Below are 144179 nucleotides of genomic sequence, written 5' to 3' on the forward strand. Positions count from 1 at the left end.
CATTAAGTTACAATGAGCAGGAAACAGGTATGCAAACAGATACTTATACACAAATGCTCACAGCAGCAATATTCACAATAGCCAAAAGGTGGAAATAATGCAAATAACCGTCAATGGATGAATGGATAAACAAAATGAGGTATTATACATATAATGGAATTTTTATTCAGACATTAAAAGTTACAAAGTACTGATATATGCTATAATATATATGAACCTCAAAAACATCATGCAAAGTGAAAGAAGACAGACACAGAAGGCCATGTATTGTATGATTACATGATATGAAATGGCTGCATTAGATAAATCCATAGAGAAAGAAAGCAAACTGGTGGTTACCAGTTACTGGAAGGAGAAGGGAAAGGAAACTAACTGCTTAGTGTATACTGGGTTTTCTTTTAAGGCAATGAAAATATTTTGGAACTAGAGGTGTTGGTTCACAACATTATGGATATACTGAAAAGCATATCTGACAGAAATATGTCAGACAGAAATATCTGACATATTTCTGTCAGATGTCAGAAAAAGCATCTGACAAAATCCAACATCCATTCATGATAAAAATTCTTAACAAAATGGGTATAGATGGAATATGCCTCAACATAATAAAGACCATATATGACAATCCTACAGCTAACATCATATTAAATGGTGAAGAGCTGAAATTTTTCTTCTAAGATCAGAAACAAGACATGGTTGCCCACGCTCGCCACTTTTGTTCAGCATTGATATTGGAAGTCCTAACCAGAGCAATTAGGGAAGAAAAAGAAATAAAAGGCATCTAAGTCAGAAATGAAGAAATAAAACTGTCTGTATTTACAGCTGACATGATATTATACATTGAAAACCCTGAAGACTCCACTAAAAAATTGTTAGAATTAATAAATTCAGGAAAGTTGCAGGATACAAAATCAATATACAAAAATCAGTTGTGTTTCTATACACTAACAATGAAATATCAGAAAGAAAACTTAAGAAAATAATTCCATTTTACAACTGCACCCAAAATAATAAAATACCCTTAGACTATAGAACTAGTTACAAGGTAATTGGCCTGCCCTTTTCCCCTATGTCATATTTTCCTGTAACTGAAGGCCTATGTGATCTGATACAGCCAATGTTTTTTTTTCCAATTTTTTTTTATCCAAGTACTGTGTCAAAAATATTCTCACTATGTAGCTCTTTATATGAAATTCCCAAGAATGTGGAACATGCTCTTGATTTTTTTTTAGAGTGATACAGATTGTGACAAATCCTCAAAATGACCTCTTCCACAGTGGTAAAGTACAAGCCAATGTATAAAAAAAATCCCTGGACATAAGAGAACAAAGAAGAAAATCACCCCATAATTGTCTCAAAAGTGGTTGAGTCTGAGATCCCATGTTCACTGTTCATTATATACTTTTTGATATATAATACTTAAGATAGTGTGGTACTCTCATAACTAAATCAACTACAAAAAACTTCAAGTTCTACTTTAAGGACAATGAGACTCCCCATAAAACTGGTTATGGGAGAAACATACCCATCCTTTCTATTTTCCTCTTCACTGAACTTGTAGAACATATTTCTCTAAATGTCTAGCACCCAGAACTTCCAAGTGCAAGAGTTTTATAAAGTATGTTTTTTATTATTAAAATAATACATAACCATTATTAAAAAATTGAAAAATATAGAAAATCATTGAGAAGAAAACAGATCTATACATGTACCACCTGTAGATAAATACTGTTAATGTTTTCAAATACATCTTACCAGTATTTCATCTAGGTATGAATACACATAAATATTTTTCAAATAAATTGGCCACTCATCATTACATATTGTTCTGTAGGTGGCTTTTGCTTTTTTTTCACATTACAATTTACCAGAAACATTTTTTCCAAGTAGTTATCAAACTTTAGTGGTCATTAGAAAAAAAAAGAATAAAATACCTAGGAATGAATTTAACCAAGGGGGGGGGTAAAAGACCTATAGATTGAAAACTATAAGACATTAATACTTTTCTAGGTTCCAGGAATATAGCAATAAAAAATGTTAATGGGAAGCAGATAGTAAAGCTGTATATATCACAAATTTTCAGGTGATAGTGGGTAAAAGGATAGCTGTAAGGGTTATTATTTGGGTAAAATGGCCATTGATATCCTTTCAAGTAGAGGACAAATGAGCAAAGATCAGTATTTTTTCAGGCTGATTAGCTCTAACTTTCAAGTCCGGTCTATTTCTAGTCAATTATCTTTTGGTTTAGTTCCTTGAAACACTTTATACTAATATGTTCTTTATACTAAAATGTTCTAGTCAAAAAAATAAAAAAAATCAAGCTTACTACTCAATTCTTAGCTATTTAATTCTTGTGAAAGAAAAGCCTCCATAAAATCCAATGTCTTTGTCACTTTCCAACCAGGTGCTGGTTTTTATCATTATTATTATTATTATATGCAGATTTACCCAGTGTGAACTTTTTAAAATCTATTTTTCTATCTCTGAAATCTGAAGCATCTTGGAATCACTCTCAGCCATGGGATAGTCACAACATATTCATTGCCATACACATACAAACTTGTCATAGCTGTTCATATTGTCACCACTTTGAGCTATGTGTAATCTTGAGAGTTCTTGTATTGCATTTAATTGCCATTTTACATAGCTTCAAAAAATTACACTCTGAAAAAAAATTTTTAAAAATTACACTCTGATTCTGCTTTAAAATGAAATGAGAATTTTACCCAGAAACACTTAGAAATGAAACAAGCAGAGCATACATATGAAGCAAGTATTTGTCACTAGAGGAATGGAGCACTGTGATCCACAGAGTCTCTCATTTTTCTAGCAGACTAGATGGGGCTTATTCACACGGTAGTAGCAGGTATCCAAAGAGAGAAAGGAGAAATGCACAAGGCCTCTTGAGCACTAGGCTCTCAACTGGCACAGTGTCATGTCACTTCCATCACATTCTGTTAGCCCAAGCCAAGTGACAAGGCCAAGGCAAATACAAGGGGTGGGGAAATAGACCCCTTACCTTGATAGTAGAAGTTGCAACATCACACTGAAAGGGGTATGTATATGGGGAGTAGTGGAGGATTTAGGCTAGTTTGCAAGAAATCTACCCAGTATCATACACCAGTATCACAACCAAATGCAGAAAAAAAAGGGGGGGGGGGGCAAAACCTTTGACTATATGAAAGAAATAGCAAAACCCTGAGAATCTGGAGTGAATAAGTCATGTGATTCAGATGTTGTATAGGACTGCCATTAAGTTATCAATATCAATTTCTGAGGAACTTCTGACTAACTTTGAACACAACTTGCATATTTTCAGATGGCAAGTGATTCAACTGATGCCCAAGTCTTGTCCCATAGGAATTTCTGACAGAACCTAGACATGCCTCAAAATTGTGCTATTAATGGGAAAACTGCTAAAGGGTTCAAGGTCATGAGAACAGATTACATGTTTTCTATGTCAAGACATCTAAAAGAGCTCTTCCAATAAATATAAACATTTTAAGTGATAAGAGCAATTTGCCATGATTTACCTGGTAGTTTTTCTTTTCTTTTTTAAGTGGTACATAAAATAATTACATATATTTTGTTTAATGATATGTTAGATTTTCTTGGGGAAAAAATTAAAAAGACTGATATTATTCACCTGTTTGAGCTGCTTCTACCACCATTATGGATACATTTATCACAAGTTAAGCAGAGGTTTTTAGTTTTAGGTATGAAAATAGATAGCTTACACTCACGTGGTAATTGATTCCTTTTTAGATCATGGGTTCCTACACTAGTGAGTGTGAGAATTATATGGGGAGCATCTCTGGCATTAGGTCCTTAGGATACAGGAGTGTAAAGTGGAGTCTAGGACTCTACATATTGAACTAGTTTCCAAAATCATGCTTGTGCACCAGGAACCACACTCGGGAAAATTTGTCCTAGACAATTTTCTCTTAAATTTTCTCTTAAATTGAGTGGGATATGATGTTTTCATAATGACTGTGTGATAATAAGAGCTACAAACACTATTAATAAAGAGACTTTGGTCCTTCTACTTATTATCTTTTAAAAGAAGTATTTTTAGCTCAACATCACTCACCATCAGGAAAATACAAATCAAAACCATGATGAGATACCACTTCACACCTGTCAGAATGGCTAAAATTAACAAAACAAGAAACAACAGGTGCTAGCAAGGATGTGGAGAAAGGGGAGCCCTCTCTCAGTGTTGGTGGGAATGCAAACTGGTGCAACCACTCTGGAAAACAGTATGGAGGTTCCTCAAAAAGTTAAAAAATAGAACTACCCTATGATCCAGTAATTGCACTACAATCCAGTAATTGCCAGTATTTACCCAAAGGATAAAAAAATACAGATTTGAAGGAGTACATGCACCCTGATGTTTATAGCAGCACTATCAACAATAGCCAAATAATGGAAAGAGCCCAAATGTCCATCTACTGATGAATGGCTAAAGAAGATGTGGTATATACACAAGGAATATTATTCAGCCATCAGAAAGAATGAAATCTTACCATTTGCAATGATGTGGATAGAGCTACAGTGTATTACACTAAGCAAATAAATCAGTCAGAGAAAAACAAACACCATATGATTTCTCTCATACATGGAATTTAAGAAACAAAACAGATGAACATATGGAAAGGAAAAAAAGAGAGAGCGAGCGAGAGAGAGGGAAGCAAACCATAAGAGAGACTCTTAACTATAGAGAACAAACTGAGGGCTGATGAAGGAAGGTGGGTAGGGGATGGGTTAAATGGGTGATGGGTGTTAAGGAGGGCACTTGTTATGATGAGCACTGGATGTTATATATAAGTGATGAATCACTAAATTCTACTCCTGAAACCAATATTACACTATATGTTACCTAACTAGAATTTAAATAAAAATTTGAAACATAAATAAATAAATAAATAAATAAATAAATAAATAAATAAAAGAAGCATTTTTAAAACAGTATAAAATATAAATAGGAAAGATACACATCAACTTTAGACTTATTTTCCACTCAGAGAGGGGAAGACAGGATTAAGGACAAGTAAAAAGAAATGTTTCAACTGTGTGATGTTTTATTTCTCTTAAAAATATAGTTACTGTGAAAATGGCCAATGTAAGTCTGCCTAGTGTGTGCTCCAGGGGAACCTGCCACATAAGTAGTGTGTACAAATAGTGCCACCCCTGCTCTGAATTGTATGTTCCGTGCTCTCTATAGTCACATGTGAGAAGACTGACATTTTTAAAAGGTACACGTGGTGTATACAATGATATTATGGTATTACATTATTCTCTAGAGTTTTTTAAACTTATATAAACTTTTAAAAATTAGCAGCTACCAAAAACCCTCATTTTATTAGGTGGAAATATATGAAATTGCCAAAAATTAATCATTTTGGACTTATAAAACCAGCAATTTCACATGGTTCAACCCAGTATATACAATGAGGAAAAAAAGCCACTCAAGTTTGCAGATATTCTGTATAATTAATATCTTCCTAATCTGGGCTTGAAACAAAATAAAACACAAATGATTTGCTCAAGATTCACTTAATCATGTTATATTCAATCTTGCACTAAACTTACTTAATATCTAAACTAACATTACAACTTAATATAAATATATTGTACAATTGGCATTCAACAATGAAGACTCATTTTTCCTTGCACAGAGAGTGGGCAAATATTGTCTGGCCAGGAAACTGCAGGCCAGTGTCTCTATGTTTAATCTTGATTGTTGTCATTTAATTTCTTGCATGAGTGTTATAGAGAACAGATGTTCAGCATTTCTTAACATTTGGTTATTATATTACCAATCCTGGGGAGTTTTGATTTTTCCCAGACTTTAAAACTCTGTTGTTATTTTTTCCTTACTGTACATACTTTTATTTTCTTCTGTATTTTTTTATTCCATTTGTTCTTTTTCTTGGAATTTACAACTATTTACTCACTACCTATTATATACCAACCACTGTGCTAAGCACTGGGGATACAAAGCTGGACAAGACAGCCATCTCAGCTTTCACAAAGCTGACTTGATGACTATCTATGCTTCTAGTACTTCCTTCTTCACCCTAACTAGGCTCACTGGCCCTGGATTCATTCTACTGCTGGGCTGAGATCTCATGATGGAGTACTTACTTCCCCAGTAGTCAGAGTTTTCCCTCTCTTGTCCATTCACAGAGGATTTTCTATAAACACTTTGGACATTTCGCCCTAAGACTCAATCTGTACATACACAGTACCCTACACTGGCTAGCCAGATGTCAATGTGACTTCACAAAATACATTAACACTAACTCTTTGTTGTTGTTGTTATTTTCTTTTCTTTTTTTTATTATGTTAATCACCATACATTACATCATTAGTTTTTGATGTAGTGTTCCATGATTCATTGTTTTCATATAACACCCAGTGCTCCATGCAGTACGTGCCCTCTTTAATACCTATCACTAGGCTAACCCATCCCCACACGCCCCTCCCTTCTAGAACCCTCAGTTTGATTCTCAGAGTCCATAGTCTCTCCTGGTTCATCTCCCCCTCCAATTTCCCCCCCCTTCACTCTTTCCTTCCTGCTATCGTCTTCTTCTTCTTCTTTTTTTTTTTTTAACATAAAATGTATAATTTGTTTCAGAGGTACAGGCCTGTGATTCAACAGTCTTGCACAATTCACAGTGCTCACCATAGCACATACCCTCCCCAATGTCTATCACCCAGCCACCCCATCCCTCCCATACCTCACCACTCCAGCAACCCACAGTTTGTTTCCTGAGATTAAGAATTCCTCATATCAGTGAGGTCATATGATACATGTCTTTCTCTGATCGACTTATTTCGCTCAGCATAATACCCTCCAGCTCCATCCACGCCATTGCAAATGGCAAGATTTCATTCCTTTTGATGGCTGCATAATATTCCATTGCATATATATACCACATCTTCCTTATCCATTCATCTGTCGATAGACATCTTGGTTTTCTGTAGTTTGGCTATTGTGGACATTGCTGCTATAAACATTGGGGTGCACGAACCCCTTCGGATCCCTACATTTGTATCTTTGGGGTAAATACCCAGTAGTGCAATTGCTGGGTCATACGGTAGCTCTATTTTCAACTTTTTGAGGAACCTCCATACTGTTTTCCAGAGTGGCTGCACCAGCTTGCATTCCCACCAACAGTGTAGGAGGGTTCCCCTTTCTCCACATCCTTGCCAACATCTGTCATTTCCTGACTTGTTAATTTTAGCCATTCTGACTGGTGTGAAGTGGTATCTCATTGAGGTTTTGATTTGGATTTCCCTGATGCCGAGCGATGTTGAGCACTTTTTCATGTGTCCGTTGGCCATTTGGATGTCTTCTTTGGAAAAATGTCTGTTCATGTCTTCTGCCCATTTCTTGATTGGATCATTTGGTCTTTGGGTGTTGAGTTTAATAAGTTCTTTATCGATTTTAGATACTAGCCCTTTATCTGATATGTCATTTGCAAATATCTTCTCCCATTCTGTTGGTTGTCTTTTGGTTTTGTTGACTGTTTCTTTTGCTGTGCAAAAGCTTTTTATCTTGATGAGGTCCCAATAGTTCATTTTGCCCTTGCTTCCCTTGCCTTTGGCGATGTGTTTAGGAAGAAGTTGCTGCAGCTGAGGTCAAAGACGTTGCTGCCTGTGTTCTCCTCAAAGATTTTGATGGACTCCCGTCTGACATTGAGGTCTTTCATCCATTTTGAGTCTATTTTTGTGTGTGGTGTAAGGAAATGGTCCAGTTTCATTCTTCTGCATGTGGCTGTCCAATTTTCCCAACACCATTTGTTGAAGAGACTGTCTTTTTTCCATTGGACACTCTTTCCTGCTTTGTCAATTAGTTGACCATAGAGTTGAGGGTCCATTTCTGGGCTCTCTATTCTGTTCCATTGATCTATGTGTCTGTTTTTGTGCCAGTACCATACTGTCTTGATGATGACAGCTTTGTAATAGAGCTTGAAGTGCGGAATTGTGATGCCACCAGCTTTGCTTTTCTTTTTCAACATTCCTCTGGCTATTTGGGGTCTTTTCTGGTTCCATACAAATTTTAGGATTAGATGTATAAACTACCAAAACTGAACCAGGAAGAAATAGAAAACCTAAACAGACCTATAACCACTAAGGAAATTGAGGCAGTCATCAAAAATCTCCCAACAAACAAAAGCCCAGGGCCAGATGGCTTCCCAGGGGAATTCTACCAAACATTTAAAGAAGAATTAATACCTATTCTTCTGAAACTGTTCCAAAAACTAGAAATGGAAGGAAAACTTCCAAACTCATTTTATGAGACCACCATTACCTTGATCCCAAAACCAGACAAAGACCCCATCAAAAAGGAGAATTACAGACCAATATCCTTGATGAACATGGATGCAAAAATTCTCACCAAAATACTAGCCAATAGGATCCAACAGTACGTTAAAAGGATTATTCACCACAACCAAGTGGGATTTATCCCTGGGCTGCAAGGTTGGTTCAACATCCAGAAATCAACCAATGTGATTCAATACATTAATAAAAGAAAGAACAAGAACCATATGATCCTTTCAATAGGTGTAGAAAAAGCATTTGACAAAGTACAGCATCCTTTCTTAATCAAAACTCTTCAGAGTATAGGGATAGAGGGTACATACCTCAATATCATAAAAGCCATCTATGAAAAACCCACAGCGAATATCATTCTCAATGGGGAAAAACTGAGAGCTTTCCCCCTAAGGTCAGGAACACGGCAGGGATGTCCACTATCACCACTGCTAGTCAACATAGTACTAGAAGTCCTAGCCACAGCAGACAACAAAAAGAAATAAAAGGCACCTGAATCGGCAAAGAAGAAGTCAAACTCTCACTCTTTGCAGATGATATGATACTTTATGTGGAAAACCCAAAAGACTCCACCCCAAAACTGCTAGAACTCATACAGGAATTCAGTCAAGTGGCAGGATATAAAATCAATGAACAGAAATCAGTGGCATTCCTATACACCAACAACAAGACAGAAGAAAGAGAAATCAAGGAGTCGATCCCATTTACAATTGCACCCAAAAGCATAAGATACCTAGGAATAAATCTAACCAAAGAGGCAAAGAATCTGTACTCAGAAAACTATAAAATACTCATGAAATAAATTGAGGAAGACACAAAGAAATGGAAAAACATTCCATGCTCATGGATTGGAAAAACAAATATTGTGAAGATGTCAATGCTACCTAGAGCAATCTACACATCCAATGCAATCCCTATCAAAATACCAACAACTTTTTTCAAACACACTCTTAACAAAGGGTCTTGATCTATACCCACCCTATAGAAAGTGCCAAAAACTGAGAAGGCAATGGCTTTCAAATTAAGTGGACCTCAGTTTTACCCAGAGGTTATTAAAGCACTGATTTATGGGCCCCACCAGGGAGTTTCTGTAAGTGGGTTTGGGATGTGACTGAGAATTCGCATATCTGCTTATCCTTGTACAAGAACCCCACTTTAAGAGTCCTTGCCATAGAACTTCCTGAAATTGTGCAGAAAAAGAAGGAAACTGCTACTTTTACTAAGTATGGAGATTTTTGTTTTTAATTTTCATTTCTAGTATAAGTGGTTTTATATTTAACATTTCCTCTAAGTCATTTTTATAAGTATTGAAAAAACTAAAAAATTCAGTCAGTACAATGATATATAATTAGTAGAGTTCATTTTCATATCAACAAAACAGTATGAGTTTGGTGTTTGCTTTAAATGGCTGTTTGTTATGAACTTTCCCAAAGATTGTGCTTTCCTATAGTCTCAATCTAAGACTCCTGGATTCCTTTTATGTAAAAATTAGAAAAAATGTGTGATACAATTTAAATGCTAAACAATAACTTAATTTTACTGTTTTAGTTCCATCTTGGGTAAAACTATAAGTAACATTATATGATTCTTTTAGACTTGATGGAGGTGAGAGAATTATATCATCCTAGAACAAGGCTAAAACTCTCCAAATGGAAAGATGATTGATGTACTATTGATACCAAGATACAAGATTAGTGTTCGACTGACCAATAATCTATTCCTTTTTTTTTTTTTAAACCATAGGCATTTGCTTTTAGATTGAGAACATGTTGAAGTTATTTGAAACTTTAGAGTTTGTGGGCATTTTTCAATGCTCAGAGTCAGGTAAGTAAAACATTTACATTAAAGTCGAATTTATGATTTTCTAATTCTTAGGAGTCATGTTTCATTCTTCAGAATAAATTAAATATTTTATTTTAAAATCATTTAACATATATGGTTCACATTGGGAAAATCATTTTCAGTGTGGTTTCTGACACTGAACACAGTTGGCAAAATGGGACTCTGTAGAGCCTTCCCAGTTCTTCAGAAGACAGCACCTCAAGAGCTAGGGCAGGGATGGAGGAAGGCCACCTTACTGTGCTCTTATTAGGGAATGAAGAATCTTTGATTTCTGAATAGCTTCAGGGACCTCCCACACTCCAATTCCAAGATATGCTACTAGTTACTGGAGGTACAATTTACCAATGGAGTTTATAAATGATAAATCTAACTCTCAGGGAGTTGGTTCACTGGACGTATAAGAAAATACAAAGTAATATAAAAAAAGCAAAAGATGCAACCCCTTGGTTATTATTTTTATTATTATTCTTAGTTATTATAATAACTAAAATGGAAGAAATGGGCCACGCTCAGTCTCTGGTTGGTCCAAATCACAGCCTCTAATCTGAGGGCACCAAGTTAAAGGAAAGTGTTGGAGTAGAACCTGACACCAGGTCAAATTTAGATTCTGGATATCCTGAGCCATAGCCTCAGAACAATTTCCAAAGGGAAAAGTTATGTTGAAACAACAAACAGCAAAAAAGACTAGACTGGTTCCTAAGACAATGGAAAAACGCAAAGGATAGAGTCAAAGAATTTGTCCCAGCGAAGTAGAAATCTTTAAATAGTTATGAAAAAATAGAGTGAATATAGATCAAACATTGATGGGGTAAGACAAAGGGGAAAGAAAATAGAGAGAATTAAGGGACTCATCCCAGCACTATAGAAATCTTTAAGCAGGAATTAAAAGTGGGATGACTAAAGCAGATACTGATGGAGTCAAAATGAAGATCTTAATGCAGTACTCTCAGAAGCTGGGTGGGCCAGTGGGAAGCCCTATTGGTTCCCCAACATTGAAGTGCCCTAAAAAACTGCTTTATTCACCCTACTTTCAGCAATGATCCCACAAGCAATCAAATAAGTACATGGACTGACACCCCTCCCCCACTGGAGATCCAAGGTCTTATGCCCATAAATGGGGAAAACGAGATGGAATAGAGAAAAGATGTTTCTAGGACTCTTTGAGATGGGACCCCTGTGCATTTTGGTTCCAAAACCCATTGGTGAAGCCCTAACAGGGACTGTAATTAAATTGAGAGATTAAGGGGAAAGTTTGGATGAAAACTGCAATACTTGAACAGACCTTATGTGAAGTGGTAGCATCTCCTTTACCTGAAAGTATTATTGAGATGGGGATGAATGTATTATATTGTGTCTGGCTGGGGAACATTTCTCCTACCCAGTATTAAAAAACTGAAGGCATGCAAATCTATCCTTCAAGCAATATTAATTGGACATACTAAATAGGAACAAAAGATTGCCCAAGCCTATATCAAACAATGTAGAATAGAAGTTGGAGTGCTGGTATGAACAAATTATCTGTACAACTGTCTGTGCTGAGCATGGATGAGGGCTTATTACAAAAGCCTATGAGCATCATCTAGTAATAACTACTAGGATTTTGGACCAGAAAATGCCCATTTGAGAGACAATTAGTAGCTGGATATTGGTTTTTTTTTTTTTTAAGATTTTATTTATTTATTTGAGAGAGAGAATGAGATAGAGAGAGAGAGAGCACGCAGGGGGGAGGGTCAGAGGGAGAAGCAGACTCCCTGCTGAGCAGAGAGCCCGATGCAGGTCTTTTTTTTTTTTTTTTTTAAAGATTTTATTTATTTATTTGACAGAGAAAGACACAGAGAGAGAGGGAACACAAACGGGGAGTGGGAGAGGGAGAAGCAGACTCCCCGCCGAGCAGGGAGCCCGATGCGGGACTCGATCCCGGGACTCCAGGATCATGACCTGAGCCGAAGGCAGTCGCTTAACCAACTGAGCCACCCAGGCGCCCCGTGGATATCGGGTTTTGATTGAGACTGCCCTTATAGATGAACACATGAAATAATCTTGAAGACTGAAACACCTACAGTATCTTGAGTGACATCTGAGAGATGCTGTAATAGAAAAGGCAATGCCCAGAAGAGTTCCAAAAGAAAATTGAAATGCTTTACACGGGAATATGCTACTAGGAGAATGCAAGGAGGTATTAGGGAGCAGAAAGCCCCTTTTCCCTAGGGTCAACTTTGGAACCACCTGAATTGCTGCCTGACCCTGTTGCCGCTTGGGTGGTACCCATAAATGGCTCTTGATTGACAAAGAGCTGGTGGGTTTAACAATGGCAGTTCCAAGGAAAATGGACAGCATCCTGTTTGGAAGGCCACCACTCATATTGAAGAAGGTAGATCCAATCAGCTTGGTGTGCTGAAATGCATGTTTTTTGCCCCTGCATTTGAGTTTTACAATTTATGGGCAGTAGCCAATGGCCTGGCCATATGATCAAGCAAAAGGGCAATGAAAAAATAGCCTCTTACAGGATGCCAATTTGGTGCATGGCCCTATGGAAATAACTATGGGAATTTGAGGGACACATTAAAGTAGAATATGTTGTACTTATCAGAAGAACACCCTTCCACGAATGAAGGTGATCAGAATTGACGAGTAGATATTCTGGTGTACTCAACTGAAGTGGCTACCTCATTCATGAAATGAGTGGACATGGGACACTGTAGCAGTGAAGAGATGGGCTAAATCTAGACATATTCCTCTTATACCTCCTGAGGTATAAAATGCCAATGACAATTGTGCTGACTGCCAAAAAAGAAAGACAAGTGAGTACAGATGGCTATGGGGAAGATTCCCTGGGGGATAAAGCAAACTTGCAAATAACTGGCAAGCTGAACTGATGCCACTAGGCCCACAAGGCTACAAAGGTGCCCTGACAGGAATAGATTCCTACTCTAGACTGAACCCAGTGGTAGATGTAAATGCTCAGAGTACTATGAGATACTGTACCAATTTGGACCACCAAGCCAAATTTCTTCAGACCAAGAAACACACTTTTCAGGCCAAAATGTCCAACAATGGACAGAGATATAACATCCTCAGAGTAACGGCTTGATAGAGAATTGGAATGGGCAATTAAAAACATGATCCGTCAAAAAGGGGCAATACATAGGCATGAAGGGCTGGCTTATACAGCTTAATGAATGTGTGCTCACAGTCAACACAGGGTGGAGGCAAGGGAGTGTCGCCACTAGATAGATTCCTCTATTTTTCTGGTGGATCTGGGGGAAAAGGGGTGAGGGTGGATGCTGGTATGACTAAAAAATTTTTCCCAAATAACTTCAACTTTTTTTTTTTCTCTATATCACCTCAACTTCCCCACAACACACACACCTGATGCAGGATCCCAGGACTAGGACTTCAACTTCAAGTATTAGAGCAGGGATGATCCTTGCTGGAAGCAGGAAACTGTGACTATCCCTTTAAACTTTTGTATCAGAAGTCCTAAGGTCCTGATGGGGTGGACAGTGCCTTTACACCATCTGGCAAATTTGATTTGAAAGTGAATGCAGTTATATAGCCTAGTGGTCAAGATAGCCCACAACTTCAGTACCCAAGTAACCCTACCCTATTTGGATGGTACTTGCTAGACTAGTATTGATGCCTCTAATCTAAACTAGCATAGTGGTCAAGACTAACATTCCCTCCAAGGAGGAAAAGTTTTACTTTAAATTGCACCCTGAAGGTAAAGGAATGGAAAATAGCTTATGCGATGAGGGTAACCCAATATAACATTAATGCTTCAAAAGAGGCTCAGAGCAAGAGACAATATGTTCTCTCAGTTCAATCATGCCAGATGCCGGAAAGGGTGAAGCCATATATTGCTGAGACCTGTCCTGCTTTTGGAACCTGAAAGGTCAAATGGAAACCTATAAACCTTAGTGGCCTCACCCTGAGAGATATTTTGGTCATATGGTATGATAATGGCATGGATTGATTGCTAATGGCAGAATAGGACTCTAGTAATATGCCAGTATATTTTGACCCTTGTCTTTCAGGTTATATCTACTATACTGTGATATGGTAGAATTTTGGCATTGTTGGTAAGATTATAGTATTTATATTGATGTTCAAGTTTAGACTAACTATAGGTACAATGCTACAAGAAAAATAAAGCTGGAAAGCTAGCTAGGCAGTGCTGGTGGTGAGGAAATATGTGAGTACAATTTTAAATGAAGAGCTCAGGAAAGACCTCACTGAGAATGTGACTGTAAGGTATAAAACTAAAGAAAATAAGAGAAGGAGGTGTGAAGCTCTCTGAAAGACCATTCCAAGCCCAGAGAGTAATAAATGCAAAGTCCCCGAGGCAGGAACTTGACCTAGGCAGCTCAAGGACAGAGAGGGGAAAAGTTAGAGAAGATGAAGACAGAGAGATAAGGATGGAGGAAATTCAGGTTGTGTGTTACAGACTACTGTAATACTCTTGGCTTTTATTCTAAGTATTGTTAAAAACAAAAACACAGGCTCAAAATGAAGTCACTTAGCCCAAGTAACCAAATCCGGGCTTAATATCTACCCTGATTGCAGTTCCAAACACCACCCACCCCCATCCCAAAAATGTCATCTTAAGAGGTCAGTCAGGAATTTTCTGATCAGCACCAATGAGGTAATCTGTCACATGGGCACCCTCTATCCCCCAAAGGAAGATGAGATAATTCACCTAATTAAGACTCCTGCCATTCCCCCTAAAGGAAGGTGACTTTGCCCCAAACAATCCTTTCTTTTCTTTTGCTAATAACTTCCTTGCTTCCTTCCTATGAAAACCCTCCACTTTGTACAACTCCTCAGAACTCCCTTCTACTTCTAGATGGGATGTTACTCAATTCATGAATGCTTAATAGAAAATTAGGTCTTCAAATTGACTTAGTTGAATTTTGGTTTTTAACAATATGATGAGGATTTTGAGCATGGGAGTAACATGATCTCACACATCTGTAAAGAATCACTTTGGTTGCTGTCATCAGGAGCAAGCAGGGAGACCAATTAGGAGGTGAGAAGTATTGGTAGTTTGGACTAGACTGATAGCGGAGGAGGTTGGTAGTTTGGACTAGACTGATAGCGGAGGAGGTTGACACAGTAGTTAGATGGCAAAAGTAGGCTGACAGGATGTGCTGACAGAGGTGATGTGGATGCAGGAGATAAAAGGAGGAAGGATGACGCCAAGGAATTTGGCCCAAGAATGGAGCTGCCATGTCTAGGATTGTGAAGGAGTGAGACTGAGGGTGGAAATCTGGGCTCAGGTTTGGACATTAGATTTAAGACTGTTTCTGGACATCCAAGTGGAGATGTTGACTAAGTAGCTGGATACACAAGAACAGGGTCATGGAAAAAGTTCAGGCTGGAAGAGGAAATCTGAAATCTGACTGTCTCAGTATATATTTGTTTTTAAAGCCAAGACATTGAAAAAGATCAAGAGCATTGGTGTCCATAGAAAAGATGAGAAATCCAGACGGTTAAGCCCTTGGGTCCCTCAGTGTTTAGAGTTGTAGAGATGAGAAAGAAGAAGTGAAAAGGAAGAAAAGGTGCAGCTTTGAGGTGAAAGGGCAGCCAGGAGAGTGGGGTGCCCTGAAAACTCCGAGAAGGCCGTTTCTCAATGAGGAGGGAGTGACCAACTGAAGAATACTGCTCAAAATCCAGTAAGACAAGTACTGATTTAGTAGCCCAAAGGTCAATAATGTCCACAACAAGCAATTATTAAACATCGATTTCCTAAGTGAAAGGCTAAAACTTAAAAATGCCAAACATTACTATAAAACTGACAGCTTCAAAACAACTTTCAAAGGCAAAACTTCATGATGCTATTCACCTAAACATTTGATAAAATGTCTCCGATACTATCCAGATGTTCAGCATCATACAGAGGTATAATTCAAAAATCTCCCTTTGAAATTTATTTTGTCCCTTTCTTGAGGTACTATTTTGTAGTGAATTCCCTTTGAATAAATTTGTATTTTAAGATATTTTTAGTAAGGATCCTCCAGTGTTCTTATATCATTATACTCTGAAAAAGAATTTTTTTAATTCTTTTAAGATTGCTTTTTAAAGACGGAAATGGAAGATCAACGTAGGAGAGTTTTTGTTGGTTTTATCTTTCTATTAACTCCTAAAATTTTTCTCTGACAAAAAAAGTATGACTTTTAATTAAACTATAACAATGACTTGTGCCTCCTTATCCCTAAAACAAATAATTTTATGTAAAGACACCACAATGCAGAATACATTTTTGTAAAGTGGTCATTAAAGATTTCCCAAGTTTCGGGGCGCCTGGGTGGCTCAGTTGGTTAAGCGACTGCCTTCGGCTCAGGTCATGATCCTGGAGTCCCGGGATCGAGTCCCACCTTGGGCTCCCTGCTCAGCGGGGAGTCTGCTTCTCCCTCTGACCTTCCTCCCTCTCATGCTCTCTGTCTCTCATTCTCTCTCTCTCAAATAAATAAATAAAATCTTTAATAAAAAAAAAAAGATTTCCCAAGCTTCAAAGAATAGTCTCTCTTCAATGTGTTCAGTTATTAGCACTCTGAATAAATAAGGGTCCTTTCTCCCCGGTTTGTGCAGAACTGAGGGGTCTCCCTGAATGTAGGACTGCCAGTGCTAATATGAGCACAGTCCTGGACAAAACAGAATAGTTGGTCGCTCACTCCCAAAATGTCATCTCCTCTGGGTGTCTTTCCCATCTGATTATACAACAATGGTTAAAAGCATAGAGGACCTGGGTTTGAATATTGACCCTGCTTATTAACTGACCCAGCTAAATGGCTTCAACCCTAGTTAAATGAAAGACTGGTTATAAAAGCCAGGCCCCCAGCAGAGTAGGTGCTCAAGAAACGTTAGCTATTTTTATTATTGGTTGCAGTGAGAGAACTTCTTTTTCATAAGAAAGTTAAATAAGTTATTCCTATTCCTAAGCTTTAAATAATAATGAAAAACCATTGGAAAAAAAAAAACCCTAAAGTATGAAAAGTATGAAATTTAAATATGTTAAAGATATCCCTCTTGTAAAACCTGAATATATCATTAACATAAGTTTTAAACTCTCTTTGGAAATGCAGGGGCTGGGAGTGAGAGGATGTTGCAGGAATAGAAGTTCATTAAAAAGAAAATCAAATTTTAGATTTGAGTTAGTCATACCAGAGTGTAATACCTAATCAAAACCTGGGATCACAGAAAGCAGATCACCCAGTAAAATTTCTCATTTTTTTATGAAGAATCTGAAGCCCAGAGCGATTAATTTTTTTTCAAAGACATCAACCAGTTAGCAACAAAGGCAAATGTCAGGTTTCCCAGGGGCAGTGGCCAGTCCTGCCATTTTAATCTCTGTATGCTTTGTGACTTAAAAAGTTCTTTTTTTTTTTTTTAAGATTTTCTTTATTTGAGAGAGAAAGCATGAGCAGGGGAATGGGCAGAGGAAGAGGGAGAAGCAGACTCCCCGCTAAGCAGGGAGCCCAATACTGGGTTCCATCCCCAGACCCTGAGATCATGACCTGAGCTGAAGACAGACGCTTAACCAACTGACCCACCCAGGTGCCCCTTAAAAAGTTCTTGACAAGTAAGAGGCAAATATATGTTGACTGACTCCCTCACTGACTGATAGAATGAAAGAATGAATAAATGAATGGACGAATAAGTGAATGACTGAAACCAGGGGAAAACATGGGCTTCTTGATTCTCAGCCCAGAGTGTCTCATTTTATCCCTACTCTGTACCCAGTGACTCTCAGTATGCCTCTGCCTTATTTCTCTCCAAGCTTCTCGACTCAGTGTGCAGAACGGTGTGTGGAGCAAAAACAAACACATTTAGCAGGAGATAGGCTTTCTACTATGAACAGAGGGTAACACTGAAAAATATCTTTGATAAAGTGTTGATGGATGAAACAAAAAATGTTCAAATAAGTTTGGGATCCATTGAGAAGAACTCCCACTGCATTGATTTACTTTACCAAATGTTTCATGTAGCTACTGGATTCAGTCCATTTATCTAGTCCTCCATAGTGGAGCTCAACTTAGACTCTTTTGCAAGGAAAAAGATTTCTGTGCAACCCCCCTGCATGATTTTCCTGGTGTGAAAGTACTTATTAATGGAAAAGTAAATTTTGAAACCAGCTCTCAACACTGGATAAAAGACTACACTATAAGCCAAAGGCAGCTTTATTCCTAAGTGTGCCTAAATACACCTGTGAGGATTGAAAAAGTTTCACTGAATTACTGCTCATGCAGAAGAGAGAAAATTAAATGGGAGACTATTTAAAGAAAATTACAACTAATAGAAACATCAGATTTACAAAGTCACTGCTCTGTTTCAGAAATCCTTTAGTGTCTCTTAAGTCTAAAAGCACAGACCCCCTAATAGATTCGGATATGTTTCAGTCTCAATTTGTATACCCTTGCTGCTCTGTTGGAAGAGTAGAGGAATGGCTAAATATAAGAATTGTCGTGTTTTTTTTTCCTGTTTTTTTCTCTCTATAAATCTTGACTTGTCCAGTGTTATGAAGCTATGTAAATAGTAAAGTACTAGGCAGACAGTTCTTGTCATTGTCACAAAAGAGAAAAAAAGGCTTTATAACTCAAACCTGATATCTTAGAGTAAGAAAATCAATGAGGACTTTATTTTTTTTCCATTTCATGAAGCACCCTGAGGACCAAGAGGCTACTCTGTTACAACTTGCATTCTGTAAATACAGTACTTAAGTCTCTCCTTAAGGATGAATCATCATCTGGATGAATGTAACCAAGTTTTTCTCTATCATTTTGAAACAAACTTTTCTTTTTTTTAAGATTTATTTATTTTATCTTAAATATTCTATTCATTTATTTGAGAGAGAGAGAATGAGCAGGCAGGAGGAGCAGAGGAAGAGGGAGAAGCAGACTCCTGGCAGAGCAGGGAGCCTGACTCAGGGCTCCATCCCAGGAGCCTGGGATCATGACCTGAGATGAAGGGAGATGCTTAACCAACTGAGCCACCCAGGTGCCCCAAGATTTATTTATTTATTTTAGAGAAAGAGAGAGAGAGAGCATGAGCAGGAGGGGAAGAGGGAGAGGGAGAGAGAATCTGAAGCAGACTTCACGCTGAGCGCGGAACGTGATGCAGGGCTCCATCTCAAGACCCTGAGATCACAACCTGAGCTGAAACCAAGAGTCAGACACTTCATCAACTGCACCACTCAAGCACCACAAAACAAACTTTTCTAAAAAGAAATGGTACTTTGCCAAACGGTGTGGAATGCTTATGTATGAAAATGCTAAGAATATCATGAAATACCTCAGTGACATGTACATGTGCAGTCAGAACTATCACTGGGGGTCAAGTGAGAACTAAGCCAGTTAATTGGAAACATAGCTGATTTGTTGAAAATGATCAGGAATTTGGGGGCTGCTTATAATAGCAGACCCAGGGAAGCAAACAAGTTGGTGAGTGGGGACTGGTGAGATAACATAGCAGTGGAGCTGATGGAAGCTTTAGTCAGGTGACAAAGGTTCCAAAGATTCCACCTCTAACCCTTCCCAGCTTTGTCACCGTAAACATGTGTCACAATCTCTTTGAACCTCACTTCCCTCAATAGGATTATTGTGGAGAGTAAAAAAAAAAAAAAGAAAAAAGAAAAAAAACACAATGAACGTACTCAATATAGTGCTGCTATATAGAATACATTCATAAATGTTAGGTATTTTGTTGAGGCTAACGCTGCTACTGAAGGTGATGTCTTTTACAGATTACATGCTTAAAATAACCCCTATTAGCCCTGAAAAAAATATTGTCAGAAATTCCCAAAGTAGTGGATTAAACACTAAAGTCAGTTATCAGAATATCTGATGGTAATGAGGAAGGCAGGCAGGAGTTTGGAGGCCTCAGATGACTAGAGTCCCCCACTGGTTAGATGAAAGATTAAAGTGTGTGATGACCAAAGAAGAAGCAGAGGAGTCAACCCCTCGTCGTACAAAAAGCTTAGCCTGAGGATTCTCTGGTTGCAAATATTCCTTGCTAATTATGTCAAGATTCAGCGATTCAACACACCCATACTGAGAGCTTACTCTGTCTTATTCATTATGTGAGGTTCTAAGAAACAGGCATGCCCCTTGATGTCCAGGAAGTCACCAGATATCATTATAATCTCCTCAGCTTCCTCCTATGTTGGGAGGGTAAGTATGAATGAGACAATAGATCAAAGGAAATGAGTTGTACTGCAAATGAGGTCCAGCCAGTGGTTGAGGACAGATCTCAGCATGGGTATAATTATCAGGGGAACGCAGTCCCGCTCTAGCATTTCTCAGAACATCAGCACACATTTTAATTGCCAGCTTACTTATCCATCTGCCCTACTGGATTCTGAGTCCCTGGGGGGCCTGGCCTGACCTTGTGCATCATCATGTCTTCCCAGAATCTAGAATAGTGTGTGACTGTGAGAAAATGTTTGTGAAACTGAGTGATCCTGTAGCTTTCTTTGATTAGCTCAATCTGATTAGACATGATTTAATTTTCTTAATCAGGACTAGAAAGGCCATAGGCTTTAAAATGACGGAAGAATTGTGAAGAATGATATCAATAAGGAAGTGAAAATTAATAAATATTTTGTCAACATAGCTGGAAGAAATCTATGAGTAAGGAAGGAAACAGGAAACCAACCAAATTTGAAAACAGAACAATTACCACTTCGTAATTGAAATGTTAGAGTGCCTATATAGGATGTGAATGCTTATTTAGAAAGCAATACAGGAGAACATGTTAGAACTTCTTTCTCCCTGCTTGTGTAATTAAAACAAATGAGTTTCCATTCACACAAATCCTAAGTTATTTCAGAAGGTTCTATTTAGAAGAGAAATGGATATGTTAATGTTTTTCAAGCACTAAAAGATATGAAATGAGCATGCATACTTTTCCCCAGTAATGATTGTTTTCTTAATAAAGGACCAAGGTTAAAGTAAGGAAATGAAAAATGATGAAGGCAGAGAGAAGACAAAGAATTAGACAAACACAGAGTTTCATTTTAAAAATCATCTGAGCAATATACTATCTTTTCAAGACCAACATGCTTACGTGGTTAGTTACCAATCAACACAAAGAAAAAAGGCAAAAAAAAAAAAGTGCTTCCTCTCTCCCACCAGCTGAAAATAGGCTATGGTGGCTATGCCCTTTTCCACCAATCTTCTCTCTAGGGTCTTAGATGTCTGCTGAGATCTTGTCCAAATGGCAAAAACAGGAAAGAATACCAAAAGGATGTGCCAACAGAAATAAAGCCACAGACCATAAACTCCAAAAGTACTACCCTCTGAAGAATCAAAAGACATAGGAAATTTATTAAGAGGATTAATCTGATTGAAAGTCAGGTGTGTAGCTGGTCATGCTTTTCCTTAACTCATGCAACATGTAAAAAGAGAAATTTGCCTACAGAGCAAGCAATTGCAAGTTTCAATGCCTGAACACCCAAGGATATAAGGGATCTGGGAGATACCAAAAATCATGAAATATAAAAGATTTTGTCATTCCACAAGGATTTTTACAGTATAGAAGGCAAGATGCTTTAGGAAACTTAGATTGAGGCCTTGACCTGATGCATCATGGGAGCTTATGTTATTTTTCATTCACTTTACCCTAGAGGCGAAGACTAATCTAAAATGGAATGTTAACAAATGCAAATGTTGCAAGACCATAAAATAATGCTTTGCTAAGATATCACAAGATACTCCTGAAGGAGAAAACAAATAAAGAAGATAAATTAATTCTAGTTCAGGGAAAACTGTCCTTTAGCACTTGTTTCATTCTTAAGAAGTATGAAGTAAAAAGAATAGGGCTGACACTGAAACAAAGGATTTAGGTTAGACATCAGGAAAAATTTTCAAATGATAAACCAGGTGTAAGTCAGGAACGTGGTTACCAAATTCTGAGGTTGAGACTATCCTCCTGAGGAAGGAGGATATATATATTTATATATGTTTATGTATAGCATTCATATAACACAAGAATGGCCAAGTACCATCTACTCCTTAGAATAATAGTTTTCTTTAAAAAAAAAAAAAACCTGTGCATATATTTGTATCTTGGGATTTCTTCTTTTTTGTGTGTATGTGTGTTTGAAGGGTGTGTATTTGTTTAGGACAGAAAATGGGCGGAAGGGTAGATTATTATTTTTTTTTTTTAAGAACGGTGGACCTACCTTTTCCTGGAGATCTGCTGAATGTCTTATCTGTGTTGTATTGTTTAAATGACATGGCTACCCTTCGAAGTATATTTTACTATTTACACATTTTATTATTAATATTTTACAGACAAAAAAAAACTGAGACTAACAAAATTTAAGGCAATGGCTCAAAGACACACAGCTAGCTAGGAAGTAGCAGAGCAGGGAGGCACATGTCTACATGACTCTCAAAAGCTCGTGCTATTATACCTGTATTTTGCTGTTTTTTGATATGATCCTCAAAGCTGTTTCAAGTCCTAGAATTATGTGTGATATACTCTATTACTTTATTCCTGTAAATCTATGAAACGCATTACTTCCCCTTCATCCTCCTAGAAAAAGGAAAAGAGAAGCACCTGCTAAGGAAGTGGCCTAGGTGAGAGATGCCTCAGTCCTAAACTGAGAAAATGGGATACTAGGATAGAGAATGGACGAGATTTAGCCATGAACTGGAATGTGTGCGTGAGGATATGGGATTAGCTGATGATTAAAAGAACAAAAAAAACAAAAAAACAGAAATAAAGGAGAAGGAGTGGTATCAAGGAAAATATAATGGTTTCAGTGTTGGACATGAGCACTTAATAATGAGATATTTTCCTACATCAATAATTAAATCTAGTTGGATAGGGTCCAAAAATGGACTTTCCTTTTAGTTGTTCTTTATAGCATAATGAGACAGCAGTGAATTATCTTTGTACACCAATAAGATGTTCAAGCCAGGCAAATATCTGACATTTAAAACTTGTTCTTTATAAACAGTAATATGTGCCATACTTGTGATTACATGTATTAAACATAAAAATACTTCACGGTAGATTCTAAGTTAATAAATTCACCGTAGCATTGAAAATATGCCTCCCACTACCAGAAAAATCTCATACTAAATATTGAATACTCCCTCTAAGAGACAGAAAACATAGTTAATCACAGCAGGGAAGTAATAGCTCAAGTTCTATTAAGAAAGTTCCTGAATTTTAATTTCTCTGAAGCAGCAGACTAAGGAGACTTTAAGTAACACTGCATCTAAAAAGGTAGTGCACACAGTGACTGCACTGCATTGCTTATAAGACTTGAAAATCCAACGTCTAGCCAAGAATGTGATATTTCATTTGTTATATATTAAATTCTATGCATTCTATGAATGCAGCAGTATTATAATGAAAAGCTATTTTGAGGGAAATCCAAGAGAGTCCACTGGTTTTAAAATTCAGCATAACCTGGTTGCCACTCACTGGTAATATCATCGTTATAGACTTTATAGTCTCAAAAGTACAATTCCTTCAGTCCTTATGATATGATACTTTGGCCATTTGATGATAAATGCCATTAAAGTGCCTAGTGTCAGGCTCTCTCTTTCCACAATCTTTTCTCTCAAATAAATGGTGTGAAACTTCTGAATGAAGCGCTACCCTTTTAATTGTGCTTGCCAATGGGGTGATTCTCATCTTAAATGATTCAGGTAATAATTTCATACTTGGTATGCAAAGTGGATATAGGCCTTTTTTTTTTTTTTGCTTTACATTTCTCACTTCAGTGAAGTGTCATGTACAGCTAGGTTGGGCTAAAAATATGTACAATGATATTTAAAAATTGACATGCAATTTCCTGTACAGTGGAAAAGAAAGTATTAGGCATTAGTATTAGGCATTAATGCCTAGTATTAGGCATTTAGAAATACGGTGGTAATAGCATTTTCTAAATTGGCAAAGGTGGAAGGGACGATATGTTTTACTCTCAAAAGATGAGAGTTGTCATAAGAATTTATTTCATGGGCACCAGTTTAAAAAGTTGATCAGGCAGTGTAAGGAGATATTTTGCTCTTCTCCAAACTATCATATTTCTGAAAGATAAGTGGAGGAGCAGAGAGGACATTGCCTTAGAGTTTAACGCTTTAAAATATTCCCATTCAAAAAATGTTGATGCTCAGGTTCCATCAAACACATTTTGATGGATGGAGAAGAAGGGGGAAGAATTCATAATCAGTTGTTCAATGGTTAGTTTCTAAGAGGAAGTAAAGGCTTTATAGAAGCAGCGATAAGATGTTTGGAGGACTGTTTTCCTTCAGAGTACAGATTTTTCCCCAGGAGCACAAATTACTTAATGATGATTAACTCTTTAAACAGACAAGAATGGAAATCAGATCAGGAAATCCAATCTTAGAATAGTTCATTCATCTGATTGCAAAGGCCACTATCTAGACAAATTTCTATGTATCTTCAAAACCTTACTCTAGCAAGTGTCAGTGCATAAGAAGTGAAGAGTTTTTCTCACTTAAAATGTGTTGTAGTGAGAAAATTAAAGATAAACTAGGTGGTAAGCGTGCATGCTGTAGCACAGTGGTTTAGTGTACACGCTGTATGGTCAGAGGAACTGGCTCTTCCTCTTCACTGTGAGTGTTGCATCTTGGGTGATTACTCCACCACCAAAATGCTGTACTCTGGCTTAACTTTCTTTCACTCTAAAATGCAGCTAGTAGCAATTCCTCCCCCACTGGGTTGCCATGAAGACTGAATGAAAACACTAAAGCATTTGAAATAGTGACTGACACATAATATGTTCCTCTTACTATTTTAGTCTTTAAAATACAATGTGAAAAAAATAATGCAATATATGTTAAGGAAAAAAAGAAGAAGAAGAAGAAGATAGCAGGAGGGGAAGAATGAAGGGGGGGAAATCGGAGGGGTAGACGAACTATGAGAGATGATGGACTCTGAAAAACAAACTGAGGGTTCTAGAGGGGAGGGGGGTGGGAGGATGGGTATTGAGGAGGGCATGTTCTGCATGGAGCACTGGGTGTTATGCACAAACAACGAATCATGGAACACTACATCTAAAACTAATGATGTAATGTATGGGGATTAACATAACAATAAAAAAGATAAAATAAAATACAATGTGAAAAATATAGCAACATATAATATTTGTTGAACAGGGTTTTTTTTTTTTCTCTCTGTCTCTCTTTTTCTAAGGTTGACAGCTCAAATTCCTACAGAGGTCAAACAAACAACGTGTGTCAGGTTGTATTTTATTTCTTGAAAGATACTTTTGCATGTTAAATATGCATAGGGATAGAATTTATTTCCACAAGGAAATATATTTTCTCATTTTTATTAAATGTTACCCTCTCCAGCTACCTAGTTCCCCTCCTCCACATTTTGTAGAGTGCAAAAAATATTTTCTTTGATTTTATTGTAAAATAATCAACAATATGCATGCTATGATGAAAAGGCAACTGAAACATGGCCTGAGTTGGAGAGGCTGGAGAAGGAACAGCTGGATTGAAGAGGAATGTCACTCTCTGAAAGGGGAAGTCACTAGTCCCCTCTAGGGATTGGTGCCTTGCAGGGATATGAGCTTCTAGATATCGGATTTTTTAATAGGACAAAAATCTAAATTTCAAGGGTAATTTTTAGATAATTAAATATTTGCAACAGATCCAAAATAGTTTTGTGGACAACATTTGGCTTGACTACAGCCAGTGCACAACTTTCGCTCTGCATTGTGATCAGCATCCATGATAAATATAACATAGAATTATGATGTTAAAAGTTGTGTTTACATGTGCTCTTTAAAAAAAAATGTCCCTTTGTTACAGAACTGTTTTATTTTCATGGGCTCCAGTTTAGTTTTTCTGAGTTTTCCTTAACATCCCCTTCCACCTTACCCCCCCCCTCCACGAACACCTTATTATGAACACTACATGTACATTTCATCAACTACATTGGAGAAAGTTTATGTACCTGTGTTTGTGGTGTGCAAATACACATATATTCGTAGTTTTCTTTGGTATATCTTTATGTTGTCCCAAATTTTATTATCAAAATTTCAAAATATCCAGAAAAGTTGAAAAAACCATGCAACCTCTGCCTAAATTTAAGTTATTTTACCATATTTGCTTCATATATATATTTACCATATTTGTTTCATATATATGTATACATGAAGAGGGCTTTTTAATGTTTAAACAAATTCTGTTTTATAGGATTTCATATCAAATTTACTACAATAAACACACATATTAAAAAATAAATGTGTAACAACGTTAAAGTAAATAGTTAATAATTTTCCAATAGACAAAAATACTAGAATATAAGCTATCTTGGGAAAATCTTTTTGTGTGAGATGTCTGTATTTATGGATGGACATGATCTTACAAATACACATGAAAATAACAAGTATCATTTGAATAATACTCAGCATTTACAAAACTATTCTCATGCAGTCTCTCATTTAAATTGCAAAGAATTTCTGAACTAAAGAGGTTCCATTATCTACCAAGGGTATAATGCAGAAGTAGATGTTCATACATATGTGAAACAAATATGATAAAATATTTTACATAAATAGTCTGCAACTTTCAAAAAATATTTCTGAATCATTTGAAAAGAATTGCAAACATTATGAATCTTCATTCCTAAATATTTTAACATGCATTTTCTCCAGATTAAAAAAAAATCAGCATTACTTGGGCAAAGGAGTTCCTTGCTTCCAAAATCAGAATATTATTGTATCTTTTTATGTTCCACTCAGTTATGCATTAATTATATATTAACTCATGTGATAAACATTAGCAAGTGCTTTCAATTTGTCTGATACTGTGTAGGCCCAGAGATGAAAAGATCTGGCACTGGCACTCGAAAACTCTCACAGTGTAGTAGCAAAAACAGGCCTTTGTGTAGTGAGACATACATGCTATGGTAGAGGCAAGAAGAAGGCAGTATGGACTCTAGGAGATACCAGAAATCAGGAGTAAGGGGTAGGAAACAAGGTCAAATCTGAGCTGAACTGAGGAGTAGTTTAGCTAAGACTTAAAATATGGCATGAAGTTAGTCAGGTGAAGAACTTGGAATATCATATTCTGGGTCTTGGAGGAGTGTGTGCCAAGGCACTGAGGTCAAGATGATGCAGCATGATGTGCTTAGGATGTAACCAGGAGGATGTTAGTACAGCTGAAGCACTTTTTCATGTGCCAGGGAGCACTCCAAGTGCTGGCTAGTCATTTTTAACTTGTTTGGTGGTAAATAACTATCATGGATGATCTAGTGTAGGAAGCATTTCAGATATTTTAAACAAAAAGGGATTATAAATGAATTAAGGGCTTTCAACATACTAGAAAGGTTGATGCAGCAAATCAAAGCCTAGGCCTCCAGGAATAACCCATAAAATTATATAGTTTCTACCTGTAGGATGCCTCTGGAGCTGTGCTGAATCACTAGCTGCTGCCATGGCCCCAACCACAGCCTTTATAGGAGTCTGTAGGACATGTGCTGGAAGACTGCTCAGGAAACCCACTGATTCTGCAACCATACCTGCCACTGACAACACTGAATGTAGGTTGAAAGAAGGGCTATACATTATTTCCACCTCCTAATACATCTAATTGATAAGAATATTTTGCTTCCAGAATCCCAGACATAATGGAGTCAGGGAAATGTAGGCTTTAACTCTTCAATCTTTTCTATCAGAATGAGGGTGAAATGGAACTTACCGAGTTGCAAACATCCAGGGTATCCAGTAAAGTTTATCTGACTCTCTTCTGAACTGAATGCACTGTTACAACCACTAGGTAACTATTCAAGGTGTAGATTGTTGCCAAATGTGTTTCCTTTTGCTTTTCTATTGAGTATGAACTGCATCAAGTTCATGCACAGGGATGAAGCCATGACCTTGACTTTAAAAGACATAATCACGGAAGGAACTGAATTTAACAATCCAGACAATTAACTTTTTCCCCAGTAGCTTTAAATATATGACTTTTTGTTTTGGAAGATGGCAAAGCATAAAAATGGTTATAAATCAATGAGGAACTTGTCATGCCTTCCTGAATTTTAAGCTAAAATAAATACGTATTTATTGAAATAGAATTATTGGCTAATAGAATTTTTACCACATCTACAAAGATGATTAACTTCAAACATCTGCAAGACCAAATACTACTTTTTGGGATGCTGAGATTAATGTTATTAAAGCATCAAGGCATATAACAAAAGTTGATAAGAATCTTAGAAGCTATATGTTTCAAATCCCATCAGGTATATCAATATTCTTACAATATTCATTTCAAGTAGACATCCAGCCTCTACTGGAATTTTTTTTTTTAATCAGAAACTACTTGCCTGGTCATTACTATATTCCATTTTATACTAACTACAGTAAAATATCTTCTGAATTCTAGCCCTCAGACCTAGCTCTGTACTTTGGAGCCATTAAAGTTAAGTCTATCTCCTCTTTTGACTTATGACCTTTTAATATTTAAAGTTTGCAGTCACATTCTCCCTAAATCTTCTCTTCTACAAACTAAATAATCGATCATCTTTAGTCATCATTTCAGGTCATCATGACATATTCCAGTGCCCTGTAGCTTGGTCGAGACATGGTCAGATAATTGTAGAATATAACACAACTTTATTTAGTGTAGATAAAGCATGGACTAGAATTTTGGAGGAAATATCATAGAACGTGTTGGTTTGAATTGAGCTTAGTAGCAACTAAAAATTAGGTATTTTTCAAATGTACTACTCTTAGGTCATTTCTCTCCATCTTCTACACATTTGGCTATAGTACCTAGAACCAAGTCCCAGAGTTTTATTACTGTAAGTATTGATCTGTTTATTGCAGCATAATTAGCTTGTTGATTTATAATTTCATGGTCAAAGACAGATCCCATACCTCCCAGCATCACATTTTACTCCCAAGACTAAGAAGAAAGATGAAGTGCTATAAAAAGCAGTGGCCACAAATTTTACTAGTGCCTGATTGGTCAGAAATAGTCAAATGTCTACCCCTACCTGCAAAAGAAGCTAAAAATCAAGTATTTTGCCCCTAAGCCTCTTTTGTATAACATAATAAGAAATTAGGTAGTAAGAAAGATTGATCATAAACCAACCTATAATATCTGCTACAATGTACAGCATGTGAACTTATACTGGTTCCCACTGAAAACAGCTACTTGTACTAAACATACATAATCCAACCTTTTAATTATTCATTCTGGAAAGTTTTCTATGATTATCGTCATTCTCATTAATTTAAAGTTTATAGAAATCATTTTCTTATATTCCTTAAAAATAAGGATAGCAGTTGTTGGCAATCTTCCATCACTTATACTTTGCTCCACAGGTTTTTTTTTTAATCTTTTAATGATTTTCATCTATAAATTCATCCGTTCAGTGATTTTCATCTATAAATTATTTGAGGATGCAATTAACCTAGTCTAGAAAAGTAGAACTCATTTAGAGCAATTATGTGCATGTTTAACTTCAAGTCAATAACTTGGCTTCATTTCTCTATTACCAATAAATTTTCCAGCCTTTTGAATGTGCAGCTTATTCTCTTCAACAGAGAAAAGATTCAAGCAAGCAAATGAGAGTTATGCACTGTAGTTCACTTTTCTTATATTTTTCACATCTAGCCCGAAACACCAAGCCTAGGCCTGCCTTCCTTTCCTTCTAGTTCCAAATATAGAAAAATCCCTATTCAATCTTCTTTCCTTTGGAAATTTAAAATCATTTTGATCTTTTCTCTGAACTTGTAGAAATGTCTTTTAAAGTGAGACTAACACATTTCCACACTCCACCACATCTAGCATGTACACTAATAGTGCTTAATTGATTTCTCTACTTATACAACATTTTGCACATGGAATTAAGTCCAAAAGAGCAGCAGTCCACAACATTTCTTAAACTCCCAGGTTAACAAATCATGAACACAACAGGTCATCTTAGCATAGAAGGAGATAATTGGTGGATTACACCCAACTGCATTTTTATCCTATCAGTTTCTTATAAAAGGTCAGTACGTAGAGATGGGGAGATTAAAAGATTACAAATAACAAAATTCTCATAAGCCCCAGTGTGTTGGCTTCAGGTTGAATGTAATTAAACATTCTAAGTCTCATAATTCGAAACTGTATGAAATTTAATGGGTAATGAAGTGTATTGAATAGTATTAAAGTGAATTTCCTTCATGCTCATATTGTCCAGAGAATAGTCTGAAAATTACCAAAATGGCAACCCTCCATTCTAGTGGTTAAAATCCCTGCTAAATAGCATAACAAACGTATTAGAAATAAATAAACAAAAAAACCCTACATGATTAAGGGTCTTTATAATAATAACCCTATTTAATGCTGTTCACCTTGGAAAACATACACACACACACACACACACACAACACAACACAACATGATTAATGAGCCTGAAATTTTTAGCTTTGTGAAGACAAGTTTGCTAACCCAATTTTTTGGCATCAGTCTCAGCAATTGAAAGAAAAAAGAACTCTATAATATGATGATCTAGTGAAACTCAATTCTATAATTATGTAAAAATTTTCAAAGCAAAATATAAAAGTTTGCAATTTATTATAGAAGTTGTATGAAATTTTCCAGGTTAGCACAATAGGTATTGCAAAAAAAACTTATGTGTATTGCCTGACAAGCTGATGTCAATGTCTCTGCAGACATTTAGGGGGATGTTATGGTTAGCACTGTTTCTATACATCTAACTTATAAAGAGATTGAAACTAGAGGACATGGGTGCACACTGGTACCCAGTAAAATGAAGTATGTAATGGACCTCAGAATATTATGACAAATTTTGTTTATACACATAGAATACCATGAAAATTATTTCTGCAAAAAATAGTTTTTTGTTTACATATGCTCACCTTGAAAGAAATGCCCAAATCACAGTAGCATATAACTTGTGTATAACTGAACAAAAAATCAGTTCTGCTGAGTAAATAATTTCTTAATATTTTCAAGGCTACTGTGTATGCATTGCTTTGAGGAAATTGAACAACTTAAAATTACTGTATAGCAATTTGGTCCTTTCTTAAAGGACAAATTTAGTTTTTTGACTCTGATTAAAAATAATTTTTTACTGCTCCAATGTATTTTGATCTTACACTTTGAAGCACATTGTCTCATAATCTCAAAAGTCTTATAAGGTAGTATTATTAGCCCTCCCCCCCTTTTTTAAAGATTTATTAATTTATTTGAGAGAGAGAGCATGCACGCATTTGCATGAGCAGAAGGAGGGGCAGAGAGAGAATCCTTGAACAGATGCTCCGCTGAGCAGGGAGCCTGACAGGGGGCTTGATCCCAGGACCCTGAGACCATGACCTGAGTTGAAACCAAGAGTTGGATGCTTAACCTACTGAGCCACCCAGGTGCTATTTAGCAGGGATTTTAACCACTAGAAGGGAGGGTTGCCATTTTGGTAATTTTCAGACTATTCTCTGGACAATATGAGCATGAAGGAAATTCACTTTAATACTATTCATGACACTTCATTACCCATTAAATTTCATACAGTTTCGAATTAATGACAGAAAGGTTGAACCTAAAAAAAGTGAGAACTTTTTCCCAAGAACACTCATTTTATAAGTAGCAAACCTATGATTCAAATCCCTAGATTCTAAATCTCCTTCTAGAGGTCACACTCTTTCTTCTATTCCATATCTCAACTACTGCACTAATCTAAATGAACTTAAGGGCAGCATCCCATGGTACAGCTTTTGATCATATACTGTGTATAGCTGCCTTATTATTTATTTATTTTTGGATGTGTCCAGATTGTCATCTAAGAATTTAGTTCTTTGGGACTATGGAATGTATCACACAATTCTTCCTTATTCTCTTCTGCAACCAAGAACAATGCTGAATGCCCACTGGACATTGATTAATGGAAATACCTACAAAAGTGATGAGAGACTATGGACTCTGAGAAACAAGCTGAGGGTTCTAGAGGGGAGGGGGTGGGGGAATGGGTTAGCCTGGTGATGGGTATTAAAGAGGGCATGTATTGAATGGAGCACTGGGTGTTATATGCAAACAATGAATCATAGAACACTACATCAAAAACTAATGATGTAATGTATGGTGATTAACATAACATAATAAAATAAAATTTTTAAAAAGTGATTGTTTCAATAAAATACAGTACATTGTAAAAACTTTTATTGTTTTCAATTTGCTTTCAATTGGGTTGACTTAAGAAAAATAAGACTCTTGGTAAGAATCTAGAATAAGCGCTACCATCATTGATAACAAATATGTGAAAAAGTTAAAATAATAATCTTTACATATAAAAATACAGAGGTGGGAGATTTTAAACACCAAAGTTGTAATGAATAAAGTAAATGGCAGTGAATGGATGAGATCATAAGAACTAAGGCTTTAGTCTACTGAGAAATGACCAAAGTATACAGTAGAGTACTATTCCACAATTATGAAATATTATATATTAATTAAAAATGATGTAGAATTTTTTAACGATAAAAATGCTCATAATGTATTTAGTGAAAAACCAGCTACAAAGTAATAGGTAAACTATGATCCCACTATATATTTATGTGCACATGTGTTTCTTTTTTGTGTGTTACAGGGTAGAAAAATGGGAATCTTTCTCTATCAGTTCTAACTGAGGCTCCAGGACCATAAGCAGCAAATAATTGGCAGTCACAGGTACAAAGGGAGTGATTAACATCTGAGTTGTGATCGTTAGTACCCACTTCATCTGAGGCCCAAGAACCACCAGTACCCCAAATGGGGAATGGAAGGAAGTTTTCTCCCTCCATCTCAAGCCTACCATGAGGTTAGCACCAGGAGACTGCTCTAAAAGCTTGATATGTGACCCAGGAATTCAAAGGGCAGATTTGCATCTGAATAATTCTAAAGATTCTGAGACTGGCTGAAGCAGTTTATGACCACAGAATAGAGGGCTGTGTTTGGGATGTAGCTGCGGTACCACAAATAGGGCAAAGGTGTATGTTTCCTGTGGACTAGATACAGATCACATGAGAATGAGTTGCCCTAGGGTTACCATGGATCTTGCCATTATCCGACGCCTATTGCTGGATAACAAGCAACTACAAAATCAGTAGTGTACAAAATAAGCATCACAGACTTGTAGGCTGCCTGGATGTCAGTGGGGGATCAGCTGGACAGTTGAATTCTAAGCTACAGGCCAGGTAGACTGGCTCCTAGCTCAGTTCGGCTCCACGTACTTTCATTCTGGGGCTCAGGCTGAGGGAGCAGGAGCTACCCAGTGTTGGTAGATACAATTATTGTTCAGAAATGTTCACACCCTCCCATTCACTTCCATGGGAAGATCTTCTGGCCCACTGGCACTGTTTTTCCTTGTGACTTCCTCTGGCCAATGGGATTTAAAAGCTGTGAAACACCAGAGAATGGAAAGCTCCTTTATGACAGCCATGAGAAGCATCCCATGGGCCATCCTGCCAACCCCAGAGGAGAATGAAAGGATTGAAGTGGAACTGCTGGGTCGTACGGTACCTCTATTTTCAACTTTTTGAGGAACCTCCACTGTGTTTTCCAGAGTGGCTGCACCAGCTTGCATTCCCACCAACAGTGTAGGAGGGTTCCCCTTTCTCTGCATCCCCACAAACATCTGTCGTTTCCTGACTTGTTAATTTTAGTCATTATGACTGATGTGAGGTGGTATCTCATTGAGGTTTTGATTTGGATTTCCCTGATGCTGAGCGATGTGGAGCACTTTTTCATGTGTCTGTTGGCCATTTGGATGTCTTCTTTGGAAAAATGTCTGTTCATGTCTTCTGCCCATTTCTTGATTGGATCATTTGTTCTTTGGGTGTTGAGTCTGATAAGTTATTTATAGATTTTGGATACTAGCCCTTTATCTGATAGGTCATTTACAAATATCTTCTCCCATTCTGACGGTTGTCTTTTGGTTTTGTTGACTCTTTCTTTTGCTTTGCAAAAGCTTTTTATCTTGATGAAGTCCCAATAGTTCATTTTTGCCCTTGCTTCCCTTGCCTTTGGCGATGTGTTAAGGAAGAAGTTGCTGCAGCTGAGGTCAAAGAGGTTGCTGCCTGTGTTGTCCTCTAGGATCTTGATGGACTCCTGTCTCATATTGAGGTATTTCATCCATTTTGAGTCTATTTTTGTGTGTGGTATAAGGAAATGGTCCAGTTTCATTCTTCTGCATGTGGCTGTCCAATTTTCTCAACACCATTTGTTGAAGAGACTGTCTTTTTTCCATTGGACATTCTTTCCTGCTTTGTCGAAGATAAGTTGACCATAGAGTTGAGGGTCTATTTCTGGGCTCTCTATTCTGTTCCATTGATCTATGTGTCTGTTTCTGTGCCAGTATGATACTGTCTTGATGATGACAGCTTTGTAATAGAGCTTGAAGTGCGGAATTGTGATGCCACCAGCTTTGCTTTTCTTTTTCAACATGGCTCTGGCTATTTGGGGTCTTTTCTGGTTCCACACAAATTTTAGGATTAGTTGTTCCATTTCTTTGAAAAAAGTTGATGGTATTTTGATAGGGATTGCATTAAATGTGTAGATTGCTCTAGGTAGCATTGACATCTTCACAATATTTGTTCTTCCAATCCATGAGCATGGAATGTTTCCCATTTCTTTGTGTCTTCCTCAATTTCTTTCTTGAGTATTCTATAGTTTCCTGAGTACAGATTCTTTGCCTCTTTGGTTAGATTTATTCCTAGGTATCTTATGGTTTTGGGTGCAACTGTAAATGGGATCGACTCCTTAATTTCTCTTTCTTCTGTCTTGTTGTTGGTGTATAGGAATGCCACTGATTTCTGTGCATTGATTTTATATCCTGTCACTTGATTGAATTCCTGTATGAGTTCTAGCAGTTTTTGGGGGGGAGTCTTTTGGGTTTTCCACATAAAGTATCATATCATCTGCAAAGAGTGAGCGTTTGACTTCTTCTTTGCCAATTTGGAAGCCTTTTATTTCTTTTTGTAGTCTGATTGCTGTGGCTAGGACTTCTAGTACTATGTTGAATAGCAGTGGTGATAGTGGACATCCCTGCTGTGTTCCTGACCTTAGGGGGAAAGCTCTCAGTTTTTCCCCATTGAGAATGATATTTGCTGTAGGGTTTCGTAGATGGCTTTTATGATATTGAGGTATGTACCCTCTATGCCTATACTCTGAAGAGTTTTGATCAAGAAAGGATGCTGTACTTTGCAAATGCTTTTTCTGCATCTATTGAGAGGATCATATGATTCTTGTTCTTTCTTTTGTTAATGTATTGTATCACGTTGATTGATTTGTGGATGTTGAACCAACCTTGCAGCCCAGGGATAAATCTCACTTGGTCCGGTGAATAATCCTTTTCATGTACTGTTGGATCCTATTGGCTAGTATTTTGGCGAGAATTTTTGCATCCATGTTCATCAAGGATATTTGTAATTGTCCTTTCTGATGGGGCCTTTGTCTGGTTTGGGGATCAAGGTAATGGTGGCCTCATAAAACGAGTTTGGAAGTTTTCCTTCCATTTCTAGTTTTTGGAACAGTTTCAGAAGAATAGGTATTAATTCTTCTTTAAATGTTTGGTAGAATTCCCCTGGGAAGCCATCTGGCCCTGGGCTTTTGTTTGTTGGGAAATTTTTGATGACTGCTTCAATTTCCTTCGTGGTTATAGGTCTGTTCAGGTTTTCTATTTCATCTTGGTTCAGTTTTGGTAGATGATACATCTCTAAGAATGCATCCATTTCTTCCAGGCTATCTAATTTGCTGGCATAGAGTTGCTCATAATAGGTTCTTATACTTATTTGTATTTCTTTGGTGTTGGTTGTGATCTCTCCTCTTTCATTCATGATTTTGTTGATTTGGGTCATTTCTCTTTTCTTTTTGATAAGTCTGGCCAGGGGTTTATCAATCTTGTTAATTCTTTCAAAGAACCAGCTCCTAGTTTTGTTGATCTGTTCTACCATTCTTTTGGTTTCTATTTCATTGATTTCTGCTCTGATCTTTATGATTTCTCTTCACCTGCTGGGTTTAGGCTTTATTTGCTGTTCTTTCTCCAGCTCCTTTAGGTGTAGGGTTAGGTTGTGTATTTGAGATCTTTCTTGTTTCTTGAGAAAGGCTTGTATTGCTATATACTTTCCTCTTAGGACTGCCTTTGCTGCATCCCAAAGATTTTGAACAGTTGTGTTTTCATTTTCATTTGTTTCCATGAATTTTTTTAATTCTTCTTTAATTTCCTGGTTGACCCATTCATTCTTTAGTAGGATGCTCTTTAGCCTCCATGTATTTGAATTCTTTCCAACTTTCCTCTAGTGATTGAGTTCTAGTTTCAAAGCATTGTGGTCTGAAAATATGCAGGAAATAATCCCAGTCTTTTGGTGTCGGTTGAGACCTGATTTGTGACCTAGGATGTATCTATTCTGGAGAATGTTCCATGGGCAGTAGGGAAAAATGTGTATTCCGTTGCTTTGGGATGGAATGTTCTGAATATGTCTGTGAAGTCCATTTGGTCCAGTGTGTCATTTAAAGTCTTTATTTCCTTGTTGATCTTTTGCTTAGATGATCTGTCCATTTCAGTGGAAGGGGGTGTTAAAGTCCCCCACTATTATTGTATTGTTGTCGATGTGTTTCTTTGCTTTTGTTATTAATTGGCTTATATAAGTGGCTGCTCCCATGTTAGGGGCATAGATATTTACAACTGTTAGATCTTCTTGTTGGATAGACCCTTTAAGTAGGATATAGTATCCTTCCTCATCTCTTATTACAGTCTTTGGTTTAAAATCTAATTTGTCTGATATAAGAATTGCCACCCCAGTTTTCTTTTGGTGTCCATTAGCATGGTAAATGGTTTTCCACCCCCTCACTTTCAATCTGCGGTGTCTTTGGGTCTAAAATGAGTCTCTCACAGACAGCATATCAATGGGTCTTGTTTTTTTTTATCCAATCTCATAGCCTGTGTCTTTTGATTGGGGCATTTAGCCCATTTACATTCAGGGTAACTACTGAAAGATAGGAATTTAGTGCCATTGTATTGCCTGTAAGGTGACTGTGACTGTATATTGTCTGTGTTCCTTTCTGGTCTATGTTGCTTTTAGGCTCTCTCTTTGCTTAGAGGACCCCTTTCAATTATTTCTTGTAGGGCTGGCTTCGTGTTTGCAAATTCCTTTAGTTTTTGTTTGTCCTGGAAGCTTTTTATCTCTCCTTCTATTTTCAATGACAGCCTAGCTGGATATAGTATTCTTGGCTGCTCATTTTTCTCACTTAGTGCTCTGAATATATCCTGCCCATCCTTTCTGGCCTGCCAGGTCTCTGTGGATAGGTCTGTTGCCAGTCTAATGTTTCTACCATTGTAGGTTACATATCTCTTCTCCCGAGCTGCTTTCAGGATTTTCTCTTTGTCTCTGAGACTTGTAAGTTTTACTATTAGATGTCGGGGTGTTCACCTATTTTTGTTGATTTTGCGAGGGGTTCTCTGTGCTTCCTGGATTTTGATGCCTGTTTCCTTCCCCAAATTAGGGAAGTTCTCTGCTATAATTTGCTCCAGTATACCTTCTGCCCCTCTCTCTCTTTCTTCTTCTTCTGGGATCCCAATTATTCTCATGTTGTTTTGTCTTATGGTATTGCTTATCTCTCGAATTCTGCCCTCATGATCCAGTAGTTGTTTATCTTTTTCTCAGCTTCTTTATTTTCCATCATTTGGTCTTCTATATCACTGATTCTCTCTTCTGCCTCATTTAACCTAGCAGTTAGTGCCCCATTTTTTATTGCACCTCATTAAAAGGCTTTTTGATTTCGACTTGGTTAGATTTTAGTTCTTTTATTTCTCCAGAAAGAGATTCTCTAGTAACTTCCATGCTTTTTTCAAGCCCAGCTAGTATCTTTAAAATCATCGTTCTGAACTCTAGGTCTGACATCATACTAATGTCCGTATTGAGTAGGTCCCTGGCAGTCGGTACTACCTCTTGTTCTTTTTGTTGAAATGATTCTTTCCATCTTGTCATTTTGTCCAGAGGAGAATAGATGAATGAAAGAACAAAATGCTAACAGGGTAACAACATCCCCAGAAAATATACACTAAACAAATCAGAAGAGACCTGAAACCAGGGAAAAAGAAAGGGAAAGAAAGAAAAAAGAAAAGATAAAGATTAAAACAAGCAAACAAACAAACAAAAACAGATATGATCAAATATGATGAGACTGGTACATAGATCAGTGCCACACAGTAGATTTTGGGTGTATTTTGGTCTGTTGGAAGAAAGTGCCTCCCAAAATTCTAAAGAAAGAAAAACTTATATATGTACAAAAGTAAGGGTAAATACGATGAAAGGATGGAATATGACTGTAAAGGTGAAAATTATAAAAGAGTTTATAAAAGGAATTGATAAGAAGTTGGTTGAAAAAAGAAAGAAGAGGATTTTTAAAAAAAGGCGGGGAGAGAATGTGATCAAGCAGGAGACTTGAACAAAGCCATACACTAGAGATTTAGGGTATATTTTGGTCTGTTAGAAGAAACTGTATCCCAAAATTTTAAAGAGAGAACAAATTATATATATACCAAAAATAAGGTTAACTACTATGAAGGGATAGAATCTGACTCTACAAATGAAAAATAAAAAAGATTTTTTTAAAAAGGGATTGATAAAATGTTGGTTGAAAAAGGGAAAAAAATAATTCAAAAAAAAGAAAAAGAAAGTTAAATAAAAAAATAATAATAATTAACTTTGAAAGACTAAAGAATCATGGTAAAAAAGCCATGGATTCTATGTGCAGTATTCCCCTAGCGCTGGAGTTCTGCTGTTCTCATTGATCGGTAAACTTGGTCTTGGCTGGCTGTTCTTGCTGGTCTTCTGGGGGAGGGGCCTGTTGCCTTGGTTCTCAGCTGTCTTTGCCGGAGGTGGAATTGCACCACCTTTGCTGGGTCCGGGCAAGTAATCTGCTCAGGTTTGCTCTTGGGAGCTTTTGTTCCCTGCAAGCTTTCCGTACAGCTTTGGAGATGGAGAGTGAAAATGGCAGCCTCCCAATCTCCGCCTCGGAGGATCCAAGAACTCGGGGCCCCGCTCCTCAGTGAGCCCGCAGAGAAAAGCCGCCAGTCACTCCTGTCTCCCCGGTCTCCGGCCGCACTCCATGCTCACCCGGCCTGTGACCGCGCGTTTCTATCTCTGGCACCCGACCCCAGGTGGAGTCTCCAAACCCAGCAGATCCCTGCGGTGCACTCCCGCGCGTCTCCTCCCAGGGGAGGAAGGTGAGTCTCCCCGGATCTGCCGCTTGTTGGGTCCCTGCTGGAGGAGCAGGGGCCCGACTGTGCCGCGGATCACGGTTTATGGCAACCCCGAGCTGAGAGCCTGCGCCTGGGCTCCGCCTCTGCAGCCGGCTTCCCTGCTCCGATACCTGGGAGCTCTGCCGCACTCAGGCACCCCCGGTCTTTCTGTGACCCGTGGGTCCTGAGACCACACTGTCCCGCGAGGGTTCCACCTCCCGCTTAGCCACTGGAGTGACGTCCCTCAGTGGAGCCAACTTCTAAAAGTTCCGATTTTGTGCTCCGCGGCTCTATCACTTGCCAGAAGCGGCTGACGGAGGCCCCCTCCCCCGCCGTCTATCTTCCCAAATATCGCCTCGGATTCACTTCTCTGCACGTCCTACCTTCCAGAAAGTGGTCGCTTTTCTATTCATGGAGTTGCTGCTATTTTCTTCGATCTCCTGTTGAGTTCGTAGGTGTTCAGAATGGTTTGATCCCTATCCAGCTGAATTCCTGGGACCAGACGAAATTTAGGTCTCCTACTCCTCCAACATGTTGCTCCTCCCCCCATTTTCCCATTTTTTAAGTGTGTGAAAGTTTTTGAAAAAGGAACTTGAGAGAAAATGGTGCAATGACATTGGCAATCAAACAATCTTTAGCATTATCTTCTTATCTAACACCATAAGACCTCTTAGTCCTCACCATGGGGGTTGGCTTGCATCATTCTGATCTCTCTCTATTGAATAGTACTTGTAGAAACTAATTAGGCCTACAGGATGGAAAAATACCTTTCCCATCAGCACTAATTTCTCAGACTGCATACATCCCACAGGTGCTTTCTTTTTTTTTTTTTATAGGATTTTATTTATTTATTTGACAGAGATAGAGAGAACAAGTAGGCAGAGAGGCAGGCAGAGGGAGAGGGAGAAGCAGGCTTCCCGCTGAGCAGGGAGCCCGATGCGGGGCTCATTCCCAGGACCCTGGGATCATGACCTGAGCCGAAGGCAGCAGCTTAACCGACTGAGCCACCCAGGTGCCCCCCACAGGTGCTTTCTAAGACATGTACTTTTTACTGAGTCAAGGCTTTAAATGCACTAGATCACCTAGGAGAGGAAGCTATCAGTTTGCTTTCACATTAGCTAAGGCTCCCCTATGTGATTAAACCTATTGCTGCCATGAAGCCATGGACAGAGCCAGAAACAAAGGCACAGGGTCAATTTCTGGAGGAAGGAGGAGAATCCAGAAGACCTTGGGAATGGCCTTTGCTAAGAAACCAGCATGTGGCAGGGAGGCACTTCGGTGGTAGAGCATGGGGGCATACAGAATGAACAGTCACAGAATAATAAAAGGAACAATATGCCTTACTCAACAATTCTCCTCAGACTGCCCTACCAAAGAGGCCAAAATGAGGTATGTTGCAACATAAATTATAAATTAGACTGTACCTGAAAGATTTTCAGTGGAGAGTTAAAATGATTGAGAGCCGTCTGTGGCTAACCCTTAGGGAAGAAGCTGTGGCTTCCATTCTGCAAAAGAGTAAAGTCCAGAAGTGGTAATATATGACAAAGAGAAATTTGAAATGTCACCACATCCCTTTCTCTCTGACGTTTTCAGGGGCTGCTGCCACTTGAGCCACAAGCTGGAATAGGAAACATTGCTGAGACTATGGCTAAAGAGAAGTCAATGGATCTCAATTCCTTTTTAGTACCAACTTTCTACCCAAATCAAATGTCCTATCCACAAGTGAATGGGAACTGTTCAAGTCAAGCTAGCTAGAGTCTATTATACACTCCATTAACTTTTACCAAGTTATTAAAAACGAATACCTTATATCAGTACTGCGATCTGGCTAAAGCCATAGAGAAAAAGAAATGAAACCTTCTGCCATTTTGACAAGAAACACACTCAAGTGAAGAATAGAATCAGAACAGTATTTCCTTCCTTAATTTGAGATGATTTATCTAAACAGGTCAATCAGTTTTTGAATGCTTATAGCCATTTGTTCAGTTGTCAAATAGGCGTAAATATCTGTTCCTTGCTTTAGAATGATCTCTACATTTCCATCTTATGCCCTTTTTCATAAGAGGGAAAATAATTTTTAAAATCATATTTACATGAATGGGGAAAATGGACTTTAAACCCCAGTTGTATGTGGGTGTCACTATGTTCATGTGGAAAATATATTGCATACTTCACATACAGGACAAAAAGTAAAAAATCAACATGTACTGCTTATTTTATTGACCTTCCCAGTGCTTTCAAACCTGAACCTTCTTGAAAGATGTAAGAAAGCTTTATAAAGATGATCTATAAAGAATGACTGCTTTTTTAATGGAATCATATCTGACTGCACTGCATTTCTTCATGGGTTCTTATATCAAGGGAATAAAGCCTGTCACTTGTCACTCTCACAGTGTCAGCAGAAAGACTGCAAATGTTCATGGTGTTAACGAGAAATTACTCATATGTCATTATTAGGTTTAAAGAAATTCAGGCATTCTTGTGAAGGCTGCAAAGCACTAGCCTGCTCCTTGGTATAGCTGCTGATGAAAAATCTCAGCCCTGGGCATAAGAATTTTCATAAGGAAAGGAAAGAATTTTCATAAGGAAGTCAGACTTCCTGAAACTCCTTCATGGAGTCTGAGAAATCACAACTGTAGACCCAGGCTTCTCCAATGAAAGTTCTCTGCAGATGAACCATGAGAGACTATGGACTCTGGGAAACAAACTGAGGGTTTCAGAGGGGCGGGGGTGGGGAGATAGGTTAGCCCGGTGATGGGTATTAAGGAGAACACGTATTGCAATGAGCACTGGGTGTTATAAGCAAATAATGAATCATGGAACACTACATCAAAAACTAATGAAGTACTGTATGGTGACTAACATAACATAATAAAAAAAGAAAGAAAGAAAGAAAAAGTTCTCTGCCTGGCTAAGTCAAAAGACAACAAATGTATCAGAAATAGGACCTTCACCAGAATGCCTGTTATTGTCCTTGGCATCCTTATACACTGATTAAAATAATACCTGATGGCAACACAGGATATTTCCTGGCTCGAAGACAGTGTGAAGATACAGGCACACCCACAAACACATCCATGCACAAACACACAACAAGCACATGCTCTCTTTCATCAGTTGTGTATGGCTACTTTTGGAAGGAACATAAGAAATTGTATTGCCAAAAATTGTATGCATTTATTTATTTATTTATTTATTTATTTATTTATTTATTTATTGTTTCAAATTTTATTTAAATTCTAGTTAGTTAACATATAGTGTAATATTGATTTCAGAAGTAGAATTTAGGGCGCCTGGGTGGCTCAGTTGGTTAAGCGACTGCCTTCGGCTCAGGTCATGATCCTGGAGTCCCTGGATCGAGTCCCGCATCGGGCTCCCTGCTCGGCAGGGAGTCTGCTTCTCCCTCTGACCCTCCTCCCTCTCATGCTCTCTGTATCTCGTTCTCTCTGTCTCAAATAAATAAATAAAATCTTTAAAAAAAAAAAAAAAGAAGTAGAATTTAGTGATTCATCACTTACATATAACATCCAGTGCTCATCATCGTGTCTTCCTAATAAGGCATCCAACCGTTGAAAACAAACTTATGAACTATGTATAATCTTTCAATATTTTATTTATAAAAAATAAATAAATAACTGAAACCTCTGAGCAAACTGCATATCAGAAAAAATAGAGGACTTATACCGAAGCTTCACCAATGAATGAAAGCTATTATTGGCAATGTAGAAAAATATATTCAGCATGACATATTAACTGTCAGTTCTTTATAAAAATATCATCAAATGTCAAAATTTTTTGAATAGCCTTTATAAAGTAGATAAATAGCCTAAACCAAGAGCCTATTGGGTCTGGAGACCCAGTAGGTCAAGGGCCCAGGTTAGACACCAGGTAGGATTTCTAGGCAGGAAATCAAGATATCCCTCAAATCTAAAGATTCTTGGAAAGGAAGAATCAAGATGCCAGCTAAGCAATTAACATAAACACCAAAGTGGCTTTCTTGAAATAATGGGCAATACTCAAGCAAATTCTGAGTCCCAGGTAACCTATTAGAGTAGGCAAGACAAAGTGGTCAGCAACCAAGGTAGCTCTAACAACAGAAGGTATCTGGAAACTTCAAAGAAATGTCCTCAATTTCAAGGCAGTTTTACTTCACAGTTTGAAGTATTTTCATAGAAATCTCTATATCTTAGAAGACATATATGGAAGCGTGTGTCTTGCTTGAAAGTTTGAGAAGCCATATTTAAACACCCATATCAGTGGGAAGTGGAAAAGTAGAAAGACAGCTAAGTATTTTTCTGACCTATTTCTGTGATGATAGAGTTGAATCTTCCCTTTTCTATTTATTTTCTATTTATATACACAGAAAAAGACTTTGCTATGGACTAAATTGTGCCCCCTCCCCTGAAATTCATATGCTGAATTTGTGTTGTCTCACCAAGAAATACATTGGCCAGCACCTTGATGTGGAACTTCTAGCCTCTAGAACTGTGGAAAAAATAAATGTCTATTGTTTAAGCCACCCAATCCATGGTATTTTGTTACGGCAGTTCACACAGACTAATACAGACTTCTTTCCCAGTAGAGTGACAGACAATGATGACAAGGTGGAGAAATTCGCAACCCACAGTAGAATGAAGGAGAAGTGTATAAGGCTCTGCTTCAGAGGTGAAATTCCCGAGGAGCTGGGCAGGGAATGATACTAAAAGGGAATGTCACCATGACAGCTAGAATAGTTCAAGCTCACCACCTATTTCAAACTTAAAAAGAAAGGAGAAAGGCTCTCCTTCCTCCCCTTCATCCCTCACTTGCTTGATTAAAATCATCTTCCTGCACACAGAGACCCCTTCATTCTCTCTGTATGCCTTTTCAATCTTTACTTTCTCTTCTTCTCTCTTTTTCCTTCTTTTTACCTCTGTCTCCATAGTCCTTTTCATCATTCCTTCCACATACTTACATAGGTCCAAACAAAACAGATGTTTTATGATTGTATTTGAACAATCATACAGTGACACTGGCCTCTTATAGAATGAAATGTCACCGACAAACATAACACTTTGGATGTAAACTGCAGATGATTTACAAAGTAAAAGATGGAGATAGGAAAAGTTAGTTTGGTCATTCATTAACACTGGCACACTCAATCTTAATTTACCCACTTAAACCAAGCAAAGTGAATTTCCCAGCTTGCAAATCCAATGACCTTACAGTAAAGTGCATTAGAATCCACCGTGTGGAAGTATGAGTGTGTGTACCACTGAATCAGGTTTATGGATGGGTGGAAATAATAAAAGCTGTGCGTAGATGGTACAACCAAAGTACACATTTCTCTTACCTAAGCGCTAAGACACAGAAAACATTCCATCTATACAATCATGTGAATACTCAGGCAAATGAAGAATTTGGGGAGACAAATCAGTTTCCCATGCATAGCTCAAATATTTGAGAACCCAAATTTAGTGTTCATACCTTGCGAAAAAGCTCCAAATTACAAGGCAAAAAGATTTCAATTTCCAAATTCCATAAAACCGAGAAATTATCAAGTTATTTGCCTTGCAGAACAGGTCTACTAGATGTGAAGCACGTTTTTGGTTTGAAGCCTTCCAACACTATTTAGTATCTAGCATCCCTGTAGGGCAGCAACAGGCCCCAAGTCATTATGCTGAAATCATGCACAAATGCCATTCAGATGCAACTTGATGAATGTAAGATCACCATGTGTAACCTGACTACTCTCCAGTTATCAAGCCAAGTGGACTGTATGGAGATAGATGCATCTTCTAATTGGTTTGTTAGTTACGTTTGCCTTTGTGCAGTGGTATTACACAAAACGTAGTGCTAAACACAAAGTACTGATACTGGCAAAGCTTCTGAGCATTGCACCTTGCTACTGAGGTGTTATTTACTCACCAAATGCAACGCCATTTCTGCATCTCTTGGATCTGGCCTAAAAGTGGCCTTTAATGACCACTACAATCTTTAAACTCTGCTGCCCACAATACAAACTTATCCAACTATTCCAGGTTGAGATGGTTAACCCAATTGACAGAAGAGTTTTGGAAGAGTTACTATACCATAAAGGTTATCGGAAATATCAGTGTATACTAAATCTAAGTGGCATATCAGCATCTAAGTAGGTTTTATAGGTGCAGTTCAGTATAATATTAATCACAGCTATTTATGTAATATTATTAGAAAGTTAACGTCATAAGTTTTTAGGCAAATAATGCAGGAGATCAAAGATGCTACTCCAGATAAAAGCTTGAAAAACATTCCTGACTGCTCGATATGTCTCATGATAACAACAAGATGTGTCTTAGTCGGTTCGGGCTGCTATAACAAGAATACCATAGATTAAGTGTCTGAAAGACAAACATTTATTTCTCCGAGTCCTGGAGGCTGCGAAGCCCAAGATCAGAATGTCATCAATGCCCCCCCTCCTAATACCATCACAACGGGCATGTGAATTTTGGGAGGACACAAACATTCAGTACATAAAGATATATATGGCAATGAGACCATACTTCAGAATTCACAAAGAACTTTCAAAACATATTCTCTCAATAGTTTTTTCACTCGGCAATGTTGGTATTACTGTCTCTCATTTTAAACATTAGTAATGGAGGGGCACCTGGTGGCTCAGTCAGTTAAGTGTCTGCCTTCGGCTCAGGTCATGATCCCAGGGTTCTGGGATGGAGCCCCACATCTGGCTCCCTGATCAGTGGGGAGTCTGCTTCTCCCTCCCCCTCTGCTTCTGCCCCTGCTCTTGGGGGCTCTCTCTCTCTCTCTCACTCACTCTCTCAAATAAATAAATAAAATCTTAAAAAAAAAACCACACACACACATTAGTAATGGAAATTGAGGCGCTGAATGACAGGCATATATCCAGCCAGTACAGAAAACGATGCCAAGTTTAATTGTCTGATTCTTGGTTCAGTGTCTTTCCATCTTTTCCAAACTTTGATCTCCATGTGAACAAAACCGCACATTAAGGTGCACTACATTATGTTTCTATAATCCACGAATGGATCATCTGACACGCTCTGTGATAGACAGAAAGCAGTCGTCTCTTATCCATGTGAAAACCCCCAGTAAAATTGTGCTGAACCAAGCCCAGACTCCTGGCCAGCACCTTTGTAATGTGAGGAGCAATTCGACAGCAGTGGCTGTGCTTCAGTGTTGTGTATAGCAGGGATGTTGTGCCAACTGTATGCACAGCCTATGGACATTAATATTAAAATTATTTAATTAGCATTTAATTGTATTTTTCATAAAGAAAACCTACTTTTTGAAAGATTGGGATCTTCTTTCCTTCTGTAATGAGAAACAAGATCATCTGCTTATTTTAAGAGTAATTAGAACACAGTATGAACAATTGGAAGTATTCTATATCTAGAAAATAAAAAATTATTTAAACTGTATATTTATATGATACACCTGGCTAAATGATAGGCAATGAATTTTATTTTGTAATGATTTATGTTTCTAATTTTTAAATTGAAACTAAAATGAGAATTTCTGCATTCTGTCACCTGTGGGAGTATTATAATCTTTAACAAATGTTTTATTGTTTATGCCAATGAAAGAGTATTTCATTCTTACTCAACTAATGTATAGAAATATTACAGTTAAAGAAAGCCCAGTGGGGTGTTCTACCCTCACAGATATTCAATGGTATTATAACGTACAAAACTGTGTCATCATAGATCATAAGTTTTAAAAGGAGAGATTATGTTCTAGTGTGTGCTAAGTTTTGATAAGTAAGTACAGTCATTGGAAGCTAAAGGAAGAAATCACCACCTGAAACATGTTGGGGGAAAATCCTCAATTACAGAAGGTCCTTTTAAGTAATTTAAGTACTATGAATTATGGGCAAAATAAAAAGCTGACATTTAACAAGCCATTTTTAATATCTATATCTGTAGGCCTGAAACTTGGTGATGTGTGTTTTTTAGGGTTTACAGTTCCTACAGTAACTAACCCATAGTTGGAAACACATGCTGACCAATTTGATGTCCTAATGAAAATTTTGTCAGGAATTTTCTCACATTTCCCACTGAGATCAAATCACCATCACTCTTCCATGCAGTATCTTCTATTTCATCCCTTAATGTTTGACTGTGCTTTTCATTTTATTTAATTAATCCTACAGAGGGCCATATTTACTGCTGCCACCTGAGAGAGAAGGTATGAAGGGATAGGCTTTTGCAGTCATTCTTGGCTCAGGATCCTCCTTTCAACATTAGGAACATATGTGCACTGTTGGCTGCTTAAGATCACACCCATCTGCTTAGACAGTGAGAAATCCGTGGGGAAGTTGGTTTTTCCTTGCCTTAGGGTTCAAGTGTCATAAAGGAATGGCTGTACATAAACAAGCTGTAGGATCAATGCCCCTGTTTCACCTGGACTAAAATGGGGGCCCAAACTCCTCCCCACATGCTGCTCTTCAACACTTGCCAAAATATACTGGGAAAGGAAGCAAAATTATGGATGTTTTTAGCTGCCAGGAACAACAATGCTACCGGTGCCTGGGAAACTTGGTTAAATCCTGAAGCTGAGTTCAGGTGAAAATTAACACCTGATATGGAGAAGAGAATTCAAGCCAAAGATCCACCATAAACACTGTCATATTAAAAAGGCATATCTCTCATGTGAGACTAGAAGTACATGCATTCAGTTCTCCACTCGTGATAGGAAATTGCCATAAGAAGACATGTATCGGGGGGAAAGATGGCGGAGGAGTAGGGGACCCTATTCCAACTGGTCCCCGGAATTGAGCTGGATATCTACCAGACCACTCTGAGCACCCACGAAACCAGCCTGAGATGTAAGATCTGGATCTCTACGAACAGAATATTGCAGGCAGTTGGTTTCGAGGTATGAAGCGGGGAGCCATGATTCCACGGGCAGATATCGGAGGATAAACGGCAGTGGGAGGGTGCCTGGCCATGGGGATCCTACACCGCCGGTGAGTGACAGCCTCGCCCGCTGCGGACGGGCACAGACTCGCAGACCCATAGCGTTGGGAAAGGACTTTAGGGCAGCCCCCGGGGTGGAGGACCAGACCGGCGGGGTCGCGTGCACGTGAACCGCAGCCAGCCAGACAGAAACCCAGAGCGACGGTCGCGCGCACGCAAACTGCAGCCTCTGAGACGGAAACCCGGTGCGCCGGGGTCCCTCCGGGAACTGCAACCTCCAGGGTGGAAACCCCGAGCGGCGGAGTCGCGCGCACTCGAACTGCAGTCCCCGGGACAGGACCCCAAGCAGCGGAGCCGCGTGCGCTTGGGAACTGGGAGCGGCTGGTGGTTTTAGAAGCACAAAGGCCAGAGACGTGCCCCGACCCGGAGGCAGGACTGGGAGTGCCGGAGGGGCGCACAACCCAGGCCGCTGCAGTTTATAGCAGCACGGACAGAAACGGAGACAGTGTGGCCTGGAGAGCTCACTGAAGAACAGACTGCAGTCTCTCTGCTCTGAGGCAGAGGGTTGGAAACGGTCTCTTCTGTGCTGACTCACGGAAGAGACGCGGAAAGCCGCTAGGGAAAGGCGCCAGAGAACAAAAGCCCCAAAGACTGATTCCCGCTGAGCCCATCCCCCACCACAGGGGGGCAGGGCAACTCTGCCCAAACAAGGTTGCCTGAGTAACAGCGCAGCAGGCCCCTCCCGCAGAAGACAGGCTGGGAAAACAAGAGGCCAGCAACCCTAAGGTCCCAAGAAAACAGGTGCATCTTGCTTGGGTTCTGGTCAATAATTTGGACTCTATACATTCCCTCAAACACCCATCAACAGAATGACTAGGAAGAAGAGCCCCCAAAACAGAAAAGACTCAGAGATTATGACTTAAGCTGCAGATTTACAAATGGATGCAGATATAACCAAGATGTCGGAGATGGAATTCAGGCTAGCAACTGTGAAGACAATGGCTAGAATGGAGAAATCAATTAATGGCAACATAGAGTCTCTAAGAGCACAAATAAAAGGGGAATTGGCAGAACTTAAAAATGCTATCAATGAGATCCAATCCAATCTAGATAATCTAACAGCTAGGGTAACTGAAACAGAAGAGAGAATAAGCGATCTGGAAGACAGTATCATAGATAAAAAGGGAAAAGAGGCGGCCAGGGAAAAACAACACAGAATCCATGAAAATAGAATCAGAGAAATAAGTGACACCATGAGGCGTTCCAATGTCAGAATAATTGGAATCCCGGAGAGAGTGGAGAGAGAGAGAAGGCTAGAAGATGTATTTGAGCAAATCGTAGCTGAGAACTTCCCTAATCTGGGGAATGAAACAAACATTCGAGTCCTAGAGGCAGAGAGGACCCCTCCTAAGATCAAGGAAAACAGGCCAACACCCCGGCATGTAATAGTAAAACTTGCAAATCTGAGAACCAAGGAAACCATCTTAAGGGCAGTTAGGGGGAAGAGATTCCTTACGTACAGAGGGAGGAACATCAGAATAACGTCAGACCTATCCACAGAGACCTGGCAAGCCAGAAAGGCCTGGCAAGATATATTCAGGGTACTAAATGAGAAGAACATGCAGCCAAGAATACTTTATCCGGCAAGGCTTTCATTTAGAATGGATGGAGAGATGCAGAGCTCCCACAACCGGCAGAAGTTGAAAGAATATGTGACCACTAAGCCGGCCCTGCAAGAAATATTAAGGGGGGTTCTATAAAAGGAGGAAGACTCCAAGAGTGATCTACAACAGAAATTTACAGGGACAATCCATAAAAACAACGTCTTCATAGGCAACATGATGACAATTAATTCATATCTTTCAATAATCACTCTCAACGTGAATGGCCTAAACACTCCCATAAAATGGCACAGGGTTGCAGATTGGATAAAAAGACAGGACCCATCCATATGCTGTCTACAAGAGTCTCATTTTGAACCTAAAGATACATCCAGACTGAAAGTGAAGGGATGGAGATCTATCTTCCATGCCAGCAGACCTCAAAAGAAAGCTGGGGTAGCAATTCTTATATCAGACAAATTAGATTTTAAACTAAAGTCTGTAATAAGAGACACAGAAGGACACTATATCATTCTTAAAGGGTCTATCCAACAAGAAGATCTAACAATGTAAATATCTATGCCCCCAACATGGGAGCAGCCATATGCATAAGCCAACTGTTAACCAAAATAAAGAGTCATATTGATAACAATACGTTAATTGTAGGAGACCTCAATACTCCACTCTCAGCAATGGACAGATCATCTAAGCAGAAAATCAACAAGGAAACAAGAGCTTTGAATGATACATTGGACCAGATGGGCCTCATAGATATTTACAGAACATTCCACCCTAAAACAACAGAATACTCATTCTTCTCAAGCGCACATGGAACTTTCTCCAGAACAGACCATATACTGGGTCACAAATCAGGTCTCAACCGATACCAAAAGATTGAGATTATTCCCTGCATATTCTCAGACCACAATGCTCTAAAACTGGAACTCAATCACAAGAAGAAATTTGGCAGAAATTCCAACACTTGGAAGCTAAAGACCACTCTGCTCAAGAACATTTGGGTCAACCAAGAAATCAAAGAAGAACTTAAACAATTCATGGAAATCAATGAGAACGAAAACACATTGGCCCAAAACCTATGGGATACTGCAAAGGCGGTCCTAAGGGGGAAATACATAGCCATCCAAGCCTCACTCAAAAAAATAGAAAAATCCCGAATTCACCAACTAACTCTACACCTTAAAGAAATAGAGAAAAAGCAACAAATGATGCCTAAGCCACGCATTAGAAGAGAAATAATTAAAATTAGAGCAGATATCCATGAATTAGAAACCAGAAACACAGATCAGATCAATGAAACCAGAAGTTGGTTCTTTGAAAGAATTAATAAGATTGATAAACCACTGGCCAGACTTATCCAAAAGAAGAGAGAAAGGACCCAAATTAATAAAATTATGAATGAAAGGGGAGAGATCACGACCAACACCAAGGAAATAGAAACAATTATTAGAAATTATTATCAACAACTATATGCCAACAAACTGAGCAATCTGGATGAAATGGAGGCCTTCCTGGAAATCTATAAGCTGCCAAGACTGAAACAGGAAGAAATGGACAACCTGAATAGGCCAATAACCAGTAACGAGATTGAAGCAGTGATCAAAAACCTCCCAAAAAACAAAAGTCCAGGGCCTGATGGATTCCTTGGGGAATTCTACCAAACATTCAAAGAAGAAATAATACCTATTCTACTGAAGCTGTTTCAAAAAATAGAAACAGAAGGAAAACTTCCAAACTCATTCTATAAGGCCAGCATTACCTTAATCCCCAAACCAGGCAAAGACCCCATCAAAAAGGAGAATTTCAGACCGATATCCCTGATGAACATGGATTCCAAAATCCTCAACAAAATCCTAGCGAATAGGATCCAACAATACATTAAAAGGATCATCCACCAGGACCAAGTGGAATTTATCCCCGGGATGCAAGGGTGGTTCAACATTCGCAAATCAATCAATGTGATAGAACACATTAATAAGAGGAGGGAGAAGAACCATATGGTCCTCTCAATTGATGCAGAAAAAGCATTTGACAAAATACAACATCCTTCCCTGATTAAAACTCTCCAGAGTATAGGAATAGAGGGAACATTCCTCAAGCTCATAAAATCCATCTACGAAAAACCCACAGCAAATATCATCTTCAATGGGGAAAAGCTGAGAGCCTTTCCCTTAAGATCAGGAACACGTTAAGGGTGCCCACTCTCACCACTGTTGTTCAACATAGTACTAGAAGTCCTAGCAACAGCAATCAGACAACAAAAAGAAATAAAAGCTATTCAAATTGGCAAAGAAGAAGTCAAACTCTCTCTTTTCGCAGGCGACATGATACTTTATGTGGAAAACCCAAAAGACTCCACCCCCAAATTACTAGAACTCATCCAGCAATTCAGTAATGTGGCAGGATACAAAATCAATGCACAGAAATCAGTTGCTTTCTTATACACTAACAACGCAACTGTTGAAAGAGAAATTAAAGAAACGATTCCATTTACAATAGCACCAAAAACCAAGAGATACCTCGGAATAAACCTAACCAAAGAGGTAAAGGATCTATACTCTAGGAACTACAAAACACTCATGAAAGAAATTGAAGAAGACACAAAAAGATGGAAAAATATTCCATGCTCATGGATCGGAAGAATAAACATTGTTAAAATGTCTATGCTACCCAGAGCAATCTATACCTTCAATGCCATCCCAATCAAAATTCCAATGACATTTTTCAAAGTGCTGGAACAAACAATCCTAAAATTTGTATGGAATCAGAAAAGACCCCGAATCACCAAGGAGATGTTGAAAAAGAAAAACAAAGCTGGGGGCATCACGTTGCCTGATTTCAAGCTATATTACAAAGCTGTGATCACCAAGACAGCATGGTACTGGCACAAAAACAGACATACAGACCAATGGAACAGAATAGAGAACCCAGATATGGACCCTCAACTCTGTGGTCAAATAATCTTTGACAAAGCAGGAAAAAACCTGCAATGGAAAAAAGACAGTCTCTTCAATAAATGGTATTGGGAAAATTGGGACAGCCACATGCAGAAGAATGAAACTCGACCTTTCTCTAACACCATTCACAAAGATAAACTCAAAGTGGATGAAAGGCCTCAATGTGAGACAGGAATCCATCAAAATCCTAGAGGAGAACAGAGGCAGTAACCTCTTTGACATCGGCCACAGCAACTTCTTTCAAGATACATCTCCAAAAGCTAGTGAAACAAAAGCAAAAATGAACTTTTGGGACTTCATCAAGATCAAAAGCTTCTGCACAGCAAAGGAAACAGTCAACAAAACAGAGAGGCAACCCACAGAATGGGAGAAGATATTTGCAAATGACACTACAGATAAAGGGCTGGTATCCAAAATCTATAAAGAACTTCTCAAACTCAACACCCAAAAAACAAATAATCAAGTCAAAAAGTGGGCAGAAGAGATGAACAGACACTTCTCTGAAGAAGACATACAAATGGCTAACAGACACATGAAAAAAATGTTCATCATCATTAGCCATCAGGGAAATCCAAGTCAAAACCACACTGAGATACCACCTTACACCAGTTAGAATGGCAAAAATGGACAGGGAAAGAAACAACAAATGTTGGAGAGGTTGTGGAGAAAGGGGAACCCTCTTACACTGTTGGTGGGGATGCAAGTTGGTACAGCCACTTCGGAAAACAGTGTGGAGGTTCCTCAAAAATTTAAAAATAGAGCTACCCTATGACCCAGCAATTGCACTACTGGGTATTTACCCCAAAGACACAGATGTAGTGAAAAGAAGGGCCATATGCACCCCAATGTTCATAGCAGCACTGTCCGCAATAGCCAAACTGTGGAAAGAGCCGAGATGCCCTTCAACAGATGAATGGATAATGAAGATGTGGTCCATATATACAATGGAATATTACTCAGCCATCAGAAAAGATGAATACCCAACTTTTACATCAACATGGATGGGACTGGAGGAGATTATGCTAAGTGAAATAAGTCAAGCAGAGAAAGTCAATTATCATATGGTTTCACTTATTTGTGGAACATAAGAAATAACATGGAGGACATTAGGAGAAGGAAGGGAAAAATGGGTGGGGGGAATTGGAGGGAGAGATGAACCATGAGGACGATGGACCTGAGAAACAAACAGGGTTTTAGAGGGGAGGGGGGAGGGGGGATTGGTTAGCCCGGTGATGGGTATTAAGGAGGGCACGTACTGCATGGAGCACTGGGTGTTATATGAAAACAATGGATCGTGGATCACTACATCAAAAACTAATGATGTATTGTATGGTGACTAACATAACATAATAAAATTAAAAAAAAAAAAGAAGACATGTATCATATGCTCTCACTGATATGAGGAATTCTTAATCTTAGGAAACAAACTGAGGGTTGCTGGAGTGGTGGGGGGTGGGAGGGATGGGGTGCCTGGGTGATAGACACTGGGGAGGGTATGTGGTATGGTGAGCTCTGTGAATTGTGTAAGACTGTTGAATCGCAGATCTGTACCTCTGAAACAAATAATATATTATATGCTAAAAAAAAAAAGAAGAAGAAGAAGAAGAAGAAGATAGCAGGAAGGGAAAAATGAAGGGGGGGACATCGGAGGGGGAGACGAACCATGAGAGACTATGGACTCTAAGAAACAAACTGAGGGTTCTAGAGGGGAAGGGGGTGGGGGAATGGGTTAGCCTGGTGATGGGTATTAAAGAGGGCACGTACTGCATGGAGCACTGTGTGTTATACGCAAACAGTGAATCATGGAACACTACATCAAAAACTAATGATGTAATGTATGGTGATTAACATAACATAATAAAAAAAAAAAAGAAAGAAATAGGTAATAAAGAAACAATGACACACTGACTTGCAATGTAATCAAGAAAGTACACCCAAACCCTGCAGTAAGTAGGAAGATAACGTCAAAGAATTTGTATATTTTCCATACATTCAATGAACAATTTATATATGCAAACACATTCAGCCAGAATACAATATGAATTAAACACTATACTAGACACAAAGGATACTTGGCTCTGCAATGACAGTCCTTTAAACCAACCCTCCTAGGCACCATGCCTTGCCAACCCTGCCAACCTCACACACCATCCAACATTCAAGGCAGTGACCCACCCATGCAACACTTCTGATATCTACTCACAAACTTTTTTGACATATATGAGTCAGGTACTTAACAAGGATCACTCTCCATACATGCATTACTTCATTTAACCTTGACAGTGATAGTTTTGCTCGATCATGTCTGTTTTACTCAGAACTCCAGGCTATATTCACCTTTGATGCATGCCTTGGTCCCCTTCAGATTCCACATCTGTACTGATATTCCTCGAATAGAATAGCAGGCAGAGACCTAAGCATAAAAGTGCCTGACCAATATATAAAGAAACTCAGGGCTAGAAAGCACCAAAATGCAGAGGGTCTTCTCTACCAAAATCCCTTTAAAGTATATACAATTATTCCATATAGTCTATATGCAATTCAGATGAGCCACCATGGTGCTGGAGAGGTAGGGAAGAGAGTTGGCATTGGGTGGGGGAATAAAGATCTGAACTTAGTAGTGGTGGGACTGTCTACAATATGTATTTTTGTATTTTTAAATTCTGTCTCAATGAAAAAAAAATAGTGCTCACATTGTCACAAGACAAATTGAACAATTTAAGTAATTGAATTCATGTATAGAGGAAAAATGCTACCACTATTAGTCAGGGTTCTCCAAGGAAACAGAACCAGTAGGAGATACTCACAGAGAGAAAGACAGGAAGAACAAGGAAGGAAGGGAGAGAGAGAAAGAGAGAGAGAGACTGATTTATTATGAATTTATTATGAGGAATTTTCTCACATAATTATGGAATCTGAGAAGGCCCATGATTTGGCACTTGCAAGTTGGAGACCCAGGAAAGCCTGTGATATAATTCAGTTCCAGTCTGAAGGCCTACAGAAGAGCCAATGGCTTAAATCCCAGTCCCAGGACTGGAAAAGATATACCAACTCAAGCAGAAAAGCAAGAAGCAAAAAGGGGCGAATCCCTTTTTCCTCCACCTTTTGTTTTATTCAGGCCCTCATTGGATTAGATGATAACCATCCACAATGGGGAGGGCACTTTACTTTATTGGGTCCACTGATTCAAATGTTAATCTCATCCAGAAACACCCTCAAAGAAAAACTCAGAAATAATGTTTAATCTGGCCATCTCATGGCCAGCCAAGTTGACACATAAAATAAGCCATAACAGCCACATTTCCTACATTCTTATTTTTCTTTTCTGGAATGTTGAGATGTCGTGTTATAATGCTACTAGTGATAATGGGAAATGTTGGACTTGAGGCTGACAAGCATCATCTCCAACCTCTAACTATATCTATCTATCTATCTATCTATCTATCTATCTATCTATCTATCTATCTATATGCATCCCATCAAATATCCTAATAATGGCTCTTTCCAATAGGCCATTAGCTCTCAGAAGAGGGGAAAGAGTCAATAAAGCATTTCTGTAATCCAACTAAAAGAGGACAGGGGTCCAAACTAAATCTGCTAATAGGGTAGAAAGCAGTTGACTGATAAGATGACAAGAGATATATTATGGAGGTAAAATCAGGAAGACATAGTTACTGACTGGATGCGGAAGAAAGAAAGGAAAAAGGATTACTAAATTTAGAAAACTATTAAATATTGGTGCCCTTGAAAACTAGAGTTTGCAAGAGGGAAAGCAAGTATAAGGAAAAATATATATAGGGAGTTTTATATGATCTTCTTTAATTCAAGGTACTTTGAAACACACACATGAAGAAGCCCACTGCCTAGACCAGGGACCTGGGCTGGGTGATGCCTCCTTTGTTCTGAGAGATATAAAAGCCTTCTCCTGACAGGCATTGGCCTGGGTCCCATGTGTCTTTATCCTAGCAGAAGTACGTGGGACCTCCTAACTTGCCAACAGACAGATCAGTACTCCTAAATAGGCAGTTTTAAGGAAGCTGCTGCTAAAGCTCACTTGTTTAAGTTTCTTGGGTAACTAAGAGTCTACTTCTATTTGCAGCAGTTACTGCCTGGCTTCCCTGCCAGAGATCGCTACAAAGAGCACCACAAATAAGAAAGCATTTTCTTTCTTGATATTGTTTGTACTGATATTATGTGCACTCTCAGAGACCATGGAAAGAAACTGTGGAAGCCAAAAATATGGTCCTAGTTAATGAAAAGTTGCCTCAGGTGCGAAAGAAAGAAAGGAAGGAAGGAAGGAAGGAAAGAAAGAAAGAAAGAAAGAAAGAAAGAAAGAAAGAAAGAAAGAAAGAAAGAAAGAAAGAAAGAAAGAAAGAAAGAAAGATTCTGTGGATTTATGGGGACTGACACAGGACAACATGAATAAAAGTGGTCTGAACAACAAATTTGTCTTACGAAATCCATAATCTTCCTTTTTTTAATGCCTTCATACCTATGTTCTAATGCCTAATAACCACAATTGATTTAATCCATTAAAAATAATCTTATGCTGAGAAGATAAAAGGGTATTGGTTTTATATGAGACAGAGGTAGTGAAGGAGCATGTGCTCGCTCCTTGAAGGATTAACATTTCTGATGCCAAAATGACAAGGTCCATTTAATCAATACAACCTGTTGATTTAAGAAGAATGGTACATTTTTAGATCCATTTGTAAGTAATATTATACAGTATTTGTCATTCTTGGACTTATTTCACTTATTCTAATGCCCTCGAGATCCATCCATGTTGTTTTAAATGGCAAGAGTTCCTTCTTTTTCATGGCTTCATAATATTCCATTATATTATATATATAATGATATATAATACACATACACATCTTTATCCATTTGATCCATTTGTCTATTCATGGAATTAGGTATGTTTCTATACCTACACTATTGTGAATAATGCTGCAATAAACATGGGAGTGCAGGATATCTCTTCAATATCCTGTTTTCATTTACTATAAATAGATACCCAAAAGTGAGATTGCTGGATCATATGTTAGCTCTATTTTATTTTTTTTCAGGGAACTCAATACTTTTTTTCCATAGCCACTGTACCAATTTACATTTCAACCAATAGTGCAAAGGATTCTTTTCTCCACATCCTTGCCAATATTTGTTATCTCTTGTCTTTTTGATGACAGCCATTCTCACAGTTGTGAGATGATACCTCATTATGGTTTTGATTTGCATTTCCCTGATGATTAGTGATGTTAAGCACTTTTTTCATGTACTTGTTGGCCATTTGTGTGTCTTCTTTGGAAAAATTTCTATTCAAGTTCCCTGCTCATTTTTTAAATTGTATTGTTTTATTTTGTTTTGTTTTGTTTTGCTACCGAGTTGTATGAGTTCCTTGTACATTTCAAATATTAACCATTTATCAGATATATGATTTGCAAATGTTTTCTCCCATCCTGTAGGCTGCCTTTTCATTTTGTTGGTTGTTTCTTTTGCTGTGCAGAAACTTTTCAGTTTGATGTAGTATCACTTACTAATTTTTGCTTTTGTTGCTTATGCTTTTGTTGCTGTATCCAAAAAAATCATTGTCAAGACCAATGTCAAGGAGTTTTTTTCTACTTTTTCTTCTAGGAATTTTATGGTTTCAGGCCTATGTTTAAGTCTGTAATGCATTTCAAGTTCATTTTTATAAGTGGTATAAGATAGGAATGGTGGCTACCAGGGGCCAGAGAGTGAAGGAAATGGGGAGATGTTGATCAAAGAGTACAAATTTCCAGTTATAAGATGAATAAGTTATGGGGATCTAATGTACATATGGTGATTATAGTTAATAATACTGTATGATGTATTTGTTACATACCATATTATATATGTATTATATTTAAAATTCTTAAGAGAGTAGATCTTAAATGTTCTCACCACAAAAATGAAATAGTAATTATGTGATGTGGTGGAGGTGCTAGCTAATCTATGGTGGTAACCATTTTGCAATATATAAGTGTATCAAATCAACACATTGTACATCTTAAACCTACACAAGGTTATATGTCTATTATTATTTCAATAAAGCTGATTTTTTCCTATTTTTTATAGAAAAGAAGGAAAAGAATAGAGATAGATGATAGATGGATGGATAGATAGGTAGATAGATGATAGTTAGATAATAGATAGATAAATTTTTTAAAAAGAAAGAGGGAGCAGTTGACAGTGCTAAGTATTATAGTGATGTCCATTAAAAGTCTCCATTTAGATTTGAAAATACTTAGTGACCTTAGTAAAAGCAGGCCTGGTACCATCAGAAGGACTGAAGTAGTTTAGAGCCTAAAGTAAAATACAGAGGAAGTGCTTCCTTTTTCCTTTTCCTCTTCTGTTTCTCTTCTTGTATTAGTCTTCTAGGGCTCACATGTTGAAATACCACAGATTAAATGGGTTAAATAGTAGAAGTCTATTTGTCAGTTCTAAGAGGCTGGAAGTTCAAGATCAAAATGTTGGCAGGTATGGTTTCTCCTGAGGCTTCTCTCCTTGGCTTATAAATGGCTAGGTTCTCAGATGACCTTTTCTTTATGCATAGACATCCCTATTGTTTGACACAAATCTTTTTTTTTTTTTTTTGAACATACAATGTATAATTTGTTTCAGGGGTACAGGTCTGTGATTCGTCAGTCTTACACAATTCACAGCACTCACCAAGCATATACCCTCCCCAGTGTCTATCACCAGCCATCCCATCCCTCCCACCCCCTTCCACTCCAGCAACCCTCAGTTTGTTTCCTGAGATTAAGAATATCTTATGGTTTTTCTCCCTCTCTGGTTTCATGGTTTCATCTTGTTTCATTTTTCCCTCCCTTCCCCTATGATCCTCTGCCTTGTTTCTCAAATTCCACATATCAGTGAGATTATATGATAATTGTCTTTCTCTGATTGACTTATTTCACTTAGAATAATACCCTCTAGTTCCAACCATGTTGTTGCAAAAGGCAAGATTTCATTTTTTTGATGGCTGCATAATATTCCATTGTGTATATATACCACATCTTCTTTATCTATTCATCTGTTGATGGGGATCTAGGCTTTTTCCAAAGCTTTCCTATTGTGGACATTGCTGCTATAAACATTGCAGTGCAGGTGTCCCTTTGGATCACTACATTTGTATCTCTGGGGTAAATACCCAGTAGTGAAATTGCTGGGTCGTACGGTAGCTCTATTTTCAGCTTTTTCAGGAACCTCCATACTATTTTCCAGAGTGGCTGCACCAGCTTGTATTCCCACCAACAGTGTAGGAGGGTTCCCCTTCCTCTGCATCCTTGCCAACATCTGTCATTTCCTGACATGTTAATTTTAGTCATTATGACTGATGTGAGGTGGTATCTCATTGAGGTTTTGATTTGGATTTCCCTGATGCCGAGCGATGTTGAGCACTTTTTCATGTGTCTGTTGGCCATTTGGATGTCTTCTTTGGAAAAATTTCTGTTCATGTCTTCTGCCCATTTCTTGATTGGATCATTTGGTCTTTGGGTGTTGAGTTTAATAAGTTCTTTATAGATTTTGGATACTAGCCCTTTATCTGATATGTCATTTGCAAATATCTTCTCCCATTCTGTTGGTTGTCTTTTGGTTTTGTTGACTGTTTCTTTTGCTGTGCAAAAGCTTTTTATCTTAATGAGGTCCCAATAGTTCATTTTTGCCCTTGCTTCCCTTGCCTTTGGTGATGTGTTTAGGAAGAAGTTGCTGCAACTGAGGTCAAAGACGTTGCTGCCTGTGTTCTCCTCAAGGATTTTGATGGACTCCTGTCTCACATTGAGGTCTTTCATCCATTTTGAGTCTATTTTTGTGTGTGGTGTAAGGAAATGGTCCAGTTTCATTCTTCTGCATGTGGCTGTCCAATTTTCTCAACACCATTTGCTGAAGAGACTGTCTTTTTTCCATTGGACATTCTTTCCTGCTTTGTCGAAGATGAGTTGACCATAGAGTTGAGGGTCCATTTCTGGGCTCTCTATTCTGTTCCACTGATCCATGTGTCTGTTTTTGTGCCAGTACAATACTATCTTGATGATGACAGCTTTGTAATAGAGCTTGAAGTGCGGAATTGTGATGCCACCAGCTTTGATTTTCTTTTTCAACATTCCTCTGGCTATTCAGGGTCTTTTCTGGTTCCATACAAATTTTAGGATTATTTGTTCTATTTCTTTGAAAAACAGCTGATGGTATTTTGATAAGGATTGCACTGAATGTGTAGATTGCTCTAGGTAGCACAGACATTTTCACAATATTTGTTCTTCCAATCCATGAGCATGGAATGTTTTTCCATTTCTTTGTGTCTTCCTCAATTTCTTTCATGAGTATTCTATAGTTTCCTGAGTACAGATTCTTTGCCTCTTTGGTTAGATTTATTCCTAGGTATCTTTTTTTTTTTAAGATTTTATTTATTTATTTGAGAGAGAGAGAATGAGAGACAGAGAGCACGAGAGGGAAGAGGGCATAGGGAGAAGCAGACCCCCTGCCGAGCAGGGAGCCCGATGCGGGACTCGATCCCAGGACTCCAGGATCATGACCTGAGCCGAAGGCAGTCGCTTAACCAACTGAGCCACCCAGGCGCCCCTATTCCTAGGTATCTTATGGTTTTGGGTGCAACTGTAAATGGGATTGACTCCTTGATTTCTCTTTCTTCTGTCTTGTTGGTGTATAGGAATGCCACTGATTGCTGTGCATTGATTTTATATCCTGCCACTTGACTGAATTCCTCTGTGAGTTCTAGCAGTTTTGAGGTGGAGTCTTTTGGGTTTTCCACATAAAGTATCATATCATCTTCAAAGAGTGAGCGTTTGACTTCTTCTTTGCCGATTCGTATGCCTTTTATTTCTTTTTGTAGTCTGATTGCTGTGGCTAGGACTTCTAGTACTATGTTGAATAGCAGTGGTGATAGTGGACATCCCTGCCGTGTTCCTGACCTTAGGGGAAAAGCTCTCAGTTTTTCCCCATTGAGAATGATATTCGCTGTGGGTTTTTCATAGATGGCTTTTATGATACTGAGGTATATGCCCTCTATCCCTACACTGTGAAGAGTTTTAATCAAGAAAGGATGCTGTACTTTGTCAAATGCTTTTTCTCCATCTATTGAGAGTATCATATGGTTCTTGTTCTTAGTTTTATTAATGTATTGTATCACATTGATTGATTTGTGGATGTTGAACCAACTTTGCAGCCCAGGAATAAATCCCACTTGGTCGTGACAAATCTTATTGGATGAGGGCCCCACCCTTTTGACCTCATTTAACCTTGATTACTTCCTTGAAGGCCCACTCTCCATGTATAGTCACAGTAAAGGTTAGGGATTCAAACTACGATGTGGGGGTTTGGGAGAGAGAACAATTAAGTACTTCCTTTCTATTCCCTTCCTTTCCTGAAGAATTCAATCCAAAGTCTGGTGTGAAGGCCAAGTCAGAAAGGCATCAGACTAAGGTCTGGTGAAGATAGACTGCAGTGGCAATATACAGTGTGTTATATAGCACATGAAGTTAGGGGAACAATGGGAAAGCAGCCACAGAATAAGTTGTGAGGTGCAGGTGTCAAAGGCCAAATAGGTGGGAAAGAACTTCCATGTTGGAAGGGTTGGGGAAGATGGCCCATCATGGGTTTTGGCCCATGGCAAAGTGAAATACTGCTCCACCCAGCAAAGAGGCCTGGAGTCGGTGTCAGAGCATAAGCAAAGTAAGGAGAGCATGCATGTGGAAGTGGCGGCCGTGGCCAGCAGAGACTACTGAATCTCAAGTGGGCTGAGGAGGACCATGCAGGTAGAGGAGGTGCCTTGATTGGGGTCTCAGAGCCCTAGTGGGGTGAGGAGAGCATGGGACTGTAGCACAGCTTGTCTGAGTGTGTGGTATTAAGGAGGATTTCCAGGTGAAGAGAAGGCAGTGTCAGGAATGAGGTTGCTTACATAGGGGAGAATTCATCGAATAAGTAATAAATGTCGAGGATCATAGAGGCCTATTTCTTACTACCAGAGAAAGGAGTTACAAATATAGAAGAAGAGTAAATGAATGAATCATGTGGTCTTGGATGGAACTGGAAGTTTCAGTGTGAACTCAAAGTTTTTCATATATAGACAAAATGCACATAGATTCAAATGAATATGTATGTGTGTGTACACTTGTATATATCCCCTAGTTCTGTCCACTGAGGGAAACTGGATGTGGTGATACACTAACAGTCATGAGCACAAGCAGATCTTGTTTACTAAGTTATCTTTTCCTCTAAAAGGAATCAGGGTCCCTTGGAGAAATATTTGATTCCAGGCCGAAGGCAATAAAAGGGGAGTCTGAAAATGCCAAAAAGTAAGTATCAAAGAATGATGAAGACATGTCAAAAAGACAAAGAAGCCAGCTTGAAGGAGTTATCACTGGCCAAATCTTTGCCAATATGAGTATTAAAATAAATAATTATAGTAAAAGATTTTAATCCATTGAATAAAAAAGAGTTCATACCAACATAAATAAAGAAATACGTAACTTAAAAGTTTGATAAGGCATGGAATATTTACATAGACTCAAATTACCTCCTCACTAAATATTAATTAATTACAAAGGGCACAAGAGTAATTTACAGTGGAGAAGCCTGGAAGTTAGCACCTTAATCAAGTGATCAATGTAAACATCATCAATAATGGGACAAATTAAAGTCACAAGCCACTGACTAGATACAATGAGAACACAGAATCTCTCCTGTGATTGTCCTAACATACCTGGCTTGAATCTACCCATGAGAAAATGCCAGATAAGCCAAATTGAGAGATATTTTATAAAACAATTGCCCTGCCTTTTTAAAGATGCCAAACTAATGAAAGTCAAGGAAAGACTGAGGAACCATTCCAGATTAAAGGAGACTAGAGACATACAACTAAATGTGATGTGTGATCCTGAACTGGATCCTTTTGCTATACTTGTATTTATGGGTGAAACTTGAATGGATCCTGAGAATTAGATGTTAGTGATACTTCAGTACTAATTCTGATGGCTACATTGTGGTCCTGCAGGAAAATGTTTTCACCAGACAAAAAACACACTAAAATATTCAGACTTGATGGGGCAATAGGTTGGTGATTTAATTTTAAATAATTCGAGAAAAGGTTTCTGTACTATGCTTATAAACTATTTGTAAATTTGAAGTTGTTTTAAAAGTTAAATGAAAAAAATGCAAGAAATATATAATCTACAGTTAAAGGAATCAAACAGGAAGTCGTAGGGAAGGGAAGGGCAGGGATTTATTGAAAAAGGGGAGAAGGAAACCCTTAGAGGTGATAGAAATGTTCCATATCTTGAATGGAGTAGTGGTTACTAGGGTGTGCATATTAGTCAAACCTATCAGACTATATTTAAGATCTGTGCACCTTGCTGCATTATACCTTAATGAAATAATAAACATAGAAAAAATGGGGACAATGAGTTCAGACAATTCATTCAAACTTCTTGATTTGGAAAAAGAGAAGAGAAAGAACGCATAGCTAGAGGGGGATCTAGAATTAAAGAGCTTTCCTTTGGTTTATTTTTCTTTTGTTTTATTGCTAGGTGTGGCTTTGGAACATGTGACTATACCCTATGGATTATCTGAGCATGTTAAAGGAAAAAGTACAGAGAAAGAACAATACCAGAGAATGAATGTCTAAGACAGAAAAGGGGTAGCTGCCAGAGCAGAGCCCTGGTCAGAAGTACACCTCATTCTGGGGATCAAGTGAAAGTGACTTTAGGATGTGGGGAGCCAGATAGCTGAGAATCCTCTCATTGGATATCTCTTTTTTCTTGTGAAATAAGATTTGGGGTTATCTTTCGAATATAAAGGGTTTAAAATGACTAAGGGGGGGGGGTGGCTAAAAGGTAGTTCAAGCTAGAAATTGGAATACCAGGACTAAGATAAGAATTGGTCAAGCATCCTAATTATGTAATGAGAACATCCTGGCTTTGCCCGATAATCCAAACTTCAGCTAGGAGAAAAGAAAATTTTCTATGTCCTTAGTCAAATTATGCAGCCTCGATCATCTTAATTTCTTAAATCTACTTTACAGAATAACAATTTGCTCAAATATAAAGGATCTGAAGGAAATAAAGCAATAGGCCTGAAAGAAATGCATCATACCCTGACCCATTCAGCAACCTGCTCAATTTTATGTGATTAATTTCTAAGTGAACATGATGATGACATGCATTTAGTTGTCTTAGCCCAAGAATATGAAGACGTATAGGAGGTGTGGAAAATTACTCTTGAAAGAACTAAGAGAGAAAACATTGATAACTGTTCATAGGATACTTGTATGTTTTTCTAGCTGGTGACAAATTCTGCTTTCAAAGCATTTTTTAGTAGCAAATTTACCAGGAAGCTGTATATTACATAGATTTTTATTGACAGCTTTACTAGTTTAATTAGGAGTCAAAGTTCAGAACTACTTCTTAAATAGAAAGTCAGTAGGTAAACAGAGGAAATGAGATTTTTCCAAGACTCTATCAAAAATGTAGCTGGAAAAAAAAAAATGTAGCTGGGCAGCCTCAGCTTTCAGCCCTTCTCTGAATGTCTCTTGCTTCCTGAGAGGGGAATGGTGCTCTCATTGCTAGGTTGAAACTCTGCTCTAATCCCTAAGTCTTCCACACAAGTAGCTCCCTTCCTGTAGGAGCCTATTATATCAGTTACTTAATTCTATTTGACCAAAATTCAGAATATTATATACAACTAGCATAGATTCATGACAATTCTAAACAAAATGATTGCTTCCTTTCTGAAATGAAGTTACAACAGTATTTCCCTTATTCAAGCAATGTGCTTTCCCAATAGAAAAAAAGAAAAACTGATGACTGCATTTAATTTCATTATTGTTATGGGAATTATGTAATGGGAATAATAAGAAAGGGGTGCTTTGTTTTTGATGTGTATTGAAGCATACCACTCAATGATATCACCAGAAAAGATGTGCATTAAAGTTACATTAAGAGCTAATTTAAGTAATGGGAATTGAATCTTTTCCTTTAGGTATGAATTTCTCCATAGGTGCAATTTATGAAATTGTTTTATTTGTGGGCTTTTTCATCTTTGTTGCATGATTTGGTTGAGTTGGAGAACATCAGGCAATCACTTTCATATAGCCAGCTTGGAAACCAAACATTCTTGTTCCAATCTTTGAAAACACACGGAATTGAGAAAAACAGATTTTTTTCAATATCATTGGATCCAGACTCTCATAGTGATATTCATCCTACAACCCTCAAACCATATGTGGCTCATGGAATATTACATACTGCTTTCTGCTAAGTCACATTACGGAGCCAGATGATTTCCTTTGGATTGTGATATAACAGTTGACCTGGAAAAGGGGGGATTTAAAACAGTTCTCTCAACAGACACAGATGGACTCACACGGAGACAAGTGGGAGGAATTCATGGCGCCAGCTGTCTAGAATTGAATGACAGACTCTCTTGGACTAATCTCTCCTTCAATTTAAAATAATCTCTTCACATCGTAATCTTTATTTAGCTGTTTTGTTAAGCTTGTTTTTAAATGGAATCATGAAAAACTGTAATTGTTGGGGCACCTGGGTGGCTCAGTCGTTAAGCGTCTGCCTTTGGCTCAGGTCATGATCTCCAGGTCCTGAGATCGAGCCCCACATCGGGCTCCCTGCTCGGCGGGGAGTCTGCTTCTCCCTCTCCCTCTGCCTCTCCCCACTGCTCCTATTCTCTCTCTCTCTCTCTCTCTCTCTCTCTGTATCTCTCTGTCTCAAATGAATAAATTTAAAAAAGAAAAAAGAAAAACTGTAATTGTACCTTACAATAATTAGGCTGAATTCTTCCATGGCTTCTCAGGGCCCTGGATGGTAAACGGGGGAGGTGATTTTCAGATATTAAGGAGAGGTAATATGTTATAATAAGTAAGCAGAGCCTAGGATTTAGAGACAGACATGGGTTCTATTCTCCATTTTGCTACTTACAAATTCTATAATCTCAGTTTACTTATTCTTCACTAAGGCCAATATGAACCATGCAGAGATGCTGTTAGGAATCAGTGATTCAGTGCCTGCAAAATAACTGGCATGTCAATGTTGCCCAATAATTGGCAATTATTATTCATTTATAAATACCTGCTTCATCTTATCACTTAGCACCTATTGTTGTGCCTTAATCCACTCAATAAATGAATGATTAAATCAGCGTTTTTTAGTGAGTTGCTGTTAATCAACTAGAGTAAGTACTTTCATATTGAAAGCATTTAATAGGTCAATCCATAAATTAAAAATAGAAGTCTTAACCTGGTTCACTCACAACAAAGCTGATTGAACTGAAATATTCGAAATAAAATGTTACTGGTTGTTCTGGCACTTACAAAGCAATTCCAATCTTATTTAAATGGATGGAAAGTAATGGAAGATAAGCCTCTTTTGATTTTTTGCTGGCTTCCCTTTTGCTTAGGAAGAGGAATCATAGAGTCATAGCATTTTAGAGATGGAGATAGCTATAGAGATCTCTAATCAACACCTCCATTTTACATATGACTAAACTAAGGCCCAGGGAGGCAAAGTGACTTGCACATGGTCATATGCAAACCAAGATTAGAAATCAGGTCACAGAAATCTCAATGCTGTTTTCTTTATTCTATATTACATTGCATAAATCAAACCTAAGATGTAGTAGTATGCTTTAGTGCTCTAAAAGAGGATTCTGTAGTGTGTTCTAATGAAGCACAAGACATCTATATCAATGCAACTCAAGGTGAAAGAAAAATGGCACCTCATTCAGTCAACATCTTTAAGGGAAGTAATAAATTTAACATCCCCTTTCTTTGGTCCCTTAGTATGGCAGCTATGTATTATTCTAACATAAATACTTGGGTCTTACAAAATTTTTGGTATTAAAAGCATGTTGGTCTTTCCACAGTAATAGTAAATAGTTCTCTTGAAAGATAGAAAAATTATTCTTCAAATGAGTTTTGTTCTCTGAGGATTTGTCAGTTGTGTGAAAACATTAAAACACATTCCTCTCCTTCAATGGCAGAGTAATTTAGCCTCAGCACCTTTATTGGGTGATCTTTGGAGGGTACTTCACTGATTTGTGCCTAAGTCTGCCCCTCCATTCATATTATTACACTGATGGTAGTTATATAGTTAGGATAGGGATTAGTTGAGATAATATATGTAAAGCACTTAGAATAATAGTATAAAATAAAAACCTAACAAATACTACCTGCTACTATTATTGTTTCTATTTTCATCATTATCATTACCATATATTGTCAAAGACATAATATTCACATACAGCAATATTAAATTCTATCCTCTGTCTTCCTTAGAATTCATAAATGTGTCTATCCCATCTCAGGCTATTCTGTCATGTGATTAAATGCTGCCATGAAATTTTTTAATCTTAATTAACCTCTATGCTTTTTGCTATTAGACTTCATATCTTCAAAAGAAAGTGACAGTTAATAAATACATACACTTGCTTCAATGGACTCAATGCTCTTTGAAATTCCTCTGACTCTCCTCTTAGTCACTTTCCAAATCTGCTAAGCTCCCCTTCATCTGAAATCAAGATGACCATAAGAAAGGAAAACTTGGCAGATGTCTGAATAACATCAGAAATAAACTTAATATAGGGTGTTCCTACACATCTGTAGGGGTATGATTTCAATTGCTTTAAGTGATTTCTTGTAACTTCTTAGCTTGTTAAAAGAAAAATAATAGAAAGAATTAGGAAGAGCTTTTTACATTCTCCATCACCTTAGTTCAGGACATGGAGCTGAACTATCTATATCTATATATCTATGTCTATATCTATATCTATATCTATATCTATCAGTAAATACTGTTCAATTCATGAAGAAAATAAACCAGAGTCATTGAAATTTTGTCAAATATTTGCAACTGTAACATTTCTTTAGTATGGGTTTTTTTCCTCTTTCTTCCTTATATGTTGTCATTTGCAAATCTGAATGGATGAATCTCATTTTCTTGCCAAGACCTACAACATGTATACAATTCTTTGTCACTTCTAAGTGGACAATTATTGGGCATTCATCATCCATATGCCTGGGGTTGATTACCCTGAAGATTGTGTTACAGAAAGTTCACTTCTCAATGTGTTAATGAGAGATTCAGAACACTGGAGAAATAATTCATTTCTCAAACACAATGCCCTTCTTCTGATAAAGCATATTTTCAAAAGTTAGACATTCTACAAAAAAGCCCAAAGTCATGACTAAAACTATATCAAAAAACATGTGGTGACGGAATATTCGTCTCTACTATTTTTAATTTTGTGTGCTCATTTCAAAGCCAACTTTGTACTTCTACACTAAAAACTGGAATGAGGGTGACTGTCGAACAGGCATTGCCTAAATTAGATTTCTAGACAAATACATTAAAAAGAAAAAGACTAGCAAATACCAGAAAGTTTCAGGGAAAATACAATGAATCTGAATATGAATTAAATTTGATTTAGAATGAATATAAATTAGGTGTCATTCCAAATAGATTTTTAAAAAAAAAATTTACAAATATTTTTTCAGTGTTACAAATGGAAGAAAGATATTTTTTAATTAGACCTATAAAGTAGGTTAAATAAAACATACTTTTAAAAATAATGTCTAGGGACACCTGGGTGGCTCAGTCGGTTAAGTGACTGCCTTTGGCTCAGGTCATGATCCCAGGGTCATGGGGTCCAGTCATGCATTGGGCTCCTTGCTCAGCAAGGAGGCTGCTTCTCCCTCTGCCTGCCACTCCCCCTGCTTGTTCTCTCTCTCTCTCTCTCTCTCACTCTGGCAAATAAATTTAAAAAAAATGTCTATGAAGTAACAGGGAATTCTTCCTCCTCCGCTCACCCGGGATATAGGAAAAGAAATTTCAGACTTTCCATGAAAGGTTACAGAATATTCATTGACTCAAACTGACAAAAATAAGTCTCATGAGTCATCATTAAAAATGCTTAAAATCTACTTCCACAAAAGATGCTTTCTCTGATAAATAAAATTAATATCTTCATTTTCCACTTACCTTAAGACATCTGCCTTAAGACAATTTCTTAATGCAGTTGGACCACAAAGAGAATCTCTCTCTGTATTTCTACCTCCTTGATTTCAAAACCCTTGAGGCCAGGAGAGAGAAGGAACAGGGTTGATGGGCTGAAGAACACATCCTCACAAAACCAACCCATTTTTATGATTCTTCTCTTGTTTGGTAGCATTACCTACAGAGTAATGTTGCAACTCCCTGTCATGACATTCAAGGCATTCACTAACTGAAGCTTGACCACATTCCTCTGCATATTTCACAGCCTGGCCATATCAAGATATTTGCCATTTCTGAAACATACCACAGGGCTTCTTGTTTCCAAATCCTTGATCACCATATTCTTTCATCTTGAACCTCTCTTCAACTCTCTTCTACTTCAAACATCTATTCATCCTTCAAGTCCACAAAGATGGACATGAATGTTACTTCCTTTATAAACCTTCCTGGATATCCTCAGCCTGAACCTCTGTGAGCTCACAGCATAATAGTTATATTCTTCTTGACTAAGTAATATGGAGAGTTCAAAAGAGAATGTTAGAGATTGACACATCTGAATTGGAATCGTCCTGACACATGTTTAAAATTCTTTTTTTTTAATTTATTTAATTCTTTTTTTTTATTGTGTTATGCTAATCACCATACATTACATCATTAGTTTTTTTGGGTTTTTTTTTGTTTTTTGGGGGGGGGACATGTTTAAAATTCTTGAATGGATAAAGAAGAATGGTGTGTGTATACACACACACACACACACACACACACACACATATATATATGGAATATTACTCAGCCTTCAAATAGAATGAAATCTTGCCATGTGCAATGATGTGGATGAAACTTGAGAGTATTATGCTAAGCGAAGTAAGTCAGTCAGAGAAAGACAAATACCATATGATTTCACTCATACGTGGAATTTAAGAAACAAAACAGATCAACATAGGGGATGGGAAGGAAAATAAAATAAGATAAAAACAGAGAGCGGTAGACAAATGCTAAGACTCTTAACTATAGGGAACAAACTGAGGGTTGCTGGAGGGGAGGTGGGTGGGAGGATGGGGTAACTGGGTGATAGGCATTAAGGAGGGCCCTTGATGTAATGAGCACTGGCTGTTATATGCAACTGATGAATCACTAAATTCTACCCCTGAAACTAATAATACACTGTATGTTAACTAAATTGAATTTAAATTAAAAATTTAAAAAAAAAAACTCTTGAGGCTTTGGCAAGTCACTTGAGTCTAAGTAACAAGAATATCTATTTTCCCAGGCTATTGTAGGGATTAGGGGTGGTGTGTGTGTTGAAGTGTCTAGAAGATAGTTGCACTAGAGAGTCAAAATATTAGTTCTCATATTACTGCACCCTCCAAACCTGAGGGTCTTTCTTCATTTTGAATGCACAGACACTTGATCATAGCACATGTTCAAAATAGAAATGATATTGGAATGATATTGAAATAACACTGAATAACATTGAAATAATAAAGGAATACAGATGGAAAAAAATGCTGTTACTTACTTTCAGTCCTTGGAAAATTGCAAGGTAATTCTAGGCTAATCAAGAATTGCCTGATAGCCTTCAGAGAAAAGGCTAAAATGCCAAGATGAGACCAAGACCAGACAAATGAAGGAAAAGGCTGTGATACATCATTCACTCTGAGTATCATGCTCCCACTACATTCATGGTCTCTTTGAGGTTTAATAACAATTTAATGACTTATAGTACTAATACATAAGATTTGGTCAAACTTGGTGATCATATCTCTATAATCCTCTGGGACTCAGATCAAAGAGAGTCAGTTCAGTATCAGAGCAAGAGGAATCCAAGGTCAAATATTGTTTGAGGAGAGGGTGGTGAAGGGTTGGGCAAAATGGGTGAAAGGGAGTGGTTGATATAGGCTTCCAGTTACAGAATGAATAAATCAAAGGAATAAAAGGTAAAGCATACAGAATATAGTCAATGATACTATATATGATGACGGATGGTAGCTATGTTTGTGGTGAGCATATAATAGTGTATAGAGTTGTTGAATCATTACGTTGTACACCTGAAACTAATAATATTGTATGTCAATTATACTCAAATAAATAAATAACAGAAGGAAGTGATCATCTTACTGTTCCTATTAGACCTCTCCCACAACAGAAAAGAGTATTGTTTTTAGGCAATCAAAAATAAAAGGAAAAAAATAAAAGGAAACATAATGAGAGCTGGATATGCAACTTCTAAATAAAACCAATCCCGGAACCCATAGCTATGTATTGATTCTCAGAATAGTAACATGATCTCTATTTAGTGTGGAACAGAGAGAGATATACTTAGTCTAAATAAGACAGCAAAACACATGTCTTTTGAAAGAGGTCAATGTAAGGCACATATTAAGTAAACACGTAAAAAGTCTCAACAAAATTATTTTTAAAAAGTGTATTTTGGGGTCTTTAAAAATTAAATTAAGATAGGAGGACATTTCTCTTTTGATAACTCATAAGGGAAACATAAGGTTCTTTAGATAAAATGCTCGTGACGCACAGGCCTTTACACTGACTCTGGGTACTTCTCTCTCTTTCCAAACACTCAGCCCAGAAAAACTGCTGGCTGGTGTTCACCTGTGAAATTGAGTGTGCACACAATTCAACCTCTGTAGACAGAATGAAACACTGCGAACGATAAGAGAGTGATGTGAATTTGTAAGAAATACACGTATGCTGTTGGAGTCTAATAGAAATATTTTAACCACTGGCCTGAATCCAATCTGCACAGTAATTTAATAGACTATCAACCACAAATGCAATCCATAAGGCAAGTAAATGGTACCAAATGCAATAGGTGATTTTCTTGGAATGGGATTGGTAGAATCAAACTAATCTATGTGAAAAAGGAAGCTGCCTGGCAATATCATACAGTTAAAGTCTTCAATAAGAAAGTGTAACCAATCATATCCTCATGATATAATGCTTTGGACAAAATTTGATCAATACCATAGGACCTAAAAAATCTGATTTTTTTTAATCACCAAGAGTTTTTTTCTCTTTCCTATCATATTTATCTCATTAAATGTAGAGGAATTCCATGGGAACAAAACTTGAAGCCAGTGTTTTCTAAGAAACACATAAGTATACATGTTTAAATAACAATTTTTTTTTCTTTCAAAGCAACATGTATCACTTAGACACGATTTTTGGAATTCCACTTTAGGGAATTATTTTCAAAGCCACCTAAGGAGCCCTAAAAGGAAATTAATCCCATGATTCTATAATCATAACTCAGAGATGAATTCGGAGGGTTGTGATTAGCTCCACCTTAGCTCTACTGAATAGAAATATTTAGAATTGGAATAAAAGTATTTTGTAAGGAAAAAATACAGAAAAATAATTGTAGAAGTAAACCATGGCTTTTTACTTCATGGAAAGACTTCAAGAGCACAATTAAATGCTTTATCTGGAAGGTCTGGAATTATCTAAAGAGAAAGAAATAAACCAGATGATCTGAATGTCCCTTCTAGCTGAGGATTAGATTTTTTAATCATCTATGCCCTATATTATATACATGGCATATGACAAAAATATCGCCCACCTGATATACTGGTTAAATGCAATTTTCTCTGCCAATCATATGATATAATCCATATAAATCCCCACTAATACTCTTTCCATCCATGGATGATCAGTGAAAAATAATATAGAAAATAAGATAACCAAGAGATTTTGTTTCTACAGGAAAGTTAATCTTACCATTAGAGACTAGATCGTTGATAACTGAAAAAATTGGAAGATAACTTCAAAAATCCAACACGATATTTTATCCATTTATTCAAGCAACAAACAGTAATTTATAATATATTATGTGACAGTGTTCTAAGTATTGATATGCAGAGGTTAAAAAAAAAAAAGACAATGGCCTCTGACCTCATGGAGTTCGCATTCTTATATGGAAGACAAACTTTAAACTACATTACACAAATAAATATAATTAAATATTTTGATAAGGTCTATGATGAAAAAGTAAATGTCTATGACACAGAAGAAAAAATGATCTAATTTAGATTGGAGAAAAACATTTAATCTGAGTTCTGCAAGAATATTGGGATTTACCAGGTAGATGCTCCCTTCAGGCAGAGAAAGCAATGTGTAGAAAGGTCTGCAATGTGGGAAAGATCTTGATATTTTCAAGGGATTGCAAGATAGGCAGTGAGGCAAAATCTTCATTGGTGATAGAGAGTAAGAGAGGTGAGGATGGAGAAAGAGGTTCGAGCCAGGTATGCAGGTCTGGGTAAGATATATCAATGATTTAGGCTCTTTTTTGCTAAATGCAGTAGGAACCCATTGAAGGGTTTTGAGCAAGGGAAGGACATGGCCAAACTTAATTCATAAAAAAGTTCAGTCTCGCACTGGAAGTAGTAGGGATGGCTTATAGAGAACCAAGAGTGGTCATGAAGCTATTGCATCTCTATCAAAATGTGAGTAGGACTCAGGTAGTGACAGAGGAGATGGAAAGAAGCAAACAGCTCTGAAATATATTTTTGTGATATTACACCATAAATTTAATGTCAGGAAATAAATAAACACCAATTGCTTCTCCTTGACTCAAGATAAAACTTTGGCAATAATTTTACAAAAAAAAAAAAGTACTTTAGGGGCACCGGGGTGGCTTGGTTGGTTAAGAATCTGACTCTTGATTTCAGCTCAGGTCATGATCTCAGGTTTGTAAGACTGAGCCCCATGTTGGGCTCAAGCTCAGCAGGGAGTCTGCTTGAGATTCTCTCCCTCTCCTTTACCCCTCTCCCCGCTCTCTAAGTAAATAAATCTTTTAAAAAATACTTCAAAGAAACCCTTTATAGTAATAGTGTACAGAAAACAGAATAGGGCAATTGAGTTTATAAAGCTAATCGCATCTTTACCTACCAGGAGAGTTCTCTAATCCCTAGAACACCATCTGATGAATACAGACTCATGTCAAAGGTTTCTCTTGCAATCAGAATCCCCCTAGGTGGGATTAATTTCAGATTCTACCAATTATAGTGACTTTACTTTTATGTGGTAACTATAACCTGAAGGCTTAAGAGAATAGCAACAATGAGAATATGCTTAGTTGGATGAAAGGGAAGACAAAACAAATTATTTACTCATAAGTAAATATACATAAATATGACAAAGGAAATCATTAAACAGGTTTTCTAAAGTACTTGTCCTTGAATGTGACTAGGGATTTGGATACATTAAACTGAAAACAGTTATGTGCAAATGTCCATATCAATAAAAGTTAAAAAGTTTTGAGCGATGTTAAACATGGTCTTTGGAGGTAAGCTAATTAGTAAAATAGAGAGTCTTAAAACTCTCGAGTGCCATCTTTGAACTGCACAAGACATCTACTAATGAAGCCCCCAGGGGGCTAAAAGCCTAGATCTGGCAACATGTGTATTTCTGTAGCTGAATTTCAACAATGTTGATGCATTGAAAGCAATAGGAGACATTATAAAGAAAAAGGAGGGTAAAAATGTTCACAGAACCATAAGCTGAAAGCATTTCATTTTTAATTTCTTGGTTATAGCTAATGCATGTAAAACAATCAGGTGTAACCAAAGGCGAAAGAGAGAGGGGAAATGTAAAAAAAGAATTAGGTATAATAAGCAAAAGAATAGATATTTGAGAGGGAAAATGATCAATTAAATCAAACTCTCTAGATCATTTACATATTACAAAAATAAGAGAAGCAAATTTGGCTTTTCCCAGTTTTATGGACTAAAATATTAGGCTTTACGATCAAGCATACTATTATTTCAAATGGGATGGTTTAAAGCAGCATAATCAGAGCAGATATTTAATTTGGAAATCTATATAGATCACCTAATTGTCTTAATCTTGACAAGAGGAAAAAAGATTGTTCCAGGAGCTAACACTTACTACTCATTACTAAGCCATGATTTATTATACTTCATAGAAAAGTCACTTGCTCTGAGTTGTGTTTTCTAATAAGCATCCCACTATGATGTGTTACCAAGTGTTTTCTCTGTTTTAACAGGAAAATCTAGAGAAACTGAGCAGGTTTCAGGGACCAGAAAACCTTGCAAACAATATTGGCCTGGCCTTTAGAAAAGGGTCACAACACACAGGAGCATATCCAGGAGAGAAAGCTGAACATACAGACAGCATGCCTTTTTTTCTTTTCTGGGGACACAGGAAGATCCAATACATACACCTCTGTAATTTGAAAAATGAGGAATAGATGAAAAGGCAGATGTACAATTAAAAAAAAAATTTTTTTTCACCAATACTGAATAATCTCAATTAAACTAGCACAGAGCACATATCCTTATTGCACCCACACCCTATCCCTGTCAGGTGGATTTTGATCATCTTACAAATTAGTTCAGACTTCTTAATCAAACCCTGACATTATCCTCCCCCCCCCCTTTTTTTTTGTTTTACATTTACCTTCATAAAGGCAGAGAAAAGAGGGGAAGAAGGGTAAGAGGAAGGAAGAAAGGAAGCAACAACAAAACTCTCATAGCCTTCTTGAGATCATCATAACACTTCGGTAGAGAACTCATAAGGAAAATAGTTCAGAGCTGCTGAAGGAGGAGAAGTGAGGGTCAATTAGACGATCAGTATCTGAGAACTAGGGATGGCAGTCATTAGATACGTGTGCCTGGGGCCCAGTATACACATATCTTACATATTTATCTTGCTTCTATTCTTATCTTTTTTGTCTTCCCCTAAATGGCAGTATCTTTACAGATTTGTTTTCACTTCTGTTGTAAGCTCTCTGTAGCACTACACTGACTATGGGCATTCAACATTTTGTTGCTGTTCTTTTTGGGATTTTAGTATTTGTGATCTTATCAATGGACAGATAGTAAGCAGTATGATTCAGGAAGAACAGAAAGTCTTTTCTATCTTCTATTAACTAATATTTTTCTGAATAATTATAACTTAATCCTGAAATTCTATCTAAATCAGCCAACTAGGGACACCTGGGTGGCTCAGTCGGTTAAGTGTCTGCCTTCGGCTCAGGTCATGATCCCAGGGTCCTGGGATCAAGTCCCGCATCATGCGCCCTGCTCAGTGAGGAGCCTGCTTCTCCCTCTGCCTGTTCCTCCCCCTGCTTGTGCTCTCTCTCTCTCTGTGGCATATAAATAAATAAAATCTTAAAAAAAATAAATAAATCAGCCAACTAGAGAATGATCCAGGTTCTGATAACCTGTCTTTTAAAATGAAAATATCCCTAGGACTTTAAGCTGGGCTATCCATCATTGACACTTCAATGGAAAGTTGTTAAACTAGATGGTTACCTCCCAACACTTAGCCTATGCCATTTAAACTCAGGGGCTAGGGTTTCATGGAGGGAGCCAGAGGGATGATATACAAGCAAGTGACACAAACCAAATATGTATGGTGACTCCAGCAAACAATAATTATGTGGCATGAGAACACACAATTGTGTGGTAAACTTTATATGCTTGGCAATCTTGCCTCCAACTGGCCCTGGGACCCACTGTATTTATTATTAAAACCTCCCTTTAAATCATTTTGTTATTTTCCTATCATCACAGGTATTCCTAAGGTCGTAAGTTGGTTGTAACTGCAGTTCTCTGATATTTTATCAGTGCTTAGAGAGTTGTTTAGTCTTGAGATGAAGTGCAAACATTGATTTTAAAAAATAGTAGAATCATTGGGGACAAAGAAGTTTTCAAATAATACTTTTTCTCAGAATTGGTAGAATGAGGAAAAATGTTGACTAATGGTTCAAATACTGAAGGAGGATGAGAGGAAGAAAAAAAGAAATATATGAGAGACAAAGGAAATAGCTGATGAGGTTATATTAATCAAAAGTAAGATAGTAAAAACATCAGTGTTTTGCTCTTTGATGAGATGAGAAGTGGTATTTATTACAGCAAGGGTGCGAGTGAATGTAGTTAGGGGAAGCTGGTACAGAGACAAAAAGCAGGAAAATGTAGACACAAAGGGGAAAAAGGTATTTGAGACAGAAAGGAAACTTCATGTATCTGTTTTCTTAAGTAAGAGAACGTCTTGGGATGTTCTTGAGGGAAAATGATGGGTAAAAAATGATGATATGAATAGAGCAAGCTCTAAATGTGTCTTTAATTCCCTCCCTTCAAGAAAAAATTTTAACATTTTAATTGAGCTTGTTCTGCACAACTGCAGGTTTTGTTTGTTTGGCTGGATGCCCTTGTTTTTTCACATTTCTCTGTGTCAGTTGCAACAATTAGATGCAGCAGTTTCACTGTCATTAATTTCAAAGGGTCAGCCCTATCTTACTGTAAGGGAAACTTAAGAAAAATCATTCGTATCTGGGAGGATTGATAAGAACAATCTTGAGTGGGAAAGTGTTCTGGAGGCAGAGGGTCAAAGTATTTACATATTGTATGGTATGGGATTTTTTTCCAATTTCGGACATTATAAAGATGAGCATCAGATCATAAGGCATCAACACTGTGAAGCAATTAGGAACAATGCAGAGAGGGACTTTGTTCATCTTGGAGACTCTTACTGATATCTGACACTACTCTTCCATAGGAATAATTACCAAGTAGCTTCTGATCCAACCTCAAGCTAGGTACCTAATACCAGAACAGAATAACCTCACTGCCTGACCTCCATCATCTAAAACCCAGTGAATCCACTAATCTACTCTAATTTTTTCTTGAGAAGCATTCTATCCATAAGACTCCACTTCAGGAGTTGAGAGGAAAGCAGGCTGCATCTGCAGGGTTTTTTTGTTTTGTTTTGTTTTTTTTGCTTTTTTGCTTATTCTGAGTGAAGTGTAAATTGGCTTCTTGTTTTAAGAGTCTAAATGTCAAGAGTGCTTAATTTGATCCATCTTACATATGTTAAGAAGGAAATCAGAAACCCTGTTAAGGCCTGAATGCTAAGAGCTCTCATCAGTGACTCGAGTCTATCTTGGTATTATTTTTTTACATGTTTATAAGTTGTTTGGAGTTATGAAACTTGCATTAATATGATAAAGACAAAATAATCAAATTGTAAGGATATATAGCCATTTACCTTCATACTAAGGTACTACTTTTCTTTGATCCTTTGTGTACACTTCAGCCAGGAGGCCATTACTTTGCTGAATGAGGTCTGATAGGCTTGAAAAGGAAATAAGAAAAATCAGAAAATGGTTAAATTGATTGGAATAAGAAAGTGCATGAAAATATGGGGAAGCGAAAGTCAACAGCAGCTAAAAGAGAGATGAGCAGGTAGAAAGAAACAGTACTGGAGGAGCTGAGCTAAAGGAAGGAAGAGAGCTGTTGTGAGGGAAAGGACCAGTGAGCTTGGGATTTTTATTTGTAAGGAAAGAGAAGATGAGCAAAGAGGGAAGTTGGGATTTGGTCTGCTGCAATGAGAAATGGGACTTTGACAAAAAAGAAGTATTTAGTTACACTGCATACAGTGCAACATAATACCCTCAACTGAAACCCTCTGAATCTTCTCAAAATACAGCACTTCTCTTCAACTTTTCTTTTTAATGCTACAACATGCTGTGATTGTTCTTAGTCAAAAGAAACAAAAATTTAATTTTATTCAAGAAACATTTCAGGGACTCATGGAATTTTAGACATAACATGATTGCCCAGCTGCCCTTCCAGGGAGCCAAGACTGACCTTTCATCATGAGAGTCAGGTTGCTGAATTCGGGGGACAAGCCAGAGCAGACACAAGCTGTGACTGGATTGTCCTTATAGCACCATACTAAGGTGAGAAGCAAATTGCAGGAATTACTCTGAGATTGGAGACTGCCTGATCTGTAACTAGATAGATCAAATGAAATACAGAGCCTTAGAACTTTGGGAGATTGCCAGACTGTAAAAATCTAAGAAACTCCCTCATGAGGTTACAGGCTGGAAATCAGTGTTTAAGCCACATCTACAAACACATAATTTATTAAAACATCTGAGTCTTTCTTAGAAGAAAAGAAGGGGTCAGTGGCAGGTACAATTGAATAGTTTTGGGGCCTTTTCCTCGACTCACAGCTAAGAACTGATTCACTGGTGCTTGGAGACCTCAGCAGGCTGAAAAATCCCTCCTTTAAAGAACTAGAGAAGTTTTCAGAAATTACATTCCAGGGCTGGGAAACAGAATATGCTTTTGAAATACTACAGTAATGTCAGGTCTCAGAAAATGAGAATCAACAGAGATTAAGAGGGATATAATAGGTCTTGCATCAAGAATAGTTTGGGGATTTGAAGATACAGACTTCCATTTCGATGACTAAATGCCTGGTAGCCCTAAAAAGAATGCAGAGCAAGACAGGGATTTGATGACCTCAATTTATAAAAATGTGTCAGAGAAAGGGGAGAAGTTTTCTGAATAGTGATGAGATACAAGAGTCTTTGATAGTAGATACATAGTTGTGCTAGAGCATTGTTTAAGAAGTAGGATGGCTATGTCAAACCAGTGCAGAAGAAATGTAAAACCAGTTTGCTGAATAGACTTCTTTCAGAATCCCAAGAGGCCATCTACATTATCAATGTTAGTAAACTTACTTAAAGAAGAGGAAAAAGACATTACCATGGCAGTCCTTAAGGATAGGGCCAAATACTGGATTTCAGGCTAGAGGTCCCAGGATAGTCATGGGGAGCTAGAAAAGCTAATGTAGGCAAGAAAGCATATACAAGAAATGAAACCTTAAATGTATAGGTCCTCATGGGCATGGATAGAAACATTTCCTTACTTTCTGTCAAGAATCCCTCAGAACTAGCCTAGGGCAATTTTTATGGATTATGTATCCAAATTTATCTTTAGTTCATAAGAGTTGGTCAATGATAGCATCTCTCTAGCAACTTAGCACTAATCTCCTGAAATGTATCAGAACCCAAATGTGGGGACATACTCTAACAGACGTATGTCAGCTAAGGACTTTGGGACATAGCAACATAGCAACACCCTGTGTTTCTTTCAGTTATGTTGGAGATTATACTTAAGAAAAAAAGTAATCAATTAAGATACCAATCCTCTTTTCTGATTGAATAAAAAATACTTTGCTGAACACAGTCTATTTAAATCAAAAGGAACAAGGGCAAAAGCAAGAGTAACTGAAAGACATGACACTCAACCCAATAGGAGGAGCAGAAGACCAAATGATTGAGATTTGGATGGAAAGTGACACTGGGTGTCAAAGTATATATTGTAGCCTTTTCGATAAAAGTTAAACTACCACACAAATACCTTATCAAATTTTATCTTATATCCCTTCCCTCCCCATAACATCTGAAGAGATCTCTTACTTATTGAACTCTTACGGAGTTGTTCAGCTACAGGCCCTTGGCCATGCTGAATTAAACCGTGGTAAACATAAAGACAGAAAAGTAGCAGATGAAAATAAATTGAGCAATACAATCCTAGAAGGGACATGACAGTAGCTGAAGAAAACCTCTGGAAATAATCAGAAAAGATTAATTCGAGGAGGTTTCTAGAAGGCGTAGAGTTATATTTTAAGGAGGTTCATCATGGGTTGATTGAGAAAGGGGCGATTTTGCATTTTCATTGTATCTATTTTTGCTTGAGAGACAGAAAATCATGAAAGGATAAAATTTTTTTTTTTTTTTTTTTTTTTTTTTAGTTTCCATGAAGAGCAGAAACTTGGAGAGAGATATGATTCCTTCTCATCTTTCAAGTGTCAAATGTCACCTATTTTCAGAGACCTTTTGTATAAAGTAGCCACACACACAACACTTCCTTTCAAGTACTCTCAGTCATATCATTTGTTTACAAACTTCACCACTTTGTTATCACACTCTGCAATTAATCTTACATATGTATTTACTTATTTACTGTCTTTCTCTCCAATTAGGATTTGAGTTCCATAAAGTCAGGATCCTTTTCTGTCTGGATCACACTATTCATAGACCTCCCACATTTTTGATCCACAGTAGATATCCAATAAATATTTCATGAAAGAATGACTGAATGAAAGACTGACTGAATAAGTGATGAATGAATGAATAGGGTTTTCTAGAAAATGTTGCTCTGTTATGTACAATATAACTTCCCAAGCCTTGCTTTGTTCGAATTACATTACTATAAAGGTTTTTTTTTTTTTTTTTTTTTTTTAGATTTTATTTATTTATTTGAGAGAGAGAGAATGAGAGACAGAGAGCATGAGCGGGAGGAGGGTCAGAGGGAAAGCAGACTCCCCACCGAGCAGGGAGCCCGATGCGGGACTCGATCCCGGGACTCCAGGATCATGACCTGAGCCGAAGGCAGTCGCTTAACCAACTGAGCCACCCAGGTGTCCCAGTATAAAGGTTTTTTTTAAGTGTTCTTTAAAAATGCTCACGCTCCCTCCATTTTGTTAGAAAAAATAAATAACTGTCCATGTTTTGACAGAGGAATATGACAAAATCAAAGAATACCTCTGTATTGACAAGATTGAGGGTAACATATTACTGTCATTTTATAGAACTAATAGGTACCCTTTACTCATATTTGACTTTTTTCACAAAAACCTTTATTTCCTTGCCCATTTTAGCAGTTTGTGATTCAGCAAAATTGCATTCCTTCATATACAGTATGTAAGGACATTCCTCAAAATTAACCTTAACCTATTGACTCTGTATAAATAAAGCATGCAAACTTTGTTCTCCACAAAGCCATATATGTAACTGATACTTTAATCATTTTAATTGAGTTATCGCCATGCAATTCACGTAACAAGGTAGAAAGTTCTACTCTAATCAACTCTTCCTCAAGGGACCACATCTAAACTGAAAACTAAAAACACATTATTATTGTCCTTCTTTGCTTCTTACTTGTCAATTGAATTCCATAATCCAATTAGGCAACCTGATATCAAAGAACTTCAATTTGTCTCTAAAATAAATCCCCATTCCTAGGATTGCTTAGGATGGGTAAGATGTATTTTCAGCCATCTCTCAGTTGATCTCTGACTAATCTTCAAATCCTTGATAAGCAAAGATATCCATGGTGATAATACAGCTTTCAAGCTACTGATAATGAACTTACTTTTAGTCTTTCAAATCTAGCTCCTTTCTCAATTGCAGTTTTAGTAACCGAGGTTAAATCCTTATTAAAACTCATTAGGGTTAGAGACTATGGACTCTGAGAAACAAACTGAGGGTTCTAGAAGGGAGGGGGTGGGGGGACGGGTTAGCCTGGTGATGGGTATTAAAGAGGGCACGTATTGAATGGAGCACTGGGTGTTACATGCAAACGATGAATCATGGAACACTACATCAAAAACTAACGATGTAATGTATGGTGATTAACATAACATAATGAAATTAAAAAAAAAAGAAAAAACTCATTAGGACCACTGAACTGTTATATTAACTAGCTTTTCTACTTCTAGTTCAGAAGTCCTTAAACTCTGAACTAGATCCTCTGGAGAGGAGGTCTCAGACCTCAGAAAGAACAATCCTTTCACATTGTTCACCTCTCAGTAAAAAAAACCTTGTATGCATTCACAGCATATGTGCATTTATTTATTCATAAATATGTGTCTGTTTCATTTTGCTCATGCATAATGTACATTTTTTTAAACATACAAAAAAATTTAAAAGATGAAGTAGAAATAGAAGCTCTAGGGTCGCCTGGTGGTTCAGTGGGTTAAGCATCTGCCTTTGGCTCAGGTCATGATCTCAGGGTCCTGGGATGGAGCCCTTCATTGGGCTCCCTGTTCAGCGGAGAGCCTGCTTCTCCCTCTCCCTCTGCCCCTCCCCCTGCTCGGCTCTCTCTCTCTCTCTCTCAAATAAGTAAATAAAATTTTTTTTTTAAAGAAATAAATAGAAGTTCTAATATTTTTTTTTCCTGAAGCCCAGTGAATCATATCTTTCTGCCCCAGGGTGGTGATTAGATGCCTTTCAAAAGTCTATAAATCCCTACATTTTCTATGTGCATATATAGCATTCAAGTCATCTATGACCTCTTAGGTTAGGTTCCAGAGAATACATCACTTACACTACCCCCAGACTGATTTTACTAAAACATAGATCTTATCCTGATACTACCCTCCCTTTCCAAAAATCTGTGACTGTTTAAAAGATTATATCCTTTCTTCTTTGGTTAGTGAACATAATTCTACAAAATCCGGGGCCAAACTTTGCAGCCTTACTTTCCTGGCAGGCCTGCTGACTACACAGAAAACACCCTTTCCTCTAGTGCGCTATTCATGGCACACATTTGTGTCATTTTCTACTTCTTTATGAAGAGAACTATGAATCATATTTAAGTAATCCTAAAAAGGACTACAATTTATTAAACACTTACTTTGGGTGACACATGTTCATTATCTTATTCAGCTCTCGCAGCATTACAGGATAGGTATTATTATCCCCAATTTACAGAAGAGTTAATGGTCAGAAAGTTGTCATATTTTACCAAAGATCACATAGTTGAATTCAAAGCCAAGCCTGGGTAAATCAAAACTTGGGCCTGTTACCAACCACTGAACTGCTTCCACAGCTCAAGTGCCCTTTCAAATGTAAAGTTTGTCCTGATGCCCCAGCCCTCACCCCATTCCTCCCCAGGTAGCATGAGAAGTTATCTGCCCTATGTTTTTTAGCACTTTATTCACACGTCTATATATTTGAGTACTTTATGTGTGTTTTCTCTCCTACCTTATTGTAAACTACTAGGAAGTTAGGAGTGTGTCAATTGCTATTTCTGGTTCATCTATCTGGCATTTAATAAATGTCTACAGACCCTCTTATAGTAATATAGTACATTATTATTTGATTGTGAATTGATGCAAATTTGATTTTTAAACAAAAAATTGCCAGTGTCCTGATTTTCATATTTCTGTATCCAAGTTCTTGTGATCAAGGGAACGAGATGTTATCAATACTTGGGACCATCTCTCATCTAAAATTGGTGATAGAGTGAACAAAGTATTTTTGGAAGAAATTTAAAATCTGAAAATTTCCTCAAACTTAAAGATAAAAATAAAGAGTTGGCGCACCATCTAATACTTATAATTCTTAAAAAAGCTCCTATTTTCAAGGAAAAAAATACCTTAAGTGCCTTAGAAAGACTATAAATGATACCACAGATCCTAGCAGAGATTATGTAATCTTATAACATTTTAAGTGTGGATGTAGAAGTAATCACACAATCCAAACCAAGGGATATTCTGCGAAACAACCGGCCTGGACTCTTCAAAAATGTGAATGCCATGAAAGACAAAGAAGGCAGGTAAACTGTTCTAGATGCAAAGAAACCAAAAAGACATGAATAAATGTAATACATGGGGAAAGCCTCATAGGACATTATTAGAACAATTAGGGAAGATTCCTCAATTCTCTTAGGGTGATAAATGAGTTGTAAGTATTTAGGGGAATGTCTGCTCTTAGGTGAAATACGTGTTGAAGTATATTAATTAAAGAATTGGCTCACTTCTGGACTAATTTAAAATGGTTCTAAAATAAGATAAAAGCAAAAAAAGAAAAGAGAAAAAGAAATGAAAAGGAGGGAGGGAGGAGAAAAAAGTGGAAGGAAGGGAGGGAGAGAGAGGAATTAATATGGGGAAAAAAAGAAATTTTAGAGAGATACATAAAGCAAAAGTGGCAAATGTTAGCAACTGCTAGATAGAGGTGAAATGTATGTGAGTTGTCATTGTAATATTATTACAATTTTTAGACAGATAAAAATTTTAAAAAAAGGAACAATCAAGAAGATACTATTAGTCATCTATCAACCATTGAAGAAACTCAGTATTATATATGTGCATTAGTCAGTTTTGAGCAGCATGAACCTCCAGTGGTCTTTTCATGGTGAATTAGCAGCAAAATACACAGGATAACAGAATTCATCTGATGGACAGGGTTTTTAATATATAAGATTCAAAACTTGAAAAGGTCTGCCAAAACCAAACTTTTCTGACTTGACACTATTAATATTGAACTCAACTTTCCAATTATAACTATATAAATTACAATGCTTTTTCGTACCCATTACTGGTGTCCAATTCTAAAACAGTATCATGAGTGAAGAATATAATGTTTGTGCCATTTTTATGGCATATGGACATGATCTCATTTTTTACAGCTGTTAAAAAATTCAGTTATTTTAAATATGTTAAATAAACTGGAATGGAAACATTCATTTTTACACATGATTCAAATGTAAACCACCTACCAGGGAAATTATTAGTAACCATTTAAACTAGTATTACCATATACTAGCACTACCATGTACTTATTTTTTAGACTTTGCAAAAAATCTATTCTTAATTTTTACAAGTTGGTCCATGCTAATTTTTATCGTAGTATTAAAAGTGAATAACACTCCCATGAATTTTGCAGAGTCCTAGGATATTCTTGGCTATGGTTGCTCTAAACATCCAGATACTAGCCTAAGATATCTAGAAATTCCAATTAAAAGGAAGTGTGCTGGTATATGATTTACATGACTTTGTGAGAAGACTAACAGAATTAAGCTTCACCCAGGTTGGATTACTCCCTGGAGTCAAACTGATTAAGCAATTAAGCAACCTAAAATGACCAGAATGGACTGATGTTAAGATCAGTGTATCATATCTGGGGCAGATACCATAGACACACTACTCAATTGCTGTACCTTTGAGAGTGAAGCCTCCTTAAAAGTTAATAACTTGGGGCGCCTGGGTGGCTCAGTTGGTTGAGTGACTGCCTTCGGCTCAGGTCATGATCCTGGAGTCCCGGGATCGAGTCCCACATCGGGCTCCCTGCTCAGCGGGGAGTCTGCTTCTCCCTCTGACCCTCCTCCCTCTCATGCTCTCTGTCTCTCATTCTCTCCCTCGCAAATAAATAAAATCTTAAAAAAAAAATTAAAAGTTAATAACTTATTGGTGTATGATTAACATCAGTTTGCTTATAGAACTAGAAATCTCATTCTATCTCAACTTCTTAAAATTCTTATTCAGCAAAAATAGACTCTGAATAGCTATACCAAAGAAAATAAAATAGAAAAGTGATAGCTTTCAGCACAAGCTAAACCAGACATTTCAAATAAGCAAAAATTTGTACTAACAGGTGAGTAGTCAATAACACTGCCACGACTGCTTGGGACAAAATGAAAATTCAGTCTGGACTTGTCCCACAGGTTATCAGCTAACAATATCAAGTGTGCTTATGGATAAATTTAGCTACACCCTTTCTTTTATGACCTTGGCAACTATTTCCAGAGAAATATTCCATAAGGAATCTGTCTTGCAGTGATTTTCTAATGATAAAATATTAGTAGAACATTATATCAGTTGAAAGCCCTTTAAAGTAAATGATATATGCATGAAATAAAATCTATTGTATATATAAATGTATATAGAATCGATATACATTTTGGCAGGATAAATAGAAGAGTTAAGTCCAGTTTGGCTGTATAAAGTGTCAGAATCATAACCATCACAAATATTATCTTATTATATATGCCTTGCGTTCATGAAAACATTCTTCTAAGATTACCAGTTAAACCTCTTTTATTTCTAACAAAATTACTTTGTGTTACTGTCATTAAAGAAAAGGCTTAACCTTGGCAAAAATAAGAAAATTCATTTTGCCAAATGAAGTTTTCTCAGAAATAAATATTCAACTAAAAGAAGAGGTTAGGGATGCCTGGGTGGTTCAGTGGGTTAAGTGTCTGACTTCAGCTCGGGTCATGATCCCAGGGTCCTGGGATGGAGTCCTGCATCAGGCTCCTTGCTCAGCAGGGAGCCTCCTTCTCCCTCTCCATCTGCCTGACGCTCACCCTGCTTGTGCCTTCTCTCTCTCTCTGACGAATAAATAAATAAAATCTTAAAAAAAAAAAGAAGAGGTTAAAAATACAAGATTTGGGGGGGGTGTGTGTTTTGTTTTGTTTGCTATACCCACCTACAACAATGAAGGAGAGTATCTTTACACAAAGGTATATTTCAACAGTCCACATGCAAAGAGAATATACAGCTATTTATTTGCCTTTCAGAACTTTGGAAAATTAACCTTCTTAAAGAAGACTGGATTATACCTTGAGGACATACCAATGAAGTTGCATTTGAAGAATTAACCTCAGTAATAATGTGGCAAAACAGGGCAATCAGGATGAACTAATATTAATTTCAATTTATATGGCTGAAAGGCTATGCATTTCAGACCCCAACCCACCTGGGTTGAAATCATGTTCCTGCTCTGACTAGCTCTGAACTTGTAGGGTTTTGGTCACCTTCTGCTTAAGAAGCCTGAGTTTTCCCTCTTGGATCTAGGAGTGATCCAGATCACAGCTCCCTGGTGATATAAAAAAAGATATCTCAGCTACGGCATATTTCCCCTGAGTAACGTGAGGACAGAAAGAGATCTGAGAAGACCTTGAACTCAAAAGTCTCTCTGAAACCCTACACTGCAAAGATTATTCAACTGGATTATGTTCACCCTGGAGCAGGAAACTTGACTTTTAAGATTTTAGGTATAAAACTAATAATTTTTTCAGAATTATAGAAGAACAAAGGAAGTTGTGTTCAAGATGTATCATGCAGAGCTAGCAGAGAAGTTTTCCATTTCTTCTTCATTTTTAAATAAGCATGTGCAAGGCTGACTTCTCCATAATGAGATTAGTTTGGAAAATTGTTAAATATTCTCATTTCCTTGCCAAAGAGCCCTCAGAAATTCACAGCTCATTAGAACCTTCAGAGTAGTTAATAAACAAAGCTTGGTATTATTACCTAATTAAAATATATCTCATTTCAACATTTTATTACCCACCATTAAGATTCTTCTGCTACAGAGGTTACATAAAAATTATTATTCTGCTTTCTTTTAATTGCAAGTTTCACAGAGTAGTTCTTTCATACCAAAACACATGGAAATTGCAGATGGAAAGTCATGTCACCCAATCTAAATTCATTTAAATAAGGTCTGAAACTGTTCTGGAATGCAAGATGATCTAGGAAATCTACCTCAGAATTTATGCTTTAATAGTTGCTTCTATCATATGCTCTGAAATCATAAATACAAATACGAATTTGAATTTAAAATCTATCCATGAGGGCACTTTCTATACACTTAACCTTTCACTAATACTTCTGGACACAATGCATCAGAAAAGGATCTAAACGCTAGTTTTGGTCTCCACCATCTCCTGCAACTGGGCACAAACTACTTACTCTCTTTGTGCCTCATGTTCTCTCCTTTAATATGTTTACAACAATACCTTCCCTGCACACCTCACATGATGTTTACAAGGATAAAATGGAATTAACTCATAAAAATTAATAAATGCCTTGTATTTTATAAACTTTTTTTCTTATGGCTTAGAGGTAGCATAATGGATGCTATGGAATCAATCCCACCCACTGCCACTAGCTGAGAATGGCCCAGGAGAAGGGGTTCTTAGTTTTGGGTGAGAGGACATGATTCAGGGAGGTCAAATAACTGGAGACTAAAAGTATGCATTGGATTTGGTTAGTCTTGACCTTCATAAATGGAGTTCAGTAGGGGAAAGTAAGGTAGAAAGAAAAAGACTATAAGCTGTGTGGCAGCATTCACTGCAAAGGTGTGAAAGTAGCCATGAGGAGCCAAGGCATATGATGGATACTCTGATGACCTGAGTGTCAAAACAGAAGGGCTTTTTACAGTAGAACATAGGAGAGTAAAGCACTGGAGAGCGAAAGGGAACTATGCACTTACCTCCATGACCCATGCATGTGGGCTAGGGGAGACTACATGAGCACCCTCCACTTGGCATTGCTCTAGAGAATGTGTTATCAGGTTCCATTTGAGGCAAAGAGGAGGAAGAAGAAGGATTCCCTCAATAGCCTGAGAATATTATAGAGATTATTTATAATGGAAGGAAGAGATGGATAAGCAAAGTGTGGGAAAGGAAACAGTAAGCGTGTAAGAGAAAAATAAATAACTAGCCTTTTGAGTGGTGGTCACAAACAACAGGATGAAATGGATTCAACTTTCTGAAGTGGACGCAGTAGCTTTGAGGCTGTGACTGTCTGAAGCCTCAGGTGTTCTCAGAGGCTTGCTGCCATGAGAAGCCAGCAGTCTGGGGTATGTCACTATGGCCCAGATGGGCTGAGGACCCTGCACTGCTGGGAGCAGGGTGATACTTGTCTATAGTCTTGATAGAAATCTTTGTTAAATGTTGGCAAGAAGTAATGGGGGTACCCCTGAGAAACCCCAGTCCAAGAGATAGGAAATGTGGGATTAGGTATTCTTAAGACCCTCACCTAGTGGTCGACCTAGCTGCTGCACCTCGTAGTTCAGAGAAGGCTAACCTCTCTGTTGGGCGTGCATGTAGACTCTGGACTCCTGCCACATAAGAATGGGCCTTGGGACTGGAACACTTTTTACCAAGAGTTAAAGAATCATCACAGCCTGTGGTGGATTTATCTCCTTGTTTGAGAATATCTCTTCCGGCTTGTTTCAGATTCTTGTACTCCTTAAGCACTTGAGTCAATGGCCCCAAGGCACACCCCTCATTTTCTGTATTTCAAACTCTCAGGGAGGATCCTTGCACTGCAGCATGAAATGGGGGTGTGCAGCTACATGGCCCTGGACAGCTGGCTGCAGAGGGGATGCACTGGCCGCAGTGGACCAACGCAGTGTAAGGGGCTGGATATCACATACTCTTTCTATGCCCGTGTGGTAAGTAAATGCTCTACCATGTAGGCCTGGTGTGCATGTTGTCTGTCCTCAGGGAACTTGGACGCATGGACTGGTCTCTTTTCTGGGTGGCACTTATGTGTCTTTAACCTTGCCTACACAGCTCGGTTACCCAGTGAATGTGAAACACTCTCAGTGGATTAGTCATGATCTAGTCATCAACATTTCTGTTTAGCAGAGTATGTTAACCTGAAAGGATCAGGGGTGATTTGTATTCAAATACTGACATTTAATGATTATGTAGAGATTTTCTAACCTTGCAATTCTAACAGCACTCTTACATAAATCGATAAAAGTGACAAAATGAAAACATGTATGAATATACATCTTTGAATATACATTATACTAAGATTGCGGTAAGGAGACCTACTGATGCCATAGTTCCAGTTCCATTAACTATTAGCCACATAATCTCAGACAAGCCATTTATGCATTTTTTTAGTTTCATTTCCCTCAGCTTTAAATCAATTGTTTTTGAATTGAAGGATCTCTAAGATCCTAAGATGACATGAGAGGTCTCCCTTTACAATATTTTTCACCAATCCCAATTTCAGTTAAGTTCCGTAAAATAATCTCTATGGAACTTGGTGAGTTCTTCAGAACAAAAACCAGAAAGTTCTCTGAAGGCAGGGATAGCACTGCCTTGTTCTTTGCCATATTCTGAGCATCAAGCTGGGGTGTTGAGTGAACATGGTAAGTGTTTTAGGGAGCTCACACTCTAGAGTTGTTGCTTGTCAACATCACATGCTGTCAGAACCAACTCAGAAAATCCAAGACATACGGTCACTGCAACTCTAAGAATCCTGTGATTTAGAGTTGGTAATTCTCACTCCCACAGGAACAAAACAAGATGTGTTCCTGAAATCCCAGCCAAAATGCTTAATGTACATTCCCAGTGGAATGGTGTCATAATATTTAAGTACTATACTTCGTACAGAAGTAAATTTCATTTCCTGGTCTAGGAATCCAACTACATAAAGGGACTTTAATCATCATGTTCTAAAGGTCCCATTCAATGAATATGTAAAGGAACTTTTGGAAAATAACTCATCTATAAATTGACAACTGTATATTGTCTTCTGAAGTCATCATGCTTTATTTTTAATTTAATGTGATAATATCAACATAAATTACTCCAACTTAAAATATAGGTAATTTCAAATATTTATTTTTTATGATTTTTAAGACCAGCATCAAATACCCCTATTTTAACAAGTGTAAGAAGCCAAATGAACTTCCTATAAAGCCCTATTTATAAGCTTTGAATGCTTACAATTTTATGGTTTCAAATGTTTATGATGCTCTTTCAAATTTTTTTTTGCCTTAAACCATTTTTTCAATTTACTGATGATGTGCTTTATTGAAAACTCAATAATTGAATCTCAGCAGCAGAGATTGTGAAATACAATATTACATTTATGATAAGGGCATAAAGTTAAGTCCTTTTGCCATGTAGAAAATTATATTTTTATTATTGGATAGTTTTTAAGTTTTTTTCAAATAATGTGGTCTTGAGGTCAAATATGACCATGGGAAATTCTGCTTCTAATGTAGGTTTTAAAATCACATTTTCTTAATAGAGATAAAGATTTTTACCTACTGAATAATATAGTCTCTAGCATCTGTTTGCATTTTTACAAGTAAACTATGCACTATGAGAAAACTTTGTAGGAAGAGAAACAATATTGTATTATCTAAGCAACTTTCACACAAATATGAATTTAAAGCCTCTTTTCATAGAAATTCAGTTCAGACTTCAGTCATTTGTTTTTTTCACTACCACTATATTATGTAATGTGGCTATCATTTCATATGTAAATATGTATTAGGCAATCCCGTTTATTTCTTATAGGGGCTAGAAAAGGAGACCCTGAGTATGACCCTGAGAAACTAATAGGGTGAAGTAGGAAAATTGGAGTATCAACATATTAGGTATTTGAGATTTGTTCTCAAAGAGGTTCTTGAGTATAAATAAGTGATGCAGCTATTTCCTACACCCTGGAGGAGGGACAGTTTCAGACATTAAATACTTTCTACATCTCAGTCCAAATATAAGTATACTCCAGCAATATCTGAGAATTCCAAACCCTTCCTTCTAAGATCTTAGAAAAACCCTGACCCTCCTAGCAGTGCATAGTGGAAAGCAAGAATGGAAGATAAAATCTTTGGTCCTTCCTCTGCATGTGTGCCTCTGTGCCTTCCCTCCCATTCACACCTTGGTTTTTCATTTATTTCCTCTTCAGCCATTTTATTCAGCAAACATTAAGTATCTACTATTTCCTAGATGGCTTATACATTAAAGATACATGATAATACATGTTCTTTGCCCTGAGAGAGCTTTCAATTTAAAAGGGTCACAAATAGAAAAAGGATAATTATAGCAACACATGAGAAGTGCTAGGATGGACCTATTTAGAAGGGGCTACCAGAGAATGAGGTCCTCTCAATCAAACTCTGAGAACTAGAAGTTTCATGGGGGCTGTGATGTTTTAGCTAAGTTTTAAAGAATGAGTAGAAATTAAAGAGAGGAAAATGAGGACAAAGATGTTCCATGAATAGGAATATGCATAACATCAAAGAGACATAAAAGCATATGCTGCTTTCAGAGAACTCTGAGCATGTGTTCATGCTAAGAGAATGGAACTTTGGAAAGACTGGCAGGAGACAAGACTAGAGAGACAGCATGGGATTATAAAAGGCCTGTGTGCCAGGCTCAGGAGTCTAAATATCAGGATAAAAGCTATGAAAATCAATTAAAGGTCTTAAGCAGAGTCTGTGTGACATAATCACAGTGCAGTTTCAGAAAGATTACTCTTACAGCAGTGTGAAGAATGGACTGGAAGAGCTCCAAATAAAGATTAGGAGACCAGTTAAGACAATTCTGTGGTAATCCAGACAAAAGTAGTAACAATAATTGCAGCTAACCTTCATGGAGCACGTATTATGTGCTGACTTCTGTTCTCAGTGCTTCATATGCATTAGCTCATTCAGTCCCACAATCACCCTACAAGGCATGAACTGCTCTTATTTTTATTTTAAATATGAGTCAACTTAGGATACTAGAGGATGATAAGTAACATGCCAAGGTCCACATAATTTGTAAGCAGCAGAATTGGGATTGGAACTCAGGTTTGCCTACCCTGTGATTTCATTATCATGTGTCTGACCTTGGAGGCTAACACCAAGATGTAATAAAAGGAATATATGCAAGAAACTCTGATATATTAGGAACCTGGGATGACTAAACATATCAAAAAAAAATGAATGAAATAGACTCCTCAAAGGTCTATTTACATAAAAAATTGAGGACTTAAAAAAAAAAAAAAAAGACCTCGCCTTAGGAGAATAGAAAGTCCAGGTGTATCTTTGACTTAAGGCTAACAGGCTCAATCAACATAGTCAGTACTAATTGGTTGAGAAAACCAGTAGGTATTTACCATTTAAATTTTCCTCTGGTGGACCTTAGGACACATAGGAAAACAACACGTCTTCCTCTTCTTTTTCATAGAATGTGCAGATTCCAGGTATGGACCCCACTGGCCCCCATGAAGTAGTGCAAGCAGTGGAACAGATGAGAGAAGCAGTGGTGCAGATCCCCAAAAACAGTGCTGACCTCAGCGGCCTTGTGAAAGGCTACAGAAAGATTGCTGGTGACTAATGGAGAGCTGTTCCCCAGCTGGAGGAAAATCATCTGGGACTCTGCCTGAACCCTAAGTGTACCATAGTAGAGTGAATCTACCAAAACAGTCATGAAGAATTGTAATTTCCTCACCCCTGGAAGAGGTGGTGAGTATAAAGGTCGGGGGAGAAAGAGCTCATTCATTTAAGGCTTTGGAGGACATGTCCATTCTCTCAGGTAACTCTAGCATCCAAGGTGCATAAAAGATTGGAAAAGTAATTGATACCCTAGCATGAACAGCAAAGTCATCCCATATGCATAGGATGGAAAACATGTAGAGTATCTTCTACACGTGCTGCTCCTCCAAGTCAGAGCCGAGATGAGTGAAGGATCACAGAGGTGAATGGAGTTCTCACTGCCAGATGTAAGAAAGATAGGTGATGTAAGTGAAGACTGTCATCTCCAGAAAGAATCTATCATTGCCAAAGCATGCAAAGTATATGAGGTACTACCAGGGCTTTTTTTTTTCCTGTACAGCCCTGGTGTTGCAGGAGAAGATATCGAATCCACAGTCTGTCCCTATATCCGAGGGTCTGTCCCTGGAAGAAGTGTTGGAGTAGCCCAGCCAAAGAACTTCTCCTCTTCCTATCATTCCAAGTTGGGTTCTCATGTGAGACACTTAGAGAAATTCCAAATATTTTACTGGAAACAGAATGAAGTAGCGGTCCATTTTATTAAGCTTAAGTTCTATTTACCCTAGGATTCAGCTATATGCGGGTTTGTCTGGAAAAGAGGTTGCCATAGTTGGCATAATTTTCATTGCCAGAGTTGTCATAATTAAATAAATGATCGAGGAATATAATGAGGAAGAAAAATATTTTAGGAGACTGCTGGCACAACAATCACCAAGCATGCCATGGTAACAAAGGACAGCAGCAGCAACAGTGACTAGCAGTCATGATCTCTCCAGTGTCCCAGACACCAGGGATCAGCATTTATAGTACATTTAGTTTTGAGCTTCCACAGCCATAATGCAAATCACATGAACATCAGTAGTAGTAGCAACATTTTGGTAAGGCAGCAGCAGTGCCCCTGGGGACTTCCATAATATGACACTGGTAGCATAATTTACTGTTGATCTCAGAAGCAATTGAAGATATAAGGTAAAGATGCTAAATAACAGATCTCAACAGGGTGACAAGTTCTTGAAATAAACATGAGATACCCACTGGAAATACCAGGAAAAGTTTAGGAAGATCTTGAGAGAGATCAGAATTTCCAAAGACTAGACAGGTTCAGAGTCAAAGAAATATTGTTTTATGACTTATTGTGTATCCTCAGAAACATATTTTATCTAGGAAGCAAAAACAGTAAGACTGACTGGATAAAGAAAGTAAGTGCTGGAGGAGTGTCCAAAAATGACTCCAAATCTGCTTAGGCTAGAAGTAGATGGTGATACTAGTCGCCAAGATAAAACACACCACATTAGAAGCAAATTTGGGGCAGGATAAAGGGGTGTGGCTGGTTTAAGAGATGATGAATTTAGCTTTTAACTTGAGCTCTGTGGGTTGTATAAGTGGAGACGTTCATTATGTGGTATGTAACAGTCTTGGTCTCAGCAGAGCAACCAGTAAGTTCAAATAGAATAAAAACAAAAGTGCTAATTGACTTTGCTAATATACATTTGGTGTACGTGATGAGAACATTCTTAGTGGAGTGGTGGAGATAGAGCCAGATTTTTATGTGTTGAGGTATGATGTCTTGGTGAGGAAGTATAAACTACTTTCATTTTTTTCTTCTTCAAAATTCTTAACTATGAAAGAATAAAGAGAGATAAGGCACTGGAAAGGTCAACAATGTTTCTTGGTTGATTTATTACAAACAGAATGAGGGAGAACTGGAAAATGAAAGAAACTCTATATAAAGAAATAGGTACTGACATCAGACAACTTGGATTTGGGGTGGAAATAAAAAGAATTTTCAAAGTCATGGGCCAAAACACTAAGTCAATTAGGCCACCTTCACAGTAAGGCTGCCTATGGTAGCACATTTATTTTCCATATTTCAAGCCCGTTTTTGCCTCAATATTTCTTCTTTGCTAGGGGAAATTAACATCACAGCTGACCTTCAAAGTAGAATGGCCCCTGTTCCTTGGTTGTTTAAAAGATCTGTGGCACAGAGACTGAGAAACCTTTGGAGGCATAGTTTATCTCTGATACTTAGAAACCCAGAAAGCAAGGGAAAGACCATCCCAAATACGTGGCACATAAACACAAGAACAGTACACTGAAATGGAGAGACGTCGTAAACCAGTGTGGCAGATGCTGCCGATGCCCCATCCTTTACGTCTGGGCTTGCCGGAGTGGTCAGGCAGTGGCAATGTGCGATTTTCATCCTTTGACAATTTCACACCTCATGTGCCCACATCTGTCTTATCATCCTGTTCAGATGCAAGGAGGCATTTCCTGGAGGCATGGGGAAATTAATAAGTCTAAACAACCCTCACAGAAAGGAGATTCTAGTAAATGCCCCCATGCCTCCACCTGCTCACTGGTCTCTATGGACTGATTTCTCAGAGGGTCCTTGGTGGGATCAAGCCCTGTTGCCCATACGGGTAACCTACTCATTACAGCATGAGGGTCATTACAGCATGTGCTATTGACTTTTCTTCTTTCCTCACCTCGTTTTCTTCAATTCCTCACTTGGGCATCTTGGGAGCTTCCACATAAACTCCTTGTACACAAATAACTTGTCTCAGAGTTTGTTTCTGGGCAAGCTCAAACTGAAAAACCTGGTAAGTTGTCATCTGGGAATCTATCTTTAAGAAAAAAAAACTGGCAAAATGGGGTAGAGAGACCCTTATGAACAAAGATTGATTACTGTAATGTTAGTCATGTGACCCCAAATCTCCCCCAGATCTACCAGAAAGGTTACATTAGCATTGATATCTGACTCCCAATACTTAACTTACTGGCTCTTCGCTCTTGTAAAATACTTTTTGAAAGTCCACACATTTTACTTTTTTTTTTTATTTTTTTTTTTTTTTAAGTAAAAGTCATTTTTTTTTATTTTTTGTGGTTGTATATAAGATAAAATGAAAGAAAGAAAAAGACAAAGAAAGAAGAAAGAAAGAAAGAAAGAGAAAGAAAGAAAGAAAGAGAAAGAAAGAAAAGAAAGAAAGAAAGAAAGAAAGAAAGAAAGAAAGAAAGAAAGAAAGAAAGAAAGAAAGAAAGAAAGAAAGAAAGATTTTTGCTTCTAAATAGTTCAGGGCTGTCACCATCTGAGGCCTCTGTCTTTACCATTTCACCAGTTTCCACTGTCCTGACCCGAAGGCCCTGTACTTATGCTCAGTGATGCTGCTGTTTCTTCTCAGTAGCCTCTTGAAACTAGAAAGTTAATGCACCCTTCCTGACTTATGCTCAATGTGGGGTCATGCAGAAGATTTGCATGGGAATTACCTGGCTATCAAAGAACTACCCATGGAGTCCTTCAGTTTGAACACATGGCTCTTCCTCTCCTCTCTAAGGCATCTGGATTGCAAAAGGTGTCCACACCATAGTCATTTCACAATATATATGTGTATCAAATCATCACATATATACCTCATACTTATACAACGTTAAATGTCAATTATATCTCAATAAAACTGGGGGGGGAAAGGTGTCCACACCAACTGTCACCTTAAATCTGAAACCATGAGGCCATGTTGCCAAGCCTGCTGAATTGCAAATACATTTTAGAAATTCTGTTGATGGAGCTGCTCATTTCTCTCTGAACCCTAACTTGTTAACGGGTTGATATGCCATACTTCCAATAGATGACACACATGCACAACGTACACACACACACTTGCATATGCAGACATACACACAAACTCACATGTGCACATACATACACTCACTCGTTCATATGCAAACATGATTCAAGGTTTTCTTTTGGAGGAATGTTATTGCCATCATATTTGATTGTTTTTCCTGTCATGAGGTTCCCCAGTCTAAAATTAATGGATATAAAAATTTCCCTGAAGCAAGGACTGTCACCCATTTTAAAACTCCAGTCATATCACAAAATTTTGGCACAGAGTCCCTATTAAAAAGAGAAAGAAAAAAAAAACAGAGAGGTAGAGAGAGGGGAGAGGGAGGGAGGGAGGAGGAAGGAAAAAAATGAAAAAGGTGGGTAGAGTAAGAGAAACCAAAAGCCCAAAATATGGGAAATGATTAAATAAGATATGGAATTATTATCCATTTGGTGGACTCTTAAAATATATTTTAAATGATGTCTATAAAGAGTTTATAGAAGCCCATGAAATGCTCATTATCATTTTAAATTAAAAAAAGATACAAAATATAGGATAATCACAACTACATTAAGTAAAAGCCTGGGGAAAAACCAAAAAGATATTAGCAGTAATTTTCCAACTACCTTTGGGTTATAGAAATATTATTCATTTTTCCAACTTTCTGGTTTTCCTGCAGTTGTCAATTTTCTAAATAAACTATATTTGTATGCAGGTGTGTGTACATACATTTATACACACACACTTTTGTGTGTGCATGTGTGTGTTTGTATGATGAATAATATATATTAAATGTGGTTTAACCACAGAGGACTGGAAACTGATGGCCCCTGGCCTCTAAGTTCTGCATCAGCACCTGGATAAGGTATACTCCAGGGCACTGTTCATCATGTCCTTTTTTACTAGTGCTGTTCTTCTATCCAGGCTCCATTTCATTTAGACTAAGAAAGATGTGCAATCATGGTATGTATGTAATATAAATGGGCCCCTTTTCATTCCACACTTCTCATTAACGCAGCCTTAGCAAAGTAAGAGAGGTAGGTCAAGGATTGCAAATGTTTCTTCTATTTTGAAACTAAAAATATTAAGTCAGGATTAACCAGTAATGCTGGTCTCTTTTACCAAGCAGTACTGAGCAAAGGTTTGAAGACACATGTTCAACCTACTTAATTCTTTGAACTGGACTGAAATCCAGAGATAAGAAGTATCTGCACAGATTAGAGAAGATACTTTTTTTCTCTAAAGTCAGGAACAATTGGTTACCTCTCAGGAACTATCCTGCAACCAGGCTCTAGAGGACTTAGAGGTACACAGTACTCTCCTGAGAGGATCAGACCAGGCACAAGGGTAGATCCCAGTGATACTTACTACAAGAACAAGAGGAAGCTCTGGCTCCCACCTGAACACACAGTCCTCATGTCTAATCACAGAAGCGGCAACAGGCACCATCCGTGTCAGGCACATCATATGAACAAAAGAAAGGCCAATCCGTCAGTTTTCTTATGGACTCACATAGGCTGTAATATTTCAACTTGTCAAAACAGTTTAATATATCACTTTAGGTAATATTAAACGAAGCAGGAAAGAGCCAGGAAGGAAAAGGGAAAGAACGAAAGGAGGAAGAAAAGGCCGAAGGAAGAATTTCTCTAGATGTAAATTTAATATTTTTCCAAAGCATAAGAGCAATGAAGATATGTTTCTTTGTTTTTGTATTTGTGAAACGAATTCTCCCACATCACCCTTCAGACATCCTAGAAACAGCATTGGATTTAACATGGAATATTTTAATTCGTGATTAAGGGAACATTCTTCCTAAGGGAACTAAAGAGCTATGAACAGAGGCGTCTGTAAAGGTACTTCAGCCTTCCTTGAGGACTGATGACTGGATTGCTCTCATTTCCATCTTCTTTTGAGATCTATTTCTGTGCACCACTGAGGATGATGGTGTTTGTTTTACTAAAGCATCTCTTCATTTTTGCTTCTTCCAGTTGCTTCTCTATAAAGCTTAAATAACAGGACTTTACAAGTGATGTCACTCCTTTAAAAGAAGGCAGCTATTCCACAACAAAAGAATATTGTCCCCTAATTTCAATTTCTGTGGAACCCCTTATATATTTTGTCACATTTCACTGTATTTGCAACTCAAAACCAAGCCTGTTTAAAGTTCACATTGAGACAAACTTGGTGGCCGGGAAACACTGAATGCTATAATATAACATTTAAAATGAGTTGCCAATAGCCATGCCTTTTTTACACCTTTTATTAGAACACTGAGAAGCTCTGGTTACAGAAATGCATTATATAGCACCAAAAAAATATGATATCCTCGTGGATGAAAGGAAGGTAAATGTGTGAGGAAAAGGTTGCTTCCAGTGCTTGCAAAATGATTGCTAGCTCAAGGCTGAAGCATAAATTTTAAAAGCTAGTGTATTTAAGTGGACAGGAATCCACGGATGATTCATAAAATGTATTGACACAAAGAAACAGAACTTATGGTTCAAATGAGAGGGATAAAGACTATGTGGAAAAGGAATAAAGAGAGGAAAAGAGCACCTGAGATCCTCAGAAATGTTCAGAATCACAGAAGCTAAAACTGCAAACTGTCAACCCAGGCTGTGTTCCGAAGCACACTCCTCAGTCAGTGTTCAAATGGCTCTTCTGACCATTGCCTCAATCCTCCTTTCCCTCATCTCACTAAATTGCTTCTGATTATGGCCCTTACTACAATGCTAAATAATTGACATGTCTCTCTCTTAGGGTTAATGTGCTCCATGTAATTATCCATGCTGCTGCCCTCTTAGTCGCCCCTCACCGAGCTATTTCTTTTCCAACCATCTCTTCCAGAAGTAAACCTGGCAGTTCCCTCACCACTATTATGACTTCTTCCATTTTGACTATAATTTTCTAGTAATGAGATCCCCAAACAGAAGTATTATTTATTATTCCAATAGTGATTGTGTCTCTGCCCTGGGAAGAGGCACAGCTCCCTCCTGCTACGTAATGGGATGCTTCCACAGGCAGCTCTAAAATCATAATAATGGTCTTGTGTACCATTACATTTCAGTTCACTTCTAATTTGTTTTTCTCTACTCAGAGGTCTTTTCGACAGTACTGTTTCCGGGTTCTTCTTTCCCTCCGAACATCTTGTTTTTAATTATTTTTCCAAGACATAGGAGCCTCCTCCTTTCCACACAGAATTCATCTTCTTATTCTTTGTCCATATGTCTTCTGTCATAAGAATTCCATGTTCATATTTTTGTACTCATAAGTGTTTGTATTGCTTTCATTTATAGGAATACTTGTGAAATAGTTCCATTAATTTTTAATTCCCTTCTTTCATCATATCATTAGAGCAAACTTACCAGTCCTGAGCTGTGTCTAGTGATTTAACACCATTCCACCATTTCTGTTTAATACTGTACATAAGTATAAAGACTTTAGGTGGTCTCAAACCTCTCCTAATTTCCATTTGAGGTCTCTTTCCTTAATCAGGAAAATTATTCAGATGAACAAATCTAGTTAAACAACAAATCAAAATGTCATAAACTATAAAACTCAAGAGTGAATATTTATGCTTCATACTTGGAAGGTAAGTATGTAATGTTTAGTAAGGAAGAACAATCTTTTATTGCTCTTTTATCCAGGAAAAGCTTCACAAAAGAATTGGAATTGTACACAGTCTGACATAAACAAGAAGGGATATATCTATATGACACTGAAGAATGATTTTTAAAACAATCACAAAACAATATAGAGGCTAATGTTTCTTTAAATTCTTGTGAAGTAAAGCAATACAAAAGTCACAGAAGCCCAAGTTCCATTCCAATTCTGCAGATAATTGAATGTGAATCTTTGATGAGTTAACCTCTGAGTCCTACTTTTGTCATTGATAAGACGGAGGTAATGTGCGCATCTTCACAAAGTTGTTGTGAGGTACAAAAAATAATGTAGAAAAAGTAATTTATACAGTGCCAAGCACACATCACGAAAGCATTATCTGTTCAATTAATATAGAAAAGTATTTACTGTGTTGGGCACTTGTATCTCAATCATTTTCTTTTGTTGCTATTATTTGCTTATTAATTTATATCTTATTATATATAACTATGTATCATATAACATCACAGTACATATCATATATTTTTATCAGCAAAATACCTTCTTAATGCTTAAGTGTCATGTTTAAATTACCTCATGTAACTCCCCTTCTAGCAGGCCTTGATGTTACATGCATATCTCACAGTAAGTATTTTTAATTGCTCATATTCTTTTAATTCATGTGTAAAGTCCAGAAAATCCTAACTTTAACACCACGTTATTATTCCAACTTTAGACATGTAATCTTGGATAAATTGTTTCATTTTCTTAGCCTATGGAATATAAATATAGATATATAGGTGATACATAAATATAATCAGTCATATAACAGGTGCTCATTAAATGGCACCTATATCCAATTTTTTCCATTTAAACTTGCTATGGCATAATCTGAGTCACCTGTGTTTTAAAACTAAGCATAATTATCTGATGTTTCTTTGTCCTTCACATGCTCTCTTGCATCTACATATTCATTTTGACTCCCACTGTCATCCCTCATCTGGACTCTCATACTCAAATGTCTAAGTGTTGATATCAACAGGCTTCCATCTGTTCTTTAGACCTCCAGCCTCTTTCTCATTAAATCATAGTCCTGACAAAATAACCCTTCTAAAATGTTTTTGACTATGTAACCCACCTTAAAACATTCACTGGCTTCCCTGTGCCCAGAGCAAAATTTCCAAAATATATTCCACAGAATACTCATCCCACAAGATACCCCTTAGAAACAAGAGTCCAAAGATATATTGGAAAACATAGCACTTATCTCCAATTTGAGCATTCACAATGAAAGTCAATATCACAAAGCCTGCAAAAATGTTATGTCCTTACTTTCCAAAAATTTTGTTCTCAGAATCTATCTTTACATAAGATCGCTAATTTGCATATCTAATTTGGATTTCTGATAGGCTCACTCACTAGGATTAATCTGTTCAAAAAAGAACTCTTGACTCTTCTATTTCCCTTAAACCCACTCCTATTCATACATCCCACTCTCTCAATTGCTCAATAACAAGAACTCAGAGATTATTCTTGATTCCTTTCCTACTCCTCCCTAACACATCCAAGCTATCAGCAAACTATCAACCCCACCTCATGAGTATGTCCTAAAAGCAACCAATCATTCCTTATAAAATATACTGAAATTACGCCAGCCCAAATAATTATCACACTCTTGCACAACTGTAAAAGCCTTCTAAAGATCTCTTTGCATCCACCCTAATCCTCAAAAGTCTATTCTCGACAAAGAAGCTGGAATGACTTAAAAACACAAAACATATCATGTGAGTTCCCCATATAAAATCATCCAGTGAATTTCTGCTTCTGTTCATCATGTAGTAACTGGAACAAGGCTGAACTTGCCACCATAAACAAATATAAAACTGGTCAAAAAAGGCAAAACAACAATTTTTAGACATTGGATGATGTTTGTATAGGGAATACAGAATTGAGATTAACACAAGAAATTAACACAAATGTTCTTTCTGCCTGAAGGTACTTTCTGAACAAGCAGAGGATGTAGTCATACTGAGTTGAGGATACAAAGATCAGAATTTAGGGAGATAGAGGAGAATTGTATTGTAGGGCATATTTCTAGAACAGAGGGACATATGCAGTAAAAGGGCTCCAAAAATTTTCTTAGGATTGCCTTTAAGTCTAGTGTTAAATATTAACTTGTGGTAGAGCCCAAATGACCATAGACTGATGAATGGATAAAGATGTGGTATATTACTTAGCTATCAAAAAGAATGAAATCTTGCCATTTGCAATGATGTGGGTGGAATTAGAGTGTATTATGCTGTGAAATAACTCAGTCAGAGAAATACAAATACCATATGATCTCATTCATATGTGGAATTTAAGAAACAAAACAGATGAACATATGGGAATGGTGGGATAAAAGGAGAAAGGGAAATAAACCATAAGAGACTCTTAACAATAGAGAATAAACAGAGGGTTGATGGAGGGAGCTGGGTGCGGGGATGGGCTAGATGGGTGAAGGGTGTTAAGGAAGGCATCATCGTGATGAGCTCTGGGTGTTCTATGTAAGTGATGGATCACTGAATTCTACTTCAGAAACCAATATTATACTATATGTTAACTAAGTAAAATTTAAATAAAAAATAAATATTAATTTGTGCATGAACAGGATAAAATTGAACAAGACAGAAAATAATAACTGGAAACCATAAACTGAACAATTCCCAGAGCTCATACAGGGCTGGGAGACATTCAAGTTCCATCAGCCAGAAGAGAGGTTGTGCTAACTCCTGAGTTATGAAGTATAGATACAGAAGATCCACATCTTAGCAGTAGGACTAAACTATCCTTAGACCACAGGCCACTCTAAATATAACCTAAAATTCTTTTTTTTAAGCCTAAGTGGATTAAAGTCATATACATATACCATAACTGTCTGTCAGAACAAAATATAACACTTTAAAAAAATTCAGCACTCAGTAATGTAAAATTCACAAAGTACAACATTTAATAAAATTATTAGATATGGAAAAAAAGACAGGAAAATATGGAAAATTAGATCTATAGCTAGCAGTCAGTAGAACCAGACTCAGAAACAAGAGAGATGATGGAAGTAGATTATGGAATTTAAAGGAAATCATGAATAAAATAGAGAAGCAGAAGATATATAAATAATCATATAGAATTTCTAAATATGAAAAATGTAATATCTGAAATGAAAAACTCATTGAATGGGATTAATAGCTGATTAGACATTGCAGAAACAAATATCAGTAAACTTGAAGACATAAGAAAAATTTCCAAAATAAAGCAGTGAATAAATACTAAAATAGAAACAGAGCCTCAGTGACCTATGGGAAAAATTATCAATTGATATTTGGAGCTCCAGAAGGAGAAAAGAAAGAGAGGATGTCAGAAAAAAAAAAATTTGAAGAATAATGACTAAAATGTTCCAAATTCCATGTAAACTATATACTCTCAGATTTAAGAGACTAAACAAACCCCAAGAAAGATGAATACAATGAAAACCAAAAGACACATCATAATGAAATTGCTGAGAACCAGTAATAAAGAGAAACTCTTAAAACAAACAGAGGAAAAGACATATTACACAAGAGAAACAAGGAAATAGTAATCACTCACTTCATGCCAAATACAAAAACAAAAACATGAAAGCCAGAAGACTGTGGAATGACATTTTTAGAAGAATGAAAGAAAAACCTGTCAACCTAAAAATCAATATAAAATGAAAATATCCTTTTAAATGTCCTAAAAAAAAAAAAAAAAACCTTTCAGACAAATAAAAGCTGAGAGAATTCATCACTAACAGATCTACACTATAAAAAATGATAAAGGAAGCCCTTCAGGCAAAAGGAAATGGTATCAGGTAGAAATTTGTATCTAGGGGTGCCTGGGTGGCTCAGTCAGTTGAGCATTCAATTCTTGGTTTTGGCTCAGCTCATGATCTCAGGGTTGTGAGATATAGCCCTGCATCAGGCTCTGTGCTCAATGGGGAGTGTGCTTGAAGTTCTCTCCCTCTCTCTCTGTCCCTCCCCCTGCTCACTCTCTCTCTCAAATAAATAAACCTTTTAAAAAAAGAAATCTGCATCTATGCAAAGAAATTAAGAACACCAAAAATGATCAGTATATGGGTGAATATGTCTTTTTTTCTTGTTTTGAATTTTTCTAAAATTGGGAAAATTCTAATAATATCTGTAGTTAATAGTATCATGCCAATGCAAAGTTCCTGGTCTTAAGAAAATGGGCTATATCATGTAAGATATGAACATTCAGGGAAGCTAAAAGAAGGTTATACTAGAAATCTCTATACCATTTTTGCAACACTTTTGTAAGTTTAAAATTAGTTCGAAATAAAAAGTTAAACAAGAAGATAAGTCTACTCTTTAAAGCAAAAATAATGACAATGTATTTTGGGGTTTACAACAGGTAGAAGTAAATTATTTCACAAAACAATAAAGGATAAAATCAGGGCATGGATCTGTGCTGTTGCAAGATTCTCACATTAGATGTAAGTGGCATAATATTATTTGAAAGTAGACTGTGACAAGTTAAAATTCATACTGCAAGCCATAGAGGAATTTCTAGAACAATATAAATGAATAAAACAAAACCAACAGCTATATGCCAAGATAGAGGACTAAAAAAAATATTTAAAATTCAAAAAAAATTTTTTCAATTAATCCAAAAGACAGTTCAGGACAAGAGGTTTCACGGAAAAAGAAGAAAAGTAGATATGGGACAAATAGAAAACAAATATCAAAGTGTTGTATTTAAACCTGACCAATTATATTAAATATAAAAGATTTCAAAACTCCAAATAACATACAGGACCATTAAACAAAAATGGAAAAATGGAAAAGGATCAAAATCATACAAAGTATATTCTCTGGCTTAAATGTAATTAAATTAGAAATCAATAATAGAAAATGCTTACTTGTCTTCCTACATAGGCATATTGTGATTTGCTATTAGATTCCTCTGGTTGTTAAAATGTCTAAAGCTGTCTTTCTTCAAGTATGTGGTAGATACTGGAGTTTCACTGGCTTAGAACCTGCACCAGACTTTTTTTTTTTTTTTTTTTTTTTTTTAGTATCTTTCCTATACTAACCAGGTTAGAACACTAACACAGCTACATTACCATTAGCTTATAGCTAGGGCACTAGATGAATCCTAAATTCTATGCCAGCCAGAGAACATGAGAAATAGGAGGTAGAGGGCATGAATGAGGAAATGGGCTCTTCTTACAGGCAGAGGTGTTTGATTCTTCAGACTAACTCTAGTGGACGTTTGAGAATTTGGTCTGACATTGTAAGCATCAATCTTAAAAAGTAATTTTTCTGATACAAAAGACAGTTCTGTGATGAGGTTGATTATTTTTCCTGGTTACTGATATTTCTAGCCTTATAGTATTCATAACTGGTTTCTTGGAACTCCCAAGATTGTGTAAGCTATAAAAATAACACATAATAAATCCCTCTTTGCTTAATCTTGCAGTGAAGAATCTTGACCAAGATATGAAGCTCTGGGTATTTTTCAGAGACCTCCCTCCCCTTCATCGCTAGGAATTCCACAAATGTATTTCTGCGTGCGAGATGAATGCAGCTCCTCAGAATGGCTACTTCAGTCTTCCCTTAGTTCTTGGGAATTTCTCCGTGCATCACCCAGCTGTTTCTGCGGAGATCTCCTCCCCTAACCCACTCGGGCTTCTTGGATAGGATCTAAGGGAATGCCAGGTTGGAAATCTTTCAATTAGCTCTTTTTTGGTTATTAGTAAACATGTACACAAACTTCATACCCATCAAATTGTGCAAATGCAGGTTAAACAAATATAAAAACAATTATTTTTCTACTGTCAGAGAAAGAAACCCCAGCCTTCTTCTCTTACCTTTGTATTTTTCAAGTGTTCATAACACCCATCTTCTCTAGTCCCCAAACAGCTGACAGAATCTCTGAGAGGGATAGAGAATCATGTCTGAATGCTGCACAGCTTGAATGATAACATCCAAGTATGTACAACCTCATCTGAAGCCCATGCAACTGAAAAGAGTCAAAGCAGTATGCCTCCTTATCCCCATGAGGGCAGGGATGAGATTGAGAGCACCTCAACAATTCTGACACCAAACATTCTGTTAGTCTCCCTAAGCTCCTTTAGGCTGTTTGTGGGAGTTCTTGGACACCTTATTTGTAAGTTTTGCTTAGGTGGTCTAACACCTTAATTTGGGATATGGGAATACCTGCCATGTAACTGTTTGGTTCTCAGTCTTAGGTCCTAAGCAGAAATTTAGATGAAAGACTATTTAACCTTCTGTTTTCAACAGTTCACCTATTATATTTCCTACCCTAGCCTAACACATCTGCTTAAAACCCCTAAAATGCCCCACATATTGCTAGCTTCTCATCTCTGCTTACCTTTTTTCTATTCACTGAAATTAACTCTTAGTTAATTTTAGGGCTGCTTCTTTCTCCAAGGGCCAGCTCAAATGTCACCTCTCCCAGTTTAACTACTCATTTCAGTTTGTGCTTCAGGGACTATACCACTTAGTAGGCTCTTAGACAATGACAAATACTCCAAACACAATTGCAGTGCTTCAGTCCTTCCTGCTGTGCCCATGCTAGACATCACTAGTCACTCTTGATACTCTTTCTGGCTAAGCCATTGGGTGGAATCTTTTTAACACAGCCCTGCAGACAACTATTATCAGCTAATCATTATTGAAGCATGATGTGAAACCTATTTCACATCCTTGAATTTGTAATAGACCTTCTATAGGTATAGCCCATCAAAGTAAATTAAAAGGGGCCAGAGGGCATATACCAATTCCTTTATATCACCAGTGCCTAAGACAAATTAGGCCTTTAATGTTTGATGTTTTTTACTGCAATAGCTTTTAGCAGTGGATTGACTTTCAGTTTTTCTCATGTTGTGTCAATTAGTCTTCTGTAGCAAACATGTAAGAAGATTTTAATGTATTCTTAAGGTTTTATTTACTTAAGTGGGTAGCTGATGGTTGTATCATTTTTTAAACATTTTATATGTTTGAAATATTTAATAACTTTTCAAATGATGTGATGAAAAACAGAATCCAAAGGAGTAGAGATTCTGACCATAGTATATGGAGCCTTGCAGACCTACAGGCATTTGTGAGACACACACGTTCAAGTTAAGCAAACAGAAACCCAGGTACACTTTGTTTAACAGCAGAATAGGAAAAAACATGTATCTTAATCACATAGAAAAATATGCACAGGGATAGAATTAAGCTCCCAATCCTTTCTTGGACCAATTTCACTGTGATATGAATTAGAAGTCTCCATGATTAGCCTCCAATTCAATGAAAACACACAGAAAGCCTCACCATTTTCTTGTTTCAGAATCAGAACATAACCTATTTGATGGCAGGTTTCTTGTACGTCTTATTTATATCCCTAACCCTAGCACAGATCCTTTTTAGACACACATAAAAAGTATTTAATGACTATTTGTTGACTTGTATTTAAAAAATAAGAATCTTTCCCTGTTTATATTAATTTATCATTGAAAGCTTTTTCCATGAAGAACATACTTAAGGTTGGGGTTTGTTATGTACACTTTAAGGTATCCCTCATCACTAGCCCTAAAAGATTCTGTATTTGTAGAATAAAAGTTGAATGAGGAAATATGATTTTATTCAAACTCCAATATTCATGATTTTATGAAAAATGCTCCCCACCCCAAAATGAGCCAGTCAGAAATCTTAGAATCCCAAAGAGAATTGAATCGGTCTTGCATTCAGCTATCCTGAATGATAAGCATCCCTTTGTAAACATACAGGAAGGATCATGTGATTTATTCATTCATTTATTCAAAAAAGATTTACTGAATACCTACTAAGTAAACTGCTGGTGCGGGGTGCTTTGCGGCAGCAAAAAATTATGACCTAAAATTCACTAAAAATTAGCTTTAGAAAGAAATATGAAAAGCTGAGATTTTCCTAGACAATCTCTTCTTAGACTTTTGACAGCTACATTGACACCCTCCTTCAAATCCTGCTGATCTTCTGGTGGTATACATACACTTTGATCTTACTGTCTTGCTTTTCCAAGTGTGTGTGTGTGTGTGTATTTGCTTGCTTATCCAATCTTACCTCCGTATTTTATACTCAGTTTCTTAATTCCCAACCTGTTTCCTTAGCCTGATGCTTCTTAAGACCCAGATGGACAACTGATGAGTAATACAGACATTAAATTCTATAAGATTTCTATGAGAGAAAAGAGATGGGAGTCATTATGGGGTTGCAGTGAGTTCACAAGGGGAAGATGTAGATAGTGGGTTCTTGCAAGGTGAGTAGGATTTTAAAAGGTGCAACTAGAGCAAAAATACCTCAGACACACAAGAGTGTTGAGCTAAGGCAGGCAAACAGTCTGATCAATGAGGTAAGTTAAAGGATTTAGAGAGACCAGTCTACTGGAGGGATATTTTTTGAGTATTTGAGAGATAAGTGATAAAGACCTGAAGCAGCTTACTCCAGCCCTAACTAATATAGCCAATGGTAGAAACATACTGGATACTACACAGCATGGCAAAATTGTCTTAGAATCCTTCCATTTTTGCATAGGCCTCTTTTCAAATAGTGAAAATAATAGATGGTCTGTTACTATTGCAACCAGTCCTTTCCAGAGCTCCAAGAAGTAGAAGTAGAAAAAAACACCTCTTAAGAAAGAGTCCACAAAACCAATATGAGATTTAAACTCAATACAGGAATATCTGAGGAGGGCTTAACTTTTCTTTGCTTATGGGCTTATTCAAACTATCTTCTCCTTTTGCATATTTCAAAAGGACTCTCAGTTGCTTAATAAATGTTTTTGGCACAAACTGCCACCCTTCTTTTCTTTTATTCTCTCCCACACAGACTGCACCTATTAATTTTGACATTCCTTCTAAGAATCATCCCACTACATTTCAGTTATGTGCATTAAAGTACAATGCATTTTCTCCATTATTCCCCCTTGCTTAGGTTCCTAATTTTTTTTTATTAATGTACAAAACCCTGTTCAAGAAAGATCATTTTCTTACCTCAACCTATATGTTCAGATCAAACCACCAGCCAGGATTGGTAAATTCTGTTTCATAAATAAATAATATGTATGTTATATATATGTAATTATACACATAAATGCATATAATACTATGTAGTATCATATATCTTAGTGTTACTTCATGCTTCCTTTAAAATTTTCCTTCATATTTAAAATATGCTCTCTTTAGGGTGCCTGGGTGGCTCAGTCGTTAAGCATCTGCCTTCGGCTCAGGTCATGATCCCAGGGTCCTGGGATCGAGTCCCACATCGGGCTCCCTGCTCGGCAGGAAGCCTGCTTCTCCCTCTCACACTCCCCCTGCTTGTGTTCCTGCTCTCGCTATCTCTGTCTCTGTCAAATAAATAAATAAAATCTTTAAAAAAATAAAAAATAAAAAAATAAAAATAAAATATGCTCTCTTTGACTTTTATAATATTAACACTAGCAGCAAACATTTGTCTGAACTAATAAATAACTTTTCCAGATTGGGGAAACAAAGTATTTTCTTTATACCTTTGAGAAATCATCAGTTTACTTGCTTCCTAAATCAGACAATTTGTTATATGGAAGTTTGTTGAAACACTAATGATATCTCTATCTATAAGAATTTCAGGAACTACCAAAAAAGTACAGACCAATGAATCTTACTTTCATACCAAGAAAGCTAGCTGGATTCATAATAAATGTAAATTCAGTGTATGCTGAAGCAGGCACAATCTCTAAAGGAAAAGAAACATGGCAAGAAATCAGGTTTATTTTGAAACCAAAATAAGCATGTTGAAAACAAATAGGGGTGATTTATTTAGTTCCCCAAATCCTTTAAGACTTTGATCTTATTGTATCTATTTATCTTTCTGTACTCAATGGTTACCTTAGTAATTATTATTTGTTGGGTACTCAAAAGATGGCCTAAAATTGAATAGACTACACCAATAAAAATGCACTGAAGCACACCAGAAATTTAGAGAGGTCTGTTTTAGTCATAGATGAAGAACTGAGTTTTAAAGAGAACAATGTGGAGAAGAGCGGTGGCTCAAGGGATGAGAACTTCTTAAGTAATCAGCATGAAACAACATACAATAAATTCCTTAAGGTTGCAGAGGATGTGTTTTTTCAGACAGTAAAATGTCAGCCCAATGGGGAAACTTACAAAAGTATTTTGCTTTACGTGTGTGAGATATAGAAAGTGGCAGGTCAAGTTTCATTATAAGCAAAAATCACATAAACCACCTACAGTGAAAGTTTATGAGTTATCCATTATGATCCAGTGTTGATTGGCTGCATGATTTGTTGCATTGTACATTCATCCCAACTCTTGGAAAGCTTTATTGTTCTTTGAAATACTTCAGGGAGGGCCACTGAAGATAATTAGCTTGTACAAGACCAAGCACAAAAGCCTCGGCACAGCTCAGACAATGTCATCAGTTATACTCCTAGAGAACTACCAAAAATTTACTATAAGACTGTTTCTCAAAGAGGATGATCTAATGTAGTGTTACCACCAAAGGTTCAGAAAATGTAAGTTATCCTCAAGAAAGTTATTAAAAACCAACGAGAAAAAAAATTTACTCTTACAGAAATCTATGATCCCTGAAACAAAAGTCCAAGCTGATACACAGGTACCTGGTAAGATCCACACATTGAAAGTATAACACAGTTCTGCAGAGAAATGCCAATAAGACACACACACACACACACACACACACACAGAGATGCACACACACGCAGATTTATTTTAAGGAATCACCTCACACAATTGTAGGAGCTAGCAAGTCTTAAATCCACAGGGCAAGCTGGCAGGCAAGAAACTCAGGCAGGATTTCTATGTTATAGACTTAAGGCAGAATTCCTCCTTCTCTGGGAAACCACAGTTTTTGCTCTTTATGGAATCAAACTGATTGGATGAAGCCCACCCACATTTTGGAGGGCAATCTTTACTTAAAGTCAACTAATTGTAAATGTTAATCACATCTCCAAAATATCTTCACAGCAGCATCTAGTCTAGTGTTTGACTAAACAACTGGGCACCAGAGTCTCACCAAGTTGACACATAAAACTAACCACCACGGGGAGCAAAAATAGTTAAGGGTATCCTTTGTAAAAAGCAAAAAGGCAGGGGAGATCGGGAAAGATAAAGTATTTTGTGTCAGTTTCAATATGATTTTGCAGAACTGTATATCTATAATTTTAGGAAACTGCTATTATATGAGAAATCTATCAGGTAGTCAAGATATCCTAAAACACTGGTGATAAGACTAGGATCAATGATTTCCAATCAGTTTTGCTTTTGTTACACAAAAGCAATTACTAACACAACAGAATAAATAAGAAACGCTATTAAGAAAATTTGCTATAAAGACGGCATTCATTTAAAGTTAGAATGAATATATTGATACTGCTAAGACCACTGTGCTGTTTTCTCCTAATAGCTGGGGCTGAAAGGAATAATTTTGTGTCCCTGTTAAGATCTATCAGGATCTCTTAACACCTGGGGCTCTATCTGCCTTCTCAAGCAAACCAAGGTTTTCAAAATAGGCAAAATCCCTCTGCCGAAGGAAATGAGGTCACGGCTCTATTTTCCATTACTGCTTCTATTATATCCACTTAACTTGCATTGCCTCAGTTGATATCTGAAATTATTTGATTCACTTAATTTTCTGAATCAGCTATCAAGAGTACCAGAGCTTCTTTTCTCCACAGCATCAAGGAAATCTTAACTCCAAATTCTTGATTTTCTGCTCAGACTTACAAGTTTCTGGAACGTCCCCACTTATAATAACTAATTTTCTGCTCTTGAGTAACTGCCAAGTCCTCTTAAGTTCACTTGACTCTCAGTCCTGGCCCCAAATAGCTTTGTCTTTTCTATTTCTATCCACACAACCTTGTGACATAACCAATTGTCACCTACCTTAATGTAGTTTTCTAGCTATTCTCCCATCAGTCTGTTTATTGGTTGTTTCCTACAGAGCTTGCCACTCCTGGAAGATACTCTGCTTAAAATAAATGAGTTGTTTCATCAGTACCATGTCTCATCAAAAGCAGGTATTACATTTTTCTTCATGATGCCATGTGTCCAAAGGAACAGTTTTTCTGATCTTTTTCCTATCGTCTTCCTGTGCAACACAAATACTGGATAGTTCTACAAGGTCTTAACATGATTTCCCTGAACCATTATGGAAATTGTATCATCTAACACAGCCCGATAGAAATAGGATTTGACTCCTGGAAATCTGGGTCAATCATGGCCCAATTACATATCCTTGGGCAAGTCATCTAATTTCACTAAGCCTAAACTTTAAAATAGACACAATAATATTTTTGCAACTATTTCAGTGTCATTTATCCACTCAACAAATATTTGATTCCATAAATATTTGGTGAAGAGCTGTCCTAGATGATATCCTAGGAGTTAAGAATAGGAGGTGACAAGATAATGTCCCTTTCTTTACAGATCTTACACAGTGACAGAAGATATTAAGTAAAAAAAATGCATGATGTTTATATCAACAAGAGACTGTGATAATTGTTATGAAGGGGATAGTCATTGTTTTGTAGCAGAGAAGTCTGTGGAAATGGGGAGGTGTTGCTTTAGATTGATTGGGCAGAAAAACGCCTCTCAGAGGAAGTGATTTGGGGGCTTACAACTGAAGGAAAAGAGGTATCCAGGCACGCTGAGAGGAAAGAATATTTTAGGCAAAGAGAACAGAAGGCCAAAGGAAGAAGGAACCTGGAAAGAGACCAGCAAGGAGACAGTGGCCAAGATGAAGTCCAATAGATAGACAAGGGCCAAATCATATAGGAGTTTACAAGGAGTTTTTTAACTGTTTAATTGAGGAGGTGCTTGGGTGGCTCATTTGGTTAAGTGGCTGCCTTTGGCTCAGGTCGTGATCCCAGGGCCCTGGGATCAAGCCCCGCATCAGGCTCCTTGCTCAGGGGGAGCCTACTTCTGCCCCTCCCCGCTGCTCAAGCTCTCTCTTTCTCTCTATCTTAAATAAATAAATAAAATCTTAAAAAAAAATAGTGTTTAATTGAGGAAGAAACATAATGCAATTTGTATTTTTAAAAAATCATCCTGACAGTTGCATATAAAATAAAATGAAGGAAAACATAGTTAGGACCATTTGGGAAGCCACAGCAGTAGTCCAAGTGAAAACTCATGTTGGTTTTTTCTAGTATGGTGGCAGTAAGGGTAAGAGAGAAATCCATTTCGAGATATATTTTGGTGAGTGAAGCAATGATGATTGTGCCCTTTCTATATTACATGCAGGTGCTGCATCTAAGAGGACATCACTGGCATTCTAGACATAAAAGTATTTCCATCAATAAGAATTATGGATGGATTGGATAAAGAGGATAAACTAGAAAATATAACCAAGGAAGAGTCAAATGTTTCTCCTTAAAATACTGTGAGAAAGGTACTGCCTTTCCATGTCACATGGAAATAATTTTGGGGTTGGGGGAGAGATGAAGTAATATTTGTGATAAGCTAAGCTGGGAATGCCTATTAGACCTCCAAGGGAGGATGTCAAGTTGGTGATTGAATATTTGAGTCTCCAGCTCAAAACAGAAATCAGAGTTTAAGACACAAATGTGAGAGTTATCAGTTTATAGGTTATATTCCAGTGGGTCAGGCCACTTAAGGAGAGCACAGAAAAAAGGGCCCATGAGAGAAGCACTCACACAGCTAGAGGTGGGGATAAGGGGCGCCTGGGTGGCTCAGTTGGTTAAGCGTCTGCCTTCAGCTCAGGTCATGATCCCAGGGTCCTGGGATCGAGTCCCGCATCGGGCTCCTTGCTCAGTGGGAGTCTGCTTCTCCCTCTCCTCCCTGCTTATTCTCTCTCTCGCTGTCTCTCACTCGCTCTCAAATAAATAAATAAAATCTAAAATATATGGATAAATGGAAAAGGACACAACTACAGAGACTGAAAGAAGTTGCCAGTTAGGTAGGAGAAGAGAGAAAGTCATTTTAGGAGGAAGTCGCTTCATAGGAGCCCAAAAAGGAAAGTTTTTCCAAAATGAGTGAGTAGTTGGCTGAGTTAAGTATTTCTAAAAAGTCAAAAATTATAGTGGGATGAAGACAGAAGACTGCCCTTTATCTTTCATAATATGGCAACTGATGACTCCCACACTGAGGCAGTGGAACAGTATGGAAAGAAGCCAAATTGGAGTGGGTTGAAGAGTAAATAGGAGTCAGAGTCAGGTATACAGTGTTGCTTTGAAAAACAATAGGAAAATGGATGACAGCTAAGCAGAGGATGTTAGGTCAAAGGCGGAGTTTTGAAATTAAAATGGAAAATAGTAGAGCCAGCAAGTGCAAAGGAAGGAACTGGCCCTTGATAGAAGTAAGGACATCTTTTCAGCTGTGAAAGGACAGGGTAGGAAAGAGGATGGGTGACGAGGCAGGTAAGTTTGTTGACTTGGCGAAGGGAGCATGAGGCCTTTGCCATCTGCTCTTATTTGATTAATGAGGTATGAGGAAGGCTATCAGCTTAGAATGTGGGGAGTATATATGGCGCAGGAAGGTTAAAGGAAAGGAAATGTTTTAAAGCAGTCCTTTCAAAGCATGGCAAAGCAATTTACTGTGGAAACCTAAAAGTATCGCCAGGCATTATTAAGTGTTGTTCAGGTTTGTGGTAATTAAAGGAAAATGAGTCATTCCAGGCGGGTGATTCTTTTTCACCCCTGAAGTTTCGGTTGTTGTGTTGTGCACGTGGAAAAGATGGGATGACTGCAACAAATAAAGGTGGAGCTCTTATAAGTGCCTCCAACAGGAAGAGAGTGGGGCAAAGTTGCTGAGAGTATCCATAAGGAGATAGTCATAAAAATAAAATACAGAAGCTAAATTGGATACGGAAGGAAGTGAGAGCAGTGATGGGTCTGTGTAACTTGCATGGGGCATCATTCCAAGAGATAATATTTTGGATTGGAAAAGGAATGCACATTACACAGAGTCCAGACGGAAGGAGAAAAGAATAGAAGGATACTGGAGACAGAATCTGTGGCAGCAGAGCGGAAGCTCCTGGTCCTGAAGTAAGAGAGTGAGGGTGGTGAGGTAGCATGATTGCAGAGGGAGACGGGGCAGCGCTCACTGCGGTTGGTAGGAAGGCAGCTGGTAGCACCGAGGGCCCAGCTGAGGCTGGAGGTCTCAGGGTGAGCTGGCACAAAATACTCAAAAGTGCGGTTGTTTCTCAACAAGTGTTCATTGTCCAAAATACTAGAATCAATAGGTCGATCTGATGAAATGCTGGGGATCTGAAGTGCAGGTGCAATGAAAGAACACATGCTAAGTAAACATAAATTATTATTCTTTTTCTTACTCTCGTTACTATTCTCAACCACTTAGGAAGACCCTGAGAGAGCACAGGAAGGAGTCCCTTGCTTCATCTCTTCTAGCTCTTCTCGCTTTGATCCTACTTCTCTCAGGCATTGAGTTCAATAAATGCATTTCACAGTTAAAAGGGCTCTTCTCCTTCCATAACTATAAGCCTAATTTACTTTTGATTAGCAAAACTGGATGTTTTCTGGCAGAAAATACAAATTTCAAAGTAGTCACACCTTTTTTCAATATTTTAAATATAGGCTTAAATGCAATTGAATAATATTTTTTGAACAGTTATATGGCAGTTTCCTCACATAGTCAGAGTAGAAAAAATCATGTTCATCCACTACACTCTGGTTCACCAAATCCTGTAATAGTAGAACTAAAGGGCACCCTAGGTAGCCTAAAAACTATAGTTATATAACAACAAAAGTAACGTTCTAATTTATACAGCAGGCAGTAGGCTCATGAAATTTATCCCCCCAGCTGGTGAAACAACCCAAAAATATAGCTTTCTATACATTTTTACATGATAAATGCATAATACGTTATTGACAAAACTAGAATGTTTGGTATATAATCTTAACTTTTCTGGAGTTGAAATTATAAGAAAGAAAATTGATTTCTACCCCAACAAAAACTCTTATATCTTTCAAAGAAAAAGTGTTCAGATAAATAAACCATGGGCCTGAAGGATTGGTTTAGTTCTCTCTTTTCTGATGACAATTTACATCAAAATACATGCAAAGAAAAATAGACAACACAAATATTAGTTATACCACACAAAATGCCAGTCTTTGTTTATTTGACACTGCTTTTACAGAATTGGTTTAATTTACATGCACATCAGACTTATGAAGAAAAAAGAGATATATTTTTTTTTACTTTTAATAAAATAAAAATTGTTGACAACAACGTGGTTTATTGAACTTGGCATGGATCAAGAAAATGGATTATGTAAAGTTTTTTTTCATTCCCCAAAAAATCATGTTATGTAGACTTTTAAAAAGAGAAAGAAAGGGAAGAATAGCATATGTTGATAATATGATTGCCGAAGACTTCTGGCAACAAAGTAGATTGAGTGGATGCAATTTCATATCCTGCTTCAAACAAAAAGGTAGCTAGATACAATGTAACAAAAGTTAATACATCATCAAGACTAAATAAAATAAAGGACAACATAAAAGTGCCATAAAATAAGAGACAACTTAAACCCAGAGCCCTAAGAGTATGACTAGGCCCCACAGTGGTCTTTTGGCCCCCTGGAACCTTATACATGCACAGCTTACTAGAGCTGAGTTCTAATGCCCATGCAGGGACAGAATATAATTGTAGGCTCTGCAAAGCAAGAAACAAGAGTAGATAACATTGCAAAATAAATAAATTTTAAAACATAAAAACAAGGCTCTGTAAAGGCCCTTTTCTTTATCATTATCTTAATACTCAAATCAGATATATAATGACCATCATTTCTTCAGGAATCATTATTAATTAGACCCAAAAGCTACCAAATATACAATCTTTATACTTACATAGGATGCATTTACATTTTCCACACAAGTTAGCAAACAGGAAAATTACAGTTGTAAAAACAAAAAAAGAGACACCATTTCATTGCATAAAAAAAAACCCAATCACATTCCAAGTAATAAATCTTTAAAAAGGTGTACAAAGTCCCCATCCACAAAACATAAATTTATCAGTAGAAATGAGAGACCTAAATAGAGTAGCAATATAAAGGTTCCTTATTAGATAATTCAATGTCATATTTCCCTAAATGGATCTATAGATTTAACATAATCCCAATCAAAATATCAAGAGATTTTTATAGGAAATTAACAATCTGATTCTAAAATATATATGGGACTCTAAAGGGCAAAGAATAGGCATAACATTCTTAAGGAAGAAGAACAAAGTGAATTTACCCTACTTATTATCAAGACAATTTAAAATCTTCATCAATTCAGATCTTTGGTGTTGGAGTAAAGAAAGATAAATAGGCCAGTTAAATAGAACAGAAGGCACAGACAGTACCCAGTCTGGAACCTTTCCAGTACAAATGTGAACACTTTATTTAAAGCAAGGATGCCTCCAGAGTGCAAAGTGCTAAAGCTGATCTTTTCAGTAAATGATGTTAGGTTGCTGGATTTATGTATCAAAGAGATATTTGACCTTTCCTTATACCATACACAAAAATGAATTCTGAATGGGTTGTAGATATAAATGTGACATAGACATGATGTGCATAAATGTGATGTAAATATAAGTAATATGATGTTTCTAAATGATAAAGTTGGAGAATATCTTTATGACTTTGTAATAGATAAATATTTCTTAAACAGGACACAAAATGTACTAAGTGTAAAGGGAAAGATTGATACATCTGCCTATATTAAAATTAGAATTAAGAACTCCTGTTATCAAATGATAACATTAAGAGAGTGCAAAGGCAAGCATCAGGGTAGGACAAGATATTTGCAACACAAATAATCAATAGAGTTTATATTCAGAATATTATAAAGAACTTACACAAATATAAGAAAAATTGAAGATAAGACAAATCTTAAAAATAGACAAGATACTTAAGGGGCACCTGGATGGCTCATTTGCTTAAGCAGCGACTCCTGATTTCAGCTTGGGTCATGATCTTGGGGTCCTGGAATGGAGCCCTGTGCTGGTCTCCCTGCTCAGTGGGGAGTCTGCTTCAGGATTCTCTCTCCCTCTGATCCCCCCTTCCCTCCCTGCTCACTCTCTCTCTCTAAAATAAATAAGTAAATCTTTAAAAAAAATAGACAAGATACCTGAATAGGAATATCATAAAGGACATTTGAACTGCAAATAGATATGCTAAAAGTTGCTACAACTCATGAGTGGTCAGGGAAACTGAAATTAAAATCACAGTAAGATAACATTACACATACCAAATTGGCCAAAATTATGGACTGGCAATAACAAATGTCATTAATGAATTGAGGTAATAGGAATACTAATCATTGACAGTGGAAGTTTAAATTAGTAAAAACACTTGGTTTACAGCAGAAAAAAATGAGCAGAAAGTATATAAAGGTACTCCAGTAACTAAACTTTTTAGTTCATTTGGTTATCTTATACCATTAGTTAAGCCCAATGTACATTGAACAGTAGTTAAAGTAAATGGCATCTTTATCTTGTTCTTGACTTTAGCAGAAGTGTTTCTAATCTCTTGTGAACATATTTGTGGATCTCTGACAGGTATACTTTACTTTAGGGCCATCTTTTAACAGACTAAGGGCACATCAGATTAGACCTACTCTGCTAGAAATTCACATTAAGAACTGGTGTGTTATTTTCTTTCCTATTTTTTTTCAGAGTGAACATATATTTTTCTCCTAATAAAATGTAATGCAGTAAATTGCTTTAATAAATTTCCTAATTTGAATTATTTTTGCATTTAAAAGAAATATATAAGTCATCATGTATTATTAGTCATAATATTATTTTACTATATTGCTGGATTTTATCTTATTTTTTTTTTAGAATTTTGCATCTGTTTGTTAATGGAATTAGCCAACAGTTTTCTTTCTCATTTTTAAAAATCTTCATTGTACCAAAACAAGTGATACTCATTTGCAGGAGGTGTCAGGGAGAAAGAATGTCCTATCTACTTCAATATCCTTCTAGCTAGACTAAGAATCAAATTGCCATGAGAACAGATTAAGAGGAAAAAAGTCAAATTTAATTTCATGCATATGGAGAATCCATAGACACATGGAAATTCCAAAGACAGTCAGACAAATAAGGCACATATGTCATTCTGAACTAAGGAGAAGGGGGTAGGAGTCTGGGACTTCAAAGGGAAAGAATGAAATTCACAGAAAGATGAAAAAGTGTAAATGTTGGGCAAACAAATGTTTTCTGAGCCACTCAGGAACAATGGGACTTAGAGGACTTTGATCAAACAGGCCTTGCCAGTTTCCTCCCTCTCTGCAGCACCTAGTTCCTGGTTTAATGTAGTTATCTATGGTGATAGCTCTCTTCCTAAAGCAGATCCTTTATCTAAATTCTTTTAGGCAGTTGAGGGGAGGTAAAGAGCTTTCCCTGAATCCACTGGGTTTTGATTGCTTTTTAACTCAAAATAATCTTCATGCCAAAGTGGCCCATCTTGGGGTGGCCTGACAGAAGCCTATTTAACCTCTCTAGACATCTTTAGGTTTTATTTTTATCCTTAATATTTTGACATTTCACCATGTTTTGTCAGGATCTGTTTTCTCTCATTCATTTTATTTCGTGTTCAGCAAGTCCTTTCACCAAAAGTGTGTATATTTTATCAGTCCTTTGAAGTGATCTTTCATTATTCCTTCAATTATTTCTTCTCTTTATCTTTGTTCTCTTCACCTTATTAAATATATGTTTGAACATCTAATTTCTTCTTTATATCTCAATTTTACTGGGTTTTTTTATACCTTTTGTCCTCTAGTATTACATTCTGTGAAAAATCTCTCTTTGGTATCTTCCAGTCCATTTTTAACCTTATTCATTCCATCTTTAGAGAGTTTTAAATTTCAGCTAATTTTTAATTTCCAAGAATTTCATGGCTGCAAAGTCCTCCTGAATTCATCTGAAATTATTCACTATATTTAGTTAAAAATATTCTCCTCTTTTTAAAAAAGTATTTATACCAGCTTTAGTTTTAATAGTCAACATTTAAAAATAACCCAAATGCCCAAAGCTGAATGGATAAACTAGTTGTGGTATATCCAAAAATAATGTTACTGAACAAAAAAAGATGAGCTACTCATATAAAATCACTGATGAATCTCAAAGTAATTATGACACATACAGAAAAGGGAAAAAATACAGCAAATGGCTTATGATTCCAAACATATAAATTCAAGAAAAAACACAAAGGTAACTATCCATTATATGGGAAAGTAAATCAATAGTTACCTGGAGAGGTGGGAAAGACAAGGAAAATTATAAAAGGACATGAGGTAAATATACTGTGAGAGATAGGGGCATGGTCAGGACTATGATGATGGTTTCAGAGATTCATTCCTATGTCAAAACTTATCAAATTGTACACTTTAAATATATGCAGGTTAGTACATGTAAATTATACATTTAAAAAGCTTTTAAAAATGGTTCAAGATAAAAAAAAAAATGTGTATGCCCGACTCTTTTTGGGAAATAGGTTTGGCAACCCTGTATTACTGTACCATCTCTCTCCTCATGCCCTGTGAGAATGTTCACTCTGAAAAGCCTGTTCTGGAAGCAACTCTCCTTTAAAGCAGTTTCCTCCTGCAAGTACTGTTAACCATTTGTTCTCTTTTGCTCTAATTCAGGCTCATTTCTCCCTTTCAAGAATTCTGAAGAACATCTCATATAGTGAAGAAAGCTATTTTTATTTTTCAGCATATTGAAGTATTAGTACTTGGTTTTAGATCTTTCTTTTCAGCTCAGGGAACTTAGAGCAAGGACAGAGGTAGATAAATGTACTCAGTCCATCATCTTCTTCTAAGTCTTATTAAATGCTTGGTTATTTCACTGATATGGACTCAACACCTTTTTATTTCTCAGTGACACCCCCAAAATATCCATACCATCTATAAACAGCCTTTGTTTATCAGATATTTCTCTTATTCCTTGATTTCATGTTGTCATTTAACCACTATGAATTATAATTAAGTGTGCTTTAATGTCATGTAGAACCTATCAGTCTCAAGACTAGTTTAAACTCTAGAACTCAAAGGGCTAAAAACAATAAAAAATAAAATAAAATAAAAAACTTTCAAACACTGAAAAAAATATGACCCTCTTTCCAAGGAAGGTCATCTTAAAAGAACTACGTAATGGCCTTCAGATAAGACTCAGAACACTCTTGTTGGCATCTTGAGACACCAGGAGTCCTCAAATATATATCTTTGTACAGCATATAATATACATGATATACATCTCAAATGTGCATTTTTGCAGAGGGTATATGTACATGGTATATATGAGAAAAGAACTACTTCTCTATTTTAAAGAGTAACCTCAATAAGCAAATTATATTTCCAGGGAATCTTCATTTTATCAAAATGTTATGCCAAATATTAAGCCTATCACTTTCATTCTTTTTACCAGAGAAAACTGGTACCCTGCTGAGTTATGTAAGATTAACATTTCAAAACTCCAAGTTGAGTTTCTGGCTCTCTATTCTATTAAGCATATTAAGCAATGTGTAATAAATATACATAATATGTTGTTCTAGATTAGAAGCATTTCCCTAAAACAACTGTTTATAATATAAAATTCTGCATTCAGTACAGATAATACTGAACTATTAATGTTTTAAAATTAAGAGCTATTTTAAGTTTAGATTAAAAATGGAGATAATTTGGAGGTATCAAACCAAAGAGATTTTTTTTTAAGATTTTATTTATTTATCAGAGACACAGGGAGCACAAGCAGGGGAGAGTGACAGGCAGAGTGAGAAGCAGTCTCCGGCTGAGCAAGGAGCCTGATGCAGGACTCAATCCCAGGACCCTGGGATCCTGACCTGAGCCAAAGGCAGATGCTTAACCAACTAAGCCACCCAGGAATCTCTCAACCAAAGAGATTTTAATTAAATGTGGATTGCACTCAGAAAATCAAGGATTTTCCTTTTTATTTATAAGATATTAAATGTATGTTTAAGCAGTGCCTAATAGTTCTTATTACTAACTGTAAAACCATAAGTAATTTAACTATTACATACTTTATATGTCATATCATGAGAATTAAATCAGATAAAATGTGTTAGGCACTTAGAATAAGTCCTGACACATGTAAACCCTCAATAAATGTTCTCTATAAAAATTTGTTTTATTATTATTATTACTATTTCCCATTATGCTATCAAAGTATCCCAGATTATAGAAAAGCGACTTCTCCTGAGATAAATATTGTGAGTTCTGAGTTATCATTTTTCTGGTAAGACTTAAGAAAATAAAAACAGGTAGTATTATTGCTGAAGTGCATTTTATAGTATGGCACTGCAACACACACAGACAATATTAATTTCTTTAGTGTCATGAATTGTACTGAAGTATTTTTCAAGGACTCACTTGAAGATCCGTGAAGATTTACCATCAGTAGCTTTATAATAAAGATACTGTTTCAGTCACACACACAGCATCAAATTCTACCAGTATTAACTAATCATATGACATGAAACTGGGGCCAATAGGAGATGAGGTCAAGCTTAAGAAAACCAGAACATTTTCTTGAAGGGAAAGGTAAAACACAATGCATAATCCAGACCAGAATTAAAACACTGGAGATACTGGGGTTATGGGGTGAGGGTGAGCAGGGAAGAGATGTCAGGAGAAATGCTAAATGTCCAAGGTCACTAAAGATCAAAATAAAATTCATAGATTATCACAGCTCATAGAAGGTACATCATATTCCCAGATTCACATAAAGACTTAGGGATGGCGGGGGGGCGGGGGGGTGGTTCTTTACAAATGTATCACGTGACACATAGGCTTGCATGTACAATTTGAATGTTAAAAACTAATAGATAATGGTTGTAAAACAAAATAGTAAGTAATCTGAGTATCAAAATCAATATATTGCCTCTATTGGGAAAACAAAAGGAAGGAGGTTCCAATGCCTAGAGAAGGGTAAGCCAATGTCTGTATGTCTCCCACATAATAGGCACTCAAAATAAGTGAATGAATAAATGAAAGAATGAATGAATGAATGGTGAATGATCAAAATAACCAGTGGTGGAAGTGCTGTCAAATCATTTCATAAGTATCTGAATATTTTCTGTTACTACAGGACTTGAAAACATTTTGCATCATGTATGAAAAGCATCTGCCCTAGACTTCCACCCTTAGTTTACACCAAAGTTCTTAGTCCTGGCTGGGCTTTAGAACTACTTAGGAAATATTTGAGAAATACCAATGCCCAGGTCCCACCAAGACCCATTATATCAAAATCTCTCAATGCAGGGCTTAAGCCTCAATATTTTTTCAAAGGACCATAAGTGATGCTAATATACACCCAGGGTTAGGAGCCCCTGCTTTAGACTCCCTTTTTCTGGCTTTTCTTCCCTCTCCTATCATGCCCTCACATGATTTGCCTCCAAATCTGCCCCATTCTGCCCTTGCAATTCTTGACTTAACGGTTCTCTTGAGTGTATCTATCATTCAATGCATTGGGCAAATGTAACTTCTCCTAGCACCCCCAAGAGCAAAACCAACTTGCCCCACTTTGATTCTCCCAAACAGCAAAGAGAATCAGAGAAAAAAGGAAAAAAAAGTAAGGAAACAAATGGCTCAAGTGGACATGGATTGGAAATCCCACTGCACCTGATTTGACCCCTCTCTGTGCCCTGTTATCTTTTATTCCCTCCATTTCCCTACTTTCCAGCCAGATAGCAGATGCCCCGCCACACATATGTCCTCTAAAATCACTTAACTCTCTGGTTCTGACAGCAAATAATTTTTCTCCTTAGTTTCAGCTAAGAAATGATTCTTGTATTTTTTTATTGTGACATTATTAGGAAAATGTAACCTTATTAGGAAATTAGCAATGGGAACATGAAAAAAAAAGCCAAAATATTAAAAAGAAAAAATACCAAAATGCAAAATATTTAAAACACAAATAGTTTAGTTAAAGATTGGCTTGCAATGACAGGCTCCAGAACACACAAAACCCAGTTTCTGTTTTTTTTTATTTTATTTTATTATGTTATGTTAATCACCATATAATACATCATTAGTTTTTGATGTAGTGTTCCATGATTCATTGTTTTCATATAACACCCAGTGCTCCATGCAGTATGTGCCCTCCTTAATACCCTCACCGGGTTTCTTTACCTGAGCTACAACAAGAACGATAGTCACCATTTAGTAAGCATCTTCTTGTAGCTGGAGTCCTATCAGGGGCCCTGATCCTTATGACGTTACTGCACGGTTATCACCCTGTTTCACAGTTGAGAAAAAACAGGTCATGGTCACATAGCTGAGAAGTGGCTGGAGCCATGTTACAAACTTAGGTCTCTTAGGCCAAAGCACATTCTCTTTCCCCTGTAGCACTTATAATACTGAGCAAGCTGGCCCTGAACATGAGATGAATTTGCTTTGAACCTATTACCAGGTTTATAAGCACCCCCTCCCCCAGGATATACTATCTAGTCGTCTCTTGTAGAATTTCCACCCTCAGACTGCCCTCTCTACGTCCACCTGTGTGTCTCTTCTGGTGCTCTTCAGTTCTGTAGCCATTCCTGTCTCTGCAGTCAATTCTGGTCCCAAACTTCTTCCGACTCTGAATTTGTAGTTATCTCCCTTTCTCCTCCCACAAGCCAACTGGAATTTATAATTATTATAGTTTTATAAGCTCAAAATAGCTTAACTATAATCTCGCTTATCATATGATTATAGAGGCAGAGCTACTCTTACACATTATATTTGGTACATGTGAGGTCTCTCTCCTATCATGACTCTCCTACAATAGAGTCATGGTATTATTGGTATTATAAAATGAGCACTGGTATTATTAGTTTTTTTCCCCAAATTTCTTATATTTTTTTTGCCCAACAATCCTGCAAGATCTTGTTTAGGCAAAGATTTGGGCCATATGTTTCATTTCTTTAATATTAGATGTATATAATTAAAGATACAGTAAAATATGCTAAGTGAACTTAATTTATATTTCAGTAAAATACCAGTTTCCAAGAGATATTGCAGCAAAGGGTAATCTAACTCAAAATAAACAGACCTGAATTTACTTGCAAAAGCATAGTTTTTGAGGTCTTTAATTGAAGACAAAACTAAATAGCTACACAATATGATGCAATTAGAAAGCAACAACTCATCTGCCATTCAGAACTCAGTGGCCAAGTATAACACAGCTAAAATGCATGCTGTGACTACTCTTGAAGAGAATAAAGGAAAATAAGTGTAAGGCCATCCCTCTTTATAAGGTTGAGAATTCAATCTCAAAAATAAAACAAAGCTTAACAAAAGAAGATGAAATACAAGAGCTAGCACAGACAAGGAAATAGAGAAAGAAAATGCATTAGGACTCCTTAATGTAGCACAACAATAGACACAAAATATGGGCACTTTGAACAGAGCGAGAAAGGAAATTTACAGGAATGTTTGGGATTCAGGACACTGTAATGCTTGAATTCATCATTTTGTTCTCAAAGACGATGTCAGAACTAAAAAGAAGGTTGGGCGTAGCTATGGAAATTTAAGAAATTCCTTCTCATTCCCTTTGCTTATTGATGACTAATCAAAAATACTCTGAAGAGAGACCAAGAAATGTGGAGTTTGGCGTGTAATGTAGAGTGATATATTGTGATGTCAAGAAAATTGTGCACTTAGATGCCCAGGGAATGAATGCCTTATATCTCCCCAGTTCCTTATTGCCATCAGGGTCTTTCAATTCTTTGAGAGTGAAAGGCAGTGCAGTATCTCATCATTTTCTCCAGGAACTTTTATAAAGTTCCAGACAATGGAACCCAAGTCAGCTGGAGGAGCTCATAGACTCTTTCCTCTGATTATGAGGTCTTAAATCCAACTCTAACTTCCCTTTGGCTCAGGAAGGAGCTGTTAACACCAGGTCCCTTTGACAGGCAAAAATTCACTCACTGTAAAAATGCAGACAAATGCAGACACACACACACACACACACAAACACACACACATGGGCTATCTTACAAAGAGCAAAAGCTGTCTTGTAGAACATAGGAGGAAGCCTTGAGAAGCATCATAACAAAAACAGTAGACAAAAGTGAAAAACAAAAATATAATTAGTAAAACATAAAAATTTATCTCAAACTCATCCTATTGTTCATTCTTAAAATGTGAGGTTACCAGAGATACCTCCTCAGTTGACTTGAGATGCTATATATATAAGGTAACCACAAGGCCATTATGTTCTTATTTGGTTGCTGTTTCTTGTTACATGTGAAACATTTCACTTGAAAAAAGCTGGTAAGAGCCTCCGAACAGAATCCAGGTAGGAAAATAATAGCAAGGGAAAAAAGAAAAATATATTTATTTCTAAATATAGCAATTGCTATGAAAAGTAGGAAAATAATAGTATTTTGGCCTCCATCAGGAACCTGTATTGTTACAAACAAGATTCTCATTTCAATAGTGATCATATGTTTATTGATTACCAGCACAGAAGACCACATGAAAGGGAAAAAATATTGTCCTTGTCCCTTTATAAATGTACAAATTTGCAGGCTTGAATATTTATAAGTGATTTTCAATAAAAAAAAATCCATATGTAGTATCTGCTCCTTATCTATATGGAATGAGCCTACCATAAGGGCTCAGTTTGTTTTCCAGGGGTAATAAATCAGTTTGATCCATGTCAGATGTCCTGGAAGACCTATAAAACTGGACTTGGCCAAGATTTGAGGCAAAAACTATGCCCTTATTAGACTCACAATATTTATTTTATTTGCATTTGCCAACTAACTTACTTGCTACAGAAATAAAGGCAAATGTATTATACCATAGACTACAGCTGTGTAGTTGTAAAACTACTTAGTGTGAATTAAAAAGCATGTTACCATTTATCAAAATAATAAGAGCAAAAGTAGGAAATAATTCCCAATTTTCTGCACAAAACCACAGAAGACACATGCTATCTTTAACATAAATAATCAGGGGTATCTGTATATTTTTTTAAATTTTATTTTATTATGTTGTGTTAGTCACCATACAATACATCGTTAGTTTTTGATGTGGTGATCCACGATCCATTGTTTTCATATAACACCCAGTGCTCCATGCAGTACGTGCCCTCCTTAATACCCATCACTGGGCTAACCCATCCCCCCACTCCCCTCCCCTCTAAAACCCTCAGTTTGTTTCTCAGAGTCCATAGTCTCTCATGGTTCATCTCTCCCTCTGATTTCCCCCCCTTCATTTTTCCCTTCCTTCTCCTAATGTTATCCCTTATGTTCCACAAATAAGTGAAACCATATGATAATTGACTTTCTCTACTTGACTTATTTCACTTAGCATAATCCCCTCCAGTCCCATCCATGTTGATGTAAAAGTTGGGTATTCATCCTTTTTGATGGCTGAGTAATATTCCATTGTATATATGGACCACATCTTCTTTATCCGTTCATTTGTTGAAGGGCATCTCGGCTCTTTCCACAGTTTGGCTATTGCAGACACTGCTGCTGTGAACATTGGGGTGCATATGGCCCTTCTTTTCACTACATCTGTGTCTTTGGGGTAAATACCCAGGAGTGCAATTGCTGGGTATCTGTATATTTCTTACCACTCAGATGTTCAAATGGTAAGACAATACAAAAAGATTAATAGGCTGCCACTAAGAGGTTACTGTGGTGATATGAGTGAAAGTAAAAATGGAATTAAACATTTTAATAATAAATCAATGATTCAAATGGCTTTTTGTTCATAATACAAAAATAATATTCAGGATAATAGGGAAAGTTAGAATAATCAAATTTAGCTCATGTCCTTATCATACTAAACTGCAAATATATAAAATAGTAAAAAAAAAAAGGACATTACATAATATACCAAATTTTATTTAAATTTAAATCCATAAACAAATTGGACCTCAAAATATTTAATAACTACTTCTGTCACATTTTTACTGACTAGATTACATTTTATATACTGTAGATACATTGATGGAGGAATAAATTTATGATGAACTCATAATATCATTATAAAACTTTAACATCTTCTTAGAAGTTATGAAAAGAAATCAAAACTTCTGTTTGCATTACCTTAACAGCTTTCTAAAGGTAATTAAAGGAATTTATATTCAAATGAAATAATAATAAGAAATGAATGATGTATGGAGACATAAGAAAAATGTAATAATTTTCTATTAATCATTGTACCATTTATCTTCAGAAAAATCAAAAGTTATATTTTCAAAATCTTGAGGATATTCTGAAATTTTTGTTTCTAATTCAGGGCTCTTATTTCTATGATAACCTAAACTATTTAAAATAAGCACATTTAAGTCATCTGGATTCTGCTGCCAGGTAACACAGGTGCCTTCATTAATGTCTATATTAACAATTCATTTGGCAGCAAAAAGCACTACTTGGGTTGAAGGCCATGAGCTAAGGGTGGACTTAATGGAAAAAAAAAAAAAAGAAGCATTTACTCCAAGCATTTGTGATATCACAGCACAAAATGGGAGAACCTAGTTACACTGAATTTAATAAAATCTACACACGACAGTCACTTCTACAACCACAACAATGGTTTCAACAATACTATAAATTCAGGCTCCAGTCACATTAAAATGATATTGTTAGTTTTTACTGATACTGGTATTAACATTGTTTGCATTTGATTTTCAAAATTGTTTTTTTACATTTATATTAAATTTTATGTATATGGAGCTTATTAGGTTTGCATGCCTGTAAAAACTTAGTACCAAAATTTAAGAAAAATATCATTCAACACTTGTGATTCATGAGAAATCCTTTAAGTGGACTTGCTGTATGTCCATCTCATATGTTTCAACCCAAATCAGAGAGTATTTTTAATCTCAATGGTCTCTTAATATAGTGCAATGTGTGTATGTGTGTGTGTGCAGGGGGAGGAGGTATCTATAGTCACATGCATGTGTTTGTGTAATTTTCACAGTACCAAAATAAACCATATCAGAATTAAAACATTGGTAAACCTGTTACTGGCATCATGAAGATGAGAGGCATCTGGGATTTAATGTAGAGATAGCATTTTATGTTCTGGAGCTATTTTATTTATTTCTGGAAGCTTCCCTTTTTATAAGAATGGCCAGATACATTAGGAATGAATCTTATCTCTGTTACTTGGTAGAACAGAAGATATTGAAAGATATATCATTGATGTGGGGTTTTTTGTTCTTTTGTTTATTAAGGCTTTATTCTCTAAAGTAGTTTTAAGGTTCACAGCAAAATTGATGGGAAGGCCGCCAGCTTTGCTTTGCTTTTTCAACACTCCTCTGGCTATTCAGGGTCTTTTCTGGTTCCACACAAATTCTAGGATTATTTGTTCCATTTCTCTGAAAAAAGTGGATGGTATTTTGATGGGGATTGCATTGGATGTGTAGATTGCTCTAGGTAGCATTGACATCTTCAAAATATTTGTTCTTCCAATCCATGAGCATGGAACGTTTTTCCATTTCTTTGTGTCTTCCTCAATTTATTTCATGAGTATTTTATAGTTTTCTGAGTATAGATTCTTTGCCTCTTTGGTTAGATTTATTCCTAGGTATCTTATGGTTTTGGGTGCAGTTGTAAATGGGATCGACTCCTTGATTTCTCTTTCTTCAGTCTTGTTGTTGGTGTATAGGAATGCCACTGATTTCTGTGCATTGATTTTATATCCTGCCACTTGACTGAATTCCTGTATGAGTTCTAGCGGTTTTGGGGGAGAGTCTTTTGGGTTTTCCACATAAAGTATCATATCATCTGCAAAGAGTGAGAGTTTGACTTCTTCTTTGCCGATTCGGATGACTTTGATTTCTTTTTGTTGTCTGCTTGCTGTGGCTAGGACTTCTAGTACTATGTTGAATAGCAGTGGTGATAGTGGACATCCCTGCCGTGTTCCTGACCTTAGGGGGAAAGCTCTCAGTTCTGTACCTCTGAAACAAATAATACATTATATGTTAAAAAAAAAAGAAGAAGAAGAAGAAGAAGAAGAAGATAGGAGGAGGGGAACAATGAAGGGGGGGAAATCGGAGGGGGAGATGAACCATTAGAGACGATGGATTTTGAAAAACAAACTGAGGGTTCTAGAGGGGAGGGGGGTGGGAGGATGGGTTAGCCTGGTGATGGGTATTGAGGAGGGCACATTCTGCAGGGAGCACTGGGTGTTATGCACAAACAATGAATCATGGAACACTACATCAAAAACTAATGATGTAATGTATGGTGATTAACATAACAATAATAAAAAAAGAAAGAAAAGAAAGAAAAAAATAAAATAAATTGATGGGAAGGTACAAAGATTTCCCATCAACCTCCACCCCGACACATTCATAGTCTCTCTTATTATCAACATACACCCACCATAGTGGTACATTTGTTAAAATTGATGAACTACATTGACACATCATAATCATCTAAAGTCCATAATTTATGTTAGGGTTCATTCTTGATGTTGTACATTTGATGGGTTTGGACAAATGTATAATGACATTTATCTATTATTTTAGTATCATATGAAGTATTTTCACTTCTCTAAAAATCTTCTGTATTCTACCTAGTCATCACTCCCACCAACCCCAACCCCTGGCCACCATTGATCTTTTCATTGTCTCCCTAGTTTTGCTTTTTGCAGAACATCACATATTCGGAATCATACAGTATGTAGTCTTTTTCACATGGACTCCTTCCACTTATTAATATGCATTCAAGGTGATTCCATGTCATTTCATGGCTTGGTAGCTCATTTCTTTTTAGCGCTGAAAAATAGTCCATTATCTGGATGTATCACAATTTATCCATTCACCTACTGAAGGACACATTGATTTCATCTAAGTTTTGGCATTAATGAATAAAGCTGCTATAAACAACCATGTTCAGAATTTTGTGTGAACATGTGTTCAGCTCCTTTGGGTAAATACCAAAGAACACAACTGCTGAATTACATGGTTAATAGTGTATTTAGGTTTGTAAGAAACCTCCAAACTGTTTTCCAAAGTGTCTGTACCATTTTGCATTCCTACCAGCAATGAATGAGGGTTCCTATTGTTTCAAATGTTTGTCAGCATTTGGTGTTGTCAATGTTCAAGACTTTGGCCATTCTAATAGGTATATAATTGTATCTCTTTGTTGCTTAAATTTGCATTTCCCTGATGACATGTGATGTGGAACATCTTTTCATATCTTTGCCACCTGTATATCTTCTTCAGTGAGTAGTCTGTTAAGGCCTTTTGCTCATTTTTTAACCAGGTTGTTTTCTTATTGTTGAATTTTAAGAGTTCTTTGTGTATTTTGGATAACAGTCCTTTAGCAGATGTATCTTGCAAATATTTCCTCCTAGTCTGTGGTTTGTCTTCTCATTCTCTTGACATTGTCTTTCATATAGCCGGAGTTTATAATTTTAATGAAGTCCAGCTTACCAATTATTTCTTTCATGGACTGTGCCTTTGGTGTTATATCTAAAAAGCCATTACCATACCCAAGATAATCTAGGGTTTCTCCTAAGTTATCTTCTAGGGATTTTATAGTTTTGCATTTTATCTTAAGCTCTGTGATCCATTTTGAGTTAATTTTTGTGAAGGACGTAAGATCTGTGTCTAGATTCTTTTTTTTTTTTTGCATGTGGATGTCCAGTTGTTTCAGCACCATTTGCTGAAAACACAATATTTGCTCCATTGTATCGTCCTTGCTCCTTTGTCAAAGTTCAATTGCCTATATTTATATGGATCTCTTTTTTGACTCTCCATTCTGTCCCATTTATCTATATGCCTATTCTTTTGTCAATACCACACTCCTGATTACTGTAGCTTTATTGTCGATCTTAAAGTTGGGTAGTGTCAGTCTTCCAACTTTGTTCTCCAATACTTCTCTGACTATTCTGAGTCTTGTGGCTCTCCATGTAAACTGTAGAATCAGTGTGTAGAGATCCACAAGACAATTTGCTGGGATTTTTATTGAGACTGCACTGAATCAACAGATTAAGTTGGGAAGAACTGACGTTTTGCAAATATTGAGTCTTCTTATAAATGAATATGGAGTATCTCTCCATATATTTAGTTCTTTGATTTCATTCATTAGAGTTTTGAAATTTTTCTCATATAGATCTTTTACATACTCTGCATTGGTGTGTTTTTAAACACCTGCCTAAATATAGGACCCTTATGCCCATACAAAGCTTACAAAATTGGAAAAGAAAGATACTGAATTCAAGCAATAGTTATGATGATGTTCTATAGAAGAATCAGAAGCTAACCCTACCTCTCAATTTCTACTGATTAACTTGAATCAATTATTGTCTTCTGGTGCAGTTACTCAGGTCCTAAATATCTTAATGCTAACCTTCATTTTCATATGTAAATTTTTATTTCATATCACATACCCACTGTCACTGCACCTTCAAAATTTCCTAGATGCCCATGCAACTCCCTCTGTGACCTCTCCTTTCTCCCAATCTCTCCAAACTCCTCAGACCTTCATGCTTTGCTCAACTACAGGAATATCTTCTGGATTTGCATTTCTTCTTTATTTAAAAAAGAGGTCTATTGAAACATATGGCTGACATGGTATCTCCTTATAGGCATTAGAAAAAAATCAAAACTGAAGATGAAAAAAGGAAAAGACACAGCATAAGAGCATATACCATAAAATGGAAGTTCCACCTAACCAGCAAATAGCACTGGACTGAGCTCTTTATCCTTACACAGTCTTTAACCTGAATAACCTTAAACTGGTCATTCAACTTCTATTTCAGTGGTTGCAAAATTGGGAATTAGACTGGATAACTTCCAGGAACCAATATCTGTGGGATCTATTGTTTCTAAAATCATAAGTTAAATAAGAGAGATCAATCAATGAGGCAAACAATGTTTTTATTGTGGTTTTTGGTTTTTTATGAGCTTCTTTGTTAGTATTTTATTCCTTTTTTATTTTATTTTTAATTGAAAAAGTAATACCTGCACATGGTAAAAAATTAAAATCACAGGAGTAAACTTCCTTCACAGGCCACAGATTCTCCTCTACAGAAATGTCTATGTGTTCTCCACACATTTTTGATGTCTAACTTTAAACAAATTGGAAAATACTATACATAGTGTTGTTAAATGTACTTTTTCTACTTAAGTGTGTAGTAGCTACTTTTTCCGTATTAGTACACAAAGATTTAACTCTCTTTTTTGAAGGCTGAGTATTATTCCTTTGTATTAATGAAATATCACATTGATCTAGCAATTTATTTTTATCTTCAACACAAATCAGGAAAAATTAACCAGGCTTAGACAGTGAACCTTATACTAATGTAATGTAGCAATCACTAACAAATTATATCAAATATTTATTTAACATTTGTCCAATACTTTATGTATCAAATTGCAACCCAAAAATCACTTGAAATTTGACTCTAAGATCCCACAGATCATAAAATATATAATATTTGTGCAAGTCCTTAAAGGAGCAAAAATATTTCAGTAATTTGGAAAAGTTAAAATCTTAGCTAAATGATAATAAATCTGCAAAGCTAACTATGGAAAAATATTCTCAAGAGTTACAGGAGTACTTGGGGTGCTTGGGTGGCTCAGTCAATTAAGCATCTACGTTCAGCTTAGGTCATGATCCCAGGGTCCTGGCATCTGGCCCTGCATCGGGGCTCCCTGCAGCTGGGAGTCTGCTTCTCCCTCTCCCTCCCTCCCTCCCTGCTCCTGTTCTCTATCTCTCTCTCTCTCTCTAATAAATAAATAAAATCTTAAAAAAAAGAGTTACAGGAGTACTTTTTTTTTTTTTAAGATTTTATTTATTTATTTGACAGAGAGAGACACAGTGAGAGAGGGGACACAAGCAGGGGGAGTGGGAGAGAGAGAAGCAGGCTTCCCGCCAAGCAGGGAGCCTGATGTGGGGCTCGATCCCAGGACCCCGGGACCATGACCTGAGCCGAAGGCAGACGCTTAACGACTGAGCCACCCAGGCGCCCCGAGTTACAGGAGTACTTAAAAAAATAATTATATAATTGAAGTTTCACTAAGTAAGATTCAAGAACAAAAGGTTAAAGAAATAAAGTTCAAACTTCTAAAAGAATTTGGTTGTTATTATTCTTCAGTTAGATTTGCATGTGCATTTTACAACAGATGCTCATTTACTATCGGTTAGGATTGGTGCAGTTCTTGCAGTCAAATGCAGCACTGAGTCATTGCACTGGATTAAAACCTACAGGTAAGTTGTAGTTCAAGAAGCATATGTGTGTGTAATTATCATGCACATCTAAAAAAATCAAAACCTAAGGCAAGAATTCACTGAAATTTGAAATGATTATGAATGAAATCCTTTTTTTAGAAAATTTAAATGTATTCATAAAATAATATGAAACTGATGAGATATTTATGGTACACCTATATTATGCACTATCAAACATCTGATATAATTTAATTTCATCAGTAATTGTATATGGGTTGTTTTTGCTGTTAATATTTTTGCTATTATTATCCAATGATTGCCTTCTTGCCTTCATAAAATGCATTCTATAGATATCTACTGAAAAACTGAATAAATGAATACAATCTTATTTTAAAATGAAGAAGTAGGTTCAGGGCATTTGGAGTCAAGGAAAATTTGAGCAATTATAAATAAAATTAATGACATTATCTCCTCCTTAGAATTACAGAATTCTAAACCCAACCTTGAGAGAGAAATCTGCTTTTGTTTTTGAGAAATGCTATCAATATTAGTCATCATGTAATATAAAGGTAGCACGATATGTATAAATATGTATACACACACGCACACACAGATGGGAAGAAAACATTTATTGGATGCATATTTTATGGTAAGGTATTTTACTTTGATTACTCATACAGTAGGGCAATGTAGGTACTATTATCTCCAAAATACAAATGAGGAAACTAGGTTGACCTAGAATCACAACCTCTCTGAGCTTTACTTTCTTCACCTGTAGTATAAAGATGATACTTGCCCTGTTAAACTTCCAGAGTTGCTCACTCTGTTGTTCCACAGTGGCAGTTAGATAACATATGAGCCTCCATGTCGTAAAAAGCACCTTACAAATATAAGGGTTTTTTTTACAGTTACAAAAGGCATGCAGATAGAACCAACATGAGCAACAGCAGAGTGGTTAAGAGCCTAGCCCCTGGAATCATAGAAGTATGGCTATGTTGTTTTCTACATACATAATCTTAGAAGAGCTGCTTAATCTCTTTATACCTCAGTTTCCATATTGGTATAATGGTAATAATGATAATGCCTATGTCATAGAATCATTGAGTAATAAATGATACAACAACATTAAAAGTTCTTAGAACATACTGGTCATCTTAACTTCTCTATGGAGAACCAGACTCTGGACATCTTTACCAACTTTCACCAAAGACTAAATAATTTGTAAATATAATTCTGTTTATATCAGCAAACATTAAAAATCAACACGGAAAAATACTGTGCTAGATACTTCAGTGGGTGTAAAGAGAAAAAAATAAGATCTCTTCACTCAACTCATCCTGCTGAGAGAAATAAACACATAAATAATCATAATACAAGGCAAAGTGTGACATATAGGAGCATCAGAAAAATTCCTGCTATACTTTAGGTATAAAACAAATACTTAAGTGCCCTCATCCAAGTCTGCCCAGCCCCTTGGTCCATGAACCAAAGGACAAAAAGGGAAATATTTTCCAAACAGATAAGCACAGTAAAAATTCATACTCATAATCTGGGTCTTGTGTCTCAACATGAAATGAAGACAGAGCTTTTATACCAAGAGTACCATTCATTGGGCCGTCATCTGGAAAGTAATATAACACAACTGGTCCACGGATTTGGAATTCTTTTTCCCAGAGTGCAAATGGGTATGCGCTGATTCTTTCATGTTCTCTTATTACTACTGCAACTCACGTTAAAGACAGTTGCTTGTGCTTGGGAATCAGTGTTTAAGAATGGAACCAATCAAAGATAAAAGACATGTAAAGAGATTGAAGCTGAAACCTCATTTCTCTAGGTTGCTACTATGTAATCAATCTGTTGAATTCAGATGCCCAGACACCATACTGAAAAGGTTGCTCTTTTTCCTTTTCCTGTGCAAGTTCAGCAAGTATTTATCTGAGATCCATGAAGCTCAGATTGTATACTTCAGCTCTTCTTCAAAACTTTTATTAAGCCATCAATAATAATATTTCAATAACATACCATTTACACTGTAACAATAACCTTTTTCCTGGTTCTTTGTTGGAACTGTTCATTGATACCTACTACTTGAAACAAAATTTAAGCATTTCACTTACATTTCTGTAATAACTAACCTTTTAATTGGTCTGAGTCCTATAGTTTCTGTTATTTTCAAATGAATTCTGGACAAATTCTTATAGTGCTTGTCATTTTTCAAACTACTTCCATTCATTCAACTGTACTGTATTATCATTCAGTTATGAAGGGGTTGAGCAGGTTCAAATGAGAGAAAGCAGGAAAATGTTGGATTCTTACCTGAAGGGGTGCCTAGGTAGCTCAGTTGGTTAAGCACCCAACTCTTGATTTCGGCTCAGGTCATGATCTCAGGGTCATGAGAGCAAGTCCATGTTGGGCTCCACACTAAGTGCAGACAGAGTCTGCTTGTCCTCCCCCAGCTCTTTCTCTCTCTCTCTTTCTCAAATAAATAAATAAATAAAAATCTTTATTTGAAAAAAGAAAATGTTTGATCCACACTCGAAACATAGAAAAATTTCTCTCTGATACTCCCACATATCACACTCTGCATTTAATTATCATTATTTATGTGTTTATTTCCCTTATGAGACTATGAGTCTTCAGAGTAAAGAGACTCTTATCTTAATCATCTTTGCATTCCCAAATGTGCAAATATATTACAGTATACAACATACTACAATCCAGATCAGGAACTTTCAGTGGTTACTTAATAATAATTTATTAGGGAAAAAAAAAAAAAAAAAACCTCCACAATATGTCTCCCACCTACCTAAATTCCAATCTTATCTCCTGATATTCTCCTAAACATAACCTACACTCAGATGGATTCCAAACCTGAGGAGTTAAGGAAAGAGAGAAAGAGACTATTTTGTTGCATCTCCAGAGTCTACATTGGTCATAGACAGAGTTAAGAAAGATACGTCACTCTGCAATTTTCTACACCCACGTTTTTTATTATTACCAGCCTAGAATGGTAAGTTTCATTTTCAGATCACAGCTTCTCAATGCCCATCTTAAATAACACCTCCCGCATGAAGCTTTTCCTGATTTATTGCTTTTCTAAGAACTTCTATGACATTTTGCTTGTATCTCTTTTTTGATACTTACCCTAGTCTGCCTTATAATATAGCCATCTGTAAGACTGTTTTCCTTACTAACAAACATAACAAATACAATCTCTTTAAAGGCAAGAACTATCTTAAACTTTTTATAAAGTATTTGATAGATATAATGCTTTATGTATAGATAGCTCATTTTTTAAAAATCAGGTGTTACACTGTTTTATACTCTTTGGTTCCTAGAGTTGTCCCTGTAATTTCCAAGTTGGAGTGGCTAGTCTCTACACAATTAACACAATACACAAGACCCTACATGTCAAAAGATATAAGCAAGCCCCCAAACTCACCTTCAATGTGCCTTTCTTCTAAAGCAAATGTGTTACACCGCTGAATGCCAGCAGGCCCATTTTGTTCCACTGGGCCACATAAAGTTGGAAGTTTCTAATTATCAGCATAGCAGCATACAGCTTTTACATAATGACTTAGTTTTATGCAACATCAGTGCTCTGAACAAGGGACAAATGTTAATAGGCAGAGTGAAATGAACTATGCGGATGGACATGACAGGAAGCAGCACCTTCTGGGCACTGCTGTTATTTGAAGTTATTTGACCAAACTCAGGGTCCCACGCAGGGGCCTAGACATAAGGTTCCTGGGCCTCCTTGTTAGTGGCACTTTAGTGCCAGAGTTACGAGGCAGCTTGCATCACCAAGGTTGGTTATGATACCCATTCCTCATTCAATGCAACAGGAGAAGTGAGCCTTGAGGCTAAAGGGAGACAGTCCATGAACTGCTACTTCGGTTCCTTACTCTATAAACCAATCTCCCTGATGGCTTGAACTCCTTATCACAGTGCCTTCATCCTTCCTCTTTACAACACCCTGTTCCTTTATACCATCATAGCCTTACACCATTTCTGAAATGTGAACCACTATGTTGCTTTTTCTTCATTCCCTATTCTTAAATACCCTGTCCCTTCATCTTCCCAAATGTCTGTTCCCTGTGGCAGAGATGATTTTTGTAACAGTTAATAATACCCTCACATGCCAAACTATCAGGAAATATCACTGATACTTGAGGTATTCCGGTACCATGGAAACATACTCTAAAATTTTCCAAACCTACTTCAAAGGAATATATTATCCAAAAGTTGACAAAAGATCACCTCACCCCCCCGAAAATGTAAAAGCAATCCCTTTTATATTATTTTTTTTAAAGATTTATTTATTTATTTGAGACAGAGAGAATGAGAGAGAGAGAGAGTACATGAGAGGGGGGAGGGTCAGAGGGAGAAGCAGACTCCCCGCCGAGCAGGGAGCCCGATGCGGGACTCGATCCAGGGACTCCAGGATCGTGACCTGAGCCGAAGGCAGTCGCCCAACCGACTGAGCCACCCAGGCGCCCCTCCCTTTTATATTATTATAACGATTTTCTTAGTTATCCTTCTGCTCCTTCTTTACTATTAATGTAATAACCACTTCTACGAAATGTCAGGAGGCTGAGCCAGCAACCAATTCGTCCCCCCACATAGAAACCTTAATCTGCTTTGGAATTTTGCTGTTGGATATTTAAAGCAATATTAAATTTCTGTAAAAAGATGGTATATTTTATGTTTATAAAAGAGGCATATGTTTCTAATAGATGAAAAAGTGGACAGTGTGACAGAAGGGAGAACCAATACAAAAATTAAACTCAACACCCAAATAATCAAAGTTAACAAATAGGCAAATAATCCAATCAAGAAATGGGCAGAAGACATGAAAACACATTTCTCCAAAGAAGACATCCAAATGGCCAACAGACACATGAAAACATGCTCAATATCACTCATCATCAGGTAAATGTAAATCAAAACCACAATGAGATACCACCTCACAACTGTCAGAATGGATAAAATTAATACAGGAAACAAGAGATGTTGGCGAGGATGCGGAGAAAGGGGAACCCTCCTACACTGTTGGTGGGAATGCAAACTGGTGCAGCCACTCTGGAAAACAGTATGGAGAGTCCTCAAAAAGTTAAAAATAGAACTACCCTACGACCCAGCAATAGCACTTCTAGGTATTTACCCAAAGGATACAAAAATACTGATTTGAAGGAGTACATGCACCCCAATTTTATAGCAGCATTATCAACAATAGCCAAATTATGGAAAGAGCCCAAATATCCAACAACTGATGAATGGATAAAAAAGATCTATGGAACATGATTCAGCTGTCAAAATTGATATCTTGCCACTTGCAATGACATGGATGGAGCTAGAGAGTATTATGCTAAGCAAAGTAAGTCAGTCAGAGAAAGACAAAAACTGTATGATTTCACTCACATGGAATTTAAGAAACAAAACAGATGAACATAGGAGAAGGAGGCAAACCATAAACTATTAGCTAAAGAGAACAAACTGAGGGTTGCTGGAAGGGAGGTGGGCAGGGGATGGGCTAAATGGGTGACAGGCATTGAGGAAGGGAACTAGTTGTGATGAGCACTGGGTTTTACATGTAACTGATGAGTCACTAAATTCCACTGTTGAAACCAACATATTGGTTATTATACTAACATATATACTATATGATACTATACAACATATTATATACTATATGATAACTAGAATTTAAATAAAAACTTAAGACAAACAAATAAAAAACAAGGTAAACTGTAATCCAAATCTAATGCAAAATTCATTGTGACTAAAGGAGTCTGAACTAGTAAAATGTGCTGACCATATGAGATTAAGTAAGTCTTCTGGAAATTCAGGGAAAAAAACTCCTAGTATTTCTCTAAACTACATTGTTTACTACATACATCCTATATGTTCCTAATTCCCATCTAACCTATATTAATTTAACTTTGTTTTCCTGAGTACAAGTGAAAAAAATTAACTTATAATATCAACTTTTCATTAAATGTTTCTTAAAAACTGTGACATGTAATAGTTGATTATCTTCAGGCTAAAATTTCACATGTATCCAACTGTGTGGAAATAGACATTTTCCCGACTCTTCTAAAATCTTTCTACATAGTTCGGGAATGGCCACTTAATTCTCAAAGAAAGCAGAAGAAATCTGAACTTGGAAAATTTCATAGGTCAAGGACTGAGGATGTGATTTAGGATTTAGATGATTTAATGAAAAACATGACCTTTTCCTCTGCATCAATCTTTCCCATTAACTGTAACCGTAGTCAAATCACTAAATTTATCAACTGTTCAACTGCTACTTCCGTAAAAATGGAGATTACAAATTCTACTACACAGATTACAATTAGAAATATATATAATAAAATATGAAGAAATTCTTTGTAAATTGTAGGAGCTGCACAAATAAAAAAGAAAGTCCTTCCCCTAGACTTGGAGCTTGTGCTGTCTTTCTCCTTTGATACTGTGCTTCAACTAGACAATAATTATAATTGGTAAATGGGCCAATTTACCCCTATTTTTGTTCCTGAAGGTATTCTTTTGTGTGCTTCATTCCTGAAAGTAAAAGATATTAAATACGTGTTGCAAATAAGCATCATGCTCTCTCTTTTCTCTGTAGTTTGCTTTAAGCATTTGTTTTATATGCTGAACTACAAAATTACTTATATTGGGACTTTAATTTATATTATGTAACTCTCCTAACTCCAGTATATGACTTGGAAGAATTTCATTGTTTTTCCTTGCTAAATTCAACATACCAAATAACACACACACACACACACACACACACGCACACACACAGAAAGCAAGTCTTAGAAAAAGTAACATTATCAGATGTTTGCACATGTGTATAACTAGATAGTTATAAATTAGAAACACCATCTATCTTTAAAATCCGATTGGATTCCTAAATTCACCATTTATTAACTTATGTGATCTTGAGCAGGATATCTACCTATCAAATTTCGTTTTTATAATTACCATTCCAATTCTGTAAGATAAGAAAAATATGTTTTTTAATATAATCACAGTGTTTTTCTAAGAAAATTTGTGAAAATGCTTTGTAAATTATAAAACAGTCTAGAAATAGAAAACATTGTTGCTATTACAATAATAATTATTATCAATATTATTTATCAAATGAAAAAACAAAGCCTTAATGATGCCATAGCTCAATGAACCTTACATCCTCCATTCTGGTGCGGTCCTGGACACCCTACTAGGTCAACACTAGAACCAGCACCCCCAGCTGTCACACAGTCTGAGGGGTAATTATGAGAATCAGCATCAAGCATATAGCCAAAAGTTAGATGGTTTAGTCCAAGTAGGACAAAATAAAGAGGTAGAACAAGATCCAATCAAGATCAATTACTTTTGAAACTGAAGATGAAATCCTATTGAATAGATGGTGGTTAAAGTGAGCAGAAAGAGACAAAGATGGAAACATTTCTTAAGGTAGAGTTCTGGAGCTTTTGCCAGCAATTTATGAGACTCTGATACTGGCATTGCTTCCTGGGAAAAATATATAGGGAATGGCATATTGGGAATGGTAAGTCACAGAATCAAAGACTGTTCATGTCAGTGATCTAACCCGACCTGAGTTGCACAAACTGTAACCTGGGAATAGAGATGGAAAAATGGCTGGTCCAGAGACACACAGCTGTGGCCGATCACACATTTGATCCTGAATAACTTTTAAGTTTGAAGCTCATGGAAATTTCATAAGTAGGTTGGGCTTTAGGTGATATTGTCATATTACTTATTTTCATTCTAGGTTTGTTTGAAGACAATACCTCACAATCCAGTTTCCCTTTCTTATTATCTCTCCAAATTATTCCTTTTTTTTACAGATCTTTTAAATTTATTTGAGAGAGAGAGCAAGAGGGAGAGCACACACAAGCACAAGCAGGGGGCGGGGCAGAGGGAGAGGGAGAAGCAGCCTCCCTGCTGAGCAGGGAGCCTGACATGACACGGGGCTCGATAGATCCCAGGACCCCAAGATCATGACCTGAGCTGAAGGCAGAGGCCCATCAGACTGAGCCACCCAGGTACCCCTCTCCAAATTATCCTTGAATACAGTAAGTTTCCAAAGTGCTAATAAGAAGTAGTAGAAGTATCGCCACTTACAAAAAGAAACTATATGTTTTTTTACAATGGCATAAATCATTTAAAACACTAAAAAAATTCCTATAAATTCCACCTCCAATCTTACTACCAGGGTATTTACTTACCTTATTATTAAGATGATTCATTAACATTATTTAATTATTAATAAAAGTGTTATTAAGAATATTTATATAACCATCCTCTAAAAAGCAAATATGTGCATGCTTTCATAATATGGATATTATTAACAGAATTTGACTCAATAAAGGTTCTTGTTTTCTTTTTAATACAAAACTTCTATGATTTCAAAACTTCTTCAATA

The sequence above is a fragment of the Neomonachus schauinslandi genome, chromosome 8 (assembly GCF_002201575.2).
Source record: "Neomonachus schauinslandi chromosome 8, ASM220157v2, whole genome shotgun sequence".
NCBI classification, from domain to species: Eukaryota; Metazoa; Chordata; class Mammalia; order Carnivora; family Phocidae; genus Neomonachus; species Neomonachus schauinslandi.